Source organism: Delphinapterus leucas, chromosome 19, assembly GCF_059928025.1.
Source record: "Delphinapterus leucas isolate spDelLeu-1000000601 "Yukka" chromosome 19, BTC_Dleu_Yukka2, whole genome shotgun sequence".
Taxonomy (NCBI): domain Eukaryota; kingdom Metazoa; phylum Chordata; class Mammalia; order Artiodactyla; family Monodontidae; genus Delphinapterus; species Delphinapterus leucas.
This window is the reverse complement of record NC_143147.1, coordinates 16,755,628-16,865,547: the sequence shown is the minus strand read 5'-3', so window position 1 is coordinate 16,865,547 and position 109,920 is coordinate 16,755,628. Positions and strand designations below refer to the sequence as shown.

Below are 109,920 nucleotides of genomic sequence, written 5' to 3'. Positions count from 1 at the left end.
CAGGGCTTGAACCCATGTCCCCACATTGGCAGGAAGATTCTTAACCAGTGCACCACCAGGGAAGTCCTCCCACATTAACATCTTACCTGAGAATGGTACATATGTTACAATTAAGGAACCAGTTGAGCCACTGTTATTAACTAACATCCATATCTTATTCATATTTCCCTAGTTTTTACCTAACGTCCTTTTCCCATGCCAGGATCCCATCCAGAACACCACATTGCTTTTAGTTATCATGCCTCTGTAGGCTCCTCTTGGCTGTGCAGTACATTTAAAAATAACAGCTCAATCCACATCACCACAGGAGGCGCAGAAGCAAATCAAAACAACTGCCAAGTTCTCATAATACTCACAAAGGAGGCGGTCATTTGTTTACCGGTTCATTAGTGTGAACAGTATCCAATTTCCTTCATGAGCTTTCAAATTGTGAATCCCAAAATTTTGTTTTAATTGGAGGGGATTGGCTTTATTTTGCTCTTTGTGTATTAAATGGATTTTATATCACATGCTTTCAAATTACTCAACATCTCATAAAATGCATCCAATAACACCACACAGATATAAGGCAGTTCCCTTATTGAGCAGAAGACAGATTCCATATTGTGGGGCCCACCTCAGGAGACTGTGCTTTTGAAGGTCTAGGACGGGGTCAGAGCTATCTGTATTTTAATTCCAAGGTGGTTAAGTCTCCACGTTCCCAACGTAGGGGGCTCGGGTTCAATCCCTAGTTAGGGAACTAAGATCGCACATGCCGCATGGACAAAAAAAAAAAAAAAGAAAAAAAGAAAAAGAAAAAGAAAGTCACCTTAATCCTAAGGAACATCCTTTCGATTTTTTTTTTTTTTTTTTTTTGGCTGCATCGCGCGCTTGTGGGATCTTGGTTCCCCGACCAGGGATCAAACCCATGCCAGGGAATTCCCAGCCTTTCAATTTAAATTCAGTATCCGAGTAACACAGCCAGCCTGGACGCTAAAATTCACACTCAAGAGAATGAATGATGAATATTTCAGTGAACATGTGCCAAGACACATAAGTGTACAGGCATCCTTCAGCCTACATGCAGGAGCTGCTCCTAAATTTCATTTTTAGATTAGTTATTGAAACCAGAAATACATTTATTTACCTTCAGAACATTGTTATGACTATTGGATAAGTTTTCCTAACAACCCACAAAAATGTATTTATCCATTAACACAATGATACATTTAAAAGTGCTTTCCAGGGACTTCCCTGGTGGCTCAGTGGATAAGACTCCACACTCCCAGTGCAGGGGGCCTGGGTTCAATTGCTGGTCAGGGAACTAGACCCCACATACCACAACTAAGGAGCCCGCATGCTGCAACTAAGGAGCCCGCGAGCCACAACTAAGGAGCCAGCCTGCTGAAACTAAGACCCAGTGCAACCAAATAAATTAAATAAATAAATACTAAAAGTGCTTTCCAGGGCTTCCCTGGTGGCGCAGTGGTTGAGAGTCCGCCTGCCGACGCAGGGGACACGGGTCCGTGCCCCGGTCCGGGAGGATTCCAGATGCCGCGGAGCGGCTGGGCCCGTAAGCCATGGCCGCTGAGCCTGCGCGTCCGGAGCCTCTGCTCCCCAGCGGGAGAGGCCACAACGGTGAGAGGCCCGCGTACCGCAAAAAAAAAAAAAAAAAAAAAAGTGCTTTCCAGGGTTGAGAACGACTGGTAAAGCATGGACTTAGAGAGAGACCTGCACTCTACTTACTGGCTCTGCATACTTGGGAAAATGACTTCAGCTTTGCACCTCAGTGACCTCACCTGTAAAATGGGATAATATTAGTACATAGGGCTCTTGGGAGAATTAAGTGAGATAATGCACCAAAAACACTTAGCATATGCCAGGCACTAGAATGTGTGCAATGGCAGTTACCAATGCAGCAACTGCTGGTGCAGATAAAGAGAGGAGAGATTTTCGGGGATGAAGACGCAGTGTCCTCAATGGGCGTCAGGTGGCGCCACAAGCCTAAAAACCAAGTCCAGCCGTGCCTGGGAAAGTAGATGAGAGAAAAAGTTGAATCTCAGAGCACCTGTCAACCTGACATAGCTGCCACTTTGAATAGATGTGGTGTCTTAAGTCAGGTGTTAACATTTTAATGGACCCATAAAATTCAAAATATAGACCGTTCCCCTCATCCAGATTCTTTCTAGTTATTCCTATATCAAGGGACATGTTGAAACATGCATTACTGTATGTATATTACTTAATATAAAAGTAACATCATAACCGGCATCCCAAACAAGACAAGCCATTTCTGTTGGCAAATATGGCATTGAAACAATGGCCCTGGTGGAGAAAGAAAAGAGGAGAATGTAACAAACATTCGTGACAACTGTGGCGGAGATGGGAGGTTGCCTATCCCAATATCACCCACCCCTCCTAGAATCCCGGAGATTTAGCGGGGCGCATAGCTTCTTGCAATAAAGAGTACAATTCCTAGTTCTTGAGCTGGTGTGGACGTGTGGCTAAGCCCTGGCCTGTGGGACGTGAATGGAAAGGGCAGCTTGTAGGAAATTTCCTTGAGAGACAGATGGCAAGTACCTTCCTCCATTCCCTGCCTGCAACATGGTTTTGATGCCAGCAACTCCACCTTGTACCTGAAGGCTGGGGCTGCACCCTACGGATGATCCCAAGAGACTATGAGGGCTCCATAGGAACTCTGAATTGTCTACCTCTGGCCTTTTATGTGAGAGAAAAATAAATTTAAATCACGAGTAAGCCATTTTATTTGGGGTCTTTGGTACTCATAGCCAAACACCATCCAACTGATACTCCATGTAAGAACCCTGGTTTTGTTTCTAAAGAATACTTTCGTATTTAAAAATATATGGATAAGGGACTTCCCTCGTGGCGCAGTGGTTAAGAATCCGCCTGCCAATATAGGGGACACAGGTTCGATCTCTGGTCTGGGAAGATCCCACATGCCATGGAGCAACTAAGCCCGTGTGCCACAACTGCTGAGCCTGCGCTCTAGAGCCCATGAGTCACAACTACTGAAGCCTGCGCGCCTTAGAGCCCACACTCCACAACAAGAGAAGCCACAGCAAGGAGAAGCCTGCGCACCTCAACGAAGAGTAGGCCCCGCTCACCACAACTAGAGAATAAAGCCTGCATGCAGCAACGAAGACCCAATGCAGCCATAAATAAATAAATAAGCAAACAAAAGATGGGGGAACAACCTAGCATAAAAAATATATATATATGGATAAAAAGAATGGAAGATGAATGGAGAAGATGGTGACAGAGATGTGAAGACAACTCTCAAACTTCTAAGACTGAGAAAGAGAAGGGGAAATGTGGACAATAATAAAGTAACAAATATCACTGATTTGAGTCTTCTTTCAGTGCAGTCTGAGAAGGAGGAGGGAAAATCCAGAGTGGGAAGACTAAGTGAAGACCCACAAAGCTCCTGCTGTTGAAACAGCTGGGCTCTCCCACTAGCTGTTTGAATTAGTCACCAAACTAGTAACCAGTGGGGCTTAATCAAGGCCAAAGGTTTCTGAGATGAGAGAGTAACAAGTGGAGGTGAAGTTTAAGGTACTAATCATTCAATAAATCCTTATTGAGTCACCATGGACAGGCACTTTTCCAACAAGTAGTTGGAAAATATATATTTACAGAGACTTTCTGGGATGGTGGTGAGGACTATTAGATAATACACCGTACTTACATATTTAGTAGTAGTCATTTCCCCTGGGAAAAAGGATGCTTTGAGAGTAAAGACCAGAAGCCCATTAAATGGAGAAGTCACAGATGGGTTCCTCCCAGATAGCCAAAAACAAACAAGGCCCGTTGCCTTGCCTCTAGTCCAGAGACATCTTTTGTTTGATATTTGGTGGAATTCTTCTTGGGCTGCTAGATTTAGCAACATATAGACAACTATAGCTGTTTGTGCTTTTTGATTTGCTTTTTTTTTTTTGGAACCTTTATCTTTGGGTACTTATAATTGGTTTAAAAATAAAGTTCTGTGACTGAGTTGTTTTTGTTTTTTTGGCAACGCACCATGCGGGATCTTATTTCCCAGACCAGGGATCGATCCTGCGCCCCCTGCAGTGGAAGCATGGAGTCTTAACCACTGAACCACCGGGGAAGTCCCTGAGAATTTTTTTGAAAAAATAGAAGTCCTTAAGCTGCCTTGGATCCAAAACAATCTGAAGTCTTCCTGTTCTGCTCTTCCTGGGTTCTCCTACAAGAATATCTATGTTGGGAGTCCCCAAGACCACCTTCAGATTTGATGATTTGCTAGAATGACTCACCAAACTCAGAAAGCTGGTTTATTACAGTGAAAGGATGCAGATTAAAATTAGCAAAGAGGAAAAGGGCATAGGGTGGAGTTCAGGAGAGAGCGGACACAAACTTGTTTCTCCTTTTCCTGGGGAATCACATGGACAGTGCTTAATTCTCCCAGCAACAATGTGTGACAACCCATACAAAGTGTTGCCAACCAGGGAAGCTCACCCAAGCACTGGAGTTCAGGATTTCTGTTGGGGGTCAGTCATGTAAGCATGGAAAGCCTATGTGACTGACCTTAGCTGTTCAGTCTCCAGCCCAGATGTGGCCCAAAGCCCCTAGGCATACAAAAACAGGTGTTCACCATGCATCACATTGTTAGCATAAACTATCTGGTATGGCCCAAGGCCTCAGATATACAAAGATACTTTTAGCAGGCAAGATATTCCGGGCTCAAAGGTTATCCCCCCAGGAGCTGGTTAAGGGTCAGTCTTGAAAATCTTGGGAATGTGCAGAGTTTGTGCAGCCCAGATCTGCTGAGTTCTCCCTCTATTTTTACAATAAAGCCATAAAAATTAATAATAATCCACCTAAAAAAAAAAATAAAAAAAAAATAATAAAAAATAAAAAAAAAAAACAAAACAAAAAAAAAAATAATCCACCTAACATCTTTATAATAAAGAACCATTACATGAGCTAGCTTCTGAAAACCTCCTTGGAAAGAGACCAATCAAAGCATATTTCTAACAGCAATGTGTCTAGCGTGGCAGCACTCAGTAAGTGAGTCAATGAATATAGGGAGGGCCAATATCGGTGCCTCTGGAGATGTGAGATCTGTGTCTTAGAGCTGCCCAGTTTTTCCAGCTGTGGCTCTGTGCCTAAGCCCACTCCTACAGCTCTTTCCCTTGGCTAGCTTCCTCCCAAGTGTTTCCTTCATTTTTCCTTCCATCCGTTTCTCTCTCCTCCATCTGTTCCAAGACCCCCAAGATCCAGATTTCCATTCAGTCCCCTCCAACCAACGCATCCAGGCTCTAGGGCTTCCCTCCAGGGCCAGGAGTAGGCTGAGGCAAGTGAGGCACAAGGCCACAGTATTTAAGGTGGCATCACTCTTAGGGTCATGCAAGAGAGCAAGTGCCTCTGTAAATTCTGTACCCCAGGCATTCACTCTCGTCCTAGCACCACATTTTGTCTTGAAAGAGTCTCTGCACGGGAACCTGTATCCCTCAGTTTTGCGTGGGCAGGTATGAGAAGAAACACAGAAGCCAGGCCCTGGGAAAGAGTCAAGCATTAATTCATATGAGCATGAATGCATCTTCATTTCCTCCTCTTTAATATACACCATCCCAATGGGTAATTCAATCAACATTAAATACCAGAAAATAACTTTAATGCCAGTATCCACTTGTCTCATCTTTACCAGGGCCCCTCTACTCTTCAACAGTTTCAAAGGCATAAGGGCTCTTTTACCACAGCACCCTGGAATCTTTCTTCCCAGTATAAACTACTTGGTAGGAGAAAATTTGCCAGGACCCTTCAATTCAAGGCCTTCTTGCATTTCCCTGATTCCAGGTAGGAAATTACTACAAGAGCTATCAGGAGATTTGACCCTTATTGACAAGGACGTCTGAGCTACTTACATGGCGTGACAAGTCAGAATGTTTCCATTAATTTCCAAGAATTGCAACCAGTGCTTTTCCAACTGATGTGGCACTTCTGATGATATAGAAAGAGGAACTGTAGACAAACTTATTTCCAGGTTTACCATTTGATCCATTATTCGCATAAGAAATACATGAACCAAGGCAGTGCATACAGAAATCAGCTAGCAGCTTCGTGTCACAAAATAAATACACAGAGACATTCCAATTGCTCAAGTTTTTATCATCTCTTTTTTTCACAAAGCAGATTCTCAGGTACAAGTCTAGCTGAGGGTATCCTCACATTCATTACATTCATAGGATTCTTCCCTGAAATGAATTCTTTGATGTTGCTGTAAAGCTTGACCTAGGTCAGAGAACATTTCCACATTTATTACAGCCAGTTTCTCTCCCATATGAATTCTCGGGGTTTCAATTATAACCGAAGGCCTTCCAGCACTTATGATGTTATTCACAGGGTTTCTCTCCAGAATGAATTCTTTGATGTTGAATAAGACTCAAGAGCTGATTAAAGGTTTTACCACATTCAATAAATTATAGGGTTTCTCTCATGAGTAGACTCAGTGATGCAGAATAAGATGTGGGCTCTGAGGAATGGCTTTCCTGCAGTCATTACATTTACAAGGTTTCTCTCCTAACATGAAGTCTCTGAACTGGTAAGGCTGAATTATATCTAAATGTTTCCCCACACTCCTTACATTCGTAAGATTTTTTTCCCGTGTGAATTCATTGATGTTCAATGAGGCCTAAGCGGTAGCTGAGGGTTCTTCCACACTCAGTGTACTCATAGGGGTTTCTCTCAAATGAATTTTCTGATGATGAACAATGCATGAACTCTTCCAGAAACTTTCCCCACACTCACTGCATTCCTATGGCGTATTTCCACTGTGAATTCTCTTGATGTTGAGCAAGTCAAGATAGCCACCTAAAAGTTTCCCCACATTCCTTACATTCCTAAGGTTTTTTCCACTATGAATTCAATAATACCTAACGAATTCCATTTTCCCTTTGAAAACTCTGGTATTCATTAGGCTTATATGATTTTTCTCCAGTATGAATTACTCTATATGGAGTATGGTGTACATTTTTCAGCCACTCATGTCACATTTTCACCTAACTCATTGGTAAAGATTAAAAACAAAACCCTCATAAAACTTTGTTGGTGAGGCGGGGTGGGGACATGAGCCCTTGTTCACTGCTGGAAGAATGCCAATTGGTACAAATTCCAGGGAGAGCAAATTTTCCCAAATGAAAAATGCATGCACCTTTGACTGAACAATTCTAAGAATGTGTTCTACAGATAGGCTTTATTGTGTGTAAAATCACAATTGTACAAAGTTATTTAGTGCAACATTGTTCATAATAGCAAATGGTTTGAAACAGTCTAAATGGATCCACAGGGAAGTGGTTAAACAAATTATGATACATACATAAAATGGGATACCTTGTAGCCACGACTAAGAATGAGGAAGCTCTTTATAAACCAATATGAAACTATCTTAAAAATAAAAATAAGGTTCAGAATAGTCTTTACTGAACATTACCATTTGTGTAACCAAAAACACAAAAACAAAGGAAGGAGGCTTCCCTGGTGGCGCAGTGGTTGAGGGTCCGCCTGCCGATGCAGGGGACGCGGGTTCGTGCCCCAGTCCGGGAAGATCCCACATGCCACGGAGCAGCTGGGCCCGTGAGCCATGGCTGCTGAGCCTGCGCGTCTGGAGCCTGTGCTCCGCAACGGGAGAGGCCACAGCAGTGAGAGGCCCGCGTACCGCAAAAAAAAAAAAAAAAAAACAAAGGAAGGAAAACCCCACAAACCTGATTGTATATGCACAGCCTATCTCTAAAAGGATGGAGATCCTTATTCTAGGGAGAAAAACTTCGTTCTGATGCCCTTTTGTTTTGTTTTCTGTACCACACAAATGTACTGGTTATTTTAAAAATTAAATTGAAAAAACCCTGGAATCTAGAAAAGAGACAAATGAAGAGATGTGAATTCAGGCGGGCGATAAGGTTATGATAGAGCAAGGAAGTCAAGAGAGTTCATTATTTAAAACTGTAATCTGTTGCAGTTTCTAGTTCCACATGTACAAAGCTTGGAAATTGCCACTCCATCCTAACAACAAGTAAAAAGCTAAACAAGCTGAAAAATCAAAAACTCTCCTAAGATCCGTAAGAGAAGTGAGTTCACAGGGCAAACAACTGCCCCCCAAAATTGGAGAGACAGGCAAATACAGAGAATCAAAACATACTGGAGCAGAAACCTCCACTGGAACCATTGCTGGGCTAGGGAAGCCGCAACTGAAATTGATGAATTACTGGAGGCAATTCTGAGAGTGTGAACAAGTCTTAAGAGTTAAAAACTCTAGGGGTAAGACTTCCCTGATGGCGCAGTGGTTAAGAATCCGCTTGCCAATGCAGGGGACACGGGTTCAAGCTCTGGTCCAGGAAAATCCCACATGCCACGGAGCACACAACTACTGAGCCTGCACCACAACTACTGAAGCCCACGCGTCTAGAACCCATGCTCTGCAACAAGAGAAGCCACTGCAGTGAGAAGCCCGTGCACCGCAACAAAGAGTAGCCCCTGCTCATCGCAACTAGAGAAAGTCCACACGCAGCAACGAAGACCCGACACAGCCAAAAGTAAATAAATAAAATTAATAAATTTTAAGAAAAAAGAAAGAAAAAAATCTCAAGAGAATTTTTAAAATATTTTGAACTGAATGAAAATTAAAACACAACTTATCAAAATTTATAGGATGCAGTGAAAGCAGTGCTTAGAGGGAAATTTATAGCATTGAACGAATATATTAGAAAAGAAGATCTAAAATCAATCATCTAAGCTTCCACCTTAGGAAACTAGAAAAAGAAGAGCAAATTAAATCTAAAGTAAGAGAAGAAACGAACTAATAAAAATTAGAGCGGAGGGACTTCCTTGGTGGTCCCGTGGTTAAAAATCTGCCTTCCAATGCAGGGGACATGGGTTCAATCCCTGGTCGGGGAACTAAGATCCCACATACCTTGGGGCACCTAAGCCCGCGTGCCACAAACTACAGAGCCCACATGCTCTGGAGCCTGTGCACCACAACTAGACAGAAGCCTGCACACCGCAACAAAGAGCCTGCCTGCTGAACGAAGATCCCAAGTGATGCAACTAAGACCTGACGCAGCCATAAATAAATTAATTAATTAAATATTTTTTTAAAAAATTAGAGCAGAGGGACTTCCCTGGTGGTGCAGTGTTTAAGAATCCACCTGCCAGTGCAGGGGACATGGGTTTGATCCCTGATCAGGGAAGACCTCACATGCCATGAAGCAACTAAGCCTGTGCACCACAGCTACTGAGCCCACGTGCCTAGAGCCCATGCTCTGCAACAAGAGAAGTCACCACAATGAGAAGCCCACGCACCACAACGAAGAATAGCCCCCGCTGGCCACAACTAGAGAAAGCCCACATGCAACAACAAAGACCCAACACAGTCAAAAAAAAAAAAAAAATTAGAGCAGATATCAATAAAATTGAAAACAGGAAATCAATAGAGAAAATCAATGAAACAAAAGCTGATTCTTTTTTTTTAATTTAATTAATTAATTAATTTACTTATTTATTTTGGCTGCTTTGCGTCTTCATTGCTGCACCCGGGCTCTTCTCTAGTTGTGGCAAGCAGGGGCTACTCTTCATTGTGGTGCACAGGCTCTAGGTATGCGGGCTTCAGTAGTTGTGGCACAAGGGCTCAGTAGTTGTGGCTCGCGGGCTCTAGAGCACAGGCCCAGTAGTTGTTGCACATAGGCTTAGTTGATCTGTGGCATGTGGGATCATCCCGGACCAGGGCTCGAACCCGTGTCCCCTGCATTGGCAGGTGGATTCTTAACCACTGCGCCACCAGGGAAGCCCCTGATTCTTTAAAAAGATCAATAAAGGGAAATCCCTGGTGGTCCAGTGGTTAGGGCTCTGCACTTCCACTGCAGGGGGCATAGGTTCTACCTCTGGTCAGGGTACTATGATTCTGCATGCCACGTGGCACAGCCAAAAGAAATTAAAAAGTAAAAAATAAAAAACAGTAAAAAGATCAATAAAATTGACAAGGCTCTAGCCAGGCTGACTAAGAAAAAAAGAGTGTTCTGCTAATAACAGAAGTAAAAGAGGGGACATCACTACAAAGCTTATGGACATTAAAAGGATAAGAAAGGAATACTATGTACAACGCTATTCCCACAAATTTGATAACTTAGATAAAATGAATCAATTTCTTGAAAGGCACAATATGCCAAAACTCACCCAAGAAGAACAGAAATAGGCCTGTTTCTATTAAAGAAATTGAATCAATAATTAATAACCTTCCAAAACAGAAAGTAGTTTGGGTTCATTGGTGAATTCTACCAAATATTTAAGGAAGAACTTACACCAGTTCTCCACAATTTCTTTCAAAAGATAGAAGCAGAGGGAATACTTCCTATCTCATTCTATGAGGCCAGAATCACGTTAATAGCAAAAACAGACAAAGAAAAGAGAACTACAGACCAATTTTTCTCATAAACATAGATGCAAAAATCCTCAACAAAATATTAGCAAATAGAATCCAACAATGTATAAAAAGAATCATATGCCATGACTAAGTGGGTTTATTCCAGTATGCAAATCTGGTTCAACATTTGAAAATCAATTAATATAATCCATCACATGAGCATGCTAAGGAAGAAAAATCACATGATCATATTAATATCAAATTCAGAAAAAGCATTTGACAAAATCCAACATGCATTCATGATTAAAAAAAAAAACACTCAGCAAACTAGAAATAGAGGGAACTTCCTCTACTTAATAAAGAATACCTGGGACTTCCCTGGTGGTGCAGTGGTTAAGAATCCAACTGCCAGTGCAGGGGACAGGGGTTCAAGCCCTGGTCTGGGAAGATCCCACATGCCACAGAGCAACTAAGCCCGTGCGCCACAACTACTGAGCCTGCACTCTAGAGCCCGTGAGCCACAACTACTGAAGCCCGCGTGCCACAACTACTGAAGCCTGCACGCCTAGAGCCCACGCTCTGCAACAAGAGAAGCCACCGCAGTGAGAAACCCATGCACCACAACAAAGAATAGTCCCCGTTCACCACAACGAGAGAAAGCCTGTGCACAGCAAGGAAGACCCAGTGCAGCCAAAAATTTTTAAATTATTTAATTAATTTAAAAAATATATATCTAAACAACAACAACAACCCTGCAGCTAACATCATACTTAATGGAGAGAAACTTGAAGCTTTCCCACTAAGATCAGGAACAAGGCAAAGATGTCCTCTGTCACTACTCCTTTTCAACATTGTAATGGAAATCTAATGCAATAAGACAAGAAAAGGAAATAAAACATATACCACTTGGGAAGGAAGAAATAAAACTGTCCTTATTCACAGATGACATGATCGTTTAATGTAGAAAAATCTGAAAGAATTGACAAAAAAAAGCTCCTGGAACTAATAAGCTATTATTGCAAGGTTGCAAGATACAAGGTTAACATACAAAAGTCAATCACTTTCCTATATACCAGCAATGAACAAGCGGAATTTGAAATTAAAAGCACAATACCATTTACATTAGCACCTCAAAAAATAAATAAATCTAAAAATATACATACAAGATCTGTATGAGGAAAACTGCATACATACTGTTTAAAGAAATCAAGGAAAAACTAATTAATCAGAGAGGTATTCCATGATCCTGGATAAGAAGACAATATAGTCAAGATGTCAGTTCTTCTCAACTTGATCTATAGATTCAATGCAAACCTGATCAAAATCCCAGCAAGTTATTTTATAAAGATTGACAAGCTGATTCTAAAGAGGCAAAAGGCCCAGAAGAGCCAATAAATATTGAAGGAGAAGAAAAAATTTGGAGGACCGACACCACGTGACTTCAAGGCTTACTATAATGCTAAGTAATCAAGACATTGTGGCATTGATAAATGAATAGACAAATAGATCAATGGAACAGAGTGCCCAGATAGAACCATATAAATATAGTCAACCAATCTTTGACAAAGAAGCAAAGGAATACAATGGAGAAAATATAGTTTTTTTCAAGTGATGCTCAAACAATTGAATATTCACATGTAAAAAATAATGAATCTAGAATCTACAAACCTTACACTCTTCACAAAAATTAACTCAAAATAGATCACAGACTTAAATATAAAATGCAAAACTATAAAATTTCTAGAAGATAACATAGGAGAAAATCTAGATGACCTTGGCTTTGGTCATGATTTTAAAGATATGACACTGAAGGCATGAGCCATGAAAGAAAGTATTGATTATCTGGAATTTACTAAAATTAAGATCTTCTGCTCTGTGAAAGGTGCTGTCAAGAGACTGAAAGAACAAGTGACAGAATGTGAGAAAATCAAAAGATATATGTGATAAAGGACTGTTAAAATATACAAAGAACTCTTAAAACTCAAGAATAAGACCTGATTAAAAAATGGGCTAAAGAACTTAGCAGACACCTCACGAAAGAATATACACAAGTGACAAACATATGAAAAAATGCTCCATGTCATATGTCATCAGAGAAATGCAATTAAAGCAACAATGAGATACCACTAACATACCTATTAGAATGCCCCAAATCCAGAACACTGACAACACCAAATGCTGGCAAGAATGTGGAGCAAAAGGAACTCTCACTCACTGTTGATAGGAATGCAAAATGGTACAGCCACTTTGGAAGACAGTTGGCAGTTGTCAGTTCTTACAAAACTAAACCTACCCTTACCATATGATCCATCAATCATGTTCTCAGTATTTACCCAAAGGAGTTGAAAACTTATGTCCACACAAAAACTTGCACATGGGTGCTTAAAGCAAATTTATCAACAATTGCCAAAACTTGGAAGCAACCAAGGTGTCCTCCAGTAGGTGAATGGATAAACTGTGGCACATCCAGACAATGGAATATTATTTATTGCTAGGAAGAAATGAGCTATCAAGCCATGAAAAGACATGAGGAAAACTTAAATGCATATTATTAAGTGAAAGAAGCCAATCTGAAAAGGCTACATACTGTATGATTCCAACTCTATGACAGGCTGGAAAAGGCAAAACTATGGAGGCAGTAAAAAGATCAGCGGTTGCCAGGGGTTAGGAGGAAGGGCGGGATGAATAAGCAGAGCACAGAGGATTTTTCCGGCAGTGAAAATGCTCTTGTGTGGCTGAACCACACCACACTGACTCCATTCTGTCAGCTCCATCTTAGGACCGCAATTCTATTCCCTCGCCTTTCTGTGTTCACAAAGAATGCGCCCAAGCCAGGTAAGTTCCCTATCAACTTTCACCCTTACCTTCATCTGATATGACAGCTGGAAGAATGTCTTTTGCTGGTGCAGATAGTTAATGGTCATGATACCCCTCGGGGGGAGGAAAAACCCAGGTTCCAGTCTGTGCAGCCATGCTTCTCACTTGGTAGTCAGATTCTATTTTTAGCTTTGGCCACTTTACATCCCCTTGTACCCTCTGGATTGTCCATCTGCCCAAGCCTTCCTACGCATATGTAAGTTCTCCACAATAAACTTCATAATTGTACTTCGGAGTTGCCTGCTTCATTTTTCTGTCTCAAAGTTCCTTCTCAGTTTGGAGGATATTATTAAATACCTCCTCCTCCCTGTATCAAGTCGGTATGATACTATGGTGGATACAGGTCATCATACATTTGTCCAAATGCACAGAATATACAACACCAAGAGTGAGCCCTCAGGGCTTCCCTGGTGGCGCAGTGGTTGAGGGTCCGCCTGCCGATGCGGGGGACGCGGGTTCGTGGCCCGGTCCGGGAGGATCCCACATGCCGTGGAGCGTCTGGGCCTGTGGGCCGTGGCCGCTGGGCCTGCGTGTCCGCGGCCTGTGCTCCGCGGCGGGAGGGGCCGCAGCAGAGAGAAGCCCGCGTACCGCAAAAAAAAAAAAAAAAGAGTGAGCCCTCATGTAAACTATGGACTTTGGAACATGTTGATGATGTGTCAATGTAGGTTCATCAATTGTAACAAACGTACCAAGCTGATGGGGGATGCTGTTAATGTGGGAGGCTTGGCATGGGATATCTCTGTACCTTCTTCTCAACTTTGCTGTTAACCTATAACTGCTCTAAAAATTTTTTAAATTGTGTACTTCCCTGGTGGCGCAGTGGTTAAGAATCCACCTGCCAATGCAGGCGACACGGGTTCGAGCCCTGGTCCGTGAAGATCCCACATGCTGCGGAGCAACTAAGCCTGTGCGCCATAACTACCGAGACTGCGTGTCATAACTACTGAGCCTGCGGGCCACAACTACTGAATCCCGTGTGCCTAGAGCCCATGCTCCGCAACAAGAGAAGCCACCGCAATAAGCCTGCGCACCACAGCAAGGAGCAGCCCCCATTCGCTGCAACTAGAGAAAGCCCACGCGCAGCAATGAAGACCCAATGCAGCCAAAAATAAATTAATTTTAAAAAATAAAATTAAAAAAAATAAAAATTGTGATCTTTCCCACAGCTCCCTCATTTTCTTTCTTTGCTTTTTCTCCATAGAATTTTTCACCATCTGACATACTATTTATTTCACTTATTTGCCTTCTTTATTGCTTTTTCCTTCCATGAGAATGTCCATTGAGGGAAAGGCTTTTTTTCTTACTGCTAAATATTTAGAGCCTAGGACAGTGCCTGGCACAGAACAAGTGTTCTATAAATAATTGTTGACTAAAAGTACAGTTAGGACATACCTAATCAGTATGCTTGCTCTTCTGTCTTCAGTAGCAGATCTTGCCTCTACCTCACAATGTGGACCCACAAATCCAGGCTAAGTGCTCCCCCAGGTAATTGTGGGGGTCCCCAAAGGAGGTCTTACATGTACCAATGGACAAGGCTGGTCATCCACAGACTGACACCAGACATTTCATGCACTTCTCCTGCTCAGGACTCCTTCCACTGGGTATCAACTTGTCCTGGCTCCTAGAAACAATGTCAGCTATTATTCCTCTGTTAAATGCTCCAAACCTTTGAAAGCTGTATAGAAACTGCTATTATAGAGTTATAAAATTTTTTTTAAGATTTTTTTTGATGTGGGCCATTTTTAAAGTCTTTATTGAATTCGTTACAATATTGCTTCTATTTTATGTTTTAGTGTTTTGGCCACGAGGAATGTGGGATCTTAGCTCCCCAACCAGGGGTCAAACCCACACCCCCTGCATTGGAAAGTGAAGTCTTAACCACTGGACCGCCAGGGAAGTCCCTAGAGGTATAAAATATTAATGCTGCAAGAGACTTTTGAAATCAGCTAGTCCAAGACTCTCTTTTAGTACTTGCACAAGATGAGACACAAAAAGCAGGAGTTTTGCTCACAGCTCAGTTTGGTGTCCAAGCCAAGCCCAGAATCCAGAGCCAGGACTAGACTCCCTGAGATTCCCAAGCACTCAACAGTTTGCTTAGATATAGTCATAGTTCTGTTATACTTTTTCACTTGGTTCATAGGTTATTTTATCTTTAATTTTCAAAGCTTGGTTTTCTCCTGTACTAATGGGAGGATAAATCAGCATCATCTGGGAAAGAAACAAGAGCCTTAAATGTGTCCATACCCTTTCACCCAATAATTGTATTTCTGGGAATTTACCCAGAAAAAAAAAAAAAAGACCAGAATTTGAAAACTTTTGCAATGGGCCCTTGCTGTTTTTACCTACCCAGTGTTTCTTTGCCTTTTGTTGGTAACTATATCCTTCTTTCATCTCCCAATTTATGCCAGCAGGGTTTGAGACTCTCCCTGAATTCTAACCAACCAAAAATACTTATAGAATATGTTCTCCTTTGTCTTTCTTTGATACCTATTCAGAGAGAGCACTTTTTCCATATGCTTACTGGTCACCTGTACTTCCCATTTATTTATTGAATAATCCTTCCACTCTCCCCCTTCCCACAATTTTGTAATACGACCTTTGTCATTCTCATACTACTAGGGGATATCTCTGAGGTATGTCTCTTCTCTTATCAACCTCTCTGTGCTTGCAGGCGTGGCATTCTGAGCTTAGCCTGGATGATGAGAATTTCCACGAACAGGAATGGGCAAGGAGAGCAGTCTGTAGGAACAGGGTGGACAGGCTGTGTTGACAAAGGGGCTCACTGTATGACAACATGGTGCTTCCCAACATTTTTATTCTCAATTTTACTACCCAGGAAATCTAAATTGTGGAGTCCAACATATATTTTAGAAAATTTTTCTAATACAAATACTTGTGTTTTAATTTTGTCAATAAAGATATTTGGCAAGGGGAACACTATCAACATCATTTTATTCAAAAAAAAGAAAGAAAGAAAAAGAAGAAAACAAGGAAGGAAATAATTTCAGAATGAAGGAAAAGCCTTCCCAACAAAGGTAACCTTCTCATACACATTGCACACACACGGTCCGGGGTACCCAAGCACTTCCTTCGGGTCCAGGGCAAACCCCAGCGTTCAGGTTGTGTTTGGAAACTCCTGCAGTAGTAGAGGAGAAGTAGGGTCTACAACACTCAGAAATGGATCAGGACTTTTCCCCACGGGTTCAAAGGTGCCTGGGCAGGGAGAACACAAGACTGTGGACAGTCAGACTAAGAGCACGGAGCCTGACTCTGATCTGACTGCCCCACGCTCCTTGATGTCTTTCCTTCTTTCTTCTCCCAGTCCTGCCTCCAGATCTGATTTCAGACCTACTGGGGGCCTATGATTCTTTCATGAAAGGCAAAGGGAGAATTGTCCTTTGCCTGACTTAGAGATTTATTTTGCTGTAGGTCTGAGACTTCTCTTTAGTCACTGAAAATCACCATCTAACTTGTGGGATGCAAGGGGGATATTTTATTAAAAGTGACCAGGGACTTCCCTGGAGGTCCAGTGGTTAAGATTCTGCGCTTCCACTGCAGTGGGCGCGGGTTTGATACCTGGTTGGGGAAGTTCCGCGTGCCGCGTGGTGCAGCCAAAAAAAAAAAAAAAATGTGACCATCGTTTCCTTTAAAATAAACTAAGTTTATTTTAAAAGAATAAGGTGCAAAAGGTGCAAAAGAAAAAATAAAGCAAGGTGCAAAAGAATACATACATACATACGCGCGCGCGCACACACACACACACACACAGGTTTACCTCATTTTATTGTGCTTCTCTTTATTGTGCTTGCATTTTTTACAAATTGAAGGCTTGCAGCAACCCTGCTTCGAGCAAGTCTACTGACACCACTTTCCAAGAGCATTTGCTTGCTTTGTGTCTCTGAGCCACATTTTGGTAATTCTCCCAATATTTTAAACCTTCCACCAGCAAAAAGATTATGACTCATTGAAAGCTCAGATGATGGTTAGTATTTTTTAGCAATAAAGTATTTTAAAATTAAGATATGTATATTCTTTTTTTAGTCATAATGCTATTGCACATTAAATAAACTACAGTATAGTGTAAACACAACTTTTATATGCACTGGAAAACCGAAAAATTCATGTGACTCGCTTTATTGTGATATTCGCTTTACTGCTGTGTTCTGGAACTGAACCCGCAATATCTCCGAGGTATGCCTTATATATACATATACTCATATATATAAGAAAAAAGGTAAGTGTGTATGTGTATACCTGTATGCGCGTGTGCACAAGCGCACACACAAACACACACATTCTGCATTTATAGGAACTGCTGGTGGTTTGGCGATTGTCTCTGGGGAATAAAACTTGAGGCCCTACATCAACTATACTTCAATAAAAAAAGATTAAAAAAAAAAACAAAAAACTTGAGGTCCACCATGGGAAGGAGACCTACTTTTCCTTATACATATCCTTTCATATTCACATGAATTTTTTTTTTTTTACCGTGCTGTTTTCAGAGTGATTGTTTTAAAATCTTTATTTCGTCTCAAAAAAGGTAACAGATTATTTTCACTTTGGCGTTCTCTTGCCCAGCCATTCTCTAGCCCACTTTTTGGTATCTATAAAATAAAACTTGAATAAAGATAAGAAAAACTAGTGACGATGCAAATTATCAGCTATGGACCTTCTAGATTTCTTTTTTGGTCGGCCAGGTTCTCAATGCCTACAACAGAACCTGCTCTCTTCACGTTTCCCTGACACGTGAGATAACCCTTCTTTAGGTGGTAACTGTGGGATTCAGCTTTTACCATTGCCCATTTTCTGTCCTTTCATTTCTCACAGCATTTTAGGTGGTCTGTGTGTGTTTTAGTTTTTAAAAATTCATTTGACTTGTTACTATTGAAACTTTCAAACACATACCAAAGTCAAGAGAATAACATAAGGAACCTCCAAGTACTCATCACCCTCATTCAGCAAACATCAGCTCACAGTCAATCTTATTTCATCTATAACCCCATCCTCAGTGGGGACATGTGCCTCCTTAACTATAGTTAGATTTGGAATTTGCTTTTCTTGGGCGACAGGGTAGGGGAAGCTTTTATTTAATAGCTTTATTGAGATATAATTCACATACCATGAATTTCACTCCTTAAAGTGTACAATTCAGTGGTTTTACAGAGTTGTGCAATCACCATCATAACCTAATTTTGGAACATTTTTTTCATCCCCAAAAGAAACTTTGTATGTACCTATTAGCAGTCACTCTCCATCCTATACCTCGCCCCAGCCCTAGGCATCCACTGGTCTGCTTTGTCTCTAGAAATTTAACTGTTCTGAATAGTTCATAGAAATGGGACCAGAGAATATGTTGGGATTGCTTCTTTATGCCTCTCATAACCTCAGTGACTCAACGATTTAGTCCAACGTCTGAAGCTCAAAGAAGTCTAACCTCTGAACCTCCTGAGGCTGTTAGTCTTCTTCAATCTGGATTCAGCATTCCAACACCGGAACGCTGCTTTTGGGAGTGCCGTGTCTCCATGGTTACTGTCCTGAACTCCCTCTCAGCTGCAGGGGAGCACTCAGTGCGTGATGATGGTAAACTGCAGTGTTCTTTTAATGGAAATATAAAACCTGCTCAGGATGCAGTTAAGCTTTCTAAGGTCTCTTCCCCCTTCTCCTTCCGTTCCCCCTTGCATAGCTATACAGAAGCAGGAACAGGCCCCCTGCCTCGAAGTTCCTCTGATTGTCCAGTCCTCCATGGAAAATCTTATTATTTGTTTGTCAGAGCAGAGACAAAACAAATGTCCTTAAAAGGAAACAAGCAACTGCAGAGGAGGACAATGCTCGCCCAGGCAGCCTCCTCCTTTCCCCACTCCAGCCTGTACGGAGCAGGGGACAGGCAGACAAGCTTGGGTCCATGCCGGGGCAGATCCCAAAGAAGGGTGTCTGTAGTCTGTCCCCTCCTTGAAAGAAAGCAGGGCTTGAAAAGGCTCCCTTTCCCTGCAGGCCTCCCCCTGGTGCCAGATGCAGGTACTGTGAAAAGCACCGCTCCAACCCAGGCCTTACAACAGGAAAAGCTTCTGAAACAAGTTATTTGTGGTGGAGGGCAGCAAATCAGGCTGAGGGCCAGCAGGACTTCGCCGTACTTAACAGCAGAGAATCTCAATCAGAGCAACATGTTTTTTTTCCCTTTCACTCCACTACTTACGTTATCTCACCTCTTCTCCCTGAAGCATCTCAACCTCTTTCATCTGATAATCCAACCTTAGCCGGTGGAATTAAAAAACCTATAACACCAAATACTTTTGATGTAGATAGAAGTGCTTAAAAAAGGCAAGCCCTGGGCTAGCCATTAACCTTGGTTTTCCAGAAATATAAGAAATAGGTGAGGAAATATTTACATACTGGGGACCACAAAATGTAAGTTAAATCTTTACATATTCTGTATCCTGTCCTGCAAAAACTGGGGTTCAGGATCTTTTAGTTTTCTTTTTCTTTTTAACCTTCCCATTTTATTTATTTACTTATTTTTTAAATTGAGGTACAGTTTATTTACAACGTTTCAGGTGTACAGCAAAGTGACTCAGTTATCAGGACTTCCCTGGTAGGGCAGTGATTAAGACTCTGCGCTCCCAATGCAGGGGGCCTGGGTTCAATCCCTGGTCAGGGAACTAGATCCCACATGCATGCTGCAACTAAGGAGCCCGCCTGCCACAACTAAGACCAGGCACAACCTAATTAATTAATTTTTTAAAAAGTGATTCAGTTTTATATATATATATATATTCTTTTTCAGATCCTTTTCCCTTACATGTTATTACAAAATACTGAGTATAGTTCCCTGTACTATACAGTAGGTCCTTCCTTTAGTTTTTCTAAAGGGTCGAAGAGCTTTTTCCATCAATATTAGAAGGGTTGTTTTCATGATTCTAAGAATCACTTGTCTGTAGCCCCGAGCCTGTGAATGTTACAGGAATCTTCATTTGTTTGAGTGTTTGGTATAGAAAGCTGTCTTTGTTCACTTAAGATGTAAACTGTGTTAATCATCACAAGACGTTGACTTTGCTCAGGGACCTGGTCACTATTAACCCTCTGGGACATCACTGCTCTATCTCTAATTAATTCCACTAATAGAGAAACCTCTGTGTGTTCTCAGGAACCTATCTAAAGGCACTCCTTCTTGTAAAAACAAAACAAATGCAAATTAACAAATAAGTCTATAAGATTAACTGGAAAACACAATGCAGAATCTTACTTTCCCAAACTCACTTGTACACCCAAACCAAGGAATCCATGCAAATATCTAGAACAATGTAAAGCCGTCTGGGAGGATTTTACAACTCACCAGTGGTTCGGTCACAGCAGATTTGGGGATGGGGGAAGAAGTCACTAAGTCAGGGAGGGAAAAATTCAAATTACCTGTTGGTGTTTCCATATTGATGACAGCATTTCCTGCTCTGACACTCTTCGAAGGAGGACTGGACTAATGCTTAACACAGTATTCCAGGCTAAGTGCTCACTGACTCCTTAACACAGCCTCATGAAGTAGGTACTACTATTCCCATCTACTGTCGGGGAAGCTGATGCACAGAAAGCTTAAGTAACTTGCCCAGAGTCACACAGCTCGTGAGTGGCTCAGAGTCCATGCCACTGGCCACGACTCTTTACTGAATAAAAGGGAATCTTTCTCTCAGTCGACAAATATTTGAGCATCTACCATAAATTAGGTAATAAAATAAGGGAGCTCCACAAATATGATCTTTGCTCTCAAGGAGGGGAAAATTAATGGGGGTAATTTAGTAGGAGAAACAAGAGAAGTTCATAAGTAAATAGTGAAGCAGAACAAGACTAAGTTTCCTAAAAGAGGTATATACATTTTTCCATAGGGGTTCAGAGCAAAGAGGAGACACCCTCACGTCATATCTGGTTTGGAAGATGAAGGCTTCACTCAGGAGACGGGATATGAGCTGGATCTTAAAGGAGAGCAGTATCCTGACCAGAAGACAATTGCAGAAGGACAGAAGTTGTTCTAGGCCGAGGAAAAGATATGACATGTTGGGGAGTCCCATTTTGCCAGTGGGTTCTCATGTGGAACAAAGTATGAACTAGAACCAGGTCTCCTGACACCCCGTCTTGGGCTCCTTCCCCTACTCTTCACCGCCTTGTCAATCAGAGCATTCACCTGTTGATGACTCGGCTTGATAGAACCTCCCCAGGACTCAAGGTCTTTAGTTTAGAAGGAAGTGACTCCTTCCCGGGCTACTTCTTTCAGCTGGAGGTGGACCTCCAGCTCTGGCCTACTGCCAAGAAGCCGATAGTGACGTAATGCTACTCTTTTACTGTTTTCCTGATATCTGCCACGCCCACCTTGATATACTCCTTTTATAAGCCTCATGATGGCTTCTCTCTCCTGCCAGTCTTTTTTTTTTTTTTTTTCCTGCCAGTCTTTGCTCAAGGAGAATCTGGGTCTGACTCAAAGATAAACAGATTCAGTCCCTAACCTCAAAGAGTCCACAGTCAAGGGGAGATGACAAGATTCACAATTGCATCATCACATGGTACATGTAGTGACAGAGATGTGTCCAGGATAAGCTGGAAAAGAAAAGGATCCCCAACCCAGGCTGAGGGAATTGACGTTTCCTGAGATGACAGCAGCTAAGCTGAGACTCCTGGGGGACAGGAGGAAGCCAGTCGAAGGGGGCTGTCAGGGGCGGAGGACCTTCTAGGAAAAACAAAGAGGCAGAAGAGTGTGGGGTCTGTAAAGAACAATTTGGTGGGAGGCAGAGAGCTCTCCAGAAAGAAGGCAGGAGAGGAAGATGGAGATATTTAATATGACTTTTGTGTCATCCAAAACACATAGGAAAATGCGTCCTAAGCAGTAGACCCTCCATAGTTTTTTTTTTAAATAAATACAATAAGATGACAGATTAAATGTTCTCTAAAGTTCCTTGCAGTCCCCCAAAGTCAATGCTGCTGCTCAAGGCCTCTTTGAAATTTGAGTTCCAAAGACTGCGAGTTTCTAATGGGAGATATCAAACCTCATCTATGGGCTTATTTTCCTGAAAGTGTGCTCCACAGAAGTATCTATTTGGGTGAGGGGGAAGGATGTGAAACCTACCTTAAAGGTAAGCTATACTGTTTGCTGGGTTTGCTCTGCCCTTGGGTGAGTTGTCAAAACAAGGCCCTGGACTGGGGACAAGCACACGGGAGGGGTAAGAACTGTGACCCTTTAAAACCACCACGTTGAAGCAGAGGTAATAAGCAAGATAAGGATCAGGCTGATTTGGGCTTATCTCCTCTGACCTCTGAGGCCAGTGTTCCTGAGATAGAGGGGAGGGGACGGGGGGGGGGGGGGTGGGGGGGGGCGGGGGGGGGCGCTGTGCTGCGCAGAAGGCAAACAGCAGGAAGGTGGCAGCACTCACCTATGATCTCCTTCTTACGCGACTCAGACGTGGGCTAAATCACCAAAATCAGTACGAAGGGTTTACCCCACGCACAATGGTGCACAAATTAAGGGCCTTCACAGTGCCCCACCCCAAGGCCAGTCCTCACAAGGCGATGAGGATTTTGTGTCCACCCTTCCTACCCACCCACAATATTAGAATGTTAAATGCTGCTGTGAGGTCTTCACAATAGGAACCCTAACAATTGTCTAGGATCCCAGGTACAGTAAGTCCCCTACATACGAACCTTCAAGTTGTGAACTTTCAAAGATGCGAACGTGCGTTCAGGCATGAGTGAAACTGCAGCTCGCCCTCCGTCTCCTGTTGCTGACGATCCTTCAGCTCTACCATCTCCCACCTCCTCTCCCTCCTCCAGTCAGTAGCTCTTGTTGCCTGTTCACTCGATGCCAGCCCCTGTATGCCAGCTGTCGTACTGCACTACTGTCCTTTTCAAGGTACTGCGCTGTAAGATTAAAAATGGTTTATTTTTTGTGTTTGTTCTTAATGTATTATTTGTGTGAGAAGTATTATAAACCTATTACAGTACAGTCCTGTATAGCCGATTGTGTTAGTTGGGTACCTAGGCTAACTCTGTTGGACTTACGAATAAATTAGACTTACAAACACACCCTTGGAACAGAACTCGTTTGTATGTAGGGGACTTACTGTACTTTGTGGCTAACAGGTAAGGAAATTACAGGAAGGGAAAAGTCAGGGGATGGAGAATCCTTACCACTTGCCCCTCCCAGCCATCTGGACTGGATATTATGAGGGACCACAAGGAACCATCATCTTTCTTGGCTGCAGAATGAAAACAGTGTTAGGTCCCCCTAACTCACTGACTCCCTATCTAAGAAGTGCTATTCAAAACAAAACAAAACAAAAAATCTTTCAAACTAGAAAAAAAAGAAAGAAGTGCTATTCCGCCTGGCAGGTAAGAGCCTTAGGGCTGTTTAGGCACCGTGAGGCCGCCCACCAAGAAGCACAGGGATTCTCCAGGTGAGATGGGCATGTTAGACCCCCGCTCCCCTTGGTCATTCCCCCACCCCCATCCCCTCCCCAGGGCCACCACTCCTATGCCTTGTCCCCCAGCTTCTACTCTTCTGTGAAAATTCATGGTGAATCCCAGGTTTGAAGCACTTCCCACTGAGACCTATGGTGACCTTCCTTCCATTTACGTCCACCCTCTCACCCGAGACGTGAACAAGTGAAACCAAGGGTGGTTTTCAGTCAGATCCATGAAACTCTAACTTCCTTAATAAATAATACGCTGTAACCTACCTTCACTGATCAGGCTCACCTTAATTGTTTATACAAAACTTCCATGTCCTCTAAGCTTCACGTAGCCTAAACGATAAGAAGTTTGCCTGAGTTGTCGTCCAGTCGGCGCTGTGTCCAGTTTGAGCTCTAGCCGGTTAAGACTGGTTGAGACCGCGGGCCTTCCATCTGGGCATGCGCAAGTGTCCCCGCGGTGACCTTTTCACGTCAGCGGGCCCCCAACTCCACCCTCAGAACGTGCTAATGGCGCCATTTTCTCAACACCCGGCCCATGAAGAACCCTGTAGCTTAGCTGCACCTGCGCAGAACAGAACGTGGATTACCTCGCCTTTTCTTATCCCCGTCACCTTTCCCCACGCTCCCCAGGCCTCAGACGGCCTTGCTTCTTTATCCCATAAACACCCCAACCCCTCTCATTCCTGGAGGCGGATCTGAGATTTGTTCCCCTGTCTCCTCGCCTGCCTTGTGAATAACACTTTGCTGTAAACCTCGGGGTCTCTGCGTTTGGCTCACTGCAGGTGCCCAGTGATATTCTTCCTTAAGGAATATTCCACTTCCTACTTCAAGTATCCATTCCTCCCTGGGCCCCAAACAAGAGGTGCTCTTATAATCCTACAAGCCATGAGCACCCCAGGCACACTTAACTTCTTTTTTTTTTTTTTTTTTTTTAATTTTTGGCTGCCTCGGGCCTTCGTTGCTACACACGAGCTTTCTCTCTAGTTGCGGCGAGCGGGGCTACTCTTCGTTGTGGTGCCTGCGCTTATTGCGGTGACTTATCTTGTTGCGGAGCGCAGGCTCTAGGAGCGTGAGCTTCAGTAGTTGCAGCACGTGGGCTCAGTAGTTGTGGCTCACGGGCTTAGTTGCGCCGTGGCATGTGGGATCTTCCCGGACCAGGGATCAAACCCATTGGTCTTGCACTGGCAGGCGGATTCTTAACCACTGCACCACCAGGGAAGTCCCCAGGCACACTTATTTCTGATAATACCTATTCAAAGCCCACTCCTTGACCCCCATCTTGTGGGTCTTGCCTCTCCTTTAGTCTTTCTAGCATCTGCTTCTCTTCAGTTACAGAGCTTCATTTCTAAGACACAGAGGTTTCTTTAGTCTCAAACTCATTCCCAGAAAAGCATCTGCACTTAATTATTTTCCTTTCACCGCTCTGCAAGGCCCCTATCACATAGGCGACTTTGTCTATACATTGTCGTGATTCTTCTCATTTTTTCCAGCCATTTAAGCATGTAAAAACTGCCCCTAGCTCTCCGGCCATACAAAAACAGGCAGCGGGGACTTCCCTGGTGGCGCAGTGGTTAAGAATGCACCTGCCAAAAAAAAAAAAAAAAAAAAAAAAGAATGCACCTGCCAATGCAGGGGACACGGGTTCAATCCCTGGTCCAGGAAGATCCCACATGCCGCTGAGCAACAAAGCCCATGCACCTCAACTACTGAGCCTGCGCTCTAGAGCGCGTGAGCCACAACTACTGGGCCCGCCTGCCGCAACTACTGAAGCCTGTGTGCTGCAACTACTGAAGCCCGTGTGCCGCAACTACTGAAGCCCGTGTGCCTAGAGCCCGCACTCCGCAACGAGAAGCCACCGCAATAATAAGCCCGCGCACTGCAACGAAGAGTAGCCCCTGCTCACTGCCACTAGAGAAAGCCTGCGCGCAGCAAGGAAGACCCAATGCAGCCAAAAATTAAATTAAATTAATTTTTTTAAAAAGGTGGTGGGCCAGAGAGACCCCTGAGATGGACAATAAACAAGTGAAGAAGTACAAAGTAGCCTTTCAAAGAGAGAGGAAGGCTATGTGGAAAATAAAACAGGGTGAAATACACTAGAGAGTGTGGGTGTCTCTGGGTAACATGATGGGAAATCAAAGAAGGTTCTCTGAGAAAACACGATTCAGTTGAGACATAAATGACACACAAAGGTGGGGAAAGAAAGTGCTTAAGACACTCAGAGATAAAGTGAGAAAGGTGGGTGAAGACCAGATCCTGTGGGCCTCATGAGCCATGGTAAGGAGACTGGCTCTCAATCTAAGTGTCCTGAGAACCACAGATTTGAAAGAGGAGAGAGGCTGTGAGGTTGGGCCCCAGAAGCTTTACTTCTAAGAAGCTTCATATGTGATTCTGATGTACAACCAAATTAAGAACTCTATAGCATCCTAAACATTTCCCCTCAAAGGTCTGACTCTGGATCTTCTGTCTAGAATCTTTTCAAAAGGATATTTCCAAAGGCCTTCTTTCCCATACCATGTAGTGTGCAGTAAGGGCTTCTAGCTGGGTCCTGGTCTCACAGTCCCACATCCTGCCCATTTCATGACTGAAGAATGATCAAGACTTTCTGAATCATAGAGAAAGCAAGCTGGGTGGTTCCTCCATCATGGGAGTGACAGCCACCTGCCTGGTTCTGCATAAACTTTCACAGGAGCTAATTCAAGTGTGAATGCCCTGCCCTGGAAATTAACAAGGATAAGAATCCATCTGACTTTTTACCATATTTATTAAATGTATTTAGTTATTCTCCAATACAGCTCCTGCTGTCTACTACAAGTTATGATATAGCCAAAAGCTATTCATTATGTTTACAGACTATCTCCTTAGTGAGAATTATCCAAGAACTAATTATTATCTGAGAACTCAAGCTTTGATTAAATTTGTAGACTTTTTCCCTCCAGGATGAATTCTCTGAAACTCAATAATGTGAGAAATTCATTTAAAGCCAGAACCACATTTGTCTATTATGATACAACAGAAACAGTACCAGCCTGGAAATCTGAGATCTGGTCCCAGACTTACTGGATTCTAAGCAAGTTAGTTAGAATTTCTGGGCCTCATTTTCCTCATGAGTATTAAAATTCTGATAGTGTTTACAATTTTGTATACAATTAACATGCATTATTCTGTGACTTAAAGTCAAATAAAAACCTTACAAGGAAAAAATCAGAGAATTGGGCTAAATAATTTTCCCATATATATTCTCTCATGTGCAATTCAATTCAAATACAGGTTGTAATGCCTTTATCATTTTTACAGCTTCTCTTCTGTGGGTTTTCTTGTGTGTGGGGGGGGGGTTTGGTTTTGTTTGTTTTGTTGCTGCTTTGTTTTGTTTTTGTCCCCCCCTCCCCCGCCCCTCCCTGCAGGGCTTGCAGAATCTGTTCCCAGATCAGTGGATAGAACCCATGCCCGCAGCAGTTAAAGCACATAGTCCTAACCACTGGACCACCAGGGAATTCCCTCTGTGGGTTTTCTTCTCTGAAATCTTCCTAAGGTGATTGTCTCGCTTTTGCTATGGGAATTTCCCTTTAAGACACCAACATACACTCATTTGCAGATTTCTGAAAATCCTGTTTCCTGGTCATCATTCTTTTTCCTCTGCAGTCCCACACAACCTAACATGCTAAGCACATAGTTGGTGGGTGTTCAATAAATACTTGTTGAACAAACATTTTAGGGTCCATTTATGGGAGACAACAAGAGGTCCTTTGTGGTGAGGAAATGTGGATTATTTCCATTTTCTTCCTTCTACTTTTCTGTATTTACCAAATTTCGAACAAAGCAAACCCCAATCCAAAAGCTCCTCTAGTATGGGGGCATCGTTGCCCCTAAGGTTGGTCCACTTCCCTTGCACCGTCCCTATGTCAGAGGGTGCCCAATGAATGTCCCTTCTCTTTCCTTTCTTTGGAATTCCTGATCATCCATGATGGGGAAGAAAATACTAACTCTGAAGGGAGTCAGGTCGTTCCCTCTGGAAAACGAAGATGATAGCTGGTCTCGGAAGAAGAAATGCCCGCAGAGCTCCAGGCCCTACACTCCACACCCGTGCCGCTCTCCTCGGGCCCCCGAGTCCCCCAGCCTCAACCTTGGGCAGCTCCAAGCACGCGGGAATGGGAAGCCCAACCTAGCGCCGCGTCACGCCCAGCCTCCTGCGCGTGCACGCCCCCCGGAGACTCAGGAGCGCGCAAGGCCGCGCTCTCTCAAGGCTCTGTGAACGCGCTAGCGAAAGCTACCCGCAAGCGAACGTGCGCCCTTTCTCCCCCTGGCGGACAACAGTGGAACAACAGGGCTTGGGGGCGAGGCTTTGGTGGATACGGGGTACCAGGCATCGTGGAGGGTTGAGCTGGAGAACGCCTCTGACATTTTGGGGGACCCGACCTCATTTTGCGACACCTCTCTTCTTTTTCCAGTCTTCATTTCCAGTTCATAACAAGGGAAAAGGGAAGGCACCAACCTTGAGCTCCCAATATGTGCCAGACCCTTTTCCTGTATTATCTCATTAAATCTTCCCATTGATTAGTCCTATTTACAAAGAAGGAAACTGAGGCCCAGAGGGGGTGACTTACCCAGAGTAACACAGCTAACTAGTGATGAGTCTGGAACCCAGGTCTGTGTGCTCCAAAGTTTGACTGCAGCCCTAACCTTCTGGAGATGGGGTCCTGGGCTTAAAGAACGAGACCCTGCTTCTCCTCTCTGGCTGAGAAGTCACTCCGTAAGGACAGCCAGAACCGTTTCCATGGTCATTTTAAAGAAGCTTAGCTCATTAGGCATGAGAACTTTTCAGGCTGGTCCACGTGCCTGGGGCATCAGGCAGGATCCCAGTTGCAGCCTAAGAGCTACGGGAGCTCAGGGCAAGACTTTCCCAGGTTATCGGAACACACAGTCCTTCTCCAGGTTCAGGGGCAGAGGGAGCATAAGAAAGGACCTGGAGGAGTCGAGATGGAAATCCTCATTGATGAGGCTATTGGGGCACTGCATTGTTTAGGGATGAGAGAAGCAGCTTCTACAACATCCATCTGGTGACCAGATCTTTAGGAGAGACATACTATCCAGATGATGCCACAGTCTCCTCTTGCCTTTCAAGAGAGACAGAAGTGGGTGGGAGGAGTGAGAATGTGTATAATGAGGCAGAGGCTGTTGGCCTGAATTTCCAAGGAAACCAAGGGTAAAATTGAGGGAGCTAGAAAGCTGGCAGGTTGTCTGCCATGACTTTTGTCCACGATCCTGGAGGAGACTTACAAATAGTGGTTCTCATTTCTTCTCAGGGCAGCTTTGGAAGAGACCAGAAACTAGAGGCAGACTCACGTGAGGAGAAGGCAACGTGGTTTCTAGAAGGAAAGATGATCATCCTAGAGGCATGAGACAGTCTGAGCTTCAGTCAAGTTGACCTGAGCTGGAATCCTAAGTTTGCCTCTTAGGAACTGTATCACATTGGGAAACTCATTTATCTATTCAAACCTCAGTCTCCCCATCTGAAAAATGGAGACAAAAAGAGTCCTTTATAGTTTTAAGGCTGATATGCATAAGGGATGGTAGCATGTGTAGAACAGATAAGAGATTAGTAGGCAATTCTCTGAATAAATTCTAAAATTCATCACATTTTAAAAGACTGAGCTGAGGGCTTCCCTGGTAGCACAGTGGTTAAGAATCCGCCTGCCAATGCAGGGGACATGGGTTCGAGTCCTGGTCCGGGAAGATCCCACATGCTGCGGAGCAACTAATCCATGAGCCACAACTACTGAGCTTGCGCTCTAGAGCTCGCAAGCCACAACTACTGAGCCTGCATGCCACAATTACTGAAGCCCGCACACCTAGAGCCCGTGCTCTGCAATAAGAGAAGCCACTGCAATGAGAAGCCCCTGCACCGCAACAAAGAGTAGTCCCCGCTCGCCACAACTAGAGAAAGCCCGCGCGCAGCAACAAAGACCCAACGAAGCCAAAAAAAAAAAAAAAAAAAAGATTGAGCTGGAAGAGAGAAATGGATAAAAATGGTAGAAAACATTTATACAAGGTAGTCTTGAGGGGAAAATAATCCCACTGTATTTTAAATTAGTGGGCTATCTCTCCCATCTCAAATCCTACAAACTGTCTGTGCCACTCAGCTTGCTCTGACGTGCAGAGAACTTTGTAGTCTATCATTTTCTTGCTCACATTTAGTCTCTTTGACCAGATTATAAACTGCTCAAATAAACACAGTCGACAAACCATCCATTACATTCCAAATCTTGGGTCACTGTCAACGGATCCCTGAAGACCTGGCATTCAAAGTTGCCAAAATAAAGGTAGCCAGCATAAGGGTGCAGAAACCAAGAGTAAACAATTGTAGCCTTGCCCAGGGCTGCGGTTTGGCTGCAACTGGGATAATGTCTATGGTTTTGGCTGCTTGCACCTCGACTGACATCAGGAAGCTGTGGGCAAGCAGCTCAGATTTTCACATGGGTGGAAGTGTGTTCCTAAGGTTGAAAACGTGGGGATTCTGGGGTTTGGCCTGGTGCAGGCAGAGCAGTGTTGCAATTTAACCTGCAAAACATGTACCGCCATGGACAGGCTCCTCCAAGCTAGAACGTTAAAACAAGCAGGCAGCATCCTCCTTGAAAGCAATCTTAAGACAAAATACTATTTGGAATACTGAATGCGCCCTGATAAAAGGCAGGAAACACGAACGGGATGAAATAATCAGGTGGGTGCAGTAAGCTTGATTAACACGTTCATTGTTAAACACGCCCAAGACAGAACAGAACCTGGGGAAGTTGTGGCTGCTTGGGAGACCTTTCAAATAGCTAAGTGATTCAAAGACGCAGAAACCACCCCCCCACCGCCCTGTCCCGCAAATGCCTCTATTTCCTGTTAGGAACAGCCACTTGGGCGTTGCCAGGCTGATACTCCCTCTTCCTCCCCTCTCATCCCTCCCTCACCTCCCTCCAGGACAATGACAGCAGTTTTCGGGGCAGAGATGGAGACACTGGGTAAGCAAAAATGAAAGGGATATAAGGAATGGGTTACACACTCAAGAGGAGACGTGATGCTGAACATTCCAGAAACCATGACGGAAACATTCTTCTACCTTAACCTGAGTGGTGACCTACGCAAAAATTCACTGAGCCGCACTTGAGATCTGCGCACTTTACTTTTATATAATCTAAACCTCCATTGAAAACCAAAACCAAATGACCACCAGCCACAAGCTCCCTCTGTTTTCCGTCCTTTATTGAAAGGTCCCACATCCTCAGGGACCCCAGGCAAACCAGACGCCATACAGGTCCCCCAAATATAGCAGGAGGCCTGAAAGGGGAGAGGAATGACTTATGATCCCACCACACCTCCCTGGAAACAGAAACCCACCACAGACGGACAGACAGACAGGGCCAGGAGCGGGGAGACCTTACCCCCCTCTAGGTTCTCTCCCCTTTGCCCCCACTTGAAAAGAAAGTCAAACACCGACTACGCGGCACCCCAGCCCCCCACCCACCCTAGCAGCGTTTGTGGGACCCCCCCCCCACAAGGGGCAGCCCCGAGGCAGCTTCCCGTCACTCTCCTTCACTTTGGTTCGCTCCTGGCAGCTCCGTGCCCTCTTCCTTCCTCCCTCAGCCTCCGGCCCAGTTACCCCTACATCTTCTATCACCTACTCGGACCTTCTCTCTGGTCTCTAGGGCCTCCTGCCCCAGGGCTTCTGGGGAAGCAGCATCTCCTCCCAGCGAGGGGCTCCGCCAGGACCTCTCTGCCCAAGATGCCGGGCTCACACGGCCGCCCCACTCCCCTGGAGGTCAGGGGCTGAGTGTTGCCGCCTCATCCGCGGGGGCGTGGTGTATGGGGGGTAGCGGGGCCCTGGGGGCCTCTGGGCTGGGTACGGTTGGGGCTGCTGGGGATAATAGTTGTGCTTTTTGGGCTGGAAGTGCTGGGGTTCGGGCTGTGCAGAACCCCCTCCCCGGGACCGGCCCCCTCCGTCCAGGGAATTCCTGCGGGGACGGTGGGACCTGCGGGGACTCGGGGGCCTGCGGGCAGGGGTGGCCAGAGAGGGGGTGAGCTCCTCAGGGGGCTGGGGTGGCGCTGGGGACTCCCCGGCCCCCGCCCCCGGCCAGGACTCGCGGTGCTGGGGGTTGCTCTTGAAGGGGAAGCGCAGCTTGCAGTCGTGAGGGGGCACGAAGCGGGCGGGGGGTCTGCGCAGCCCCCCGCCCCGGCCCCCGGAGCCCTGCAGTCCCTGCAGCCGCAGCTGCTCCTGCTTGAGCCAGCGAAGGCGCCCCCGACGGAAGGCGGGGTCCTCCTCCATCAGCCTCGACACCCGCTCCCAGCTCGACAAGGGCGGCGAGGAGGGCCGCGCGGGAGGTGCTCGGTCACTGGGGGCTTCCTGCTCCGCTGCCTCAGACCCTTGGGGCTGAGCCCACGTGGCCTCACTGGCTTCTTCATTCTCATCCTCGTGATCCTGGGAGGGAGAGGGGGTGAGAGAAAAGGGGGCACGTGAGGAGAGTGGAGTCCTGAGGACGTGCAGATTCGGGAGGACAAGCTGGAAGGCCCTGGAGCAGCTGGACGTCCGGGGTCCTGAGAGAGAGAGGCATGGAGATGAGGAAGCTGGAGGGACACTGGTTTAGGAGCCCGGACCCAGAGTCGGGTGGCCGACGCAGTCCAGGTGTGCCACCTCCTAGCTGTGGGTCTGGATCTCCGGCTTGTAGCCTCTGTGCCTCAGTGTCCTCACATGTAAGATGACATCAACAATGACAGTACCTATCACATAGGGCTGTTGTAAGATTACCTGAGAAATTCTACCATGCCTCACCTAGTGGGCACTCAGCAAATACTGCTGAATAAATGATGTGCCCTGGGGATACAGCAGTCAACAAAGAGGAAAGAAAAATACCTGCCATCATTTTAGTGGACGGACACAGTTGATAAATAAATAAGGAAAATATATAGTATGGTACATAAGCTGTACTTCCGTAAAATGTTAAATATAAATATATGTATTTAAGTTATTTAATATATATTATTTACATTATATGTAAGTACCATGTAATATATTTTATATATATTTTATATAAATGCATATATGTGTATATATTTTATACACATATAAAAATATATACTCACGTGGAAAACACCAGAGCAAGGAAAAGGACAGGAGGCCAGGGTGGGGGTAGATGCAGTGAAAGGACAGGAAGAGATTCACGGAGAAGTTACCATTTTAGGGAACACCCAATGGAACTGCGGGACGAGCTCTATGGCTCTGAGAGGGAAGGGCGTTCTGGGCAGAAGGAACAGCAGGTGCAAAGGCCTTGAAGCAGGAATGCACCCAGCAAGTTCAAGGAACAGCAAGGAAGCCCAAGGGTCTGGAGAGGGGAGAGTGAGGAGAGGGGTAAGAGCTGCATTTGGAGCCGTAAGCCTTCAACACCATGACTGCTGCTATAACTGGCTGCCTGTCATCCCCCTTTAGAAGGCAAGCGGGAGCGCGGCAGAAATTCTGTCTGTTGTGAGTAACCCCAGTAGCTAGCAGGATGCCTGGCACACAGTAAACACTCAACTATTTACTTGTTGAGTGAATACATGGAAAACGGGTAGGTGATAACACTGCCACTCGCAGGGCCACTGTGAAGGTTTACACGGTGACACAGGAGAAGCGCTCCGCACAGCGGCTACCAGAGTAAAGGAAGGGTCACCCAGGAGAGGGGTGGTTCTACGAGTGGTCACCTATGGGAACACTCATTAAGTGGTAACTTAAGGACTGTACCCTTTATATCAGTGGTTCTCAAACTTCATTGTATTTCAGAACCACCCGGGGTACTTATTATAAATGCAGATGTGTCCCCAAAGACGCTGATTCAGTAGGTCTGGGGCAGAACCCAGGAATCTGCATTTTCAGTGAGTGCCCTGGTGATTGTGAGGCAGGTGATTCACAAACTATGCTGTGTTAAACTTCGGTAAGATTTTTTAAAGGAAGAGGAGGAAGGAGGCTGGACTCTGAGGTGGGAGGTTCAGGTTGCTACAGGAGAGAGATGCAGGCGGGGACAAGCCGGGCCGGGCCCGTCCTACCTGGGTCAGGGGGATGACCCTCTCCATGCGAAGCATGCGGTCCCTCAGGGCCTGCAGCTCGCGGTCCTTGCTGCTGTTCTGCAGCTTCACCTCCTGCAGGATCCCCGTGAGCTTGTCGATGTGAGCCCGGAGGTCCTCCACCTCTGCGCCGCGGGCTCCCTCCTCACTGCCGCCACCTCCACCTCCGCTGCCTTCCTCCTCGCCCACCGTGTCCCAGACATCCCGGGCCACGGCCCTCCAGGCGTCCCCGGGCCCCTCAGGCTTGCCGTAGGTGCGGCACAGCTCCCGCATCTTGAGGGCAGCCAGGGCCTCGATCTCGGCCCGCCCGTGGCGGAAGTCGGCCAGGGCCACCTCGTAGCAGATCTCCTTCACTGCCTGCATCTTCAGGTCGGCCATGGTGGCCCAGCGGGGGTCTTTGCCCTGCAGCCGCCGTCGCTGTGGGATCTGGTACACCCTGCGGGGGGCCCTGCGCTTGCCGCTGCTGGGCAGGCCGCAGCGCTTGACGATAGTCTGGACCGTGGTGGGCGGCAGCTGCTCACGCAAGGACGAGATGAGCCGCCAGCTCTCTTCGCAGGAGCGCTTGTCGGAGTCGTCCCCGCTGTCAGAGTCCGCGTACTGGGGCCACAGAGAGGGAAGACAGACGGGGATAGGGCTAAGGGCACCCCAGAGCCATGTGTCCCACCAACATGGAAACACCGTGGTCAGAGCGGCTCGGTGCTGGGTGCACGGCTTAACCTCTGCGCGTCTGCACAGTGGAGGTAATGACGGCACCTCCTCACAGATACGCTTTGAGGATTAATGTGCTCAGAGCGTGTGGCACAGAGAAAGCGAGTATTAGCTGTAGCCCTACCAAGTATGGGTTTCGTGTGTATATATCGCTCAGGATGCGGTTAAAGATTTAAAAGTAAGTCCATTCAAAGAACAATCTTTTTTTTTTTTTAATATTTATTGATTGATTTATTTGGTTGGCTGCGCCGGGTCTTAGTTGCGGCATGCGGGATCTAGTTCCCTGATCAGGGATCGAACCCAGGCCCCCTGCATTGGGAGCATGGAGTCTTAACCACTGGACCACCAGGGAAGTCCCCAAAGAACAATCTTAAGTAAATAACAACACGGGCGGTACTTGGATTTGGTAAAAATCATAAAGGTGGCACAGGTTCAGCTAGAGTCCAGGAAGCCCCAGTCACCTGGGAGGAACCCTAGTTCCCTGCATGGGTTCCTCCCTGGGTCACATTTCTCTCCTGTCTCCTCCTAGATGCCACCTCTACCCGCTAGCCCCGGGCGCACTCCCCACTCTGGCTCAGGCAGGGTGACCAAACTCAGAGTGAAGTTGAAGCTCTGCCAGGCTGGCTGCTCCAGTGCCCACCAGCCCACCTCCCGCCTCTGCCTGCCCCACCGCGCCCCTGGCCAGCCCCTCACCAGCCGCTGCTGCTCCAGCAGAAGATCAGCCTCCTCCTTTTCTTTTCGGTACTGGTTCTCCAGATCCTGCAGCCTGGGATTGGGTGAGGAGAGGAGGAAGAGCTCTGAGGTTCTGGAGCCACCTCAATAGGGCGTCTGACAACAGGAGGGCGCTGGGGGCTGGGCACCTGGGAGGGACGGTCAGCAGGGCCCTGGGGCGCAAGCACCCTCCCCACGCACCTCTTCTCCATCTCCAGCTTGATATCAATGCCTTGCTGCTCCAGCAGTTCCTTCTGGGCAAAGTTCCAGTCAACAGGCTCGAAGGGCGGTCCTGGGGGCGGGGGGACCCCTCGCTCCCGCTCTAGCCGCGCCTGCTCCGGGTGATTGAAGCGGAAAACGTGGTTCTTGCCCATCACAATCCTATTCCCTGGAGATAGGAGGATGGAGAAGTGGACTCACCCGCCCACGGCAGCACACCCCTCCGCATGCCCGAGGTGCACAGGGCCTTGCCCACAAATCCCAGGAGCCCCAACACAATCTCTTCCATCACCCCAAATCCAAGAGCGGCTGGAGCTGAGGCTCCCCTAGCTGGCCCCAGGAACCGCCCTGTCCCCGACAGCCAAAGGAAATCAGGAGCTTGGCATCCTCTTCCTGTTGCCCTGAGGCAGCGAGACAAACCAAAACCTGACTCCCTCTCTCTTCCCTTCCCAGTTCCGTCTTCACATTCCCACGCTGTTTCCTATTTGTTTCCGGGTCCTGCCCAGGAGTCACCCAAGAAGCTCCTCCTTGCACAGCCAGGGCCCAGGACCCTCACTGCCCCCTCCTCTACCTGACTTCAGCACCACAGGCTCAGTCACAAGTTTCCCGTTGACGTAGGTCTCGGCTCCTTCACAAGGCTCCAGGGTGACCACCACTGAGGCAGGGAGAGAGGAGAGGGAGCGATCAGACCCTGGGAGGGGGAGGGGTATGGTCACAGATTCCCACCCTGCATTCCCCCCAAAACACACATACACCCCCAGTCCCACCACCCAGTACCTGTCAGGGGTGCCATGGCCCCTCTGGTGGCAGGCAGCACGGGAAAGGAAGAGCAGAAGGAGGGTTAGAGCCCCAGCTACAATTCCCAGGAGCCTCTGAGGGGGCTCTCTTCTCACCCTCTGCCATCCTCCCCAGCAGCGGCTTAGCAAGCCCGGAATCCTCAGAGGGCGTGGCCTCGCAGGTCCAGCTGGTCGGCAGGCCCTGTCATTTCTGCCTTCCAGATGACCACTCCTTCCTTCCCAAACAATACTGCTACTGGCCAGGTCTGGATTCCTCCAGCAGGCTCCTAGCCCCACTTCTGTCTGATGCATCTTGCACACTGCGACCTAACTAACCTTCTTAAGCCACAGTCAACTATTGTCAGTCAAGATCACTATTTTCACGGGAGGAGATAAAGCCAACCCAACCCAAACATCTCTCAAGGTGCTCCTCGTACAAATCACCAAGCCTGCTGCTTGCTGGGACATGAGGATGCCTGAGGCACTTCCCTGTCCTTGAGGACCAGTGCCCCGTTGTCACAGAGGGGCCCCCGTATTCCAAAGACCCAGACTCTATGACTCCTTAGCTGAGGGACATTAAGCAAGTCACCCGATTTCTGTGAGCTATAAAACGGGATAACAAAGTCTTTCTTTACAGAGTGGCTGAAAGGCTCAAATAAAGTGATGTGGGAAAGAGAGTTCTTATTTACCTTACAAGGAACAGAGAAACCAGAATGAATGGTAACGTAAGGCAGAGACGAGCCTACGGACGCTGTAGGAGTACAAAAATAGCAAAGAGTAACTCGGCTTAGGGGCAGAGGACTGGGAATGATTATGGGAAAGTGGTAACTCCTGAGCTGATGCTCAAAGGGAAACTTGGATGAAGGGGCAGAAACGATGGAGAAGATGTCAGACACAGCTAAAGCATCACCACGTCGGTGACCAGCAATGCAAGAAGGTGGCAGAGAAGAGGACGAGGTGGCTAGAAGGGTACCAGTCTATCCCCGCCCTTATTTCCCACCACGCCCCAAATTCATCCATCCATTCCACAAATATATTGCACCCCTATGATATGCCAGGCACTATTTTAGGTCCTGGAAATACAGGAGAGATAAAAACCAAAATGCCTGGTCTTACCGAGCTAACTTCCACTTGGTAAGAAAGATGATAAACAATTAATTGAGCAAGTAATCTAAAGGCAGGGTTGGGCGGGGATTGTTGTTATGGAGGGAAATGGGGCCAGGTGAGAACCCACACAAACCCACAGCGATCTGAACCGAGGCAGCCCAGGACTCACAGCACAGGCCCTAGAGTCTGCCATGCTGCGTCCCAATCCAGTTCTGCCATCCTCTAGCTGTGCAGTCTCGGGCAAATTCCCTAACCCCTGGGAACCTCAGCTCCCTCACCTGTGAGCTACGTGCGAAAATGCAAAGGCACAAAGTAGATGGTAAGTAATAACTATTTTTCTGTGTTCACACCTCTATCCATGCTGCCTGCTCTTAGGCGTCTTTGGTCAAGTATTAAATCTTAAAGGCCCAAATGGACTAACCCTTTATACAGCCCCCATCATTTGGGGCACAGAACCATCTGCTGCTTCCACTGTGATGTAACCTATTCGGGCCTGTCACCTCCCCAAACACACCCTGAGCTCCCGAGGGTGGGCTGCCTCCACAGGCCTTGTGTGGTTTTGGTATCACCCGAGTACATGGCTTGGGGGAACCACAGAACAGGAACTCGGTAATAACTCACTGGGCTGAACGGATTCAATAGCTCGCAGCCCACAGGGCCGGAAGCGTTTGCTGCCGCTAGGGACTTGAACGAGACCAGAACAACTGCATTAATCCACTGACCAGAAAATGGAACTGACGTCCACCGGGCAGGTCTTCAACCTGAGCTGCAGGCCACACGAGAGCATCTTTTCTTATTTTAAGACACATGCTGACCACGGGTGCCCTGTCTCCTGTCCCCCAGAAGCATCAGACCTGAGGCACATAGCACGGGCTCCAGGTGAGGGAGAGCTCAGGTGTGACACGGCCAACCTCCCTGCCCTACTCACTTCCCAGAGCTTAACTTCACTTGGGCACAACTGAACCCAAATCAGTCCATTAAAAAAAAAAAATGACCTGGACTTCCCTGGTGGTGCAGTGGTTAAGACTCCACGCTCCCAATGCAGGGGACCCGGGTTCGATCCCTGGTCCAGGAACTAGATCCCACGTGCCGCAACTAAGAGTTTGCATGCCCGGCGAGCCGCAACTAAGGAGCCCATGAGCCACAACTAAGGAGCCGCCTGCTGCAACTAAGGAGCCCACGTGCCACAACTAAGGAGCCGGCGAGCCACAACTAAAGGAACCCTTGAGCCACAACTAAGGAGCCCGCCTGCCGCAACTAAGGAGCCCATGTGCCACAACTAAGAAACCGGTGAGCCACAACTAAGAAGCCCGCCTGCCGCAACTAAGGAGCCCATGTGCCGCAACTAAGAAACCAGCAAGCCGCAACTAAGGCACCCGTGAGCCACAACTAAAGAGCCCACCTGCTGCAACTAAGGAGCCCACGTGCCGCAACTAAGAAGCCCACCTGCCACAACTAAGACCTGACGCAACCAAATAAATAAACATTTAAAAAAGACCCAACCAGAACAAAACGGTGACCTCAGAATATGTCCTAAGTGGTACTTAACCACGAACATTGTTTTGTTACCTGTCAGACAGACTACTACCTACACCCTGAGGGCTTGTGATTCCTAAAAGCTTTTGCTGCTGTGGCCAAAAACAGCTAAAAACCTCTGAAAGTTTTGGAACCACAGGGAGACATGGGATGACTAACTGCCTGAAACTTTTGTAGTCATAGCTACATAGATAATCAGGTTTTCAGAGATAAATTCAGATATTCCACTGAAAAACCTACAGGGTTTCATAAAAAATGACTAGGGTGCTATTTGAGGCTAAAAAATCAAGGAAGAGGGCAGGATCTCCTCTTCCCAAAACCTCACCCTCTGAAGCCACAGTCTTCTGTTTCTGCCTTGGGAACCCTCACCACTCCCAGCTCATAACAAGAGTCTGCGCCCTGAGGGCAGGTGCAGATAGCAGGGCCCCCACTGCTGACCAGGAGTTCGAAGCCCCCTCTCAGGGCGAGGACACATCCTGTCACGTGGCGGCTGCACTCCCAGGGCCCGGTATTCAGTGAGGGACCTGTCTCTCTCTGTCTGGTCACTCCAGTCTCGCCCCCTTAGCCATTACCTTCTCCGTCTGGCTGAGGGATGCTCCGGAACAGACAGTGTTGCTCCCGAATGAACTGCCCAGTCAGCTTGATGTCCACATCGACCTGGCCTACCCTGGGGAAGCAATGGCCAACAATTTCTGAGCATGTGCCAGTCATACATACACCAAGCCCCTTCTGAACACAAGTTCAACCAACTCAGTAAGCCAAGTATAATTATTCCCATTTCACAGATGAGGAAGCTGAGGCTCAGAGAGGTAAGTAACTTGCCCAAGGTCATGCAGCCCGACAGTGGTGAAGCTGGGATGTGAGCCCAGATCTGCCTGGCTCCAAAGCCCACATCCTCACTGTTATACAGCAAAGGGGAAAGGGAACCTGGAGTGGGGTAGGTGCCCTCAGCCTTGGTTCCTGCATCCTTCCCCTGATGATCACCAAGGAGAGCTGAACAGCCTGTGTCAGGAGAGGAAGGAGCACCCTCACCCCTTTAACTCCAGGAGGTGACCTTGGAGGTGCTGAGCCCCAGGGGTTCATTAGCATTAGCCAGTGAAGTTACCTGTCATATGGGCACTGCCCTCAACAGCATGGGGCCAGGGTTATGTTTCCCTTCTCTCTCCCACCCCAAGGGAGGGTCCCACTAAGCGATGCCCAGGCAGTGGTGCTGGGGGCCAAGAACGCAGCGGTCCAAGCTCCCACCCACTCTCTGCCCCAGTAGATCAGGACCTATCCCCGCCAGTGCTGGGTTGGTTTGGTCCCAGGAGAGGTGTCACCCACACCAAAGCGGTGGGTGGAGGCAGGCTCAGCAAGTTCTCAGGAAGCCTGTCGCTAACAGGGCTGCAGAGGAGCTGTCCTGAGATGTGGGGTGTCCCCAGGAGATCATTAGAGAAGGGAGTCGCCAGCGTGGCCCTCCCTCTGCAACCACACCCTAAAAGGAGAGGCTGCCCCATGGGCCCAAGCAAACGCTACCTGGTGACACCATCTTTGATGTGGTAGAGCAGACATTCAGACATCAGGGGATCTTCATTCAGGTTCACCAGGTGTGGAGTCTGAGGGGGAAGGGGCGGCAGTCAGGGAAGAGCCGCCAGGGGTGCAGCCAAGAGGGAGGGAAGGCGCTTGGCAGACATCCCGCAGGCTCCCCGCTGTGCCCTCCCCCTCACTCGGAGAGCGAGCTCTCCCACCCCCTGCTCCCACTCACCCCAATGCCTTTGGGGCAGCCTGACCCACCCCCTCCCCGCACACAAGATGCCCCCACCCTTCCGGCCCCTCCCCAGGCCCCATTTCTTCAGAGGCACCTGGACACACCAGTCTCCCTGACCCGAAACCTTAGAAGCCACCTGCCCTCTCTCTGCTTTCCCTGTATTCCCTCTGGCCCCAGGGCTCATCACTTCTTCCCTCAAAATATATCTTGCCACTTCGAGAGGGGACTGCTCAGACCTCTCCGGCCCACGCACCGCATGCCTGCCTGACCTGAGTCTGCTTTTTATGCCAGTACTCCTGGGCATCCTCCACGGCAGGGCCCCAGCCCACTTATCCAAGCCCCTTTGCTGGGCCCCCTCTCCCCTTCTGTGCTCGCACCCAGTGGGCTCTGAGCACTCACTCCAAAAAGCCGGGCTCATCCCTGCCCATCCCCTCGCCTGCAACAGCCTCCCTCCTGGCCCCACCCCCACCTGTCAAAATCATTCACTTCCGGTCCCTCAAGGTCTGTCTCAAATGCCACTTCTTCCACAAAGCCTTCCCAGGCCTTCCACCCGAACACAAGATCCCCTGCCTCTGTTCCGCAAGAATATACCGTGGCCTTTCTATGTGCAAGACCCCACTGAGGTGCCAGGCAGGACAGAGATGAGTCACACCCAGAGGCTGCTGCCCCGTTGGTCAGGAAATCAGAGCCAACTTGGGGAGATAAGACTTGTCGTGGAAACACCATTGCAGGTAAGAAACACATGCCTCATAATAGACTTCCTGAACTTTTCACGCCCTCACTTAGCTCATTCATTCATTCATTCATTCATCCCACTGTATCCTGGGAGGGGCTCATACACAAAAATGAATAAAATGAAGACCAATGGGAGCTCATGGGGGTCAGGGGAGCTTCATGCAAAAGGCAGTATGGGAGCTGGTCTCTGATGATGAGGAGGACGTGGACATGAACAAGGAAGAGTGTTTCAGGTGAAAGAGGAGTCTGAACAAAGGCACGGAGGCAGGGGAGCACAGGGTGTAGGGGAAGACAGCAGTCAAGGCCCCATCTTTCTCTGGGAGCCCCCTGAACAGGAAGCCCAAGGCTACGTCCACAGTGGATGCGTTGTGTATCTGTGCGTCGGCCCCTCCAACGATGACTCTGCAACACTTCCTCTTCTCCTGAGGGATGACCACGCCCCTCCCGACACCGCAGTGTCAGGCCTGCTTGGGAATGGCAAACACGGATGGGTCCTGGAAGCAGAAAGCGATCTATCCCTCGGGAGAGGGGACATGATTTAGGGCAGTGCTTTTCAATCTTTATTCAGCCCTGGAACCCTTTGTTCACAGGAAACCTTACCTAGAAGCCTAACACGTCAAGCAGATAAGTAGAGAGCTGCTCAGGCCGAGGTGGGGGCAGGGGACCCAGAGTCCAGTCCTGCGCGCCCCCCTGCCATTCCCTGTGAAGGAAGCTCCGAGCCAGGTTTGAAAATTACTGACTTAGGAAGTCCTTAGGCCTGGTGGCGAGGTCTCAGGAAAGAAGGGGCTTTCCCTAAGGCCCTTGGCTCTCTCCAGGACAAACTGGAGCTTCTGCCGCAAGGACCCAATTCTCCACTCGACGTTTCCTAGGTTGGAGTCACCCCCACCAAACCCGTTTCTCCTGTGAGCCTAACAGCTTTCTCTCTGAAATCCACATGACTTTTAAACTTACGACAATGTCTCGCCACCTGGAGAAAATGCCGAAGTTACCTCCCCTAAGATGCTTTTTTTTACCAATCAGATGGGCAAAGATCAAGAAGTTGAAGAGGATGAGGGAACACGGGCTGTCTTGTATGATGCTCTTGGGAGTATAAGTGGGCATGGTTAAAATCTCTGGAGGCACGCTGGCAAAAGAGATCAAAGTTTTACCTGGCTACTGGTGGACCCCAAATCTCCACTTCTAGGAATACGTTCTACAGACAGCAGACCATTAGTAAGACTGTCTTCTGTAACGTTGTTTATAGTATCAAAGAATGGGAAACGACCTAAATGTCCATCAGTAGGAAGCTGGTTAAAAAAAAAATTATCCTATGTCTATACAATAGAATATTCTGACACTGTGGGGGGAAAAAAAAAAAAACGGACAGAACTGCGATACACTGATATGTGAAAAAGTAACATGTCAAGTATGGAACTAGCACCACAGCAAAGAGGGGCGATGTGTGCATGCGTACGTGGATGATTATAACACACGCCTGTACGTGCAGAGACTACCTCTAGAAGAACACATCAGGAGCCAGCAACAGGACTCGCCTCTGGGAGGGGAACCCGAGGGTGGGAAGGAAGGAGATTTCCTTTGCACCTCACTGTACGAAGTAAACATTCCCGGTGGGGCGTGCCACCTTTACAAGAACAACTAAGAACAAAACAGAACAGAAGCCCCTCCTGTTGGTCCCAAGCTCAAGCAGGTGGCACCTTGCACAGTGTGAGCCTCTCCAGGAAAGAAAAACCCACCCATCAGCCTGTCCATCCCTCTCTGCCTTTCCCTATAGCCCTGCAGCTGCGGCAGAAGCTCCACAGGCACCTGGAACCCCCAGGTGGCTGGCAAGCCATGCTGAGAGCCCCCTGCAGTCCCTCCTCCCAGATGTGCGCCTCTGGGGGATCCCAAAGCCCTGGGTGCCCAGCCCCGGACCTGACCCCTCAGCCCTGCCTGCCACCCTCAATCACCCACCGACAGCTCTCTCGCCCCTGGCCGTGCCTCAGGCCAGGCAAAGCCCTCTCCTCTGTCTGGATCCCTGTTCAATGGTCCCTGCTTGCTCAGTCACCCAGACGCCATATCCGTATGAAAATCGGAGGGGTCTCCTTCCAGTAACCCACTGCCTGGAAGAGGTGTATCTCACTTAGAGCCTGATCCTATGATGCTTCATACCACAGCCCTGACAGGCGTGGCTGGCTCCATTCCAGGGCTGGGACTGGAAGTTCCTGCTTTGCCCAAACTGGCCTCTGCACCACCGCTTCACCAGTGTGCACCGCTACAGCTGTGCTGGCCGTCGGAAGCCAGCGTCCACTCTGACTGGTTGGTCCCTATGCTGTGCTGGTTGCTAAAGGTTTTGAATACCATTCCTGCCTCCAACTGAGCCTGATCACTCCTGCCCTGCTTCTTTCCTTCCTTCCTCTCCACAAAGCCTTACTGAGCGCTTACTACACAGCGGGCACGTGACAGGTGCTGGTGCGCCCCACTCGGCCGACAATACCCCACATTTGCTCGGCCCGGTGTTCTCTCTGCTCCTCTCTACCACGCCCCCCATCCATCTTTCAGGCTCCACTTTCCAAACCACCTTCTCCAGGAAACCAGTTTCCATACACCTCCAGGCCGCACTGATGCTTCCATCTTTAAACCTCTCGCTGCGTTTACAAGCAACATCCTACAGGTTAGTGCTTACTCTTCTATTCCTTTTACAGTCTTGTCTTCCCAAGTTATCCTTTCGAAACGTACTTTTTACGTTTTTTTGCATTTGTTTGCTTGTTTTTGAATAGCTAACACATACACAGGTTACAAAATCCAAACGATACAGAAGTGTACACAGTGGACAAGTCGCTATCCCAACCAACCTGCAATCTCCCAGGGTCCTCTCCCTTCCCCCTGGGGTAACCACCGTAACCAGTTTCTTATGAATCCAGAGATACATTCTACGCATGAACTCATACACGCACGTGTGTGGGTGTCTATTTATAAATACCTAGATTCTAAGCAGCTCTTGAAATCCCCCTAAGGGCAGGGACCCTGGCATCCTGTGGTCCCTAGATGGAGGCAGAAGACAGGGACGGCCGGACAACAGAGAGGGGAGGAGCGGGAGTGGGGACAGAGGTGATGGAGGGACAATTCAGAGACCTGAGATCAGAGTTAGAACTCATGACCCTGCCACCCCAACCCTCTCCTTTCAGCATCCAGAGTCTCTGAGGCCTCCTCACTCACCTTCTTTGGAGAGAAGACGCCCACGGTTCCCCCATCTTCCCGGACAGCCACCCCCATCTCAGCCAGCAACGCTTCTCTGTAGGCAAAGGAGAGGCAGATATTGGTCTGGTCATCGGTACCCACGAACCCCTCCCCTGCAGGGCCTGACCTTCCCTCCCCACCCCACTCCTTCCAGGGCTCCACCTGTCGGCCCCACCCTCACACCTCTCCATCCTCAAGGCCTCCGTCTTACGTAGCTTCTCCTCCCAGGTCTCATTCAGCTCAGCTATAATCTTCTCTGTCTCCTGGGGGCACAAGACGGGCAGTGGTCAGGACAGACTGGGACAAGCACCTCCCAGGGGGTGCTTCCCAGCAGCCCCCAGAGCCCCACCCCTTGCCAGCTCCAGCTTCCCACCTGCAGTCTCTCCATGGCCTCCTCAGGCCCAATCTGGGGCTCGGCACTGGGGGAGAACGATGGCTCCAGCTCCCCGTTGTGTGCTGCGGGGGACGAGGGCGAAGCTGGGGCAGAGGGAGACGATACAGCTGGCAGAGCACCTCCGGGACTCCCCTCATCCACCTTCAGGCCTAGGAGGGAGAAGAAGGTAAAAGAAGGAGGCCAAGGAAAGATGGAACTGATCGGAAACAGAGGTCTCACAGGGGACCAGCTTGGAAGGACTGCAGAAGACCCATGGTCCACCTCCACAAAGTAGGGAGCCCTCCTACTGCAGCCTTGACAAATGGACACCAAGTCTCTGCTTGTTCCCCTCCAGGGATGGAAAGCTCATTACTGAACAAGGTAGCCAGTTCCTTCCATTGCAGGATGACTTGTACCATCAGAAAGTTCTTAGCTGAGAACTTTTCTCAGCTGAAATCTGCCCCATGTTACATGTAGCTCTGTTTCTAGTTCTGCCCTCTAGGATGAAAAAGACTACACTGCTTTTTTCTTTTGCAAGACTACCCTTCAAATGTACAGAGGCGAACATCGTGTCTACCTTCTCTTCCCAAGAACCCTTATTCTCCCCACCGTGCCCCTTAGCACCCCAACTCCTCAATGGGATGGACCCCAAGACTGAATGCACAGTCCACACCAGACACAGCCAACACGGATCATAGACTATCTAATACAGATACCATTTCACAGTAAGGAGGCTGAGCCTTACGTTTCAGAAATTAGTCCACTGTTGACTATTATTAAGCTTACGGTCAATTTAATTCCCAATGTTTCACAAGAACTTCTGTCAAGGCAGGTGCCCAGCAGCCTATTCTTAATGACTTACTGTTCAAACCATAAACGCATGACTTGCCATTTACTCCTGCTCCTGTTGTTTCAGTAGTTCCAGGAGCCTGTCAAGGTCCCTCTGAATCCTGCCTGCCTCTCCCCAGGAGGATCAGTCCCTCTCAGTTCTGTAACATCTAAAAGCGTGACCTGTCCCCTCTCCACATCTGCATCTAAGTCAAGGGGCACTTGTTGGGCTATCTGGGCAGTGGTCCCTCCCTGGTCCCAGGCCTGGGCAAAGGCAAATGAGGAGGGATGAGCTGGGCCAAGGAGCCTCCCTGAGCTGACCCTCCCAGAGTCCCACCTCCCAGGGCAGAGGCGGAGAGCCCCTGGGCCATCAGCAGTTCGCGCAGCCGGGCCACCTCCTCCTGCAGCTCACGGATCAGCCGGGCATTAGGGTCCTCGTTGATGATGGCATTGCAGCGAATCTGCTTGGTGCGGTCGGCGTACCTGGATGAGGAGGGAGGAGCGGGACCGGTGAGGCCTAGACACGGGTGACCTTGGTCTGCTGCCCGATTCCCTCTCCCTCCCAGGTTTCATCATAGTGCAGTAGAGCTGAGGGTCAACCCTATCTCATGGGGAGGGTCCTGAGCTACCAGCTGCTGAGCTCCTGGCACTTTTCGTGTCCCACCCCACCCCTACTAGAGCCCCACCTGAGGGTGCTAAGAGTCTCCTCGTAATTGATGTCCGCGGGGCTCAGGGCCGCAATCATTGCTGTGCGTGAATTCCCACCTACGAATGAAAGGAGGGGAAAGCTTGAGCTGGGCAGGGTCCTAAAAAAAGTCAGACTGGGTCACAGGGTCAGGGGGGCCTCATTGCTCAGGCAGGGGTCCAATAGGGTCACTGTCCAAGGTAGGGTAAAGCTAAGAGTTGTGGAGCTAATCACGAAATCTGGTGGTCAGAGAAAGTGGGGGTGAGGTCAGGGAGACATCAGACATCTGTGGGACAATCAGCGATCAGTGGGCAGAGGATGAAGTCAAAGGCAGGTGTGAGGTCAGAGAGCAGTCACGGGGAGCCAAGTCAGTGAGGCCCTTGGCTTGGCAGGGAGCGTGTGGCCTTGATCCCAGCATCAGGACACTTTCAAAGGATGCCCCTGGGGATCAGGGGGAGAGTCAACGGACCACTGGAGGATTTGAGGTTCCAGGGGTGTCAATGGGACTGGTATCAAAAGGGGGTTGGCAGGAATGGTGGCAGGGTCGCCATAGAGAGACAGAGAGGAGAAGCCCCTCACCCAGATTCTCCTTGAGCAGCCAGGTGAGCACAGAGTCCCTGTAAGGGATAAAATCCGACTTCCGCTTCTTTGATTGCTGAGGGACAGAAGGAGGAAGGGGGTTACGGTGGGCCACCCTCTTTGTCCGCTTTCCCAGAGCCCCTTCTCTTCCCACGCCCAGGTCTTACCATATCCGCGAGGGCCGAGATCACCTTCCCTAGAGTGGTCAGGGACTTATTGATGTTGGCGCCTTCCTGGCAAGAGGAACGTGGGGAATGAGGCCTTCTTCTCCCACTCCGATCCCCTTCTCCCGCTCCCCCCACAGCCAGAGTCCCAGGTTATGATTTGAGACCACTGCACACAGCCCCCAACACTGCCCTGTCCGACCCTCCCAAGCCCCTCACCTTCAGGCGCATGCCCCGGGCCCCTGAGGAGTCAGCCCGCTCACTGCCAGCAAGGTCCACCAAACTGATCTTACTGACCTGGGTCAGAGGAAAGAGACAGGAGGTGACTGGGTCAGTGCGGGGCAGGCATATCAAGGGAACACCCAGCAAGGGGACTAGGCAGTTGGCAAGGGATGGAGAAAGCCAGGAGTGGGGGATGGAAGGGGGATACATAAGATGACAGTGAGGGTTTGGTTAGTTGTCCTTTTCTTCATTTATTCAATCACAGATATTCACATGCCCACTGTGTGCCGGGACAAGGCACACAGTGGGCTCCAAGACCTGCCCCAAGGAGCCTAGCTAGAAGAACAAACATGTAAAAGAAGACTATCCCACTGATCTGATAGGGGAAGCACGGTGGGCTGTGGAAGCTCAGAGGAGGCACTCAACCAAGCCTGGACAGGGAGGGAGGACACAAGGCCCGCTGATCACATCTCTGTCTCTGTTACCAGGTGGGATGGGGTTGCAGCGGGTGGAGGGGGGGGGGCCTACTTTCTCTGAGTCCAGTCCAGTGAGCTGATCGTGGCAGCGCTGCGTGAAGACAATGGTGAAGACGGCGTGGGAACGGCTGCTGGTCTCATTCATGTTGGTGGCGGCCACAGTCCTGGGGGGGAGGGAATGGTCAGTGGGTCCGGCCCCTCATCTTCCTAACCCCGTCTGCCTTGCCCTCCGCCCCATCAGCCTGCCTCACCGCGCTTTATTTCCACAGTCCATGAGGTCAGCAATGTCTGCGTAAGAGGTCACAGCCAATTTAGACAGGTCCTGCACGTAGGGGCCCAGGATGGGGTGCTCTCGGACCCTCAGAGAGCCCCGACTCTTGGGGTTCAAGAGGTCTCGTACCCTCTCACAGTAGATCTCCATGTAGCTCACCTGAGTGGGAGAAGCAAATAAAAAGTAATAAAGGTGGGCTTCCCTGATGGCGCAGTGGTTAAGAATCCACCTGCCAATGCAGGGGACATGGGTTCGAGCCCTGGTCCAGGAAGATCCCACATGCCGCAGAGCAACTAAGCCCGTGCGTCACAACTACTGAGCCTGCGCTCTGGAGCCCACGAGCCACAACTACTGAAGCCCGCGTGCCTAGAGCCCGAGCTCCTCAACAAGAGAAGCCACCGCAACGAGAAGCCCGTGCACCGCAACGAAGAATAGCTCCCGCTCGATGCAACTAGAGAAAGCCGCGCGCAGCAACAAAGACCCAATGCAGCCAAAGATAAATAATTAATAAATAAATTTCTTAAAAGAGTAAAAAAGCTAACAACCACACCCAATGGGAAACTTAACCTGGACTCCACTGGATACAATACAGGTAACCTACACTGAGTGTTTACTATGTGTCGCTAAGCATTTTACATGTGCAAGCTCACTGAGCCTTCCAACAACCCTAGAAGGGGACCCCTGATCATTATCATTTCAGATAAACACGCTCTGGAGCCGAGAAAGAAGTTGTTTGCCCAAAGCCACAGTTACTAACTGGTAAAGCCTAGAGCAGATCCCAGGCTGCCTGACTCCAGAGACTGCACTTGGTCTTAATCGCTCTGCTCACCTCCTCCCTACCCAGGGGACACTGTGGCTCCCCTCCCAGCCCCCTCCCAAGACCTGGGCTTACCTCCACAGAATAGGATAGCTGAGCGCTCTGGTTCTTACTAACACGAGAGAACAGGTCCTCACAGAGCTGGAGGGGGACACAGAGAAGCACAAAGATGCTGCTGTTCATGGCACACCTGTGGCGCCCAGCACCCAGGCCAGGCCAGATCTCAAGTGACCCTGTTTAACCCTTACCGCAGCCCCAAGGGAGGGATGGGATCGTTCCCATTTTACAGATGGGAAAGCAACCTCTGAGAGGTTCACACTTGCCCAGGGTCACAGGCTAGTATTCAGTGAGCCAAAATGCAAGCCCGGAGCCTGTATGCAAGGTCTCTATGCTGCAGTCAGAGAGATTATGGTCAACTCTCAGTTATCCACAACTGGCTTTTCCTACAGTAAACACCTTGACTACGGTACACAAGCCTACATGGGAACTACACTCACAAATAATTACGAGACAAGGTAAGACGGCAGCAAGTGGTAGAAACAAGGTTCAAACCCTGGGCGCTCTGCCGCCAAAGGTGTGGCTGTTCTCACTGAGCTTTCTTGGCCCTGACGTCCAGGTTGGAGCCAACCTCATCCCCCATCACCTTCCCTATTACTAGCAACCTCAGAGAGCCCAGTCTCTGCTCCACAACGCTTAGAACCCAGCCTACTCCCCGAGGGGCAGCTGAAGATGCTTCAGCCCTGGCCGCCCTGCCAGGCCCCGAGTGTACCTGGGGCACGATGCCCTGCTGCCCTGGCTCCTGCCGCCCCATCATGGTGTAGGATTTCCCAGCCCCCGTTTGCCCATAGGCAAAGATGCACACGTTGTAGCCTTCAAAGGCATGGAGCAGCATCTCTTCTCCAATATCCCGATACACCTGTTGCTGAGATGCAAACTGGGGGTCCTCGGCCTAGGTAAAAGGGGGGCAAGAAAGACAGCAGGAACCCTAGATGACTTTGTCCTTGGTATCTAGGTGCCCAAAGGTCTTGTGTGCCCCCAACCCGATCACGGTCCTAATCATCCCTGAGGATCCTATCTAGTTTCCTGCCAGCCCTAAATTATCCCAGGGATTCTGCCTCCCCCTTCCTGGTCCTAGTCACAAGTTCAGGGTCCTACCCACCCCCACCCAAGGGTCCTGGTCCTCCCAATCAATTCCCTGGAGGTCCTATTTCCCAGCAATGCTCCCTCCCCAGGACCTGAATCCCCCGTCCCTCTTTGCTTAGCTCTTCCCCCAACCTAACAACCTCACCGAAGTGTGTGACCAGTAGGAGTAATCGAAAGTGAAGCTTCTGGGGGCATCCTTGCTCTGTCTGGGATTGATGATGGCTGAGAAAGCAAAGGAACGAAGGCCAAGGTCAGGTACTCCCGACCGCTGCCCACTCCCCACAAGCCCTCAGAAGCCGGGAATCCCACTCCCCACCTCTATCCTAGTTCATCTCTCCCCTTTAATACTCCCCACCCCCTCCAGCCACCAAAGCTAATTTTGGCTTCCCAGGACCCGCCCCCCTCCCGGCTGCCTCCCTGGATTGGGCAATGGAGGGCTCCAGGCCAACATTCCCCCTCCCAGGGACTGGGAGCACGGAAAGGCCAGCCTGTCCCAGCCTCCTTCCTTACAATTAACACCTGCTCCCTGCCCAGCAGAGCCCTCCAGCCCGCCAGGACTGGCCCGTACAGTGGGCCCGGGCTGCCCTGCCTGTGCCCAGACGGGCCCCTGGGACTCACTCACAGGTGGTGCTGCCCTGCATGCTGACCACACACTTGGCATCCTGGCTGGTCTCACGGGCGTTGAAGGGCCGAACCCTCACTGCCACTTTCACCGAGGCGCCAGCCATGGCTCCAGATACTCCCACCCTCCTCAGCTGGAGGACAGAGATAGAAGAGGAGGTCAGAGCTGTTGGGAGGCAATGTCTGGGGGACCCATACATTGCCTCCCAACTTTTCCCAGGAACCAGTCTCTCCACACCCGCTTCCCCGGCAACCCAGCCCCTCAAGGACCCAGTTTCTGTTTCCTTGGCCTTCCTCCCCAATGGCAGTCTCCTCAGGGACTCCCAGAGGTGTTCCTGCCTCTCTCCCCAGCCTTTTCCCAGCAGGCAGGGACCTGGGACGTCACCCCAGAGTTACCTGGTGTCCTGGCCCCAGACCAGGGGGGCTGTATCAGTTCTGGCTGCCACCGGCCCTCGTAGGAGGAGCCCCATCCTACACTGGGGGCCTGGCCACGCCAGCTGGGGCTGTAAGGGAAACCCTGGTTGCGGGGGAAGAGTGGTTAGGAGGCACCCGTGGCTCCAGAGGTGTGTCTGAGGTTCCAGGGTTGGAGGACAAGGGGTCGGGGGTAATGTTAGGAAAGGTGAGGATGGCTGTTCCTCTGGAGTGATCGAATGCAATGTGAATCCAAGGGCAGGGACGGTGATATTTTTATTCCTCGTCACTCACAAGTGCACTGAACGTTCAGAAAGAGAAGAGAGAAAGAGGCTGGACAGAGAGCAATTCAGAGAGGGACACATGGGCAGAGACACTGAGGGTGGTGGGAAGCGGGGAGAGGAGAGGCAGAAAGTCCCAAACACCAAGAAAATGAGAGAGACAAGAAGACTGAGGTCATGCTACGAAGAAACGTAAGGGGACACACAGAGGACAGCAAACACAGAAATGTTAAACAGGTAGGGGAAAAGCACAAATTGGAAGCCCAGAAGAGAAACAAGATGCAAGAAAATCCCAAACATAAGACCTGCCCTAAAATTCCCCCACAGGGTCAGCCAGGGAGAAGTAGAAACCAGCTCCCACCTAGGGTCCATAACCTCCACACAGAGGGAGAGACTGCTGATGGGCAAAATCCAATGGCTGGAGGTACAGCCCAGAACTGGGATCCACAGGGCCTGCCTATAAGCCCCAAATCCCTTGACCAGCCCCCAGCACTTCCTCCTTAGGATCCAGGACAATGGGCAGGAGAGGGTGGGGTCATCCTGTAACCATCCAACCAACCACCAGAGTCCTCTGTTGGAGGATCCAGAATACCTATGTTTATGGGAAGGGAGGATAGCAGTAGGGTCCCCCTGAAGAGGGAGAGAAGGGAAAGGAAGCAGGCAGGTCCCAGGTCCAGCCTGGGGCTAGTGCTATGGCATCCACTGCCCTGGGGAAAGTGCCAGTCTGGAGCCAGGAATGTGGGTGATCCGGTGCCCACACCCTGGGAGGAGAGGCTGAGCAGCCCACACCCACGGACAACAGGGTGGGAGGGCTGTGAAGAGAGATCAGAGGTGTTGAGCCCCCTTCTGTGGCCCCAAAGGGCCTCAAACCCCTGTCCTGCTGGGCCTCACCTCACCAGCCTTTCTGGCCAGGGCATGGGAGGGGTGAGAGGGCTGGTCTGTCTGAGGACAGGAAGGGAGTAGCTGAAACCACAGAGGCTGTCTCAGGAAGAACAGCCCTGACCCCCAGACCCTGATCAGGGGAGGGAAAGGACACTGATGGAGACACGCAATTGTAACGCCGTTGTGGCTAACGGGGCAGGGAATGAGGTGGCACTGCTGGTGGATGGCGGGGTAATGGGCCAGGAGAGAGGTAGAGGGGTCGGCTGGTGCAGCGTAATGGGTCAGTGGGGTGCAGAGAGTAGCCGCGGCTGGGGTGAGGCCGAGCGACCCGAAAGGGGGCCTAGGGCCACCTGCACCTTGCTCACCCAGAAGTTTTCACACAGGCCCCCGTCCCGGCCTTTCTGGGCGGCCATGCGGACAGTGTCCTCCGGTCCAGCCAACCGACGGCCGCCCCGGGCCTGGCACCTCTCTGCGCCTCCGCGGGACAAATAGCACATGATCCCGGCTCCCGCGGCCAGCCGGCCCCCGCCGGGTGGTGCAAACCGGGACCCCGGCTCCCCGCCCCCCAGCCCGGCACATTCCTCCGCGGGCGTCCCCTCCCTCACCCCCCCTCTCCCACAGCTCTCACCTCGTCGCGGCGGGGCTCCCGGAGCGGCTGGGCAGAGTGCAAAGGGACAAACTTCCCGTGAAGCGTGAGGCGGGAGCGGGGGCAATCCGGGGCCGCTTCGGGGCTGCCCCCGCCCCTCGCCGGGTCCCCGGGCGGCGGGCGGCGGACTCGCGCCCCGGGGGCGGCAGCAGTAGCGGCGCCAGCGGCCGGCGCCCGCCCGGGCAGCACGAGCTGGGGCGGGAGCGAGGGGCGGGGGACCGGCGGGCGCGCGCGCGCGGTTGGGCGGGCGGGCGCGCGCCGTCCCGAGAAGGACTAGGCAGCGACCCGGACAGCTGTTAAAGGGGCAATGTCCCCAGAACTGCGGGGCCCACCGGGCGGAGACGGGGTAACCGAGCTGCGGACACGGGAGGGCGAGCAGGACGCAGGCACTCGGGAGGGTGACCAGCGCCCAGAAAGCCGGGGAGAGTTGAGGTCGACCCCGCTAGAAGACCCAAGACCCGGACCCGCGCACGTCGCCGCCGTCGGAGGCGCGCTTAGGGGGCGGACCCGCGCGCAGGGCCCCGCCCAGGAGGTGGCTCGGCGCAGGCCCCGCCCCAGGCGCGCGGCGCCGGCCGGCTCCGCCCTCGGCTGCCGACGCTGCCTCCCTCCTCCTCCGGGCCCGGCGTATAGTTCTAGAACTGGCCGCGCAGCTGCCTCAGGTACCGTGGCCAAATGTAGTCGGCGACGGCACGGCCACCCGGTCGCTGGGTCCTTTCCTGGCCCTCACGTTCGACAGACCCCGCAGGCCCGGGTCGTCCGCTCAGACTTGGGTGCCTTCTCAGGCCCAGGCCACCCCTGCCTACCCAGCCTGGCCCCCCGCGGTCCTCAGGCAGGCCTTCAGACGCGGGCGCACCACCTGGGGGCCACATCGACTCCTCAGGCCCCCAATTTTGCCTTCGGGCTTAGCTGTTCCCCACGCCCCAGTCCACCTACCAAGGGTCCCCTGAGCCCACTAAGGCCTGGCCTTCCCTCCAAGTCCCTCTTCCCCCAAGAACCCCAGGCTCTGGCCAACTCCTCAGACCAGCCGGACCCCTCAGGTCCTCAGCTGCCTCGTCAGGCTCAGGTTGCCCTCACAGCCTTGGCTGCCCCCGGGCCAACTGTCCAGTCCTCTGTCTAGCTTCCTTAGGCCCATTCTCCTCATAGATCTGGGTCGCCCACCTAGACCCAATTACTTGAGGTCTGAATGCCCCTCAGCTTCCACCTGCCCTCTAGTCCAGCTTCCCCTGCTCTGGCCCAAGACATCCAATTTAGACCCCATCTGCCCTTTCAGCCAGATTTTAACTATGGCATTTGCCACCTCAGCTCTAAATACTCCTCTCTCCATTCTTCACTTCGCCTAACTCCTTTCTCAGCCCATCCTTAGTTGCCTTTGGATAAATACTTATTCACCTGCAACAGTTTCCAATTTTCTGACATTTATGCTGCCTACAGTCACTCTTCTAACTCATCTAACATTCTTATCTGCCTTTTCTGCCAACCCCCCACTGGCTGTCAGGTCACCTTTGGCTGTCCCGAATTCTGGCTCTGTATAACTGACCTCTCTGCTCACCTTCTTCACCTGTAGACATTCCCAACTGCCTCCTCCTTCCTTGTCACCAACTGACCACTCTGTCCACACTTACCTTTTTTTTTTTTTTTTTTTTTTTTGCGGTACGCGGGCCTCTCACTGTCGCGGCCTCTCCCGTTGCGGAGCACAGGCTCCGGACGCGCAGGCTCAGCGGCCATGGCTCACGGGCCCAGCCGCTCCGCGGCACGTGGGATCCTCCCGGACCGGGGCACGAACCCGCGTCCCCTGCATCGGCAGGCGGACTCTCAACCACTGCGCCACCAGGGAAGCCCCACACTTACCTTTTATTAACCCCTCACACCTGGTTTATTTACCAACCCTGAATTCTCTGACCCCAGCCACCAGTTCTGTACCAACTATCCCCAAATGCCTCTGCCCTATCTAGTCCACCTGTCACCCTTTTTCGTTTCATTATCCCATGTTGCCAGTTAATTCACTCCACTGCCATCTGTAAATTTCACTTACTCTGTATGTTTGGCTTCACAACATTTATTTTTCTCTTTTACCACATCCACATTTCCTGTGTCTGCCATCTTGAACTTGTATGTTCAGCTAATAGAAATGTTCAGTACTTGAAATACCTTTTCAGCTCTCTTTCTTCTTTTCTGGCCCCATACATCTTCTTTCCAATCTCTAGACCTGCTACAGGTTCATTCCTACAGCCATTACATGAGTGAATGATTCATTTTCCATTATCCCCCCAGCACCAATGAGGAGACTCAGTCCAGCCACCCAGCCCAGTCCAGTCATGCAAGCGCAGGAGGATGGAGAAAACCTTATCCCTTTTGTCAAGTGAGTCCTCCCCACCCAGTGGGGAGGAGGGAAGATTGCATGCCTGGGTTCTTCCCTAAGAGGAGTAGGAAATAAGGAACAAGAAGCTCAGTGCCTGGTCTCAGGGGATTGGTGATTTATTAATTTATTCGGCAAATTGCTTTTGAACATTACAATGTTCTAGGCACTGTATATTAGGCATTGAGAATTCAGCAATTAGAACATAGGGGTCCTGCTCATAGAGCTTACCTTCTAGGGGGAGGAGATAGAAAGTGCATACAAATAAATATAATTTCAAATAGTAATAAGTACACGAGGAAAATAAAATAGAGGTACAACATAATGTAAAACAGACTGTCTTGGAGACACAAGTTTATATAGGGTGATTGTGGAAGAGGAGGAGGAAGTGAGTTTGAATTGAGATCTGAAAAATGAGAAGGCGCCAGTCTGATAAGAACCAGGGAGTAAAAGAAGGAATAGTAGGTTTAAAGAAAAAAAAGCCCAAGAAAGAAATTAGCTTGCTGCCTTCTAGGACCAGGAAGCAGGTTAGCGTAACTGAAACTTAGTGATTAAGGGAAAAGTGGAGTAAAGTCAGACAGGCAGAGGCCAGATCATATAGGATCTATAGGATCTTATAGGCCATTGAAAAGAGTTTGAATTTTATTCTAAGGACAGTAGAAAGGTTCTAAGTAAGGAAATGACATAAGCAGACCTTTTTTTTCTTCAACTTTTTTATTATGGAAAATTTCAAACAACTGCAGAAGTAGAGAAAATAGTAATCATGAACCTGGAGTATGCTTTTTAGTCAGGTGCAGTAATTATCATTACATAGATAATCTTTTTATTGATACACCCATTCAGCCTCCTGCTACTCAGACTATATTGAAGCAAATCTTAAACCATATATCATTTCACATAAGCATTTTTAAAAGATTATTCTTGGGACTTTCCTGGTGCTGCAGTGGGTAAGACTCCGTGCTCCCAATGCAGGGGGCCCAGTTTCAATCCCTGGTGGGGGAACTAGATGCTGCATGCATGCCGCAACTAAAGATCCCACATGCTGCAACTAAGATCTTGTGCAGCCAATATAAATAAATTTAAAAGATTATTCTGTGCAGAATAGATTATTGAGGGATTCAGATGGAAGCAGGGAATGGAGGAGGAGGCTATCTCTGTAGTCCAGAGAGGGGAAGATAAGCTGGAATATGATGGTGGGAATGGAAATAGTGAGGAGTAGTCAAATTTGAGTGTATTTTATGGGGGAATTCCTGGGCAGTCCAGTGGTTAGGACTCCGTGCTTTCACTGCCAAGGGCCTGGGTTTGATCCCTGGTTGGGGAACTGAGATCCCACAAGCAGTGTGGAGCAGCCAAAAGAAAAAATGATTTTTTTCTTTTTTTTTAGTGTATTTTAGATGTAGAACTCACAAAACTTGCTGATAGACTGGATATCGGAGGTGAGGGAAGTAAGGCATACCAGATTTTTGGCTCTAGCAACTGGGCATTTGGGGTGCTTTTCAGCAAGATGGGGAAGGCTAGGGAGGAGATGTTGAGTGGACAGTTGAACCTGCAAGTCTGGAGTCCAGGGGAGGAGCCAGAGCAAGAAATGCAGATTTGGGAGTCATCAGCACATTGGTGGTTTAAAATCATGGCCTGGAACAACAAGGTCCTACTGTGTAGCACAGAGAACTATATTCAATATCCTGTGATAAACCATAATGGAAAAGAATATTTAAAAAAGAGAATGTGTATAACTGAGTCACTTTGCTGTGCAGCAGAGATTGGCACAGCATTGTAAATCAGTTATACTTCAATTAAAAAAGATGATAATGGGGCTTCCCTGGTGGCGCAGTGGTTGAGAGTCCGCCTGCCGATGCAGGGGACACGGGTTCATGCCCCTGTCCGGGAAGATCCCACGTGCCGCGGCACGGCTGGGCCCGTGAGCCATGGCCGCTGAGCCTGCGCGTCCGGAGCCTGTGCTCCACAACGGGAGAGGCCACAACAGTGAGAGGCCCGCGTACCGAAAAAAAAAAAAAGATAATAAATAAAGTCATGGCCTGGGTGAGATCACCTAAGGAGGAATGGAGATAAAGAAGATAAAGTGCCGAGGACGAAGCCCTAGGACACTCTTCTAGAGAGCAGGAGAGCAGACATCAGTCAGTCTGGGGGCTTTAGGAGTGATGAGAACTGTTCTCAAACAGCTTTGCACACCCCTTCCTACCTAAAGGACATTAGTATTTCTGAGATGGGGAGATAAAGCAGGGGTGAACAGAGGCCCTGCTCTCCTGGATACTTGCATTGACTAAAAGGAAACTGTCGCATCACTTGAGTAGTCGGGGCCTTCGTATTTGACAGCCCTGCTTGCTCAATATGATGTTCCCTGGTTGTGAGGTGTACTTATTTGAGATTCAGTGAGATCTGAAGCTCAAACAGTTGCTAATCTCCATGCTCACTCCAGCTCCAATCTCCTTTCAAATCAAAGGCCTCACCACCTTCCTCAGCTAAAATGGATAAGGGAGGACAAGGCCTGAGGGAGCCTGGGCAGCTGTATGGTCCCGTAGTAAGATAAGACTCCTAAATTCCTGGAGTGAGTAGATGCTGTAAGGGAAGAGCCAGACCTGAACCTACCTTGTCCTCACCTCAGGTGTTCCAGGGTGGTCAGCCGATCTCCACCACCCAGCTTGCCTTCCCAGAGCCTCAGACTGACGCCCCAGCGCTATGGAGACACCTTCTGGGAGAACCTTAGTCAAAGGCCCAGGTGGGTAGAAATGGAGAAAATGGAGATTAACTGGAGGTAGGGAGGGGAAGCTCTACAATTTTAAACTACCATAAAGCCTTATGGTAGCAATAAGCTTTAGTCTGGAGATAATTGCCCCACCAGCTGATGGACATTTTAGCTCCTAATGCCAAATAGGTGGTTGGGAGAGGTTGTTAGAGAAACAGTATGGATGGGGGTGTTCTCTCTGTACTTAGCCCCCTTTTTGTGCTTCACAGCCCCACCTGGATGGAGGAACAGTACATCCCACCCCTGCTGGTATGACAAACTTTCTGCCTTTTGACACCTCTCGGTTAAAGTTGCACCCACTGCTATCCTAGCCCCAGCTCTCCTTATTACTCCTTCCCTCTGGTGTCCCCCAGCCAGTGCACTGACCAGGCCCTCCTTCCTATGAATCAGTCTTCAGGTTTTCCAGATCACAGCTATGTTTTTGTGATCTGGGCTTCCCAAGACCCCTGACTCCCTATTTCAGTCCCAGCTCCCCTGAGAGACTCAGTTCTGCCTTCTAGCTCCTTTTCCCCATTCTCTGGCACAGAGAGCCACTGGTTGCTCCCAGCCTGGCCTGTACCCCCCTGAGGGGCTCCCACCCCCTGAGGTGCTCTGCAGAAGAAAGAGAAGGAGGCCATATTTGGCGGGAATGCAGCAGGGATCTGGGGGCATCCCAGCCCGGGTAAGGGCTGTCACTTATCACCTGGAGGATCTAAGGAGGCGACACAGAATCATCAATGAGTAAGGAGAGACATTTGGGCTCTGGGAGCTAAACAGGGTATGGGGACAGGACGGTTTGAACTAAAGAAGAGGTGGAGAGCTTTGAAGGAATTGGAGGTTGTTTGGGAATGTGCCACGGTCTTGGTGAGATCGAAGCAAAATTTCTATAATATGGGAAGGAGGAGGGAACTAAGGGATGGGGGATGAGCCACATGAGCCGAAAGGAGTGGAAACCAGGTCACTGAAGACAGGAAAGCACTCCATGCAACTGGAGGATAGTGCAGAGCTAGAGGTCACCTCTTGAGCCCCTGAACTGAAAATACTTCAGTCTGAAGGGAGCAGAAAGTTGGGAGTAGAGAGTTGGAAGTCAGATGACAACACTCCTGGGTCCCAGCAGGAAGTATTTCAGGGCAGGAAGGTGAAGAATGGAGAGACAGGAAGCCTGGCCTCCAGGCACCTCTTTCCTAAGTCTGAAGTCTCCACAGACTGAAGAAGGCCCAGTGGGGCAGCTCTAGGGCTCCGTCTGAGCCCCTGGTGCTTGACGACGACGGCTGTGGACTCCCCAACTCCACCGAACACCCTGGTCTGGAAGAGGAGAGGGCAAACTCTCCACGGGAGGAGGAGCACTTCCTTGCTCCTGGCAGGGCCCAGGTATGGTTGAACGGGAACTTGGTGGGGCGGTGGAGGGTGATGCGGATGCCTGGTCTTGCATGGAGAGACAGCGGGAGCACAAGAGGCACGTTGGATAGCTGGATTTGAGAGGAACAAAAATAAAGTAGACGAGAGCCAGAGACTTGGGAGTGCCTGGGTTTGGGGATTAGGAAATCTGGAGAGAGACCTATTTTCTGATTCTTCCTTTTTTTCCCTTCAATTTCTCATCCTTACAGCTGCTTTGGTCTCCCTGGAGTCCCCTGGGCCAGGAGGGGTCTTGTCTCTCCGGGCGGCCGAGCTCTCTGGGCTCCTTCAGCACGGCCACAGCCAGTAGGGACCCCCTTTACAATCCCTGGGGGGTGGAGTGGCGGTCTGAGGAGTAAGGAGAAACTGCCCACGCCCAAGATGCTAGCGTGCTCCAGGACCCACGACTAGTTCTGGGCGCTGGAATCTCCAGCATTTCTGACATCAAGGCATTCCCCCTTTCCCTGACCTTTCTCACTTCCCTCTCCCATCCTCTGAACTAGGCACGAACGGGGCTCCCTTGGCCTCCCATCTCTACCCGCCCGTCTCACAGGAGCTCCCCAAGGCCTGTCGTCCCGCAGGCCGGCTCCCTGCCACTGTGTTCTCTTTTTGTTCTGTTATTAAAAAGCAAGCATGTTGAGCCCGGAGTTGTCTTTCTTTCCGCGAAGTAGTGATGGAGAGGCTCGTGTGGCGGCAGGGCTCCTTTCACCTTCGTGAGGACCCCGCTAAAATGAAGTCGGGCTGTGTCCCCCAAATTCAAGGAGCTGTGCCCGAAAAAAGTCCTGCCGGCTCCAGAGTCCCCCGCCCAGCGCTGTCGGCCGCCCGCGCCCCACTCCCCCGGCCGAGGTCACGTCGATCGGCCCAGCTTCCGCCTCCGGGACCCCGCATCCTGCCCCTCAGCGCTGCTGCCCCTTCCGGGACTTCCCGGCAGTCCGTCCCTCCGCCTGGCTCGGGGCCCTGGAAGCCGAGTCCCTCCAGCCGGCGCCCCACCCAGAGCCCCATGTGTGCTGACCCCAGGTTCTCGTCCCGACCCCCATCCCCTTAATTGGGAGGCCCCGCCCCGTGCGCAGTGACGTCGGACGCCGCTGTCAGCCGGCGCTGGGGGGGGTCGGTGTGGGGTAGAATGGCCGCTGCCGCCGTCACCCGCGGGACCCCGGGAGGTAAGAGCCGGGGCCTCTCGCCCGCCTCTCCGCTCCGCGCCAGGGGGCGCAGCTCCACCGGCCCGGACGTTGCGCGCCGCGCCGGGGACCACCGGCCCTCTCCCGGTTCGCCCCCACTCCCCGCTTCCGTCCTCCTTCCCCGCGCCAGGGGGCGCAGCTCGGTGCAGGGCCCCACGGCGGACCTGCCGGGCAGGACCGTCCCGGGGACCCCCGCACCCCGGCACCCGCACTGTCCCTTGCCCGCCACGCGTCCGCGGACTTTGCTCCGCATCTCCTGCAGGACATCCCTCCGTGCGGGAGGGAGGCGGGACCCTCCCACCTCGGAGCGTCTCCGCGGACCACCGCCCCGCGGCGGGGGGGCCGCCCCCGGGCCCGCCTCGCACCCTGGCCGGCTCCCCATACAGGACTGCGCACCTGCGCCCTAGGGCGGAGTCCTTACCACAACCCAGGCTCCAGTGCTCACAGCCGAGCTCGGACGGGCCTCTTCCTCCTCCCCATCCCCGGACACCTGGTGGAGCCCGCGCTGAGAGCATCCTCCAGCGTCCATCTGTTCCCCCAAGAGGGTGGGGGCTCAGGCTGGAGCCAGAGTGGTAGATGGGCTAGAGTAGGCCTGGAGGCCGAGGGAGGCAGAGGCTTTGGGGAGAGAGGTGCGGCGGGGTGCACAGGGCGGTCAGCCTCAGGATGGAGGATGGGTTGTCCTGAGGGTGGGTAGCTGGGTCCTGGTGTCTAGCCCAGATTCTACCAGGCCCTGACCAATCTGGAGGGAAGGGTGTAGGTTAAGATCAGTTGTCAGATCTGCCCTTCACCTTCGAAAAAATCAAATAGAGAAGTAACTCAGGGTGTGTCTTCTAAGGCCTAGCTCTCCACCCGGACTTAGATCTCCTGCCCTCCCCCCAGCATCCAGGCTCTCATGTGCCAAAGCATCCTCCAAGAACCGGATGCTCTGAGTCCCAGCCTCAGGACCTGACCTCACCGTAGCCCCAGACCCGCAAGAGCCCAACCCCAGACCCGCAAGAGCCCAACGCCAGCCCCGCTGGCCTTCTCCCCTCCCCCACCCTGCCGGTCTCTTCCTGATTACTCTGTTCTGTTGTGTCTCCAGCTCGTGTTGGTTCCTGGCACCATGTCTGGGTTCGCCCTCTCCTCCATTCCCTGGCTGTATTCTGACATCATAGTCCAGCCCCTTCCTCTCGCTTCCTCATCTTTCTTAGATATCACGACCCAGTTCTGTACCTGGTCTCCTACCTCATCCTCCTCATCCTGGATAGTGTGGAGGCTTCTGCCATGACCTTGTTCTCTCCCTTCCCAGCACAGACTCCCCCTCCCCCCGGCCCCTCAGGCCGGGGGTGACCTTGCCCCCTGGAGCCCTCACCATGAATACCAAGGACACCACCGAGGTTGCTGGTGAGTTCACAAGCCAGGTTCCCAGTTTGGGCACAGCCTTTTTTTCTCCCCAAGTGGTGGTGACCTAATTCTTGGATCCCTGCTCTCCTTGTCATCATTTCATCCCACCCTCCCACCCCGCCCCATGCTCTGGATTTGGCCCTTTTCCCCTGGATTATCACAGGGACATCAGGAGCAGCACCCTAAGTCCTCCCTTCTCATCCCCTCTAGAGAACAGCCACCACCTGAAGATCTTTCTACCCAAGAAGCTGCTGGAGTGTCTTCCTCGCTGTGCGCTGCTGCCTCCAGAGCGGCTCCGGTGGAATACAAATGAGGTTTTCTAGGGAGCCTGGGGGATTAGGGCATAGCAGGGCCTGGTGGGCTGGAGGAGTGTGAATGGGGGTCTTGCTGTGCCTGTCGACATTCTCTAGGCTCTTTGAGGATCATAGGAGAGGTATAAAGCCCTGCATCTTGTAGTAGCTCGCTTCTCCTTGGCATATCCACCTGTGTAAAGATACTATCTACCACTTACAAAGTACTTCCTACAAACCAAGCACTGTGCTCAGTACTTGTCCTGCATTATCTCATTCAGTCCTCCAAGGACGCTGTAGAGCAGACGGTGTTGTTATCCCCGAGGTATAGATGGGAAAGACCAAGAGGCCAGCCTGAGACTTTGGAAAGGGACACCCACCTGAGTGCCTCTTCTCCTGCAGGAGATTGCATCCTACTTGATCACCTTCGAGAAGCATGATGAGTGGCTATCCTGTGCACCCAAGACAAGGTGAGAAATTTTGTGAAGGTGGGGAGTGGCAGGGATCCTGGGTTCTGTACACAGAACTCGAGGCCAATCCTTCCCTTCTCAGGCCTCAGAATGGCTCTATTATCCTCTACAACCGCAAGAAGGTGAAATACCGGAAGGATGGTTACCTCTGGAAGAAGCGGAAGGACGGGAAGACCACCCGAGAGGACCACATGAAGCTGAAGGTCCAGGGCATGGAGGTAAGCGAGGCCTCCAGCTCACCTGCCCTGGTCCTCCTCCCCGCTAGCTGGGTTCCAGCCCTGCCAGGGCTTGGTGACATTCTCTGTCTACCACCCTCCCAGTCACTCTTCCCTTCTCACTCACTTTGGATCCGCTAGGTGGTTGCTTAGCCTACTCTCTGCTTCCCATTTCCCTCCGTGACCCAATTCTCCAGGACTTAGGCCACACCTCCCTCTGGAGGACACAGATGCCCAATCTCCTTACTTCCCTTGCATTTCCCGCAGGGGTCCGAGTACTGACCCTCTAAGCACAGGTTTCTCTTCCCTCAAATCATTGCTCCTCATCTTGGATGTGTTGTTGCCATGCCCTCTGATTTTTGGATGGTTCCATATGGCAAATCTGGTCCTTGTTTTAAGGCTCTGGCCCCACTGTTCCCTCCTCTCTGTCCTGGGGTGACATGGGGTACTGGGATTTGAAAGGTGTGGGGAATAGGTGGGGGTGGGTGAGGGTGAAAGAGGAGCTGGTGGAAAGATTGGGATTCCTGCAAAAGGACTGAACAGAGGAAGAGTTGGGGAGCAGACTAGCCCTCCCCCCACCCCAGCCTGTCTCCTGGCAGTGTCTCTATGGCTGCTACGTTCACTCTTCCATCGTCCCCACATTCCATCGGCGCTGCTACTGGCTGCTCCAGGTGAGGATGGAAGAGCTCAGGGAGACAGAGTCTACCTGGCTCTTTGAGGGAGGTGGGGGCCTGCAAGAATGAAGTGGAAGGATGACTAGGTTCTGAGTGGGAAAAGGAGACTGGGAAGAAGAGAAAGGGGTTTGGGGATGGAGAGAGCCAGAACTTGGGGGGTGAGGTTGGGGGTGCCTGGGAAGAAAGTGAGGACTAGGAGGCTGAACCCCTGGGTGGCAGGACCCCCCCCATAGCACTCTGCATGTACCCTTGTGCTCTCAGAACCCTGACATCGTCCTTGTGCACTACCTGAACGTCCCAGCCCTGGAGGATTGTGGAAAGGGCTGCAGCCCCATCTTTTGTTCCATCAGCAGCGACCGTCGAGAGTGGCTCAAGTGGTCCCGGGAGGAGCTGTTGGGACAGCTGAAGCCCATGTGTAAGGCAGCAGGGCTAGGACAGCTCTCAATGGGGAAAGTGGACATAGGGAGCTCCCAAAGGGGCCAGGGTTCTATACTCAGGAGTCTGTGGGGTGACCATTTCCCCCCAAGCCAGGAGGGGTCTTTCCTGGGTGGGTGGGTGGGTACCAGGGTCCCTGGTGTGATCTAAGGTGTTGGAATATGGAGGGCAGCTGTGAGCTATGGGAGCTGTCTTGAGGCTGCTGGCCTCTGTTCACCTAGCCAGAAGTCTTAGAGCATCTCAGGTGCTTGGAAGAGCCATCAAGATTCCCTGGTGACTATTTTGTGGGGGTCCTATAGCACTTCCCCCCAACTCTCCTCTAGTTCATGGCATCAAGTGGAGCTGTGGGAACGGGACAGAGGAGTTCTCTGTAGAGCAGCTGGTGCAGCAGATCCTGGACACCCACCCGACCAAGCCTGCACCCCGAACTCACGCCTGTCTCTGCAGTGGAGGCCTTGGTTAGTGACCCCTGACCTTGGAACCCTCCTCCCTCCTAGTGTGCTGCCCTTACTCACATCAGGGGGATAGCTGGGATTTGCATGCTTATTTGCATGTCTTTTGCATGTTCCAGAAAGATGGGCCAGATGAGCAGAGGCCTTCCCATCTGCACACTGCCCAGTTCCTTTTACTTGATTCCTGGCAGCCCAGGCTCTCTATTTGCTTTCTTCATAAAGCAGCTCCTGGCCACCCAAGCACTACCACTTACACACAGGCTTAGCTTTATTCTTAGTTGGTACCCACTTGGTTCTGTTCTTTTGTCCTTTTTCTATGCCTTTACCTATTTCTCTCAGCTATTCCCCCAAGCCCTCAATCCTCTCCTGCAGTGCTCCTCCAGGGGGAGGGAGGGGGAGGAGAAATATTTCTGCCGCCTCCCAGTGGCCATAATCAGTATGACACCTCTGGTGTTTAGTGACATCTCAGGAAATGCATGAAAGCTTTCCAGTAAGGGAAGGCTGGAGAAAGATGTGTCGTATCCCTTCTCTCCCCACCACCCCTTCCACTGCAGGTTCTGGGAGCCTTACCCACAAATGCAGCAGCACGAAACACCGCATCATCTCTCCCAAAGTGGAGCCCCGAGCTTTAACCCTGACCTCTGTCCCCCATCCCCATCCCCCTGAACCCCCTCCACTGATAGCCCCACTTCCCCCAGAGCTCCCCAAGGCACATACCTCCCCATCTTCTTCTTCCTCTTCCTCCTCTTCCTCCGGCTTTGCGGAACCCCTAGAGATCAGACCTAGCCCTCCCACCTCCCGAGGGGGTTCTTCGACAGGAGGCACCGCTATCCTCCTCCTGACGGGACTGGAGCAGCGAACTGGGGGCTTGACGCCCACCAGGCACTTGGCTTCCCAGGCCGATCCTAGGCCTTCCATGAGCTTGGCTGTAGTCGTAGGCTCTGAGCCCTCTGCCCCGCCAGCTCCTCCCAGCCCTGCCTTTGACCCGGATCGTTTTCTCAACAGCCCACAGAGGGGCCAGACGTATGGAGGAGGGCAGGGGGTAAGCCCAGACTTTCCTGAGACAGAGGCTGCCCATACCCCCTGTCCTGCCCTAGAGCCCGCTGCTGCCCTGGAGCCCCAGGCAGCTGCTCGGGGTCCCGCTCCACAGCCCAGAGCAGGCGGGAGAAGAGGAAACTGCTTCTTCATTCAAGATGATGACAGTGGGGAGGAGCACAAGGCCCAGGGGGCTGCCCCACCTGTACCTTCACCCCCTGCTTCACCCGCACCCTCACCTGCCCCCTTGGAGCCATCAGGCAGAGTAGGAAGAGGGGAGGCCTTGTTTGGAGGAGCTGGTGGGGCCAGTGAACTGGAGCCCTTCAGTCTTTCATCATTCCCTGAGCTCATGGGAGAACTCATCAGTGACGAAGCTCCGAGTGGCCCTGCCCCAGCCCCCCAGCTCTCTCCTGCTCTTAGCACCATCACCGACTTCTCCCCAGAGTGGTCCTACCCTGAGGTGAGTCTCAGGCTTCTCTCCTCCCTCCTGCATCCCTCTTACCCTGTGGTCTGTGACCTAGTTTCCCTCAGTTCCCACGGCTGCTTAGCTCTCTTCCCAACCTCATAGAGTGTAGCTCGTTTCCTGTTTTCACAGGCCCTCTGACTAACCCTTTCTCCCTCCCTCCTCCTTCTACCTGTGAATTGTGATTGTGTGAGTCCCTCAAGTGCCCCAGGGGACTTCATTCCTTGGTGGCTGTTTCATGGGGTGGGATGGGGCCGGGGAGGGACTGGGACAGCTCAGCCTGGAGAAGAGAAAATACAACTGGGATGTGATTGCAGACTTTGGGAAGCTGAAAGACTGTGTTCAGCAGTGGAGAAGTTCTGCTTTTTGCTGCTCCAGGGAGGGAAAGCAGGAACTACAGTGGGGGTCCAGAGGGGGCCTGAGAAAAGGACTTCCTTCCGGTGACAGCTATGTGCAAATGGGTTGGTAGCCTTGGGGGAGGCAATCAGTTCCCCATTTCTGGCAGATTCAGGTAGAGGACAGGAGTGTGGGGAGAAGGGACAGTGGGTTGAGTTCACTCCACTGGGTCCTGTCCAATCCCTACACCCCAGACCCAGGGGTGTACAGAGGACAGTAGATCCTCTCTCAGGGTCTGAATGAATGAATGAATGACTGAGTGAAGGGATAATCAACAGAGAGAGCTCCAGTCACACTGCTCTCTGACTTACGTCTGCAGGGTGGGGTCAAGGTGCTCATCACAGGACCTTGGACAGAGGCCGCCGAGCATTACTCCTGCGTCTTCGATCACATCGCAGTGCCAGCCTCACTTGTCCAGCCTGGTGTCTTACGCTGCTACTGTCCCGGTATGGGGACTGGGAATGGTAGGGGAAGGGACTAAGATAGGACAGTTAGGACTTCCAGGAAGACCTGGGAACAAATGTGTTGGGTTGTTCCTGAGAGTGGAAAGACCTCATCCAGTCCTGGGGCTGAGCCCTGTGGTCCACCAGCAGGCAGATGACTCTGAGCTTAGATGTCAGAAGGTCTAGTTCTGGTCTAAGAAATCTACTTCTTAGCTGACTGGTGATCTTGGGTAAGTCTGTTCCTTTTTTAGGTCCTTGGCCTCCCCTCCTATAAGGTCAGGCATTTGACCCACGGAGTCTCTAATGTCTGTCCAGGCCCTCTGGCTCCAATCCAGGGAGTTCTTAGGAGAATGAGAAAGGAGAGATGTTGGTCTCCTCCAACCAGTCTTGGGACTGAAGGACATTGGCTTCTAGACCTGTGCTGTCCAATATGTTGGCCATTAGCCACATGTGCCTATTGAAATGAATTAAAATTAAATAAAATTTAAAATCACTTCTTTTTTTTAATTAATTATTTTTTTCCTTTGGCTGTGTTGGGTCTTCGTTGCTGTGCGCGGGCTTTCTCTAGTTGCGGTGAGAGGGGGCTACTCTTCGTTGTGGTGCGCGGGCTTCTCATTGTCATGGCTTTCTCTTGTTGTGGAGCACGGACTCTAGGTGCGCAGGCTTCAGTAGTTGTGGCACGTGGGCTCAGTAGTTGTGGCTTGCGGGCTGTAGAGCTCAGGCTCGGTAGTTGTGGCGCACGGGCTTAGTTGCTCCGTGGCATGTAGGATGCCCTTCCCGGGCCAGGGCTCGAACCTGTCCCTTGCATTGGTAGGTAGATTTTTAACCACTGTGCCACCAGGGAAGCCCTAAAATTCACTTCTTCCATCACACTAACCATATTTTAGGTGCTCAGTGGCCACATGTGCTAGTGCTACCCTATTGGACAGTGCAGATGCAGAATGTTTCTATCACCGAGCAAAAGTTCTTTTGGACAGCCCCGGTCTAGATGTCATTGCCAAGGCTCATCTCTGCCCTTTTGCCACCACCTTTGCCCCTTACCTGGCACTCAGCAATGTTGCTGTGGGACCCTAAGGACCACTAGAGTGACAGTTTGACAGCTTTGCTGTCTATGAGTGTGTCCTCCCCCAGTCTCAACAGCCCTGTTTAATGGTGGATTGCAGGAGAGGGGCTGAGACCAGAGAAGCTAGGAATTGGGAGTCTCAGCTTCTGGTCTTGGGGCCAGGGCCTGGTGGTTTCATTCTCAAGGCTATAGACATTGAGACCCTGGGAAAGAGCTCATATTAGGCCCTGTTGGTGAGCAGCTAATTCCTTTCCCGCATCTTAGTAACAGGGTTATGACCTCTGGACCTTGATCTTGGGGGATCAAGAGATTTCACCATTATCAAATTGTTTACAAGTATAGGTGTTTCTTGATCCGCTGCTTCTATACCTTGGTGCTGCACGACAACATCCTTAAGTACAGGGTCTAGAAGCCAAGGGGTCTCTGGCCTGTAGTAGGTATTAAGTTCTCAAACGAAGGGAATCCCTCCCCAGTTAGTGCCAAGGCCACTGAAGCCGGGAGCCTCTGGGGCCCACAGCAGGGGGAGTAGGGGAGGTAGATGTGAAATGATCACCTGTGACCCTGACACAGGGGGTCAGAGAAAGAGCCCAGGAAAGAGAGCCCCCTCGCTGATCCTTGCCCTCCCCAGCCCATGAGGTTGGGCTGGTGTCTTTGCAGGTGGCAGGGAGGGAGGGACCCCTTTCTGCTTCTGTGCTCTTTGAGTATCGAGCCCGCCGATTCCTGTCACTGCCTAGTACTCAGCTTGACTGGTTGTCACTGGACGGTGAGTACCTAGCCCTCTGACCCCACAACCTTTGAGCATGTCATGCTCCTAGACCCCTCAGGACTCAGGCAGCCACTGCCTTGCCCCTACTTTACTGCTCTTCCCAGCTCCTGCTTCATTGGTCATTTCTGAATGAGGCAGCAAGCTTCCTTCATCTCCTCTTCCCTGTAAATCTTGGAGCCAGCTTTGTCCCAGTGCTTGTCCTGTCCTCTGCATCTCAGAGGATGGGAGGGGCAGCGACAGGGTGTAGAGCAACATACATGGGATACACATGAGTGTATATATGTACCTAAACACGTATTTAAACTTTCTTACCATTTTTTCCTCTAATTATAAAGATAGGCATTTATTATAGGAAATTTTGAAATTACAGAAAAGCACAAAGTAAAAAATGAAAATTGACTATAACATTGCTCAGTAACATACAGCACCTTTAATATGTTTTTTATACAGAGGTGCACATACATACACACGTATGTGCGTACGTGTGTGTATTTGTTTAAATTCAGAACTGTGTTTGTCCCTTTTACTGGTTATCCCTCCTGTGGCTTTCAGAATTGTTTCTCTCCACATCTGCTTCTTTCTCAAGGTTTGCTTTTCTCCGTCTCCTCCTGTCCCTATCTAATCTGTGCTTTACCGCTCTCCTGTGGGTCTCCTGCCTCCCTCTTCTTTCCATTTCTCCTAGGACCCTTGTCTTCACTTCCCCTCTTCCTTATCGCCTGTTTGGTACGTCCCCCAGATCTCCTTTGTGCTTTCTCTCCTTTCCTTGTTTTATCTCTTCCACACTCTCCTGTCACACCTCTGCTCATGCCTCTCCACCTCCTCCCCACTGTCCCCTCTCTACCTTCATGCCCTTCTGTCCTGGCATCTCAGAACATCCCCAGCCTGCACCGGTTTCTCTGTTTCCCCATGGCTCTGACCCCCTCCTGCCTCCCCTCCTTGTCCTTGTGTGATCTCAGGAGGGAACAGATATAGCTTGGGACGTGTGCATGTGCGTTTGTGCATGGGGTGGGGGAGGAGGAGGAGGAATGGATGTGACCATCCATCTCTGTCGTCTCCCCTCCCCGCCATCCTCTTTGTGGACAGCTGCGGGGGGCCAGGAGGAGGGGGTGGTGCTTTTCAAATCACAGTCTCTGAGCTCTTTGGGGCAGTGGTTAACAGAGAGGAGGGACCCTGGAGGCCTTGAGCCCCAGCCCACTACAGAGGTAGTGTCTGGGGCAAGAAGGGACAGAACCGTCACCTGGGAGAAGGCTGGGAGCGTGTGTGTGTGTGTGTGTGTGTGTGTGTGTGTGTGTGTGAGAGTGAGAGAGAGAGAGAGAGAGAGAGAGAGAGATCTGGGGCAGCTAGGGCTGGATTCCCTGTGGGGAGTCCTACTGTCTGTGTGTCTTGAAGGACACAGTCTTGGTTCTGGATTCAGGTCCTAGGTCGATGGATAGTATGAAGACCCCTAGTTTGAGGACTGGTCCTGGGGGGCTGTATTCAGAAGGTGGGTGGGTAAAGGGCCGTTGTTTGGAGAGGAGGAAAGGATATGATTGTGTCTTCACCACCCAGACTCTGGAACAGGGTCCAGTTCTGGTGTCCAGGGCATTCCCTAGACTCTGCCCACTGAGCCCCCCACGTCCACTCCCTCTCAGACAACCAGTTCCGGATGTCCATCCTGGAGCGACTGGAGCAGATGGAGAAGCGGATGGCAGAGATTGCAGCAGCTGGCCAGGCCCCCTACCGGGGTCCTGATGCCCCTCCGATTCAGGTACCTCCGCGAGGAGGGCACTCGACGGTAGGGAGCAGGGGGAGGGTCTTCCTTAGAAATAGGCTCTAGTGTGTGACTCCCCTAGCTCTCCGGCCCCAGCCAGCCCTCCTCCCTGTCCCTGACGCCATCCTGCTCCCACCCCCGCCCCGCGGCAAGAGTGGCTATTCTGGGCACCCTCTTGGCATGACAGGCTTCAGACTATTTCTGGCCTGAAGGAGGGTGGAGGTGAGGGAGAGGGTGGGGGAGGGGATCCAGGGAGTTGGGGCTCAGTGCTCTGGGGGTCCCAGGTCTCGGAGGGAAGAAGGCTGGGAGAGGACTCTGAGTTCTGAGTGGGGGAAGTCATCTGTGGATATGGCACTGATCTGAGCCAGAGTGAAGGCACAACATGGGCAAGTGGGTGTGAGGTCTGGCCTGGAGGAAGCTGCCTGTGGGCGGGGGGGGACACCCAGGAACTTGAACTGGGAGGACTGATGGGCCATCAGAGATCTGAGTGGTGGGAACCTAGACTGGGACGTGTGGGGAGAGGGCAGAACTGGAAGCTGAGAGGACAGGCGTGGGGTGGCTAAGGGCATCCCAGGCTGGGGATGCTCACATCTCTACCTAAGGGTGTGTGCACCACAGGATGAAGGCCAGGGACCCGGGTTCGAGGCACGGGTGGTAGTCTTGGTAGAGAGCATGATCCCACGCCCCACCTGGAGGGGTCCTGAACGTCTAGCCCATGGAAGCCCCTTCCGGGGCATGAGCCTGCTGCACCTGGCCGCTGCCCAGGGCTACGCCCGCCTCATCGAGACCCTGAGCCAGTGGCGGTGAGCCGGGGCCAGCGGGTGCAGGGAGGGGGTGCCCAGGGACTGAGGAGGAACTGGAGCCCTGCCATGGGAGCTGGGGTCACTGTGGAAAGGAAGAGGGGCTGGAAGAGGGTTTGCACTTGGCGGAGTTTTAATGTCCCCTGACTTACAACGCTGACCTCTTGACCTCCTTACATTCATTAATCTCTTTGACTGCTTATCCCACTGACCTTAGTGCTTCCCAGTCCCTTCGATTCTGAAGTTCCTACCGGGCGCCCTTTCTCCCTGACTGGACCCTATTGTCCCTTTCCCAAACCCTCCAGGAGTGTGGAGACTGGAAGCTTGGACTTAGAGCAAGAGGTTGACCCACTCAACGTGGACCATTTCTCTTGCACTCCTCTGGTGAGGATGCTGGGTTCCTGAGTGCACGTGGGCAATGGGAAACGGGAACGGTTCTTCAAAGGGAAGATCCTCTGAGGGATACAGGGGAGGAGTGAGGACGGGCCCCAGGCCTCACCTCCACCTCCACCCTCTTCTTCTCAGATGTGGGCTTGTGCCCTGGGCCACCTGGAGGCTGCCGTGCTCCTTTTCCGTTGGAACAGACAGGCACTGAGCATTCCTGACTCTCTGGGCCGCCTGCCCCTGTCTGTGGCTCATTCCCGGGGTCACGTGCGCCTTGCCCGCTGCCTTGAGGAACTGCAGAGACAGGAAGCTTCAGCTGAGCCCCCGTTTGCCCTGTCGCCGCCCTCCTCCAGCCCAGACACTGGTGAGGGTTTAAGAGGGGACTGCGGGTGGGAGGACACGCCAGGGGAAAGCCAGAGGGTGGGAGACAGAGTGCGAGAGGAGGCAGCGGGGATGGGGAGGTAAGAGCAGCAAGGGGGCAGGTGGCGCCTTCTGCCCTCACCCCCTTCCCTCACCTCGCAGGTCTGAGCAGCGTCTCCTCGCCTTCGGAGCTATCGGATGGCACTTTCTCCGTCACATCAGCCTATTCTAGTGCCCCGGATGGGAGTCCTCCCCCTGCTCCTCTGCCAACCTCTGAGATTACTATGGAGATGGTCCCAGGCCAGCTCTCCTCTGGTGCCCCAGAGGCCCCCCTACTCCTCATGGACTATGAAGCCACCAACCCCAAAGGGCCCCCACCCTCACCGCCTCCTCTCCCACCGGCCCCAGATGGTAGGGCTGCTCCAGCGGAAACTGACAGCCCACCAGCTGTGGACGTGATCCCGGTACCGCTTATGCCGATGGAATTATGAGGGCTCGAAGTAGAGTGGGGCGCGGGGTGGGGTGATGCCGACCATTCCATAAAACAGAATCAGTCTGGCTGCAGTTTGGGAAGAAGGGGCCATTTACTCTCATTTAGGGACAGGCAAGTTTATCCTCTGCTTAGCTCCTGTCAGAGCTTGTGACTCAGAAGTCATGAGGCATCGGGGGTTAAAAATTCTGGGGAATATCTTCAGTTAGAGCCGGGTTGTAGGGGTTACTTGTTGATCCACGAAGGGACAAGGTTCTTGGGGAACGAGAGCAATGGCAGGAAGTTGGGAGGAGTGAGGAGCAGAGAGGTTGGCAAGATGGAAGCATCTGGCAATGACCTGGGGCAAGGGGTCGGGGTCGGGGGAGGCTTGCACAGGGTAAGAGCTAAGAGAGTCTTGTGGAATGAATGAACACATGAGAGAGTGGATCTTCAAGTGCAGCAGCGTACTCCCCCGCTAGGACTGGGGACATATGTGCTTTAGAGAGGCTAATGGATTAACTGGGTAGCACTGGAGTACAAAAAATGTAGACAGCTCCACAAGGTAGGCTGCTTTACGTGTGGCCAGCAGGAAGTGCTGCAGGCTTCAGGCCTGGAGCAAAGGCAAGGCTGGAGCCATTCAATAAGGTGTCGTGTGATTGGCAGGCTCTGAGCTGATTCTTGGAGAGTGGGATGGGGTGGCGGGCATGGCCAGGTCTGTGGGAGCTGGCATGGGGCAGGCCGGGTGGGATAGTGGGCAGTCAGCCTGGAAGGGTAAGCCCTTCATTAGCCCAGCTCCTGAATTCCCATGTGGTGTATGTCCTTCCTAGCCCATGTTTCCCATGCCTCAACACAGAGGGCTGTACTCCTGAGTGGGACCTCAAGAAGTGTAAATGAATCTGGAACACTGGCGGAGAAAGACAGGGTTAGCAGGGACAGCCGTCCCTGAGGCCTCATCGTCTGGTGCTGAGAGGAGGAACAAGATAGGAAGTGGACTGACGCTACGGCCTTGGCCGGAACAGGCCGGAACAGCTGGTAGTCAGGGCTCCTCAAGGCTCACCCAGCTTCTCCTCCATCCAGGTGGACATGATCTCACTGGCCAAGCAGATCATCGAAGCCACACCAGAGCGGATTAAACGGGAGGACTTTGTCGGGCTGCCTGAGGCCGGAGCCCCAATGCGGGAGCGGACAGGGGCCGTGGGGCTCAGCGAGACCATGTCCTGGTTGGCCAGCTACCTGGAGAATGTGGACCATTTCCCCAGTTCAGCCCCTCCCAGGTGACCAGCTCAGGACAAAGCCTCCAGATCCTTCTTCAGAGGAACATGGGAGGGAGGGAGGAAACTTCCTCATGGCCAGAGCTCCATCCTGGCTCAGGCCCCAGGGCCTTTGAAAAGGGGATTGGCACTGGCTGCTGAGTTCTGAAGTCACTCTGCAGGCTCTGTTGCTGGGGCTGTGCCTTCACAGCAGTCTCCAGGTGGGAGAAGAGGGACTGCAGATGCCCCATGGCCTCCCTTCTCCCTGTCCCTGCAGCGAACTGCCCTTTGAGCGGGGTCGCCTGGCTATCCCTCCGGCACCTTCCTGGGCAGAGTTTCTCTCTGCGTCCGCCAGTGGCAAGATGGAGAGTGATTTTGCCCTGCTGACCCTGTCGGATCACGAGCAGCGGGAACTGTACGAGGCAGCCCGAGTCATCCAGACAGCCTTCCGAAAGTACAAGGTCAGGGGGCTGGGTGTTTCAGGGGATGAATTACACAATCTTGAGTGGGGAGATTACAGGTTCCCAGGACTTTGGGAGGGACAACAGTCATCCACACAGGCCTGGGATGGGGTGAAGGGTCGGGGACCCCAGGCAAGTCGGAAGGTTAGGTCACATGTCTGTTAGGTGGGCAGCTAAGTGCTGAGACCTCCTTCTCTCCCCTTAGGGCCGGCGGCTGAAGGAGCAGCAGGAGGTAGCAGCAGCTGTGATCCAGCGCTGTTACCGGAAGTACAAGCAGGTGAGACCGTCCTCTCTTGAAAGCATACCCACCAACCCACACCCACACACACCCATTCCAGCCCAGAGCATCCAGAATGCTGCCGGAGCCCTAACTCCCCTTCTCTCTCCACAAGCTGACGTGGATTGCACTTAAGGTATTAGGCGTGAGACCTGGGTGTGAGGTTGTCTGTGATGATTCAGCCTTTCCATGAGTGTGTGGATTAGAGAAATAGACTTGCATCAACTGAACTTGGGGGTGACCCTCAGGGGTTTGGGTCTCTGTCCATTTCAGCCCCTGCCCCTCCTCCCCACTCCTGCAGTTTGCACTCTATAAGAAGATGACCCAGGCGGCCATCCTGATCCAGAGCAAGTTCCGAAGCTACTATGAACAGAAGCGGTTTCAGCAGAGCCGCAGGGCGGCGGTGCTCATCCAGCAGCACTACCGTTCCTACCGCCGCCGGCCCGGGCCTCCCCACCGGCCCACGGGCACCCTGCCTGCCCGCAACAAGTATGGCGTTAGCCCTCTGGCCCTTCGGCCCTCTCTGCCCACCCACTGTGTCCATGCCCACTGTCCGTGGGCTCCCGACTCATCAGCCTGCCCCCCTGCCTTTCCTTGCCAGGGTCCCTAAGGGGCGGAGGGCAGAGGATGCCTGAGTGTCCTGTGAGGTCTCATCTTTTCTTTCTTCCACCAGAGGCTCCTTTCTCACCAAGAAGCAGGACCAGGCAGCCCGGAAGATCATGAGATTCCTGCGGCGCTGCCGGCACAGGTGCTGTCCTTTCCCTCACTGGATTTGGGCCTGCCACCTCCCCCACCCGACCTCCCCGATCTGCGGGTCTCCTCTGACTCCATCCTTGTTTCTCCGCAGGATGAGGGAATTGAAGCAGAACCAGGAGCTGGAAGGGCTTCCCCAGCCCGGACTGGCCACCTGACCTCTCCACTGCCTTTCTCATCACCCTGGGGGCCGCTTCTTGCAGTCTTAACAGGGACAGGGCTCTCTGGGGGAGGGGGAGCCCCCTGTCGGCAGCTTTCCCGTCACTTCTCTTGGAGCCAGTCCTCGGTCTCCACCCCCTCCCCCTCCGAAGTGCTGAACTCCCTTTCCCACCCCCGGCTCCTTCTCCTCTTCCCTCCGGGTCGTGCCCCCCTTCTTTTAGTCCCTGGCTCCAGAAGACCCACGCCCCACATACCTGCATCTTCAGCTGTGACCTCCGGAGCCCTGCCTGCCCCTTCTCCACAGCTCCCTCCCTGCCTGTACCCACCTCGGCCCCTTCCTGACTTGCCTTATTTATTTGTTCGATGCGTCTCTGAATGTATCCGCCTCGGTCCCACCTCTGCCTTCGCTACGCGCACGCCCCTCGTGTTTCAGGGCTGACCGTGCCCCCACCCCGACTCCGCATGTCTGCGTCTGTTTCCTCCCTTTCTGGCCCCGTCTTCCCCAGTCACCCCGACCGACTCTGGCCACCAACCTCCGGGCCAAAGGGGGGGTGTATATAGGAACGCGTTGCGGAGTCCCGCCCCGTCCCCGAGGGGACGGGGCTTGTACATAATGTAACATACAGAGTATAGTGAAGAATCTATTTAAGGCGCCGCAGGGAGGGCTGCACGGCCGGGCTTGTGGCTCCAGGCGCGGCGGGGGCCTCCTGCCGGCTCCACAAGCACTTTCTACTTGTGCATGGGCTTGGTTTCTACGAATTGCCATTAAACATCGCTGCACCAGCCAGCCTCCGGCCTCTGTCTGCGGGGGGCGGGGCCTCGGCCGGCGGGAGGCTGCGGGCGCGCTGGGCAGGGATCTAAGCCGCGCCGGGGCGGGTGCGTGGTTTACCGCCTCCGACGTGTTTCCGGCCTTAAAGGCATTTTGCCCTTCCCTTTAAGACGCGCCGCCCCCCTCTCAGTCACTCCCAAGATGGCGGACCTACTGGGCTCCATCCTGAGCTCCATGGAGAAGCCACCCAGCCTCGGTGACCAGGAGACTCGGCGCAAGGCCCGAGGTGAGGATCCCAAATTCACAACCGGCTTTCTTCGCCCGGTTCTCAGGACCGCACTCCTACCCCTTTGGACGACCCCGCCTTCTCAACCTTGAAAGACCCCTCACGGGCTCCTTCAGAGACCCCCCGAGTCCCTAAAAGGGGTGCCATCCCGCCCGCTGTTCTTAGCGGACGATGATTGGCTACCTGAAGCCCAGCGCCAGGCCCCTGGCTCTTTCTACCTTGGCCTTCCGCAGTCCTTGTTTTCAATTCGCCGATGGGCCCGCCTGTCCGCCGGTGGCGTGCTCTGATTGGTAGGCTGCCTTCAACCCCACCCAACCCCTTGGTTTTCCTCGGCCCGTCTTCGGATCGGAGGGGGGGGCGAGTTCGACCGCTCGGCCCCGCCCACCTCCCGGCGCTCGAGTCCCTGAGCCTCGCCCCCTTCCGATTGGATTCAGGACACGCCCATCCGCAGTCCTTTCTCCCCTATTGGCCACCTCAACTTAAAGGTCTACCTATTAAGTTTTGTTCGACCTTCCTCTTAGCCCACCCTACCCTCAGCACCTCTAACTGGCTGCTGGGTCCTTTCGGCGCTCTTATGCCCCGCCTACTTGGGGCCGCCCTCCAACCTTTCTCTCATCTGTACCCTTAAATTCCCGAGCTCCCCGGGCGGGTCGTGAATGTTGATTGGAGGGATGAGAATGCCCCTACCCGGTCCGATTGGCCATGGTCTCCCCGCCTGTGTTCTCCGAGTAACTTCCCAGCAGGAGGCTCAAGTTGGGCTGCAAGCTTAGGGCGCGGCCTGCCGGGCGGTATAGGCCTCTCTTGCTCGCTTTGCGGAGTGTGAATAAGTCTGACAGAATGACTGACTACCTTGGGGAGGACACCGGCTCCCCACCCGTCCGAGGGAGGCCAGGGCAGCCTGGGTGCCTTCAGAGGGCTCAAGTGCTGCTTAATATCGAACTAACATCCATATTTACTGAATGGTTGCTAGGGGCCAGGGTACCCTCAAGGAGCCCACAGTCTGGAGTATCGATGAAATGCGCATTGATGAAACGATCACACAGGAGTTTAATAACCAACTTTATAAGTGCTCTGAAAGAAAAATAACTGTTATGAGAGGGGCTACCTAGGGGTCCTAACCTAGTCTGCAGTGAGCTGAGATGTGAAGAATAGGTAAGTCAGTAAGTGAGAGGGGAGCACAGTGCTCCAGGCAGAGATTTGAAAGCTCTGAGGAAGGAGGGAGCATAATGGGACCTGGGAACTGGAATTATTTAACACCATGACTGACTAGGTGGGTTCACCAGCGGCCGTTGACAGACTAGGAAGCTGAAGTTCAGAGTTTAGTCAGTTGCCTGCCGTTACACTGTTACTAAATGGTGGGGTTTCAAACCCATGTGTGACTTTTAAGTCTATGTTCTTAACCATAATCTTACGCCACCTCCTCAGATGCAGAGAGATGACTCATAAGCCAGTTCGAGAACAGTCAGTGACCAATATGGGGTGTGCTGATGGTCAGAGTCCTTGAGGTGGGAGAGAGGAGAGCTCCTGAGCTGTCGGGGCCCTGGGGCCACAGAGAGTAACTGGATAGGAGATGAACAGGGTCTGTAGCTTCTGGGAGCTCATAGTGGGGTAGGGAGGACAAAAGTTACACTCTGTTAGCTCTCAGCACATGCTGTAGTGGGTGTCAGAACCGAATGTGCTTGGGCCCCAGAGGAAGAAGTGAGTAACTCTGACTCATGGTGGATCTCCAAGTTTGCAAGAGGAGGAAGAGCATTTCAAGCAGTAGGAACAACATGTGCAAAGACATGAAGTGATTAAGAAAATGGGAAGAGGTTCAGTGCAGCTGAAGGAATTCCAATCCTGTGGAAGAAGTGGGCCTTCAGGATGTAAAGAATTTGAAATGGCGGAAGAGAGAAGAGGGGACAGTGAGACCCAAGGGTAGGGAGTTCCCTTTACAGCTCACCTCAGACACCTACACTCACAAAGGAGAAGAGTGTCAGACTGGCCATTTCAGCTTCATCTTGGCTGTAGAAGTAAAAAGTGGGGGTACGTGAGCCATGGCCGCTGGACCTGCGCATCCGGAACCTGTGCTCCGCAGCGGGAGAGGCCACAACAGTGAGAGGCCCGCGTACCGCAAAAAAAAAAAAAAAAAAAAAAGTGGGGGTGTTACACAATATAGGAAGTTAAATAATTTCCCCTTCCCTATGCAGACAATGAGATGATAAGCTCCTTGAGGCCAGGGCTCGGTTTGTTCTCGTTACCACCCCAAGTGCTTTATAGTTCTTGGTGTGTCACAGGCATTAAATAAATGTTTGTTAGTTGGTTTCCCCAGTGGGTTGGGAAATGGGGTTGAGCATGATTCTAATCTTTGTTACTCCCACTAAACTGTGAGCTCCTAAAGGGCAAAGTTATGTCTTAATCCTCTTAGTACTCCAGGTCCTAGCACAGTGCCAGGTATAGAGAAACTATCAATAAATGCTTGGCAAATAAACAGTAATCCTACCTTCCTAGCCTGACACCCTCCCAGTGGACATGAGATCCCTTTTGAAGCCTTACAAACTCTCCCCACCCATGCTTCCACCCCGGCCTCATGCTGCCATTTCTCACCCCCAGAGCAGGCAGCCCGCCTGAAGAAACTACAGGAGCAAGAGAAACAGCAGAAAGTGGAGTTTCGTAAAAGGGTGAGAACAACTGGAGAGATCAAAGGCAGCCTCAGAAAGGACTTCCAATAAGTTAGAATTGGAAGGTTGAAGAGTCAGTTTGTTTGGAAACTGTCTTGAGAGAGGTGAAACCCAGAAGCCAGTGGCACAGTGGCTGGGAAAGGCGTGGGAGGCCAAGTCCTGTTGGCCCAGCGGGGGAGAGGGATATTTGGGTGGGGCCATCATCTCATACCTTCTTCACTTTTCCCTTTACCAAGATGGAGAAAGAGGTGTCAGATTTCATCCAAGACAGTGGGCAGATCAAGAAAAAGTTTCAGCCGATGAACAAGATAGAGAGGAGCATACTGTGAGTGTCTCTGGGCTGGGGAGGCAAGAAATGGATGACCAAGGAGGCATGAAAGGGCCAGACAGGAGAACCCTCCAGAGGAGGACGCTGGGCCCCCTCGTGGCTCTACATAGTCTTTCCCCTTCGCTCCCCCCTTCCCAGACACGATGTGGTGGAAGTGGCTGGCCTGACATCCTTCTCCTTTGGGGAAGATGACGAATGTCGCTATGTCATGATCTTCAAAAAGGTAAAAGGGGGACCTCCCTGGTGGTCCAGTGGTTAGGACTCTGAGCTTCCACTGCAGGGGGCACGGGTTCGACCCTGGTCGGGGAACTAAGATCCTGCGTGCCGCGCCGCACTGCCCCCCAAAAAAGGTAAAAGGCCTGAGTTCCCCGCTGTCTCCTCTCTCCTTTTCAGCCTGTGCCCCACGCTGGGGGAGAGGAATGAGATAAAACATGTATGTGGAACCTTGACCCCATCATCTCCTTCTTTCCTAGGAGTTTGCACCCTCCGATGAAGAGCTGGACTCCTACCGTCGTGGCGAGGAGTGGGACCCCCAGAAGGCTGAGGAGAAACGGAGGCTGAAGGTGAGTTACGCCTGGCAGTCCCTGGGGCCCTGCAGCCCCCCAGCTGGGAGGGGTTGGGGTCAGGCCCTGAGCTCTGGTGCCCCACCTTGGCACCCCTAGGAGCTGGCCCAGCGGCAGGAGGAGGAGGCAGCCCGGCAGGGACCTGTGGTGGTGAGCCCTGCCAGCGACTACAAGGACAAGTACAGCCACCTCATTGGGAAGGGGGCAGCCAAGGATGCGGCCCACATGCTGCAGGCCAACAAGACCTACGGCTGTGGTGAGGCTGCAGTGGGGGCTGGGAGGGCAGGGCAGAGGAGCACTGGGTGGGGGGAGGGGAGGGAGGCTGAGGCACAGGGCTCCTAGGCCCTCCCACCCTCCCCTCTGCCCCCAGTGCCTGTGGCCAACAAGAGGGACACACGCTCCATTGAAGAGGCCATGAATGAGATCCGGGCCAAGAAGCGTCTGCGGCAGAGCGGGGAAGAGTTGCCATCTACCTCCTAGACACCCCAGCTCCCTGGGGCAGGGCAGAGGGCAGGGAGGGATGAGGCTGCTGCTATTAGAACCCATCCTGGAGCCCCACCTCTGAAGCACCTCCTAACAGCTGTCACTCAGGCTGGGGGAAGCAGGTGTTTGATTTGTCACTGTTGGAGCTTGGATGTGTGTGTGTGTGTGTGTGTGTGTGTGTGTGTGTGTGTGTGTGAATGTACAGGTGGGTATTTAATCTGTATTATTCTCTGTTCTCCCTGGAATTTTCTTCCCCATGGGGCTGGGGTTACTTTACATTCAGTAAACACTGTTTGACCCAATGTCTTGCTTTGTTTGAACAGAGAAAGGTGGGTTCTAGAGAGGAAGAGAAACAATTATAGATTGAACAGTATAAGATTGTTTTTGTGGGCCAAAGATGGCGAAATATTGGCACTTTTGTAGAAATTTATGAGATAGTATTTTAAGAGCACAGTCACTACAGCCAAATGGCCTAGGTTTGGATCCTGGCTCTGCCACTTACTGTTACCTTGGTTAAAGTATTTTACCTTTTCGTGCCTCAGTTTCCTCACCAGTAAAATGGGGATAATAATGGTAACTATCTGATAGGACTGTTTCAAAGATTACATAGGCCGGTATACGTCAAATATTTAGAATACTTTCACATCTTTCAAGCTCCATGGAAATGGTAGCTGCTCTGGTTACACTCTCATCCTCACCAAGCTCTTCGATTTCATAAGGACGAGCACTCGGACTTAACACTGCAGTGCCTTCTGCAGACCGTGCACTTCAACTTATGGGCAGGTCTGATCCAGCTTCCCCCTCATGGTGATGTCAGGCCTTGGCCCCCCACCCTGCTCCCCTTCTCTGGAGCTGGTTCAGTGTTCTGTCAGTTCCTCTTCAGCTTCATTTCACATAATACACCTGCTTCCCCCAGCCTCCTTCCATATTGTGAGCTTTGTGGTTCTAGATCCAGCCCAACTTTCTCTCTGGCCAGTCCCTCACTTCCTCCTTGTCCCAGCAGGTTCCCTGTCCGTTTTCCCTTCCTGCCCCTACTTCTTCACCTCCTGTCTCATCCAGCCCAGAGGCCAGCGTCTCCTCCCTCCCTCCCACAAACGAGCAGGCCACTGCCTTGGTTGGCATCAGTGTTTATTTCAGGAGGAAGGGCTTGAAGGCCTAGATCTGTCCCGTGGAATCCTGGGGCCTCCAGCTTCTCACTTGGCCTTTGGGTTACGGAACTTGTGTCCAGCAAAAACAGCCTTGTCCCCGAGAGCCTCCTCAATCCTGGAAGGCAGACAAAGTCAGGGCTGTGATATTCCAACCCAAGAGCCCTCAGCTCCTTACACCCAGGCCTACTGCACCCACTGTACCTCATGAGCTGATTGTATTTGGCCAGACGCTCTGAGCGGCAGGGGGCACCAGTCTTGATCTGAAGAGGGAAGAGGAATTCCAGGAGTTGTGTGAGACCAGGGACGAGGGATTGGGCCTGGCCCTGAGGGAGCAGCCTGTGGTGGCATTCAACTCTAGGGCAGGAGGCCAGGGATCCCAAGAAAACTCAGTCAGTCGGCAGAGGGGGGGCCACGAGTACCTGTCCTGTGCAGAGCCCAACCACGAGGTCAGCGATGAACGTGTCCTCGGTTTCCCCGGAGCGGTGGCTCACCATCACCCCCCAGCCGTTAGACTGAGCCAGTTTGCAGCTAGGTGGAGAGGACACTCAATAAGGTCCGGTGGGACCTCCTCAGTGGGAAAGCCAGGGGCTAGCTGGGGCTTTTCCCTTCTGTTTTGGGGAGTGGGAGATTTGAGGGGAGGGTGATGACTAAGTTCTTTGGGAAGCAGGAGAAAAGGGGAGATTCTTGATCTTGAATTTGGGCTCCTGAATGCTGGTGGGAAGAAGCAGAATCTGGGAGACAGGGATGGCATAGGGTCAGGGTGGGGATGAGGCATGGCAAGGCAACAATGGCAAAGCTCTTGGGGTGAGGTCAAGAGTTAAAGCCTTGAGGTCGAAAGGGTGGGGTGGGTCAGGAGCCAAGGGAAAGTCAGACTTGGAGTTAGTGGGCAGTACTGTAGCTGGACTGGGTATGGGTGGAGGGAGGCCATGAGGGCCAGAGGCACTCACGCCTGGATGGATTCGGTCACTGAGCCGATCTGGTTGACCTTCAGCAGCAGGCAGTTGCAGGCCTTCTTCTCAATGGCCTGGCTAATCCTCTTGGGGTTGGTGACTGTGAGGTCATCCCCCACGATCTGGATGTTGACCCCCGAGAGGAATGAGGTCCAGGTAGCCCAGTCATCCTGGTCAAAAGGGTCCTCGATGGAGACCACTGGTGGGAAAGGGAAGCAGATTCGGGTTAAAGGTCAGAAGGGCCTCACAGGGGAGTGACAGGTCAGAAGAGTTTGGGTGGAGATTGCAGTGGCGCTAAGGATCGGAAAGACTGAGTTGGTGGCAGTGGAGATGCCGAAGCCAGTGTGTAGGGCAGCTGCTGGAGACTCAAGCGGGAGCGATGGAACATCCAGGGTCTCACCAGGATAGTTCTTGATGAAGCTCTTATACAGCTCCCCCAGCTTCTCCCCAGTGATGTGCCGTGCGGGGTCATCAGGTGACTTGAAGTCAAGATCATACTTTCCGTGGCGATAGAACTCAGACGCTGCCACATCCATGCCAATCACCACCTTGTCGGGGTAACCAGCCGCCTGGATGGCGGTCTTCAGCAGCTCCAGGGCTGGGGGAGGGAAAGAGGACCTGAGGCTCCGGTGCACCCCGTCTCCATGGGGACCCAAGGGTTCTGCCCCTCCGAGTGCTCACACTGACCTTCATTGTTCTCCAGGATGTTGGGTGCAAAGCCGCCCTCATCACCCACATTGGTGGCGTCCTTCCCATACTTGGCCTTGATGACCCCCTTGAGGTGGTGGTAGACCTCGGCACCGATGCGCATGGCTTCCCTGAAGGATCTGGCTCCCACGGGCAGGATCATGAACTCCTGCATGGCCAGCTTGTTTCCAGCATGGGAGCCCCCGTTGATCACATTGAAGGCCTGAGATGGGGAGAGGGTGCTTAGACCTGGGCATCGATGTGGAATCTTGGATCCCCTACTTACTGAATGGTTTAGGATGAATAATTTTACTCCTCAGAGACTCCTTCCTCATTTCCATAACATGGGGACACCACCTGCTTACCTGCAGGATCTTATGTGTTAAATTAGAGCAACTGGATGTTAAGTTCTTAGCCTGTGCCTGGTGTAGCAGCTAACACTGATATGGCATACGGCACTTACTACAGGCCAGGCACTGCTCTAAGTGCTTTACATATATTTTATTGGCTCATTTCATTCTCAAAACTACCCTGTAACTAGGTACAATTTATTATCCCTCACTTTACAGCTAAGGAAACTGAGGTACAGAGAGATTAAATAAACTTGCCTAAAATCACACAACTAGTAAAGGGACAAAACCAGCATTCGAACCCAGCAGCTTGTCTCCAGAGCTCAGGCTCTTATACAATCTAGCCAGTAAGTAACAATAAATGGTAACATTATTATTGCAATGAAATTCAAAGGATTTCCATAAAGAGCAAATTTGGTTTGATAAGTATTAAAGAAGATACAAAAATAAAATGCCAAGATCTTTGCCATGAAGAAGCTCTCGATCTGATTTGGGGTTGGGGCACAGGGCAGAATGAGAAATTGGAGTTACTGAGCCTGGGATTGGAATGTGAAGGAACCCGGTTACATCAAGGGAAAGAGGCAGAGAGAGGTTAAAGGGAAGGTTTGGATTGTGGGAAAGGAGGCTGGACCGCAGCAGGAGAGCTTCCATTTCAGAAAACCATTTCTTTGGAGCTGGGTCTGAAAGGTGGACTTTCCAGGGGCTGCTTATGCCCTCCCTGCTGGGTGGGGTCACCGTGGGATGCGGCGGGGCAGCTGCACTCACAGGGACTGGGAGGATCAGGTCTGGGTTCCCGGCGAGATCTGCAATGTGTCGGTAGAGTGGGACCCCCTTCTCAGCTGCTCCGGCCTTGCACACGGCCAGGGACACACCCAGGATGGCATTGGCCCCAAACTTGGCTGGAGGAAGCAAGTACAAAGAAAGTGTGAGAGCGCCTCACACAGGGTTTAGGGTCAGCTCCTAGAACATCCCTTCTGGTCACCCCAGAAAGAATCCAGAACTCCAAACCACTGGGCACTGAGTTTGTTAACAGATCTCTCCCCAACAGCCTGAGGTGCTCTGGGAACACCCAGCCCAGGGGAATGTGTCGGCTTCACGGCTGTGTCCACAGCCTGGCCCAAGCCTCGCACAGGGCAGGCATCAGGAAATGCCTGTGTGATGAATACAAATCCAGCCAGTTACGGTGTGCCCCAAAATGCGAGACACAGAAATAATCCTAACCAGACCTCAGTCCGCGGTCTCTCCCCCGCCCCTCCCACAGCCCATCCCGTCCCCTGTCCCTAGCCCTTCACTCACACTTATTCTCTGTCCCATCCAGCTCAATCATAAATTTGTCAACTTTTTCTTGATCCACCACGCTTAGTTTCTGGAAGGGCAGGTTTGAGGAGGGGAGAACAGAGGTTAGATTTCTCAGGAGTCAGGGCATGTGCTGGAGGAAAGAGAAGTGCAGGTATTTGGGGCAGATGGGATGGTTGGCCAAGCCTGAGCTGCTTGGGACCAGGTAGCAGGTGAGGGGGAGAGAGGGTCCTCCACTTGCCTTTTCCAGCAGTGCGGGGCCTAGAGTCTTATTGATATGTTCCACGGCCTTCAGGACCCCTAGAGGCCGAAGCAGGGGGTTCAGATCTTCTATTCAATTAGGTCTCTTCCCATGGCCCCCAGCTCCTCAAGAGCTTTGGGTTCCCGTCCTCTACCCTGTGCAGACATCGCATACCACGTCCTGAAACCACCCCATTGGTCTTTCCTCACCTTTCCCCAGGTAGCGAGATTTGTCTCCATCTCTTAGTTCCAGAGCTTCATAGATACCTGTGGAAGCTCCACTGGGCACAGCTGCTCGGAATCGGCCTGAGGTGGGAGGAATTGGAAGATCACAGAGAGTCAGTCCCATTCACCCCCCCAAAGGACTGATTGTCTCCTCTCTGAGCCCAGGGGCAGGAGGCAGTGTAGAGAGACTCGTGCTGCTCCCTGCTGGGGAGCAGGCTGGGAGAGGGGATCCCAGAGAAAGGAGTGGATGTGGCATAGAGTTGGGGGGCAAAGGCAGATGGAGTTGGGGTCTTCCCAGGTAAACCCATTCAATGGGCCTGTGTTACCCTTGGCCGTGTGCAGGTCCACCTCCACTGTGGGGTTGCCCCTGGAGTCCAGGATTTCTCGGGCAAAGATTTTCTGCATGGCCATGGCTGCAGGGCGAGAGGTGTGAGTGCGGACCGTTGACCCCTTAAGGAACCCGAAATCCCTTGCCCTTTAAGAGTCTTCCCGCCCCAAGAAGGCAGGTGCTGGAGCTAAAAATATCCCACAAAAAGGTCACAGACCAAAGTGGCAGGCGCAGCCCCTCCCCCACTCAGAACAGCTCCCATTCCACTCTCCCGTCTTAAGAATCTGGAGGCCTCTCTTAAAACTCCACTACTTGCTCAACCCCACCTCCTGCAAAGCTGCACTTCTGCCTTCTCCCTCCACCCTCTGGCCAAGTACTCTGTTCTCCACGGATTCCTAGCCCTCGGATGCTCTCCTGTTAGTCTACCTCATTTTCCTGCTCCTCAGCCTTCTCCAAATCCTCAGGGGCCCCAGATTCCCCCACCTGGCTCCAACTGTAACCACGCTTCTCCATCGTCTCTGCCTGCCTCTCTTCACAGTCTCGTTTGTTTCCCTGTCCTTGGGCACCCCCATCCTGCTTACTCCAACCCCTCCAGGCTTCTCAAGCACCCCCAGTCCCAGAAGGAAAAGAATGCTGATATTTCCCCCCCTTCTCCTAGCGGCACCACCCTCACCTTTTACCACCCCTATCCCCCGGGGCTGAAAGATTCACCAGACCTGGGATTTCTTCGCTGGGCTCCTGAGTCTAGGTGGCAGCTGGGACAGTGTCAGCTCACCCCCTCTCAGGCTGGGCATTTATCCTCCAGCCACCCTGTACCCCAGCCAGCCCCGCCTCTCACCCTCTCCATCTCCCCCTCCAGCCCAGCTGGCAGCCAAGTGCCCACTATAGCCTAAAACAGAAGCCTTTGGCCCTAGACACCTGCCCCCTTCCCAAAAGATCAATGACTACCCCCTCCTTTCTGTTCCCCAATAAAAGTCCTTATTTTTAATTCCACTCCTGGGGAGAAACAGGGGAGGGGCTCTCCTCTCCCCAGGATTATATTCCTCTTTTGCAAAGGTTAAAGAGGAACGAGTGCCCTTTAGGAAAGGCCAGGGGTAACCTGAGTCCTGCAGGACTGGGGAGGGGGCCTGGAAGAGGGGCTCCAGGAACGACATCCACACGTGCACAGCTCACTTGGAGGGCGGGGGGCTGCCTCTGTCCTCAATGGGGGCAGGGGCAGGGGGTTCTGGGCAAGCTCTGAGCTCTAAAATTGAACTCCCCACTCAGAAGGTGAGAGAGTCTCACCTCTCAGGGTCCCCATTGCGGCCTCCCTCGGCTCCACCCCACCCTACCCTCTCTCGGCCAGCAAGGGCAGTGGGGGAAGGGACAGGCTGACGAATTTAGACAGGCCCTCAGAGTTGGCGCGGCGCCCTACTGATAGCGCTAGGACAGCACTTATCGCCCTGCGAGGAGAGTCAGGAGCCCTTTCCCCACCGACCGCGGGCGCTTCAGGTCGTGATCCCAGCCCATCAGTGAATGATGCTGAATCAAAAGTGAAAAAAATGAATGGACGAGAGGAGGGGGTGGCCCTTTCCGAGCGTCTGACCGCCGGGGGCCAGTCGGGTCGTCGGCTAGCAGCATTGAAGGGAAATGAGTCTCTGCACTCGGTGACTCTCTCCGCCTCGTCGGGCCTGGCGGGAGTGAGGTCTGCCCCGACTTTGGCTGCAGCCCTTGCCGGGAGCTGAGGGCACGCCCGGGCTCCGGCCGTCCGGCCGGCGAACGACGGTCATCGGCTTCCCTGCTCGTCGCCCCCGACTCGGAAGACCTTCCCGCCGGCGCCGCCGCGGCCGGCGCCCAGTGACTCAGCCCCGGGCTCTCTCCCGAGCTCCCCTCCCCGCCCTGCCTGCCCCACGGTGTGTCTCCCAGCCCCCACCTCAGGATCCCTACCCCCGGTCTTCCATCTCGCCCTCCCCCCCCTTATCTCTGGCCGCTCCCTCTCCGGAGATTTCCACCCTAGGGAAGGGGGTGCGGCAGGCCAAGGGTCAGGAGACGGCGGGGGGGAGCGCCGCCACGTGCCCGCATGAAGCCCCGCCCGAGCCGCCCAGTGACTCAGCCACCGCGGCTGTCGAGGAACACGGGTTCGGGGAGCGTGGATGCCCCTGGGGTTCGGAGTGGCCGCGAGGGCACCACGTCCACTGGCGAGGACCCGAGAGGAGCGGAGCCCCTTCCCGCCCGGGAGGCGCCCTCCCCTGAGGGACCGGAAGTGGCCAAGCCCCTCAGCTGCCCGGGCGGCCAGCAAGGGCTAGTGCACCTAAGCAGGCCGCCGGGTCCTGCCCCACCCTCTTCCCGGTGGGCGGTGAGTGAACTAATCGCACACAAGTTCTTACCATAAGTTTTACTGAAAAAGGAGAAAAAACTTAACGGGCCAACGTAGAAGGGACTTTCCCCTTCTTGAAAAAGTTGCAATCTTGAAACCGCTTAGTATTCTTCCGCCTTGAAAAATAAGCCCGCCCATCTCGCCCCACGGTCGCTCCGTGACCTCTGCAGAGACGGGCCAAGGGGCACGGCCGGTGACCCAAACTGCTGACCGGGGGACGGGCGGAGCTGTGACGTGGGGGTGAGGCCTGAGGCTGGAGTTGATCCAGCGCGAGGGATAATCCCCTGGAGTCGAGGTGGGCTCCAGCCAGTGCCACTTGTGCCGCCCGGGTAGATGCTGGGGACAGAAGTGTCCCTGGTGGATGCCTTCAACTCTGAAAACGGCCGGGGTATTTTGCCAAATTTCCCTTTACTCCCTTATTTCTTGAATAAATAAAATCAAGGGGGGGGGCAGAAGCGGCAATGCGCACGCCTCGCCCCCGCCCCTTCCGCCCGGCGGGAGACACGTCCCCGGCCGGCCTTCCTTCGCAGGGGGTCCAAATCCGTCCCGCCCGGTGCGCCCAGGCGTGCGCCCGCGAAACCAGCCGCCAACCCTAACCGCGCCACGCGCTTTCCCTCCCGGCCCGGGCGCAGGCGCGGGCGCGGGCGCAGGCGCCGCCGCCGCCGCCGCCGCCCGCCGTTCCTTTCCCCCAACACCCCCCTCCCCGGCAGAGGTGGGGGAAGGGGGAGTCATTCCGTTTAACCCTGAGTTACCCGAACCCTCTTTAATTTGCTAAATTTGCAGTTTGCTAATAATTTCTCTTTTCACTTTCCTTCCTCCCTCTGGCTCACTCCCTTTCCGTACACCGAAGTCTGACTGATATTCTATGCGAAGTGGAGGGAGCCCTAACCCTAACCCACCCCCGCCCCCCATCCTTTTTGCGTCGCTTTCCATCGAACTCTGCAAATTTTGCAGTTGGGGGAGGGATTTTTAAAATTGCACTTGCAAAGTTCGCTATCTGGGCAGGCGAGGAGAGGGAGGGAGGGAATGGGGAGCAGGCCCCGCCCCCACCGCCCTTTGCAAATAAAAATCTAGGGGGGTGGGGAGGAGCAGGAAGTGGCGGTGCGAAGGCTGATGCACTGCTAGCAGAGCCGCGGTCCGGACAGCAGCGCGTGCCCCAAGCTCTCCGCCTTCCCCCGCCCGCCAGCCCGAAGCAGCCCGAGCCCAGCCCGTGGCCCCAGCAGCAGCCCCGAGAGCACCCCAGTAGCAGCGCCATGGCCGGCTGGAACGCCTACATCGAAAACCTCATGGCGGACGGGGTGTGTCAGGACGCGGCCATCGTGGGCTATAAGGACTCGCCCTCCGTCTGGGCCGCCGTCCCCGGGAAGACCTTCGTCAACATCACGGTACTGCGAGGCCTGCGCGGAGACTGGCCGGGCTTGCACCCTGAGGGAGGGACTTGGGTGGTGGCGGGCGCGGTCTGGGGAGGGCAGCGAAAGGCCGTGACCCGGTCCTTGCCCTGGAGGTGGCGCGAATGGCGGCTGCACGTGAGCGGGTCCCTCCGTGGCCTCCTGAGTCCTACGCCCCGGGCTGCGGCGCCCAGCCAGCCCGCCGCTCCGCTTTCCGCGACGGGGCGTTACATCCGGGACACAGGGCGGGGAGGGGCGCACCGCCCGGTGCGGCGGCCCACTTCCGCCTCCTCCAGGGTGGGTCGGGCACGCACCGCAATTTCCGCTCGGGACTGTGATTGAGAAGGGACTTGGGGACCCCTGGACCCCCTAGCTCTACTTCCGGCCGCCAGCTCGCGCCCCCTCCACCATTGTTCCTCCTTCTGGGGGAGGGAGCCCCAGTCGCATGGCCTGGGTCCCATGCCCGTCCTCCGTGAGCTCCCTGCCCCTCCCAACTCCGTAAGAGAGGGCTAGGCCGCCACACGACCTCCCCCCACCCCAAGTCGGCACGTTGGACTCAACATTCCTGTGAAGCCAGCCCCGGAAGTCCCCTCGCCCTCCTTTCCCGCCATCCGGCGGGGCCTGGAGCAGGGAAACTTTGTGAGAAGTTCTAGGACAGTATATAAGTGAAGGAATAAGGGACGACTACAGCTGTCCCCATCACCACCTCCTCTGTCCACACTGCCCGGAAGTGGGGAGGGGGAGCGGAAGTTCGAAATGGGGGGGAAGGGGATTTCCGGGCGGGAGGGGACCGGATGTGGGGATTTGGGGTGTTAAGGGGGAGGGGGAGATACGTTCCCTGGGGTATCTAGACCCGAGGGCTGGCTTGCCGGGTCTAGTCCCAGGGGCCCTCCAAAAGTTTTTCAACTTTCCCGGAAAGCCCCCAGGCATCTGCTTCCTCATCTTAGAGCATAAATACCTGGATCTAAACTCTAGGTTACTTGGAGACCCAGGCGTCCGGGCCCCTAACAACTCCTGCAGAACCTTTGACCAAATAAGGGCAAAGTTGCTTCGCCTGCTTTGCCCGCCCCCTCCCTTTCCCTCTTCGCTTCTGCTTTTCCTGAAGGAGTTCTGAGCATCCAAAGGCTCCCCACTCCATTCCACTCCATTCTCTTAACTGCTTTTTGGCCCCCTTTATTTCCTGGGTTTGCTTTCCTTATTAAACGACATCTAAGCCTTCAGAGGAATATGTTGTCCCTTCTTATTACCGTTCTCTAGGTTTGAAGATCATGATCTTTTTGTGTACTAACTTCCAACAGTCCTGAGTCTCTCAAATTTCACGGATGTGTACAAAGCACATAACATACACATCTCCCCCCCTGGGGGTTTAGCTTCCCGGAGAAATGGAAGGCAGGTGGGTCCTTGGATAAGAAAAAGGTGGGAACCTTGGTGTACTGACTAACTTGATGGGTGCTTGATTCCCCTTCCAGCCAGCTGAGGTTGGTACCCTGGTTGGCAAAGACCGGTCAAGTTTTTTCGTGAATGGGCTAACGCTTGGGGGCCAGAAATGTTCTGTGATCCGGGACTCACTGATGCAGGAAGGGGAATTTACCATGGATCTTCGTACCAAGAGCACCAGCGGAGCCCCCACCTTCAATATCACTGTCACCCTGACTACCAAGAGTGAGTTTGAGTCTTACCCTTTCTTTAGCTCCAAAATCTCTAATATACTTCCATCTATTAATTTTTTGGGTTCTTCTGTGTGGATCACCCAGTATGAAGGGACCAGACCAGGTTTCTACTCCCGGCCTGCTGGATGCTGGGACATTGGATTGTCCCTTCAGTTCTCAGTTCCTCATCTTACAATGTAAAGAAGTTGAACTGTATTACCTCTTAAGTTCCTTCTTGCCTTGAGCCTTTTCACATGAGAAACTTCTTATTTTCTTGGAGGAGGTAGGCTGTTAGTCATAAGCCAGCACTTAGCTCTTGTGTTTTGAGCTCTTTTCTTAAAACTTGGAGGTGGCAGGCTCATCCACAGCCGTTTCTAGCCTGAACACATGAGTCAACACATTGTCCACAAGCCTTTGACCCCTAAATTTTACTGTGTTCCTTTCCAGCCTTTAAGCTTGATTTTCCTCTTTTGAAAAGCCCTATTGTTTCAGGGTGACTGACAGCCTGCCTGTGTGTGGGGGGGGTTGGGAGAGATGAGGTTGGGTTACAGCCCCCAGGGCTGGACAGCTGCTGAACAGCTGGCCGGGGGTGGGATTGTGACACCTGGGTTCTAGCCTCCTTTCTCTTTCCTCCAGCGCTAGTCCTGCTGATGGGCAAAGAAGGTATCCACGGTGGTACGATCAACAAGAAATGTCATGAAATGGCCTCCCACCTGCGGCGTTCCCAGTACTGACCTCGTCTGTCACTCCCCACTGCTTTTGCACCCCTCTCCTTCCCACACACACATACACCATTTTTATTTTTTGGGCCATTACCCCACACCCCTTATTGCTGCCAAAACCACATGGGCTGGGGGCCTGGGCTGGATGGACAGACACCCTTCCCCCAACTCATACCCCTCCTGTGTGTGGTTGGAAAACTTTTTTTTTTTTGGTTTTTTTTTCCTGAATAAAAAAGATTATACTGAAAAGGTGCTGTGTGGTTTTAGCCTGGGTGTCAGGATGGAGGACAGCCACTGTGATCTGCCTCCATCCTGGCTTGGGGTCAGAAGCAGCAGAAGGGTTGAGGCACTACAAAGTCTAGGGTTTTGAGCTTGCTTTCATGTCCAGGATTAAACACCTGCTTCAGGCCTACCTGGCCAGGTGGGCCAGCCCTACCTAGGTCCTCAGTGTGCTAACTGAATTGGTGGATAATGGAATAGAGCCATCCAGACCAAGAGGATGGGTCCAGGCCTGCGGGCAAGGCAGAGGCCAGTTGAGTCATCCTCACACGTGGGTGGGGCTCCCCTTCTCAGAATCACAGCAGATGCCTATTGGGGCTGCCCTTAAGACTACAGGTTAGGGCTTCCCTGGTGGCGCAGTGGTTGGGAGTCCGCCTGCCGATGCAGGGGACACGGGTTCGTGCCCCGGTCTGGGAGGGTCCCGCATGCCGCGGAGTGGCTGGGCCCGTGAGCCATGGCCACTGAGCCTGCGCTCCGCAACAGGAGAGGCCACAACAGCGAGAGGCTGGCGTACAGCAAAAAAAGAAAAAACAAAAAACTACAGGTTAGCCTCCCAGCACTCCCTTGCCCATGTATGGCAGAAAGGGGCAATGCCCCAAAAGGATAAGAAGTTTACCTGTGTGAGAATGATCTCACCCTTAGTCCACAAAAACAATTTTATTAACCCAATAAATGAAAACCCCATCCCTTTGTACCCCCAACCCCTTCAAGAAGATAGAGTTGGGTAAGGGAGAAACCTGGGGTGGAAACGACTCCTATCCCTCGTCTCCTATCCCTCAGCGTAGAAGACAGTAGAGAGAAAGAGGAGCTGTGCAAATAGGTCATCAGAGATGGAGGGGAAAGGGGACTACTAGACCAGGATGGCAGCTGCAGAGGTAGAGGATGAGGGGTCTGTGGAAGACCCAGGAAGGACTAGGGGAGCTGGGGCTAGAGAACCAAAGGAGGTGGGAGGGGTGGGGGTGCAGCCCAGAAGTGGGGTCCGTTCGGAAGCAGGGTGGTCCCTTGGCTCCCCTTCCTCGTCACCCTCTTGCCCCTGGGTTTCTTCCTCCTGCTCCTCATCCCCAGGACCCCGATGGACAGGCTGCTTGCAGATGGGGCAGGTCTTCCGGGTCTGAGTGAGCCAGGGGTCCACACAGCGGATGTGATAAGCTGCCAAGAGGAATGAGGTGAAGGACGTGGTGCCTGCTGGTGGGGGGGGGGGGCACGGGCACAGGAAGTGAGGGCCTCACCGTGAGCACAGGGGAGCACCCTCAGCTTGTCCCCATCCTCATATTCATCCAGGCAGATGGCACACACATCATACTGGTCTCCTGGTGGAAGAAGGAGTTCTTTTACTGAGCCATTCTGGACCAGGGCCCACAAGAACTCACTCTGAGAGGCCTGTGGTGGAGCTAAACCCTGCAAAAGTTATTTTCTCTGGTTCTACAGAGCCAGTGGAAAAGCTGAGACCGGAGCAGGGTAGAACATGAGGAATCCGGGGTTAGAACAAGTAAAGAGAAACAGAGGTAAGAAGGGAAGTGGGTTTTTTGGGGGAGGTGTGAGGCTGGAGAGAGAGGGGGTGGGAGGAGCAGAAATGGGGCAGCGCTTCTGCCATAGCCTTATATGGGCACTGGAGGCTCCAGTGCCTAAGACCCAGCCCCTCCTTACCTGTGTCTGCCTTCTCTGGCGGAATCTTCCCCACTCCTTCCATTTTTCTGCTTTCTCCACCTTCTCTCTTATGAGCAAGGTCCTCCACCCACCTCCAACCCCAACTATTACATTTAATCATTTTTGCTTTACATTTCCTGCTCTAATCCTGTCCTGTCCTCATTGTACGTATGCGTAAAAAGAGGAGCAAAGGTGGTATCTCAAGCTGACACCTCCCTGCCATCTCTGCCTCTTTTCTCCTGGGCTCCAACTCCTTCAGAACCAGGGAAATAGTGGGAAAGGCCTGCTCTCCTCCACCCTCCTCACCCTTCTGATAGTCATGTGTAGGAATCTGTTTCAGTTGCTCTTTGGTCAGTCGATTCCTCTGGAGCCGTTTCCTGTGCTGGATACAACGAACTATCTGGTGAAAGGGGGGGTGGATGGATCAGTCTTAGAGAACAAATCTGGACAATCCCATACAAACCAGCCCTATCTTGCAACCCCAGAGCCAGTCTGGCTTTAAAGGCCTCAGCTCTTCCCGTCTTGGTCCCTGAACTACTCACCATCACTGCTCCCATGGCCAAAACCAGCAGTCCCACGATCCCTGTGAAGGGGATGAGGTAATAGCCCAAGGGGAAGCTATTGTCTGGGACCAGAAGCACCCGAGCCCTGGGAAAAGGAAGACGAATATCAGAGGGGCAGGAAAGGCAAAGAGACAAAGGAAGAGGGACAAAGTAACTGGCTCTGGACAGGGCCCACGGAGGGGGAAGGGGATGGGAAGAAAGTACCAAGAGGCAGAGCATGATGGGCCTGAGGCTGGATGGTTGGGGCACGGGCTTGGACTCCAGGTTGGCATGGAAGTGCTGAAGGAAGAGTGGGAAGGAGGGACACGTCCTACCCCTTCTCGTAGACAAAGAGGGCACGCAGGTACTCGGAGCTTCTCTCCCCAATAAACACAGACGGGATCCAGATCTGCTGCTGGATTTCCTCTGCAGGGATTAGGGCATTACACTGGGGACCCAACATTCCACATGAATCCTTTGGTAACTCTGGCATTTGACTCTCTTGCCCCATTCCACCTAAAGGACTGATTTCTTTTCCCTAAGGCTTCAGCCCTCCCGCCATCTCTCAGTCTAAGCTCTACTGAAAACCCAGCTGTCCAGATCCTCCAACCTTACCACTATTCCACACCATATTCAGAAGTTCATTGGAATTCACATTGTGTACCACAGCTGCACCATACCCAGCCTTCTGAGCATTTAGGACCTAGGGAGACAAGGCAGATAAGGAGCCATCATGGGCCTTGCCACCTTTCATTCCTGGTGCCTTTTTTACCCTCAGCCTCCCAGTTCCCACTCCACATTCAGCAACCTTGAGGTCAAAGTTGCAGTCGAATCTTCGAAGCAGTGCAATAAAGACTGACCCGTTGACCGGGGCTGGGGGTGGTGGGGCAATGGGACTGCAGGCATTGTCTGGGTGAGCCTCCACAAGGAAGCCCTGGAGAAGAGAAGCAAACAACAGCTGGATTTCATCTCCCTAGGTGCTGCTCCCCACAGGTCCCACCAAGCACAATGGCCCCCACAGGTCAGTGGGGTCTGAGCCCACTGGGGTCTGAGCTCATTCCTGGGGTCTGAGCATCCCACCAAAGTCAGACATCTACCTCTTCTCTTAGCCTCCTGAAGATGCAATTACATCAAACAACATCCCTTTCCCACACCCTCCATCATCCCTCTCCCTTTCCCAGATGAGCTAATATATACTCCACATTCCTAGCTAATTGTTTTGCCTTCCAGTTTCCCACTGATTGTAATTCAATTCTCCATTCATCCACGTCACTTTCTCAAGTTGTTTCACATTCCCTGCTCTAATACATACTCTTAGGGAACATATTCCCTTTTTTTAAAAATACACAAGACCAAACCCAAATGGAGTTATTTGTGCCAACTCCCATGTCACCAAATTCAATACTTAATTATAATTTTAGCCTCCCCCAGGAATGGAATCTTAAACCACTCTATCTGGAATTACTTGGTCAGCACTAGTGAGGTAATCTGCCTGGTAGACCCCTGCAGTCCCCTAAAGAAAGGAGATCTTTGCCACTAGCAAAGAAAATCAAATCTTTGCTAGTATAACTTCCTTGCCCCACCCCCTTCTGGCTATAAGTCTTTCATTTTGTATAGTTCTTCAGAGATCTTTCTATCTGCTAGGTGGAATGCTGCCTGATTCATGGGTCATTAAATAAAAGCCAGTAAGAGCTTTGAAATTTACTCAGTTGAATTTTTTTAACACCTCCCTTTAATTTTCCAATTACCCATCTCACAAACAACTATACTGATATCTATGGCCCAACTGAGTTCTTGCTATGTGGCAGTCTTTGTGAAAAACTACTACAAAACTGCTTATCTAATTCTCACAATAATACATCTGATAACTTCTATTATCCCATTTTACAGTAAAACCAACTAAGGCTCAGGTAATTTGCCCAAGGTCATAAAACCAGTAATTGGCTCTAGAGACCCTATTGATAGTCACCACTCGTCCTGCCTTTTATCTTAGTCCACTTTCAGTCTCCCTTCTAAGGCTCAGAGTTCTAGAAGTAGACTTTGTATTCTCCCTCCAGATTCTGGATTCCACCACACTAGATGTGTTCTTGTACTTAGTTCCTAACTTGACTCTCTTCCTACCTCCAGCTTACCCCAAGAAAGGCTCCTCAACCCCTACCCAGCAGGGAGAATTCAGGGAAACAGGAAAGAGGAAAGAAAATCACCTGAAGTCCCTCCTGGCTCAAGGCAGCCCCAAAGAGAGCTGGGAGGTCTGCAAAGTCCATGCTGGCATTGTGGTCCGAGATCTGCGGATAAAAGAGTCCATGTTTGTCCTTCAGCCTGCAACCTCTCCCTTCAGCGCCCTTCCCCTAACGTCCCCTCAGACTCACCGCTCGAATGAGCCCCCGGGTGGGGGCCGCTCCCCACAGCACAGTGGCCACAACCACAGGAAGCGGGAAGGCCGCAGGGTGCATGGCAGCGCGAGGGGAGAGGCGGAGGAGGCCGCGTCCCGATAACAGGAGCAGAAACGGAGTTCTGCGCCCTCTCTTGCCCTCCTTCAGGATCCCAGGGGTCCAACCACCCCCAGGTCCCACTTCCCAGCTACATGGGGGCGCGGGGAAGGACCCCCGACTCGGGGAGTGAGACAGCCAACCCGTTTAATGAAGCTGGGAGGGAGACACCAAAAATACCCCTTTCTGGTACAGGAATAATACGTGGAAAGGGAACGGAGGCAAGCACAGGTGACAGAAAAACTTCTGGAAGGGTGGGGGAGCTCAAGGAGGTGGGACTTCCGGCCAGGTGGGCCGTCTTTCCATCCCCTGGAAGAGAATTTCCGGCAAAGAAAGGCCGCTTCCAGCAATGGACGCTCAAGACGAAGGACTTCCGGTCCTAAAAGGCCGATTAAAAGGTTAGAGGTGGAGGCAGTGCCTGTGGAGGTGAAAGGAGCACCGAGGCCCCAGAAGACGACTTAGTCGCTTCTCCGTGCTAGTGCCCGGGATCCCTCAGCTGCCCGGTTTACAAACCTCTCTTCCTCCCTCTGGCCGCCGCCGCCGTACCTTGAAGTCTCGCGAGAGTCCTCACCACACTCCCTCCCACCTGCTGACAGCTTCCTGTATCTATCGCGAGAGACCGCCTAACTCTGGCTAGTCTAACTCACTCGATCTCGCGAGATCTTCAAATACCCTCCTCTCGATTTTCCCGCGACTCCAATTCGATAAAAATTGCACCTATGCTCTTGCTGCCTAAATAGCTGCACCCCGTCCCCTCACCCATTCTTGAAGCTCCTCCTTCAGCTCCGCCTTACTCCCGGACGCCTTTGCGCTCGCGCCTGCGCCTGCGCCTGCGCCAACTTCCAGCTGGCGCTGGCCCTGAGCGCCGGGGCGTGCGCGCGCGCCCTCGCCCCTGTTGCGCGCGCGGTGTCACCTTGGGCGCGAGCGGGGCCGCGCGCGCACGGGTCCGGGAGCCGAGGGCCATTGAGTGGCGATGGCGGCGACGGCGAGTCCCGGGGCTAGTGGGGTGAACGGGAAGCCCCGTACCTCCCCTAAGTCCGTCAAGTTCCTGTTTGGGGGCCTGGCCGGGTAAGCTCAGGCCCCAGGGATGGGACAGGAGGAGGCAGGGACGGGTGCCAGGAACCGGGCCCTGTGCTTTGGGTGTGTTGCAGTGAACCGAGGTGACACGGGGTCATTGCTGTTCCCATCGTATTACGAGGTCCTTGATGGGCTGCTAGGATCTTTTCACCCATCGCAGGGCTCCTACTGGGCTGCATACACGGCCGCCACCGGGCCACCAGAGTTTCCCAACCCATTGCTTGGCTCTGCGGGGCTGTTTGGGGTTTCAGGTCATTGCATGGCTCCTGCTGGACTACGTGGAGTCCCAGGTCATGAATGCCCACCTCTCCTCCTTGGGTCGGACTGCATGCAATCTCTCGGTCACTGCTTGACACCCTGGGAGCTGCATGGAACACTTTCATTGCATGGCACCTACTGGACCGCTGGACTTTTCAGACACATTGCTCTTGGTACACGCAGAGACTCTTGTACACATGCCCACCAGCCTCCTGAACATGTAGTCAATCGCATGGCAGGCCCTGCCCTTTGTGATCTCTTGTTGTCGGGCTCCAGGGGGCTTTGGTAGATCTGGGACACCTAGCTCTTGACTCCACCCCTGTCTTCCCCCAGGATGGGAGCTACAGTTTTTGTGCAGCCCCTGGACCTTGTGAAGAACCGGATGCAGCTGAGTGGGGAAGGAGCCAAGACACGAGAGTACAAAACCAGCTTCCATGCCCTCACCAGCATTCTGAGGGCAGAAGGGCTGAGGGGCATTTACACCGGGTACTGGGGCCAAAGGATGGGGGTAGCGTGTGGGTTGACAGCTCTAGACTTTGGCTTGATGCACTGACTCCTTCGCTCCCCAGGCTGTCAGCTGGCCTGCTGCGCCAGGCCACCTATACCACTACTCGCCTTGGTATCTATACCGTGCTATTTGAGCGCCTGACTGGGGCTGATGGTACACCCCCTGGCTTTCTGCTGAAGGCCCTGATTGGCATGACTGCAGGTGCAACTGGTGCCTTTGTGGGAACACCAGCTGAGGTGGCTCTTATCCGCATGACCGCTGACGGCCGGTGAGTTCCAGGTCTGAGCCTGTCCCCAGCCCCATTCCCTGGAATCTAGAATGAAAGAACTGATTTCTTATTCTAGATCTAGAGCACAGCATTCACCTGTTCACAGCATTCTGGCCTCCCATTTCTTTGCTCCTGTGGGAGCAGGGTGGTCTATCCCAAACTTGGCCTCTCCCTACCTTCCCACCAGGCTTCCAGCTGACCAGCGCCGTGGCTACAAAAACGTGTTTAATGCCCTGATTCGAATTGCCCGGGAAGAGGGCGTCCCTACACTATGGAGGGTGAGTGAAGGGGCTGGAGACTGGGGATGTGGGGTCAGGTCTTGGGCATTTCTGACTTCTCCCCCACCTCCCCCACCCCAGGGCTGCATCCCTACCATGGCTCGGGCTGTCGTCGTCAATGCCGCCCAGCTCGCCTCCTACTCCCAGTCCAAGCAGTTTTTACTGGACTCAGGTGAGACCCAGAGCTGGGCCCTCAGCTCCCAGCCTAGCCTGGGCCAGCTCTGAGCTGACTGCCTTCCCCTGCTCTGCCTCCTCCAGGCTACTTCTCTGACAACATCCTGTGTCACTTCTGTGCCAGCATGATCAGTGGCCTGGTCACCACTGCTGCCTCTATGCCTGTGGACATTGTCAAGACCCGGTGAGTATGCAGCCCTGGGCCTGGAGAAGGACGGGAGAGCCCTCTTTATGGCTCTCATGCCCCTGCCTCCTCTCCTTCAGGATCCAGAACATGCGAATGATTGACGGGAAGCCGGAATACAAGAACGGGCTGGTGAGGAAGCAGGGCTAGGGGCTTGGGCTGCCCGATTGGATGCCCTGGGAGTGGGGGTGGGGGATAGCTGGGTAAGAGGAAGAGGGTCCCAGAGGCCAGGTCCCAACCTCAGTGCCGTGCCTGCCTGGCTGTCTAGGATGTGCTGGTGAAGGTCGTCCGCTACGAGGGCTTCTTCAGTCTGTGGAAGGGCTTTACACCATACTATGCCCGCCTGGGTCCCCACACTGTCCTCACTTTCATCTTCTTGGAGCAGATGAACAAGGCCTACAAGCGCCTCTTCCTCAGCGGCTGAGGCGAGCGAGGGGCCTGGAGCCGCTGTGCCGGGGCTCCCACTCGCCCGCTGCTCCTACAGTCAGTGTGCCCCCCGGGGGGCCTAGACGCTGCTGCCCTGGGCCCCGCTATTTATTTTCCCTCCACAGTATGGTTCCCTCCTCTGTGATAAGGGACTTGTGGTCTGTCCTGCCCCTGCTCCAGCTCGCCCTCCTTGCCCTGATCATCATGATCTCTCTGTCCCTGCCTGTGCCCTGCACGGAGGTGGGAAGCTCCCTGCAGATTCCTGGTCTCCTCTTGGGTATTAGTTTCAGGGCACATAGTACAGCAGAAGGCCCCCCCTTCTCAGTGGGGAAACCAAGGCAGAGCTGAGGGGACAGGAGAGAGCCGAAGCTGTCAAGATGATCAAAGGTCTGCAGTGGGAGGACATGGCCCTTCCTTCCTCCACCTCACTGAGGACGTAATCAATAAATTGGATTGATGACACCACCCCCAAATCTGGAGAGCTGTGGGCGCAGGAGGGGGAGGAGACTGGACAAAGAAGCGGATGCCCCTGGAGAACAGGAACTGGAGTTTTTAAAAAAAGTTATTAAAGAAAAAGTACCCGCTGTTTTTATGCAAATATTATGTAAGTCAGTCATGTTGCAGCAGCTGAAGGGTGAGAAAAACCCAAGCTCCAGGCCCTGTGTGTTGCTTCCTAGCCCCTCGTTCAAGAATACAACAGACGCCCAGGTCATCTCATGTAATCCCCAGGAAAAATCTCTGGGGTCTGGTGACTGTTTCTGCAGCCTGAAGAGGGAGGGAATAGAGTCTGAGAGGGGAAAGCTGACCTGTCGGGGGCAGAGTGGGCATGGAGCCGGGCCCCCAGAGCCTGGAGGCTTGATGTGCGCTGTAAGCTGGGGAGAGTGACTGCCTTCTCCATTTCTTTAGGAGATGTGTGACTCCCAGGCCCTGCCCTCAAGGAGCTTAGGAACCTCTTGGGGCATAAAAGGGCATAGGAAGGTCAATTGGAAGGAGGGCTGGGCGGCACGAGGCCTGAAGGTTTCTCCTGAGCCAGGACAGGGGACAGGCAGGCCAGGGGACAAGCAGACGGCAGGTGGGAACTGTCACCTTGGCAGAACCTCGTCAGTAGAAGAAGTTGAGCTCAGCAGCCTGGCGGTGCAGCCGGGCCCTCCCACCTCTGCCTCTTTTCTTACCCTCTCCATGCACATGCTGGCCTGGGCCACAGGGGCCGCTTTGAGACACTTGAAGCCTGGACCTTGTCCTTAAGGAGTGCCAAGTCCAAACGGGAGGATGACACAGGGAAACTGGGAGTCAGCAACAGACCGCTGCAGGGGGATGTGGGGCACCCGGGCCAGCCTGGGTGAGGGGAGACAGTGCACAGTACCCGACTGGCCAGGGAAGTGGGGCGGGGCAGCACTCCTGGCCCACTGAGAGCAAAGGCTTAGAGGAGAAACGCGGGGGAGCAGGTGATCTCTGCAAAGTTTGTAATAGCTGGAGCACAGGCTGTGAAGTGTCTGCTGTGGGAGGGGAAGCTGCACTGTTAGATGGGTTGGTGCACGGAAATCCTCGATCGCCAAACTCAGGAGTTGTCCTCTATCGGAAAGAGTTCAGAGCAGGAGAAAGATGCGGTCAGGGTTTCAGGTTAGGAGGATTCTTCCTGCACCATCTGGAGGAAGGGGTCTCCGTGGAGCCAGAAAGGCTCAGTCCTCACTCCCATTCTGTGGGCCTTAAGTGCTGGCTTGGGCTGGAGGCAGGAGAGAAAGCTCTGCCCAACGTGGTCAGGTGAATGGCAGAATCCACGGCACCAGGGGAGAGGACTGGGCTCCATCTGCCTTCCTCCTGCCTTGACAGCAGGAAACAGAGTAGTTCAGTAAAACCCACCAAGATGGTACTCACTGCCAGGCCCTCCCCTCCCCTGTCCTGCTGCCCTGGGCAAAGCAGGAGAGCTGCGTGTCTGAGGCCATAGGTGCCAGGAGGCACCCACCTGTCCTCCTAGTACCGCAGGTTGCAGGCAGATAGCCTCAGTAGTACCACTGAGCTCCCAGGAAACTTCTGGATCTTGAGCTGGAACTTGCTTGTGGTTGGCCTGGTGGGTGGTTACCCTTGGAGGAGGGAAAAGGCGGCCCAGGCAGGGGAAGTGCAGGCCAAGACTAGAGCTTTTGGGGGTGAGCAGTGCAACTAGGGTGGGGCAGCTGGGGCCTTGGGAATGCTGGTGACGGTGCCCCAGCCTCGTTTCCCTCTCCAAAAGAACGAACATTCTATTTTTAAATTATTTTTATGATACAAATAATATATGATGGTGGAAAACCAGAAAATGCTAAGCAGAGGAATAGAAAATAAAACCACCCGTATTTATACCACCCAGAGACAATCAGGGCTCACATCGTGACATCTCTTCCCAAGTTTCCTTCAATACACGGATACATGTGAGAACTGTGCTATATTCTGTTTGTTGTTTGCTTTTTCCTAAAACTTCCCCAAAGTGATGGTAATAGCCTAGTGTAGTGGTCTGGGAACCCCGCCGTCCATGCAGCATCAGGAGCTGTCTTTGTTCTGTGACCCACCCAACTTCTCCATCTCACTACCTCTTCAGATATGCTGGGTCTGGGATTGTGTGCCCGGGGTGTGCAGAGGAGGCTCCTGACAAAGAAGCAGTAACGAAGCCCTCCCCTGACCCTGTACTCTGTACCCACCCGCCCCCAGCTAGATCCCAATAGGAAAGCCCATCAGAGTCTCTCTCGAGGTCCCCAAACCACCCCCCCCTCAGAGGCTGTGGCCAGAGTACCTAACAGCCACTGTCCCCAGCAGGTCCTGACCACGACCCATGCTCAGGGCTGAGGGCCGCCGTCCTGCCAGCAGAGGCCCCACACGGCCATTAGGCCGCACCCACAGGAAGAGGCTAGAGCGGAAAGTGGGGAGCGAGCCTTGGAGGAAAAGCAGCCAGGCCCGGGCCACTGTCACTTGCCTTCCCCTCTGCAGCTCTAGATGCGAGGTGTGTGTGACTGTGGCCAGGGCCTGTGGTTTCACGTGCTGGACCCAGAACAGCAGCAGGATGAGGACCACAGAGGCAAACAGGAGCCAGAGGAGACCCAAGATATAGAAGCCCAGGAAGAGGCAGCAAAAGTCAGAGTTGAGAAAAGGGTCGTTTCTGGAACTCTCCACATTCCACTGAGCCACCCCCTGGGCCTTCAGGAGGTTGACAAATTCAGAGATGGTGGCTGTGGTGGATTCTAAGATAGTGGGAAGTGAAGTGGGTTCAGTGGAGGTTAAGGATACGGTGGGTTCTGAGGTCTCGCTTGTGGGCTCTGGGGTGCTCGGGGCTCTGGGCTCTGGGGTGCTCGGGGCTCTGGGCTCTGGGGTGCTCGGGGCTCTGGGCTCTGGGGTGCTCGGGGCTCTGGGCTCTGGGGTGCTCTGGGCTCTGGGCTCTGGGGTGCTTGGGCTTGTGGGCTCTGGGGTGCTCGGGCTTGTGGGCTCTGGGGTGCTCGGGCTTGTGGGCTCTGGGGTGGGTTTTAGAGTTTTGGAGAATGTGATGGGTCCTGTAGAAATTCGGAACGTGGTCTGTTCCTTAGTTGGAGGCAAGGAGGACACTTGGGGGCCTAGCGGAGCAGTCGGCAGTGAGTAAAGCAGGCCCCAGTGGGTGGTGTGGGCACTGGTGTGGGTAGAGAAGCTGCCCGCAGCCCTTGTGGTAGGCACCTTGTCATCCTCTTCGTAGACATCGTAGTCTATGCTGTCCCTGTCGCCAGGGGTGTGGCAGCCCACCCCTGAGTAGGTGTAGACAAACATGTTGGGCAAATTGACACACCCCACGCTCGTCACGTTGGGGGTCATGGCCTTGGCGTCCACACCCTCCTTCCATATGTACACATTGTTGGCATTGTCCTGCAGCCAGTGGCTGAAATAGAGGATCCCGCAGTCACAGAACCAGGTGTTGTCGTGGAAAAAAGCAAAAGGCAGGAGGAGGTCCCCAAAGAAGCCCTTTGGTATCGTGCGCAGCAAGTTCCGCTGGAGGTAGAGGGTGTCAAGTTCCTCCAACCCATCCAGGAACCCAGGGGGCAGCTCACTCAACCCGTTTTCAGCCAGGTTGAGCTTCTTCAGCTTGGGCGTGGGCTGCAGGAGCCCGGGGGGCAGAGTCTTCAGCTTGTTGCCACGCAAGTAGAGCTCATGGAGGTGGCTCAGGCCATCCAGGGCATCAGGAGACAATGAGGCCAGCTCGTTGAAGGAGACGTCCAGGGTATAGAGTGCTGGCAGCGCCCGTCCCAACAAGGGCAGGCTTCTCAGCGTATTGTGGGATATAATCAGGGTCTCCAGCCGGGGCAGCGTCGCGTCAGTCTGCAGGCTGGTCAGCTGGCTCTTCTCCAGGTGCAGCTGAGTGAGGTGAGTCAGATTCACCATGGACACCATGGAGAAGGTGCCCAGGGGGTTCCCACCCAGGCGGAGGATGTTGGTTTCTGCTTGCAGATCTGGAGGCGGCGCCTTCAGCCCCTTATTTTCACAGTTCATTTCCACCTCGCTGGCCACTTTGCTGATGCCACAGATGGGGTGGGAGTGCGAAGGGCTTGGCAGCAGGAGCAGCAAGAGGAAGAGAGGCATGGGGACCTGTGGGCAAGGGGGGCTTGAGAGTGGGCACCCCTCCGCCCCCCGGCAGTATGCCTCCAGGCCCTAGCCCCCACTGCAGCCTCCAGGATCCCTTCCAGAAACTCAGCTCCCACACCTCCCCCCCTCCACTCCCCTCTCCTCCCCTTGCACCCCGAAGCCTAAACTGCTAGCTCCAGGCCCTTGGCCGGTATCCCTCCCTCAGGCCCCCTCCTCCCCCGGCCCCAGCTTACAGGCCAGCAGAAAGACCTCCGGAGCCACAGAGCTTCTTCCAGGGTGTGACTTGGGCCTTCTCTCTTCCAGCTCCAGGGAGGGCCTGGTCAGTGGCAGGAAGGGGGTGGAGATGGGGAGGAAATGCCAGCCTGATAGGGGCTCCTGGGACCCGGGGAACGGTCTCGCTCCCGGACACAGGCCTTTATCACCTCCTTCCACAACTTTCCCCAAGCCCTCCTTTTGGTCCTGCTCTTGCCTACTGTCCTCCTACACCAGGAGATTGGGGGTGGACTCCAGCCACCACTCTCTTCCAGCTTTTAAAAAAACCTCTCCAGCTGCCCCTGTCATTTCCGCTTCACAGCTGCATTCTTTTTTCTTCTTTTTTTTCTTTGTTTTTGCCATACCACACGGCATGCGGGATCTTCCCCGAACTCGTGCCCTCTGCATTGGGAGTGCAGTCTTAACCACTGGACCGCCAGGGAAGTCCCACAGCGGCATTCTTCGAACTGCCTAACTTTTACCCTCGCCTCCCCCTCCCTCCTCATCCCACTCTAGGCTGTTTCTCCCCCACCCCCACTCCATGGACTCAGTTCTTACCATGGTCACCATTGACCCCCAAGCCTCTCCATCCACTGGGCACTCCTCCACCTGATCTTGTTTTCCGAAGCCTGAACACCTGTGGCCACTCCCACTTTGGCACTCATGACAGTAATTTTTTCCTCTTTTAGGTTTTTCTTTTTAACTTTATTTTTAAGCTTGTTTTTTATTGAAGTATAGTTGACTTACAATGTTGTGTTCATTTCTGCTGTTACCGCAAAGTGACTCAGTTATACACACACACATTCTTTTTCATGTTCCTTTCCATTATGGTTTATCCCAGGGTGTTGAATACAGTTCCTTGTGCTACACAGTAGGACCCTGTTGTTTATCTGAGAGTAAGTTTTTCTTGGTTTTCCTCTTGCCTCTCTGGCTGACCCTTCTCAAAGTCCTTTGTGGATTCTTCTTCCCCTGCCCTTCATGAAAAATTAACATGCCCCCAGAATTCGGTCTTTGGCCCTCCTCTTCTCTTATGCTGCACGAACACCTGAGAGTCTCCTCATCCATTCCCTTGCCTTCGACCACCACCTGTCCCCCAGTGACTCTCAAACCTTTGTCTCTAGCCCAGGCCCCTCTCCTGAGACCCGAACACATATGTCCCACTGCCTTTTGGATTCCTTGGCTCTCCCAAAGGCCCTGAAGCAATATGTTCAAAACTGAGCTCATCACCTGTCTCCAAAGAGCTAATGCTCCTGCGTTGTCCAACCTGGTGAGTGGTTCTGTCATCCACTCATTTATCTGTAGCCTTTCAGCCAGAACAAACATCCCTGATAGTCATCTCTAACTCCCCCCCTCCACTCCCACGTGCAACCTGCTACCAGGTCCAGCTGATTTTACCTCCTTTTTTTTTTAAGAATTCTTTTTTTTTAATTAATTATTTATTTGGCTACGCCGGGTCTTATTTGCAGCACACGGGATCTTCGTTGCCTCATGTGGGATCTTCATTGTGGCATGCGGGATCTAGTTCTGTCCAGGGATTGAACCCAGGCCCCCTGCATTGGGAGCGTGGAGTCTTAACCACTGGACCGCCAGGGAAGTCCCTGATTTTACCTCCTAATGCCCCTCAAACCCACCCCTTCCCATCCCCCCTGCCACCATTCCTTGTCCAGGGTGCCATGTTCTCTCCACTGCTTCACTGCAGCAGCCTCCCCAATGCTCTCCCAACTTTCTAACTCCCCTCCTTCTCCCCACCCAAGTGGTCGTTCAGAAATGCAGATTTGCTTATATCCTTCCACTGCCTGAAAGTCACCAATGGCTCTTTGTAGCCCTCAGGAGGGAGTCTAACGTCCCTAACATGGCCTACGGGGTCCTGTGTGATCTGACCCTTGCTCACCTGCCCAGCCCCATCTCTTAACACTCCACCCTTCACTCTAGGTTATTCTCTTTCTTGTGCCTGGACCCTTCTTCTCACCCCTTATCCCCTTCTGCCTAACTCTTACTTATCTGGAAAGTTCCAGCCCAGAATTTCTTCCTCTGGAAAGCCTTTTAGGATTTCCCAAGACCAGGTAAGGTGCCTGTTTCAGAAAGTCAGCCATCATATCTGTTGGTCCTTGGCCCCTTCCAATGATGAAAATGTCCTATCAACTGTCCCTAGAAGGGGCACCATGCAGCCGCATGAGCCTGCCCCTATCTGCTGACTGGTGACTGGACAAGGGGTGGACACTTGAGCCAGATGCAGTTAATCCATAGACTTGCCATGTATATAATTTGCCGGCTGCAAAAAGTACTTGAAATCATGGAGGAAATGAGGCACTAAGCAGCAAGAAGTGAGGGGGAGAGCTGCATAGACAGAGGCCCTGACCTGGAGTAAGGCCCCTAAGGGGGTTGGGTTTTTTGCCACTTTGGCACCAATTAGGGTTTTTAGTTGTAAGTAACAGGAAATGTTCTGCCTAATTTAGGCTGAAAAGGAATTTATTAAAAATACATTTTGGACTTCCCTGGCAATCCAGTGGTTAAGACTCCACGCTTCCACTGCAGGGGACAGTGGTCAGGGAACTAAGATCCTGCATGCCGCGTGGTGCAGCCAAAATAAAAATAAAAATATGTTGGCTACTTCACGGACTTCTCAGTGAGGGCTACAGAACCAGACGTGGGACTGTGTAGCTAGGAGCAGTGCCCAGAACCAGGCTGCAGAACCAGTCTGGTGAGCAAATCTCTGCTCCTGCTGCAAGACCAGGTCGCTGAAGCTTGCTCCACTGCTGCTGCTGAGCCAGGAACTCAGTGTTACCACAACCTCCCGGCTGCAGAGAGAGAATCCTGCATCATCCCTACCCCGTTGTGATACTCGCTCCTGATTCAGAGTCTGGGTGTGAGTCTGATTGGTCTTGTACCTGTGACCCAGCTGCAAGGGAGTCTGGGAAAGCAAGTATCTGGCTTTTTCAGCTTCTGTAATAGGAGGCAGGTTCTGCTTCTCCAAAAATTTCTAAGTTGAAGGATTTTGCAGACATAGAGAAGAGATTCATATACTTTGGCACCTACTGAAATGGTCCTAATGTTTTATTTTCTTCACATGTCGACGTCCTGAATTGTTGCTAATTTTACATCTTTGAATGTTTGGGAGTAACCCTACTTGGCCATTATGAATTACTCTTTAAATATAATTATAGGTTGGTTTGCTCACATTTTAGTTAGAACTTTTACATCGAAGTTAGAAAATAGGAGTGGCCCATAGATTTCTTTTGAGGGGACTTTGTCTTATTCTGTTCTTTTGTTTTGTTGTCAGAGTTATACTGGCCTTGTAAAATAAATTGGAAACTTTTAGAGCCTCTGGAAAAGTTAGAGATCATAGGGATTTTCCATGCAGTTTTGGTGGAATTCACCTATGAAACCGTCTGGACCTGATGCCATTTGGGGGAAAGCTCCTTGAATACCTTTCCAATTCCTACTCTAATTGTTTGTCTATTGAAGTTTCTACATCTTGAGTCAATTTTGGTAACTGATATTTTTCTAATAAAATATCTAGTTCATGTGGCAGTTCCATTTATTGTTGCAAGTTTGAGCATTTTATACTTTTATCATTTGTTAAAATCTCCATATCTGTAGTTATGACCCCTAATGTTGTTTATTTGTATTTTTGCTCTTTCTCTTTTCTGTCTTCCTCCCTGCCCTTCTTTCTTTATTCACCAGACTTGCCAAAGATTGGTCTATTTTATTGGACTAAAGAACCAGATTTATTATTTTACTAGTCAATTGTTGGGGGTTTTTATTTGATGACAGGTGTCTACTTTTATCTTTAATAATTTCTCATACTTTGAGCTTATTTTCTTTTTTTAACCAATTTATTTTTAAAGGATTGTCTTTTTAAACAATATTTTTGTTTATTTATTTATTTACTTGGCCGCGCCGGGTCTTAGCTGCGGCACACGGGATCTTCGTTGTGGCATGCGGGAATGTGGGACCTTTTTTTTTAGTTGCAGCATGCAGGCTGTTAGTTGCGGCGTGTGGGATATAGTTCCCCGACCAGGGATAGAACCTGGGCCCCCTGCATTGGGAGCACAGAGTCCTAACCACTGGACTACCAGGGAAGTCCCTAAAATTTATTTTATTGAAGTATAGTTGATTTACAACACTTTGTTAGTTTCTGATGAGCTTATTTTCATGTTCTCTTTCTACCTTCTTGAGTTGAAATCTTCACTGACTTATTTTCAATCTTTCTTGCTTTTCAGGTAAATTCACTTAATTTATACTTTTCATTTGAGTGCTGCTTTGTGCCATCTCACATTTTTTATTATCTAATACCTAAGATGAATATTTGCAATTTTTATATCCAGCATCTATTCCTCTAAAATAAGAGGACCCCCATTTCCTTTTAAGAGATTACACCTCCCCAGATTAGTGCAAACTTGATGGGTGTAGGTATTCTGGCCTCTTGCTTTGGAAACCAAAATGTCCTTGGAAGTTCCTTCCACTAGACCCTTCCAGTTACCACCTGAGTTCAGCCCAGAGATGTGACCTAATCATGGACAACCATACTCCCTCTCCTAGGATTTCAAATGGTGAATGAGGTGACAAAAGAAGAGAAAATAGAACTGGACTTGATTCATTTCAACAGAGTGCTCAGAAAAAGCTGTAGAATAGTTCGTGCTACTAACTCCTCAGCCTGCCTAATCCCTGAGCCGTCCTGGATTTCCAGTGTTCACTTGTACCCCGTGAGCTTCTGCATCTTTACAAGAAGTCTGTGTTGGATTAAGTTAGGTAGAGTTGATTTCTGTTGCATGCATCCCAAGAAATCCAATTCAGGGCTCTGGTTGTGGTTCATTTTTAAAGAGTTTGAGCAGAAGTCGTTAGCTGGAGGTCTACTCGAGACCCATTCAGCTTTTCCTCTTTTTTCTTTTGAGAAATTACTCCTTCCCCATCCTTAGAATTTTTCGTGTGAATGACTCTATCCCAGCTGCATGAGTGAACCTAAGTCAGTCACTAGACTTCCTCCCCTTTGACAAGGACCCTGATACAAGCTGGTCAGGGTAGTCCATGGTTAGAATGATTGGTCCAAGCACAGACACAGGAAGTAAGTTGGTCCTTTCATAACGAAGCCCAAGACTTCTCTTGGATGCTTGAGGTATGCATACTTTCTCTGGCTGTAGACAAGGAAATATGTAACCCCAGGTGAGCTGTTGGCACACATCTTGTGATCACAAGGGG

At 52.0% G+C, this 109,920-nt stretch overlaps 9 protein-coding genes across 32 annotated transcripts; 5 read left to right on the top strand and 4 right to left on the bottom strand.

Moving 5' to 3' along the window:
• Positions 1–30,670: 30,670 nt before the first annotated feature.
• Positions 30,671–53,286, bottom strand: KIF1C (kinesin family member 1C). 7 transcript variants are annotated; one of them, XM_089900511.1, is made up of 24 exons: positions 52,902–53,286; positions 52,639–52,742; positions 51,096–51,216; positions 50,701–50,833; positions 50,224–50,300; positions 49,705–49,884; positions 49,011–49,076; positions 48,099–48,277; positions 47,900–48,011; positions 47,369–47,446; positions 47,153–47,218; positions 46,986–47,061; positions 46,408–46,486; positions 46,059–46,204; positions 44,894–45,063; positions 44,704–44,783; positions 44,500–44,575; positions 40,338–40,417; positions 39,395–39,489; positions 35,975–36,058; positions 35,386–35,572; positions 35,167–35,239; positions 33,748–34,362; positions 30,672–32,146 (listed from the first exon to the last, which is right to left on the bottom strand). In XM_089900511.1, exons 4-24 carry the CDS (start codon positions 50,804–50,806, stop codon positions 31,463–31,465), a joined length of 3,309 nt encoding a protein of 1,102 aa, XP_089756637.1. In that variant the 5' UTR covers positions 50,807–50,833; positions 51,096–51,216; positions 52,639–52,742; positions 52,902–53,286; the 3' UTR covers positions 30,672–31,462. The 7 variants fall into 7 exon arrangements, with proteins under 7 accessions (XP_089756641.1, XP_089756640.1, XP_089756639.1 ...); XM_089900512.1 differs by having other exon boundaries at positions 51,096–51,202; XM_022596074.3 differs by lacking the exon at positions 52,639–52,742.
• Positions 51,200–60,253, top strand: INCA1 (inhibitor of CDK, cyclin A1 interacting protein 1). Of its 2 annotated transcripts, none has more exons than XM_089900548.1 (7): positions 51,200–53,345; positions 55,191–55,278; positions 57,948–58,012; positions 58,249–58,288; positions 58,566–58,759; positions 59,224–59,389; positions 59,626–60,253. In XM_089900548.1, the coding sequence occupies exons 1-7, from the start codon at positions 53,227–53,229 to the stop codon at positions 59,770–59,772; spliced, it is 819 nt and encodes a 272-aa protein (XP_089756674.1). In that variant the 5' UTR covers positions 51,200–53,226; the 3' UTR covers positions 59,773–60,253. The 2 variants fall into 2 exon arrangements, with proteins under 2 accessions (XP_089756674.1, XP_022451822.2); XM_022596114.3 differs by having other exon boundaries at positions 51,200–53,578; positions 57,899–58,012.
• Positions 60,254–60,441: 188 nt separating this feature from the next.
• Positions 60,442–75,451, top strand: CAMTA2 (calmodulin binding transcription activator 2). 13 transcript variants are annotated; one of them, XM_022596057.3, is made up of 23 exons: positions 60,442–60,573; positions 61,880–61,974; positions 62,185–62,288; positions 62,667–62,734; positions 62,817–62,952; positions 63,549–63,620; positions 63,885–64,038; positions 64,382–64,516; positions 65,065–66,005; positions 66,724–66,850; positions 68,539–68,673; positions 70,308–70,423; positions 71,045–71,229; positions 71,532–71,610; positions 71,752–71,974; positions 72,133–72,434; positions 73,517–73,713; positions 73,967–74,150; positions 74,356–74,427; positions 74,543–74,563; positions 74,729–74,916; positions 75,101–75,175; positions 75,275–75,451. In XM_022596057.3, exons 2-23 carry the CDS (start codon positions 61,944–61,946, stop codon positions 75,336–75,338), a joined length of 3,609 nt encoding a protein of 1,202 aa, XP_022451765.1. In that variant the 5' UTR covers positions 60,442–60,573; positions 61,880–61,943; the 3' UTR covers positions 75,339–75,451. The 13 variants fall into 13 exon arrangements, with proteins under 13 accessions (XP_022451765.1, XP_022451762.1, XP_089756627.1 ...); XM_022596054.3 differs by having other exon boundaries at positions 63,534–63,620; XM_089900501.1 differs by lacking the exon at positions 63,549–63,620.
• Positions 75,452–75,774: 323 nt separating this feature from the next.
• SPAG7 (sperm associated antigen 7) lies at positions 75,775–80,730 on the top strand. Its single transcript, XM_022596125.2, has 7 exons — positions 75,775–76,394; positions 78,987–79,054; positions 79,291–79,379; positions 79,521–79,605; positions 79,856–79,945; positions 80,045–80,201; positions 80,316–80,730. The coding sequence occupies exons 1-7, from the start codon at positions 76,310–76,312 to the stop codon at positions 80,423–80,425; spliced, it is 684 nt and encodes a 227-aa protein (XP_022451833.1). The 5' UTR covers positions 75,775–76,309; the 3' UTR covers positions 80,426–80,730.
• ENO3 (enolase 3) lies at positions 80,524–87,562 on the bottom strand. Of its 2 annotated transcripts, XM_022596106.3 has the most exons (11): positions 85,651–87,556; positions 85,310–85,405; positions 85,101–85,159; positions 84,860–84,929; positions 84,329–84,462; positions 83,214–83,436; positions 82,927–83,124; positions 82,524–82,725; positions 81,996–82,104; positions 81,778–81,836; positions 81,536–81,691 (listed from the first exon to the last, which is right to left on the bottom strand). In XM_022596106.3, exons 1-11 carry the CDS (start codon positions 85,733–85,735, stop codon positions 81,622–81,624), a joined length of 1,305 nt encoding a protein of 434 aa, XP_022451814.1. In that variant the 5' UTR covers positions 85,736–87,556; the 3' UTR covers positions 81,536–81,621. The 2 variants fall into 2 exon arrangements, with proteins under 2 accessions (XP_089756669.1, XP_022451814.1); XM_089900543.1 differs by having other exon boundaries at positions 80,524–81,836; positions 85,651–87,562.
• Positions 87,563–89,102: 1,540 nt separating this feature from the next.
• PFN1 (profilin 1) lies at positions 89,103–92,016 on the top strand. Its single transcript, XM_022596133.2, has 3 exons — positions 89,103–89,393; positions 90,866–91,058; positions 91,682–92,016. Exons 1-3 carry the CDS (start codon positions 89,262–89,264, stop codon positions 91,777–91,779), a joined length of 423 nt encoding a protein of 140 aa, XP_022451841.1. The 5' UTR covers positions 89,103–89,261; the 3' UTR covers positions 91,780–92,016.
• A 672-nt stretch (positions 92,017–92,688) lies between these two features.
• On the bottom strand, positions 92,689–97,424 carry RNF167 (ring finger protein 167). Of its 3 annotated transcripts, XM_022596115.3 has the most exons (10): positions 97,238–97,421; positions 96,605–97,103; positions 96,440–96,520; positions 95,044–95,169; positions 94,851–94,938; positions 94,571–94,661; positions 94,236–94,341; positions 94,000–94,093; positions 93,276–93,356; positions 92,689–93,195 (listed from the first exon to the last, which is right to left on the bottom strand). In XM_022596115.3, the coding sequence occupies exons 2-10, from the start codon at positions 96,686–96,688 to the stop codon at positions 92,897–92,899; spliced, it is 1,050 nt and encodes a 349-aa protein (XP_022451823.1). In that variant the 5' UTR covers positions 96,689–97,103; positions 97,238–97,421; the 3' UTR covers positions 92,689–92,896. The 3 variants fall into 3 exon arrangements, with proteins under 3 accessions (XP_022451823.1, XP_089756676.1, XP_089756675.1); XM_089900550.1 differs by lacking the exon at positions 95,044–95,169 and having other exon boundaries at positions 97,238–97,424; XM_089900549.1 differs by lacking the exon at positions 97,238–97,421 and having other exon boundaries at positions 96,605–97,231.
• Positions 97,425–97,518: 94 nt separating this feature from the next.
• On the top strand, positions 97,519–102,783 carry SLC25A11 (solute carrier family 25 member 11). 2 transcript variants are annotated; one of them, XM_089900551.1, is made up of 8 exons: positions 97,519–97,792; positions 98,393–98,545; positions 98,629–98,835; positions 99,023–99,113; positions 99,195–99,285; positions 99,372–99,471; positions 99,552–99,603; positions 102,242–102,783. In XM_089900551.1, exons 1-8 carry the CDS (start codon positions 97,698–97,700, stop codon positions 102,263–102,265), a joined length of 813 nt encoding a protein of 270 aa, XP_089756677.1. In that variant the 5' UTR covers positions 97,519–97,697; the 3' UTR covers positions 102,266–102,783. The 2 variants fall into 2 exon arrangements, with proteins under 2 accessions (XP_089756677.1, XP_022451827.1); XM_022596119.3 differs by lacking the exon at positions 102,242–102,783 and adding an exon at positions 99,740–100,495 and having other exon boundaries at positions 97,531–97,792.
• Positions 101,781–104,674, bottom strand: GP1BA (glycoprotein Ib platelet subunit alpha). The gene has a single exon (XM_089900542.1). The coding sequence runs from the start codon at positions 104,464–104,466 to the stop codon at positions 102,640–102,642; it is 1,827 nt and encodes a 608-aa protein (XP_089756668.1). The 5' UTR covers positions 104,467–104,674; the 3' UTR covers positions 101,781–102,639.
• Between the last annotated feature and the right edge of the window lie 5,246 nt (positions 104,675–109,920).

What these genes read in the sequence shown, in the direction of transcription:
- KIF1C (XM_089900513.1), bottom strand. Translation starts at nt 50,806, where the DNA reads ATGGCTGGCGCCTCGGTGAAAGTGGCAGTGAGGGTTCGGCCCTTCAAC. An exon ending in CCCTCAGCCAGACGGAGAAG is followed by an intron (nt 36,059 to 39,394) that starts GTAATGGCTAAG and finishes TCCCTGCCTCAG; the next exon opens with TGGTGGTCACCCTGGAGCCT. An exon ending in AAGCTGGAGATGGAGAAGAG is followed by an intron (nt 35,240 to 35,385) that starts GTGCGTGGGGAG and finishes ACCCAATCCCAG; the next exon opens with GCTGCAGGATCTGGAGAACC.
- INCA1 (XM_022596114.3), top strand. Translation starts at nt 53,227, where the DNA reads ATGTCCCCAGAACTGCGGGGCCCACCGGGCGGAGACGGGGTAACCGAG. An exon ending in TGGCCGCGCAGCTGCCTCAG is followed by an intron (nt 53,579 to 55,190) that starts GTACCGTGGCCA and finishes TTATCCCCCCAG; the next exon opens with CACCAATGAGGAGACTCAGT. An exon ending in AACCTTAGTCAAAGGCCCAG is followed by an intron (nt 58,013 to 58,248) that starts GTGGGTAGAAAT and finishes TGTGCTTCACAG; the next exon opens with CCCCACCTGGATGGAGGAAC.
- CAMTA2 (XM_022596054.3), top strand. Translation starts at nt 61,944, where the DNA reads ATGAATACCAAGGACACCACCGAGGTTGCTG. An exon ending in TCCTGTGCACCCAAGACAAG is followed by an intron (nt 62,735 to 62,816) that starts GTGAGAAATTTT and finishes TTCCCTTCTCAG; the next exon opens with GCCTCAGAATGGCTCTATTA. An exon ending in CTGATGCCCCTCCGATTCAG is followed by an intron (nt 70,424 to 71,044) that starts GTACCTCCGCGA and finishes TGTGCACCACAG; the next exon opens with GATGAAGGCCAGGGACCCGG.
- SPAG7 (XM_022596125.2), top strand. Translation starts at nt 76,310, where the DNA reads ATGGCGGACCTACTGGGCTCCATCCTGAGCTCCATGGAGAAGCCACCC. An exon ending in AAGATAGAGAGGAGCATACT is followed by an intron (nt 79,380 to 79,520) that starts GTGAGTGTCTCT and finishes CCCCCTTCCCAG; the next exon opens with ACACGATGTGGTGGAAGTGG. An exon ending in CAACAAGACCTACGGCTGTG is followed by an intron (nt 80,202 to 80,315) that starts GTGAGGCTGCAG and finishes CTCTGCCCCCAG; the next exon opens with TGCCTGTGGCCAACAAGAGG.
- ENO3 (XM_089900543.1), bottom strand. Translation starts at nt 85,735, where the DNA reads ATGGCCATGCAGAAAATCTTTGCCCGAGAAATCCTGGACTCCAGGGGC. An exon ending in GCCCCGCACTGCTGGAAAAG is followed by an intron (nt 84,930 to 85,100) that starts GCAAGTGGAGGA and finishes CTGCCCTTCCAG; the next exon opens with AAACTAAGCGTGGTGGATCA. An exon ending in ACCTGATCCTCCCAGTCCCT is followed by an intron (nt 83,437 to 84,328) that starts GTGAGTGCAGCT and finishes TCCCCATCTCAG; the next exon opens with GCCTTCAATGTGATCAACGG.
- PFN1 (XM_022596133.2), top strand. Translation starts at nt 89,262, where the DNA reads ATGGCCGGCTGGAACGCCTACATCGAAAACCTCATGGCGGACGGGGTG. An exon ending in AGACCTTCGTCAACATCACG is followed by an intron (nt 89,394 to 90,865) that starts GTACTGCGAGGC and finishes TTCCCCTTCCAG; the next exon opens with CCAGCTGAGGTTGGTACCCT. An exon ending in TGTCACCCTGACTACCAAGA is followed by an intron (nt 91,059 to 91,681) that starts GTGAGTTTGAGT and finishes TCTTTCCTCCAG; the next exon opens with CGCTAGTCCTGCTGATGGGC.
- RNF167 (XM_022596115.3), bottom strand. Translation starts at nt 96,688, where the DNA reads ATGCACCCTGCGGCCTTCCCGCTTCCTGTGGTTGTGGCCACTGTGCTG. An exon ending in ACTGCAACTTTGACCTCAAG is followed by an intron (nt 94,939 to 95,043) that starts GTTGCTGAATGT and finishes TTGTCTCCCTAG; the next exon opens with GTCCTAAATGCTCAGAAGGC. An exon ending in GGTGCTCCCCTGTGCTCACG is followed by an intron (nt 93,196 to 93,275) that starts GTGAGGCCCTCA and finishes TCCTCTTGGCAG; the next exon opens with CTTATCACATCCGCTGTGTG.
- SLC25A11 (XM_022596119.3), top strand. Translation starts at nt 97,698, where the DNA reads ATGGCGGCGACGGCGAGTCCCGGGGCTAGTGGGGTGAACGGGAAGCCC. An exon ending in CTGTTTGGGGGCCTGGCCGG is followed by an intron (nt 97,793 to 98,392) that starts GTAAGCTCAGGC and finishes GTCTTCCCCCAG; the next exon opens with GATGGGAGCTACAGTTTTTG. An exon ending in CGGAATACAAGAACGGGCTG is followed by an intron (nt 99,604 to 99,739) that starts GTGAGGAAGCAG and finishes CTGGCTGTCTAG; the next exon opens with GATGTGCTGGTGAAGGTCGT.
- GP1BA (XM_089900542.1), bottom strand. Translation starts at nt 104,466, where the DNA reads ATGCCTCTCTTCCTCTTGCTGCTCCTGCTGCCAAGCCCTTCGCACTCC.